Source organism: Mustela erminea, chromosome 2 (assembly GCF_009829155.1).
Source record: "Mustela erminea isolate mMusErm1 chromosome 2, mMusErm1.Pri, whole genome shotgun sequence".
NCBI lineage: Eukaryota > Metazoa > Chordata > Mammalia > Carnivora > Mustelidae > Mustela > Mustela erminea.
This window is the reverse complement of record NC_045615.1, coordinates 43832835-43977013: the sequence shown is the minus strand read 5'-3', so window position 1 is coordinate 43977013 and position 144179 is coordinate 43832835. Positions and strand designations below refer to the sequence as shown.

The window sequence follows — 144179 nt, the reverse complement described above, 5'->3', positions numbered from 1 at the left end:
CCTTTAACTGTAGAGAACAGACTGATGGTCACTAGTGGGGGCTGGGTTGAATAGGCGATGGGGATTAAAGAGTGCACTTGGGATGAGCACAGGGGGTGGCACGGAAGTGCTGAATCTCTCTACTGTACACCTGAAACGAATAGGACACGGTGTGTTAACTACACTGGAATTAGAATAAAATTTTTAAAAATGACATCCATTATTTCAGTGAAAAATCTCAATAACCATATGATCAATGTACTGTTACATTATCCCTCTCCTCACTGATGAGGAAACTGACTTATGATAGTGAAATAATTTATTGAGAGTCACATAGCTGGTAATCAAATCCAGATTAGGGGAAACCAAGGATCCTGGCCCTTTAAGCTCTACTCTGGAGGATACAATTGAGAATCCAGAGTTTCTATACAATTGTATAATCCTCTTTGTGAATGAAGCTCAGGGATGTGCCTTGTACATACTCTCACACACTCAGCAGACCTGCTTTTCCCAAATAAATTGGAGATAGGTGTTCATAACTCACTCTAGACTACACAGTTGTTAAATAGTGGGGTTGGGATTGGAACTCTACCAGTCTATTCCAGAGTTTATTTGAAAAAAAAAATCTTAAAAGGAGAAAATGAGCCATTATTCCATGTTAGCGGTTAAATATATTCCTTGAAACTAAACTTTGAAAGCCACAGCCTCAACCTCTATCAGGTGGCTCTTATCCTCCTGCCCTGCACTGCCTCTACCTTGCAGGCTCAGCCTCTGAGAAAATCACATCTTGTCCATGCTGTGGTCTCCTCCCATCTTTTGTCCCTTTTCTCCTTCTCAGCCACCACAGAGAACTTGATATTTCTGAAGGGTCCAATAGTCTTGGTTGGACAGATTTTAGTTGCAAGAAGAAAATAGCTGACTGCCCTAATGTGACAAAATGTTAATCAGGAAGGTATTATTTTCTTTTCTCCTTCTCCATTTCTTTTCTTTTCTACTGAAGCCAAGACAAACATTAAATATCTTCCACTCCCTCTGAGGCTAGTATTCTCCCCCACCCCCATGAACGAATAGAGGAGTAATGGCTAAAATAAAAAGGTATGTGTTTATTATGAGCAGAAAGTAGGATCACCAGATTTAGCAAATAAAAATGCAGGACGCCCAGTTGGATTTGAATTTCAAATAGGCAACAATTTCTGTTTCTCTTTAGTATAAGTATGTCCCGTGCAGTATTTGAAACATACTTATACTAAAAGTCAATATTCACTGTGGATCTGAAGTTGAAATTTAACTAGGCATCCTGTATTTTATTTGGTAACTCTACCAGACTATGAGTTCAGATCATCTTTTTTTCTCACTTGACAATTCAGATTAATTCAACCCAGCAAGTCATTGCACAAAATGGGAAATGGTATAAAATGTTGCCTCTGAGATTCTGTTCCATCTGAATTCACTTGGAGATATTTATAAACCACACTTCCTGACTACTCTGATACTGTGGACAAAAGGAGACAGGACACCCACATTCCCCAGGGAATGGAGCATGACATGTAGCTAAACTGAATTTTATTTGTGGTGTAAGTTCAGTCTGGGTGTCTCATGGCTATCTGGGTGCACACTGAATTTGAGCATTCACTGGCTAAATCTATCCAGTTGGAAATTAGGGTCAATTCTGTGATTTTCAAATTTATTTAAACCAAGTAAGTGTCTACTCAACGTCCTCCCAAAGCCTCTCCTCTTTAATTTTAAATACCTGCTTGAAGGCTTGAGGTAACCTAATTGTCTACTAGGTTATTCATTTTCTCACTTCCCATAGTACTCCACTAACTTCAGGCCCCTTTTCTTCTCTATGAAACCATTGGAGATATCTACTTAGAACCAAACATGATGGCAAAGGAGATGGATAAAATATATGTTGACCTGTGGTTTTCCTAAATTGGGCTTCTTCTCCTCTGTTAGATCTCTGTTAGATCTAATATCTTTATACATATTGAGAGTGAAGAGGACCTATTGTATGTAAACACCATGGAATGGCCATACAGTTTGTATCTGTTAACAAATCCAAAAGAGGAAAAAAAGGAATCGATTCTTTTTTTTTTTTTTTTTTTACAGAGAGAGAGAGATCACAAGCAGACAGAGAGGCACCAGAGAGAGTGGGGGAAGCAGGCTCCCCGCCAAGCAGAGAGCCCGATGTGGGGCTCAATCCCAGGACCCTGAGATCATGACCTGAGCCAAAGACAGAGGCTTTAACCCACTGAGCCACCCAGGCGCCCCAGGAATCAATTCTTTGTCACTCATTGATTCAGCCAACAAGGATTTGTTTTTAGCTTGGCTGTGGATACAGCTGTGAAGAATGACAGCTGACCTTCATTTGTGCCATCCACAGCTCTGAGTGCTTTCGATGTCAGTCATCCTACTCTTAACAGCATTCTGAGTAGGTCCTTTAATAATCATCATCCATGGGGTGCCTGGGTGGCTCAAATGGTGAAGCGTCTGCCTTTGGCTCAGGTCATGATCTCAGGGTCCTGGGACTGAGCCCTGCCTCAGTCTCCCTGGTCAGTGGGAAGCCAGCTTGTCCTTCTCCCTCTGCCTGCAGTTCTCCCTGCTTCTGCTCTCTCTTTGTCAAATGAATAAATGAAATCTCTTAAAAAAAAAAAAGTCATCACCCATTTTACAGAGGGGTGATCTGTAAAATCACCTTTCTGGATATGTAAAGAAAGGTTGAGTAATTCACCAGGGTCACATTCACAGAAAGTGTCAATGGCAGGATGAAACTCCTTGTGCTCTCTTGCTCTCTCTGTCAAATACATAAATAAAATCTTCAAAGTAAAGTAAAATGGAGTTGGGAGACCAGAAAGGGGGAGTGCTCACATCCTACCACTCCTTGTAGCCCTTTGTAGTTCTAACAGGAAGAGACGTATTTTGCAGTCTTACTACCCCAGCAGCAGAAGGAAGATTTTCTCCTTGCCTGGCAACTACTCAGCCAATGAGAGATAGTCACAGCTCAGCCAATGAAAAGTCCTCATGTGTCAAACTCCGAGTTCTGGCCAATGGACTCTATGGACTCTATGTTTATAACAGCCGCGCTGTCACCACCAGCCCTCTCCTTTATTAAAGAGCAGTCCTGGCCTTGTTTCCTGGATTTGCCTATGAATTATGGGAAAACTTGCATATCCCTAATTGCTTGCAATTCCTCTGCTGTTCCCAAATAAACACATTTTGCTGGTAAAATAACTAGCTGTTTTGCTTTTTGGTCAACAGCTTCCAAGACCCAGCTCTGGTTAAGGCCGTGTCATTCTGCGGTCAGGAGCATTTCCCAGGAAGACCGTCCTGGTTTGTAATTCTGGCTCTTTTACTTCCCAACATGTGGCTTTCGGCAAGCTATTTAATCTCCATAAGCCTGTTTCCTCATCTGTAAAATTGAGTGAAGGATACAATAGAACTCACAAGTTTGTCCGACAAATACTTCCTCTTTACTCTAGTATTTAAGACTTTGTACTGTACTGTTCTAATTAGCAATTTTACACAGGCCTTCTAGTTACAGAATACCATTGGCTCAGCTGGACAGGCTTAAAAAAAAGAGAGAGAGAAAGGTGTTATTTTAATTATAGCTAGTAGGATGTTACCCTTTAAACATGTTATTCCTGTTTTCACAGGCTGCTCATGGTGCTGCAAGTAATTTGCTGCTGTGAAAAATCCTTAAGCATGAACAGTATCTCTTTCCAAGAGGAAGTTAAAAGCAGATAATGACGGCCTAATTTCAAACTCATTTCCAATATATTTGTCAGCGAAAGTGTTCTTTGTGTTCTTCTTGAGCCTTGGAATACATGGAAAAGACTGAACCCAGAGTATCAGCTTTCTGTGTGAGGGAGAAACAAAAATAAGAAATATAGGACTCTGGAGTTCCCACTTCTCATACCCTGCTGCCTTCTTCAGACACACCCAGAAACAATCTTAAAGATCATTATCTAAACCAAGAACCAAAGCCCACAAATCAGCGGCCTTGTGAATAATGAGATGAAAAGAACACTAATAGCCTAAGGGTAATTTATCTCATTGTTGTTAAGATGATTACTTTGATTTTTTTTTTTCCTGCCCACACTGGAGTGAATTTTATGGGGTTTTGGTTGGTTGGTTTATTAACTCTTACCCTTTCAAATGGTTATTCTTTCCTCAGGATTTGGATTTTTCGGAGGCCTTGCTTTAAACTTTAAATTACTGTTGATATTTTGACGTATTCCTGTCTAGTCATTTATGGAAATACACACATGCACATACAAATATATGTATCTCTGAATATGCTGCATTTTAATCTATTTTTTCTTCACTTAGTAGTATATCAAAAGCATTTTTCTAAGCAGAACTCTTAAGGACTGGACTACACAGGAGTTTTTCTCCTGATTTTCCCTTTCTGTGAAGTGGACCTTCAAGCAGCTGGCATGATATCGCTGTGTCACATCTGTGGCTGGACCGTGGAGTACCCAATGGTGTCCGTAGGACCCATCCGCCCTTGGTGGTTTCCCAGTGTATCCATTACACTGCATCCTAAGTAGAGCTTTAAGTCTCTCAACCTCAAGTCTGGACAGTCTAGCTCTTCAATCCTTCTCTCCCTGGTCACCCGCACCCACCCCCTTCACTGGTTGTGCCCTTTTATAGTATGTTTTCCAGACCTTGGAGATGAGAAAATGGAGGGGAAAATGCCGGCCAATTTTCTTCTTTCATAATGCTAAGGTCCCACAGCCCAGGTATAATTGGCAGTTATGCACGTAGCTTTGAAGCAGTCCAAGGTCTATTCCAGTACTGGATACTGTCATTAGTTTACATGTACCTAAGCTGAGCTTCAGAGAGGGTACAGATAAAAGATTTGCCAAAGACTTAATAGCTAGTAAGCAGCAAAGCTATGCTTTGAACACAAGTCTATTTTATGCTAGAGTCTTCTTCTCGCCACAATGACGATCTGACTCCCAATATATGGTGGTATTTTGGAGCGCTATCAAGTTGGTTCACTAACTTCATCAAGTCAGTGAATCCAAGGGTCCTTCTTATTTATTTAATTTATTTTTGAATACTACATATTATTCTGCATCTTTTCTTTTTCTGTTTAACAATACACCTTGGAACTCCTTGTACATGAGGACATATCAATGAGCGTTATAATTTTAATGTCGGAGTACCATGCCATTTTCCATTGTACAGTATTTGTTGTGATTCTTAGTTGTGAATGACAGAATGCCCCTCTGGATGATTTGAAAAGAAGAGAATTTGTGGAAGCCTGTTGGGCAGCTGAACAAATCTCTGGGTCTATCAGAGAGCCAGGCTCTGAAGCTCTGCAGCCAGCAACACAGCCCCTAAAATTCTGCTGGGAATCCTGTGCATGGTAGGCCTTGCTGACCCATGGACTTCATTACTGCATGATCAAGTATTGAATACCGATATCCTTTCCCCCTCCCTGCCCTTGATTTGATTGATTTCCCCAAAGAGAAATCCTTCAATCTTCAGCCTACAGATTTAAGTCTGCCTCTCATGTTCTAGAAGCTGTATGGAGGTTGATGGTGGAGGGGAGCAGATTTGGAAGTCTCACTCTTGAGGATGTGGATTTCCATACTTGCTTTCAGTTTAGTCCCGTCCCACTGCTTTCCCTTGTGTCTAGGGTCTCCAAGTCCAGGGGCTCCAGGGTTCAAAGAAAATCGGCCTGTCTTCTGCCAGAGTGGGGGATGGTATTAGCCAGGCTACACAGGTGTGGACAAGGATCTTGAACTCCTTATAATTATATCTGCTCCTTATGTAGCATCTCAGTAAATCCTCCAGTTTTTCGCCATACTCCCAACTTCCCATCTGCAGGCAGGAGTCGTGTTACCTTGTCTTTAAAGTGGCTGCGATAATAGGCGGAGTTGCCTTGTATGAGAAATACTTTACTCTGTATTGGCTTTTCTCCCTGGTAACAATTCATTTCAGCTTTCTCTGGGCTGCTACCTTAGTTATTATTATTCATCTATTTACTTCCCGGTTTCTAAAATTTTGTTGACATTTCATCTGCTTTCTTCTTGTTTCCATTTTCTTTTATTTCCCACTATCTTTTGGCTTTATATCTTTTTAAATTCCCTTCCTGTAGTTTCAGTGGAGACTTGGTAGTTAGTGGTGATAAACACGGTATTAAGTATACGATGTGTAAGTGGAGATCCTTATTGCAATAAGAACTACAATAATATTTATCTAAAAGAAGATCCCCAGCCCTCCTCTTTGTTAGCAGGTGATATTTTTGTAACAGTTCTAAACATATCATGTGAAGTTACTTAGCTCATCCTTGAGGAAGCCCGGGTCACTGACTTCAGCATTCCATGAGTGTTGGCCAAGTTGTGCCTCATAATAGTTTATTTGAGTGGTAAATGGGAATTCATAAAGAGATATCCTGGTGCCAAGAAAATGTAGTAATAAAAGCATGGGTTTTACTTGCGTCTTAAAACTGATTAAAGAGTCATAAGACAACTTAGACACAATTTCGTGTTCTATTTTTTTCTCCCTTAGAATTTTTGTAAATTATTCACTTTGTTAGTACAGTAGTCATGATATTTTTCAATTTTTGTAAATAGATTTTGTTTAGAAGTTTTGGAAAAAATTTAATTTGGAGGTTGAAAAAGATGGGCATACTGAGAATTTAGAGAAAAACCATCCAAAAATGTTTAGACATAAAAGGAAAAAAAATCTAAAAGCAAGATACAGTAAAATAATTCACATTATTAGCTTAGGTGTCTCAATATAAATTGAAGTGATTTTGAGATTTCTGTTTTTAGCTATTATTGTATAATGAGGAAAATGGTGAGGACTTTTGAGACCTTCTGTTATAATGAGTACCTAATATGCTTGATTCAATCTGTCTCAACTCCTTGAAGTTAACTTGGCTTGATGAGATGGTTTGATGTCTGGGATTTGTTTCAAAATAACCCAGGGGAGGGGGTGAAGGGAAGTGAGTGGGAGTATGGATTAAACAAGATTGGCTAAGTGTTGATAATTACTGAAGCCTGGTCTAATGGATTCTATTTATTCTTCCTAATTTTGTATTTTTGGAAAAAAATTATAATAAAATATTAAAAAGGAAAAAAATTACTTAAAAAAAAAGACCTTAACGTATGAGGAAATGTGAATGGAGGAAAACAAAAAGTGTTCCTAACCAAAAAAAAAAAAAAGAAAAGAAAAAGAAAGAAAAAGTATTGCGCTATGATTATGTTTGCACAAACAGTGAAATTGTGTGTTCAATAAATTTTAAGAAAACATGGTCGTAATCCTATTGGAAATAATTTGAAAATTTAAATGAACTTCTCTGTAGTTTTATACTATGCCTAAAGAATGCAAAATAGAACAAGCTTTTGGCTTTAAGAACTTCAGTAGGTCCTACAGACAATGAAGTTGAGACAGGTTCCTTAGTTCACTGAAAATACAAAGCACAGTTTCATGTGTTCAGTGGGGCTCAGAGAAAGACTGGAAAGTTTAACCTAATGTAGTCCTTGAACTCCTTTTTTCATGAAGCATGCGTAACACTTTTGAGAGAGACACGGGTGGCCACAATTTTGTTATTGTTATTGTTTTTGTTTTTACAATCTGGGGGACAGATTGAGGAAAAATAGGATGAAAGTGAGATGAGAAATTATAATTAATCTTTTAGAAGAGGATAAATGTTAAGTTTGTAGATTATATCCTTATTTATTAATTCTGAAATAATTAGATGTCTGTAAGGTCTGTATTGTTAGTGAAGCAGAAGGGCATTCACTGTCTGGAATAAAGCTGTCCTGATGCTATAAAAAAAAAAAAAGACCTTAGTTTTTTTTTTTTTTTTTTAAAGATTTTATTTCTTTATTTGACAGACAGGGATCACAAGCAGGTAGAGAGGCAGGCGGGGCAGGGGGAGGGGGGAAGCAGTCTCCCAGCTGTGCAGAGAACCCAATGCGGGGCTTGATCCGAAGACCCTGAGATGGCTACCTAAGCTGAAGGCAGAGTTTTAACCCTCTGAGCTACCCAGGTGCCCCAAGACCTTAGTTTTTAAGAGCAGTTCTGGAACAAAGAAAATTGGTCAGAAAGTACAGAGAAGGAGTGCCTGAGTGGTTCAGTTGGTTAAGCTTCCGACTCCTGATCTCAGGTCAGGTCTTTGTTGTGAGTTCAAGCCCTGCATTGGGCTCCACACGGGGCATGAAGCCTACTTAAAGTAAATAAATGAAAGTGTAGAGAATCCCCATATATGCCTTGTCACCACCCCATAGTCCCTAACACAGCCAACCCCACTATCCACATCCCAGCCCAGAGTGGTACATTTGTTACTATCAACAAACCTACACTGACAGATGATTATTACCCAAAGTTCATAGTTTATGCTAGGATTCACTCTTGGTGTATGTTCCATGGTTCTGGACAAATGTATAATGACATGTATTCACCATTACAATATCATGCTGACTCCTGACAACCACTGATGTTTTATCACCTCCATAGTTTTGCCTTTTCCAAAACATCATAGAATGGGAATACTTTTTAAAAATCACTACTCAAAATTAAAATCGTATATTGCCATATAAATTTATTTATATAAAAATGAAAAGAATATAAATATAACACAATTTTTTAAAATTTAAAAACCTGGGGCTCCTGGGTGGCCATTAGGCAGGCTGGCTTGGCTCAGAGTCCTGGTCCTGGTCACTACTCTGCAGGGAGTCTGCTTTTCCTTTTCACTCCCTCTTGCCCCTCCCCCCAACTCATGCACACATTCTCTCTCTCTCTCTCTCTCTCAAATAAATAAACTCTTTTAAAATAAAATAAAATTTAAAAACCTGGATTTCCCACAAAGCATGAATGAGGAATATGCAAAAGTCATTCCAGAAACTATTGTCCCATCACAGGAATGAATACACACCTATCCCCTGCCTGTCCACTTGAATTTGTTGCTTCCCTTCTCTTTCTCTTTCTCTTTCTCTTTCTCTTTCTTTCTCTTCCTCTTTCTCTTCTCTTCTCTTCTCTTCTCTTCCCCTTCCCTTCCCTCCCCTCCCCTTCTTGTGTTCCAAGATGCCTGCTGATAATTCTCTTAGACTCCTTTGGACTGGAGACTTGATGTGGGCTTGTTTTTCTGGCTTGACCTTAACCCTTTCCTTAAGCCACCAGATTCTGTGACTGACCCAGTTAAAGTCCTTGCTCAGCTGTCCTGACAGAAGATTAGACACCAGACTTAGAAATAAGCCAGGTCATACTATTCTTTGCTAAGTAAAAGCCCTGTTTGCTGTTTTTATATTTATTATGGTGAATAATACACTAATAATAAAAAACATCTTTTTAATAGTAACTTATATGCCTTAACTAATTACATTATCAGAAAAACCTTAACAAGGTTGGTTTTAATACTCTGTCCATTTTGTGGATGAGGACACTGAGGCAACAGAAGTTAAATAAATAGGTCAAGTTTGCCCTATTGATAAGCGGTGCATAAACTCTGGGCTGGAGGGGTACACCTAGGTGGCTCAGTCGGTAAAGTGTCCGACTCTTGATTTTGGCTCAGGTCATGATCTCAGGGTCCTGGGGAGGAACCCTGAGTCAGCCTCTGAGATCAACAGGGGGTCTGCTTCAGGATTTTCTCTCTCCCTCTGCCCCCCACCACCACACTCTCTATTTCAAATAAATAAGTAAGTCTTTAAAAATTAAAATAAATAAACTCTGGACTGGGAGTTTGGAGGCCATGTTTGTTTTTGCCTCTGCTGTGAATCAGCTATGTAACTTTAATAACCTCATAAACTCCCTTCAGAGGCCAGGGTGCTGGACTAGGAATAGGTTATCTTCTGATTCCTGTGCAGCTGTGTAGTTCTGTGTGTGCTGGTCACTCAAAAGGAGACACCTCAAAAGGAAACATGCCAGTCTTCAGCTGAGCTCTTTTAAAGTTTTGCTTTTAGTTAATTTTTTGACTAAATGAAATGTGTCCAAGCAGTGAATATTGTTTTGCTTCTTGTCTTTCATTCTTGCATCCCCAAACGGTTCCTCAAAGTATGATTTACAACTGAGTGGCTGGGGCAGTTTGTTCTCATGCAATGGCTCCTTTCTCTAAGATTTCAGGAGCATAATGCAATGTATAATTCATCAGGTATCTTTGCTTTTAAAGCAAATATCTATCTGGAATACTCATCAGTTACTCAGCAATTCTCCACTCAGCTTTTGTTATGCTTTTGAGGCAAAACAAAAGTCCCAAAGAAGCAAATTTGCACCTCCAGTGGCCAGCATTCAAGATGGACCCCACTTTTTCCCTCTTGGTATTCATGCCCTTATCTCTTTTTCTCCCACATTTTGCCAGGTGGTCTGTGTGACCAATAGCACATGGCAGGAATGATGTTATATCACTTCCAAGGTTGGGTTATAAAAGGCATGGTGGCAACCATCTTGGTTGCTCTCCCTAATTTTTTGTGGATCATGTGCCCTGGGGGAAGCCGGCTACTGTGTCAGGAGCACCTGTGGAGAAGATCATGGTGGGCAGAACTGAACGCTCCTCCTTGAGGTGACCAAAGCCCTCACTGACATCTTGACTGCAACCTCACAAGGCATCCTGAACCAATCTACCCAGCTAAACTGCATCTAAGTTTTGGGGTAATTTTTTATGCAGCAACAGAAATTAATTTTACAGATGAGAAAGCTGAAGTACTGAAAAGTTGAGTGAGTTCTTCAAGAACTCTTAGCAAGCAAGTAGTTTTGCTAAGTAAAGATCATAGTTGCATTTTCTTCTCATTTTAACATCACTTACCATGGGCACTTTTCTCATTCACTCTAAGTAGGTTTTTTATTTGGATTAATGACATGAAAAAGACTCTTGTTATACCTTTAATTTGTAAAATTATTCATTTTGCCTTGAACAATGAAGAACTGAAGTGTTTTTAAGTTCCTTGCAATTTTTTAAAAAAAGATTTTATTTATTCATTAATTTGAGAGAGAGTGTGCATGTGCGCTGGGGAGCAGCAGAGGGAGCGAATCTCAAGCAGACTCCCTCCTGAGCACAGAGCTTGTCCCACAACCTTGAGATCATGACCTGAGCGAAAACCAAGAGTCAGACACTTAACTGACTGAGCCACCCAGACACCCCAAGTTCCTTACAGTTTTTAACTATTCTAAAAGAATAATTACATAAGAATTACAAAAAAGGAAGGTAAATTTAAAGCAACTTTGGTGTATATCACACACGGTGCCTGATTACCAGGGTGACAAGGTGTGCTCAGTGTAGTCCTGCTTTTTGCCAATTGTACAGCGTAATTATTAATAGTGCTCCCTTAAAAGCTCAAAAACAGACTGTGAATTACATACTCACCGTGGGCTGACCAAGTCAACAAATTAGAATTGCTTGTCTCCTACAACATCAGCTCCTATTTCAACCAGAGCTACCTGCTTGGCCCTTTAAGGCTTTAGTTCATTCATGTCCATTCTCAGATTGGCTCTGGCCAGCTCAGGCCATCCTCAGTGAATCCTTCAGCTCAGAGTCAAGCAGCACTCTTGGCGCCCATTCTCCACTGGTACTTTGCAGTCGAACAGGTCTGCTCTTAAACCACTGCTCCATGACTTACTGGATCTGGGATCAGGTTGAATTACTTAGATTAGGCTGTCCAGTAGCACTTCTGCAATAATGGAAATGTTCTGTAATTCGGCACTGGCCAATACAGTAACTACCACCCACAGGTAGCTATTGAGTACTTGCTGTGGGGCTAGTATGAATGAAGAACTTGATTTTTAGTCTTCTTTCATTTAATTTGAAAATAAATAGCCACATATGGCTAGTGGCTACCCATGCTGGACAGTGTAAAAACCCTTTGAGCCTCAGTTTCTTCTCTTAAGAAGTAGAGATGACACCTACTTTTCAAGGTTGTAAAAGACTAGAGAAAATGCTTCACACGTAATTGGTACCCAAATTACCATTATGTTTACATGCAGGAATTCTTCTCTAGATTCTGTTCTCCAGTTGCCCACGCTTGGCTCTATGCCCTGACACCTCCTTCTTCCCCATTGTCCCCATAGGCAATCAATCACTTTCCAGTGTTGCCACACCTTCTGAAAATGCATCAAGTGTCCCTTATCTCCCATCTAGTGCCACCAGCTTGGCCCAAGCTACCTTCATAGCCGGCTGATTTTGTCTTAAAGAGTCCATCTGTTTCACTCTTCTCTCCTCCTGATCATTCATGACACCCAAGTCTGAGACATATTTTAAAAAATGCAAATACTATAATTTCCCTACTTAAAGTCCTTCAGTGGTTTCTCAATTGTTAAGGAGAGATAAAGACCAAGACTCTTCCTGAGACCTAAAAGCTGTTGTAAGATCCCACTTCACCTGCCTCTCCAGCTGTCCTTCCCCCTCATCCTCCAACCACACCAGCCTCCTTGCTGATCAAGTACACCAAATCCTTCATGCCTCAGGCCTTTGGCACATACTGTTCTTTTTGTCTGGATGGCTCTCAGTCCTGCCTCTCCTTGTGTAATTAACTCCTACCTATTATTAATACCTCCACTCAGAAATATCTCCTTCTTGGGGAAATGGCTGGCTCAGTCAGTGGAGCATGAGACCCTTGAACTCAGGGTTGTGAGTTGAGCCCCACGTTGGATATAGAGATTACTTAAAAATAAAATCTTTTTAAAAAAGATTATCTCCATCTCAAGAAACACACTCTCCTGGCATCCTAAATTAGGAGGGAGTCAATTCTCATTGCATCCTGCCTTGTCCCTTCCAGATGCTTATCATAGACTGAAATTCTATATTTATTAATGGGATTTCTTTCTTTCTTTCTTTCTTTCTTTCTTTCTTTCTTTCTTTCTTTTCAAACAACAAACACCCAGGCCTCACTGCAAGCTCTAGGAGCACAGGCTTGTATTCTTAGCACCGGATACAACACCTGGCTCATAGCAGATGTTCAATATATATTTGTTAAGTGAAGGAGTAGGACCATGGAAAATGATAGATTTTGCAGTAGGAAAACTAAACCTGCAGTTAGGACAATAGCAAAATGGGACACATACTCAAAAGCAAAGAGGGGGAAAGAAAGAGAAAAGAAAAGAGAAGAAGGCTGGCAGGGAGGGTAAGGGAAGGAGGGAAAGAAAGAGAGAGAAAAATTTGGTTTCAAACTGTTGCTTCAGAAAAATCTAGAAATAACCTATTCAGTATTAACATGTGTAAGTTTTGTGTTTTTGTGGTTTAGAGAGACTTACACTGGGAGTGGACAAGCAATCTTTTCAGTGCATAGGGTTTCTAATGTTCATAATGTGGCCCTAGTTATGACTGATTTTTGAAAATTTATATGCATCTTTCAAATAAGAAAAGGAACTATATTACTTAAAAAAAACTTTGTTTTAAAGATTAGGTTAAAAGACATTACTTGTATTGATAAATATTTTCAAATCCAGCATCACTTTATGATTTAGACAGCATAAAAAACAGAACAGAACACTAAAATTGCACTGGATATATCCATAATATCTTTTCTTTTTTTAAAGATTTTATTTATTTATTTGACAGACGGAGATCACAGAGAAGCAGGCAGAGAGAGAGGCGGGTGAAGCAGGCTACCTGCTGAGCAGAGAACCTGATGCAGGGCTCGATCCCACGACCCTGGGATCATGACCTGAGCTGAAGGCAGAAGCTTTGACCCACTGAGCCACCCAGGTGCCCCTATCCATAATATCTTTTTATTCTTATTTTCAGCACATTAGATTGAAGTAATCAGAAATCAACCTTGAGCGTGTGCTAATTTGTGAAATAAGTTCATCTTATACCAAATGTATACATATACAATCAGGAAAAAAGTTTGAACAAAAGCAATATTGAAAACCTTTGACATACTGGATTTGAGCATCACAGCTTTGAAAAATATATGAAAATAGGAAGGAGCATCATTGGATGGCTAAGTCTGAAATTTTCAAAATAGAAAAACAAAACCACACATATTCAGGAAGAGATTGATATCTTATTGTGTGTAAATGCATCAATATTATTTTAAAATCATACTAGAAGAACAATACTAATTAGAGATGTCTTTAGATAGGGGTGTGTGGGTGTCTCAGTAGGTTGAGCATCTGATTCTTGGTTTTGGCTCAGATTATGATCTCAGCTTGGTCTCCCTGTCAGTACCAAGTCTGCCTGGGGTTCTTTCTCCCTCTCCCCCTGCCTGCCTGCATGCATTCTCATTCTTTTTCTCTGAAATTTAAAAAAAAAAAAAAAAAATCTTAAGAAAAAAAAAAAAGAAAATGTCCTTAGACAAATGTGTGTAAAAAATCTGCAAGGCTAGGTAGTAGGTGAAATAGAAACCCTCCCCCACAGCAGAGAAAGAAAAGTATGCAGAAATTCTTAAAAGGAACTGATACTTGCCTGTCATATATAGAATGCTTCAAATGAATTTTAGGTGACTATGTTTAATTAGTTAAGGAAAATTATTTTAAGGCCAGTTGGTCTGATCCTAAGGTAGGAGCGCTGATGATGTTGGTGAAGAAGGGCAATATTTAGAAGGCCAAAAAAGCGGGACTTGGCAACCACTTTGGTGTATGAAAGTGACACACACACCAAGTCATTGACTGTCAGATTCTTTAACTGAACACCTTTGTGGAGGGTGATCCCTCTTGGGCTGAGAGGATGGGGCTCAGAGGAGGGCTACATGTGAGGGCAGAAATGAATTCATTTTGGAGCCTACTGAGTTTGAAGTGCCTCTCAAATAACAAGATATGCCCATTTGACGGTTAAAAGTATAGAATTCAGGAGAAAATTGGGAAAGGTGAAGCAAAATTAAGGATTTATTTATATGTAAGTGAAATCTGATGCCATGGGAGCAACAACAACAAAACCCTCCAAGGGTATTGGGATACCCAATTGGCATCCAGTGATGCCAATGTTCAATCTGTTCAAGTCTTGCTCCGCAGAGCGTGGCCCACAAACCAGTGTGAAAGCCAGCCTCCAAGACAGTCCCCACTCCAGGTGTTCATGACCTTGTGTAGTCCCCTCCCACGGCAAATAGGGCTGACTTATGTAACCAGCAGGATGTTGTGTAAATGACAGATCGCCACTTCCAAGGAGAGTTCATGAAGGATGTTGTGGCTTCTTGTTTGCCCTCTGGGATCATTAAGTGCAGGAAGTTAGCTGCCATGTCCTGAGGACACTAGGGCTACATAGGGACCGGGAACTGAGGGCTCCTCCCACCAGTCATGGGAGCTACCTTTGCAGCACAGAATCTTCCAGCCCCACTTGTGCTTTATGTGACTACAGCTGTTGCCAGCATCTGGCCTACAACCTCCTATGAGATCTTGATCCAGACCCACCTAGCCCCTGGGACTCTGGACTCATCAGAAGCTATGTAAAGTAATACCTTTGCTGCATTAGGCTGCTGACTTTTCGAGTAATGCGCTCACAGCCGTCCATAACTAATCCAATCTGCATCCAAGTTGTAATCTGGAAGCCTGTTGAAATGCAGACATCTAATGGATTCAAATCCGCATTTTAGCACCACAGCTTTTATGCACTTCAAGATTGAGAAGCTCGGAAAGAGACTAAAAAGGGCAAGAATGCTTGGGGTGGTACTGGAGGGAGGGAGAGGCGCTGCCATCCAGAAGTGAGGCAGAGGAAGAGTTGCTACAGAAGGTGGAGGGACATCTGGAGAAATAAAATCATGAGGAGAAAGAACTGATGAGGAAGACAAGGGAGAAAAAATGTCAAGAAGACAGAACATAGCAGCATTAAGATGATACAGAGAGTGAGTGGGAGAAGCAATAGACAATGGCCAGGAAGGTTGCGGTTATGCTTTTTTAAAAGTGTTCTTATATTTTACAGATAGACACTGAAATATTTAAGGATGAAATGACATCATGTCTGGGATTTGCTTCAAAATACTGTGAGAGGGGAGGGAACGGGGGTTTGGATGAGACACACTTGTCCGTGAATTGATCATTGTTGAAACTGGGGGGATGGGTACATGGGACAAATAGCACATTATACTCCTGGGTCTATTTAATTATGTTTGAAATTTCTCACATTAAAAAGTTTTAAAATGCCATAAAATTGCTTTGGGAGGTTATGGGGGAGATTATGAGTGACTTTCATCAGAGTAAATTTATTGGAGTTTTAGAGCCGGAGCCAGACAGCAGCGTGCTGAGGGAATGACAAGAGAGGAGGAGAGCGACTGGGGATTATTCCTTTCAGAAGTCTGATTTTAAAAGGAAGGAGAGAGAATAAAGCTTCAAGGGAGGGAAAGTTAATGTGAGTTTGTTAGACTGAGAGAGAGCACCAAAGGCTCTCTAAAAAACAAAAAATAAAGAAAAAAATCCAATTGTTACGACTGCACAACAGCCATCAACATCCACCTCGAGGCTCTGAGTCTCCCCCATTGCTGTTCTTTAGCTTTGTTTGAAAATTGTAGACTTTCTTCAAATTGCCTTAAGGCTCTCCAAATTTGTGGTTGATCCAATTACCAGAACTGCAGTTAAGGCAAATGTTTCCATCAACAGCTGTGGATAGTGCTATGAATAACACTCAAGTGGTGAAGGCATTGCCTGCGCTGAGAATTTTAGGGTTGTTTAATGAAATCTCAAGAAATGAGTGGCCCAAAACCAGTGGCACCAGCTTGCAGTTGTCATGAGGATTAAGGAACATGAATAAGAGTGCTCAGCAAGTGTTACTTTTGTTTCCTTCATTATTTTCCATTTTCTGAAATGTGTTTGAAGGACAGCAATCCTAAAAGATGTTAGTAAGTGTCACAACAGCAAAAGTTGTTCCATAGACAAATACATTACAAATACATTTGGGACACATTCGGCTGACAGTTGAATACCCATTCTTATTGCAGAACTTCTTAAAACTATTTGCAAGTGCTTTGTGAATTTCCAAGAATATACAGTCGTTTTAAAAATTTCTTCTTCTTTTTTTTAAAGATTTTATTTCTCTATCTGTCAGATAAAGAGTGAGCCAAAAGCAGGGGAAGCAGTAGGCAGAGGGAGAAGCTGACTCCCCACTGAGCAGGGAGCCTAGTGTGGGATTTGATCCCAGGACCCTGGGATCATGACTTGAGTGGAAGGTAGACACTTAATGGACAGAGCCATGCAGGCGTCCCAGAAAATACAACAATTTCCGATTGTTTTAGCCTATGAATTTTTTTTGGAAAGGAGAGTTTCTCGGGACTGTTGTACCTCAGAACCTACTTTGGGAAATAATTGCACTAAATCCTGTGATCTACATAATCATCACATTTAAACATTTGAATGCATTTAAACATTTATTGCCACCAACATTTCCTTACAGAGATGTGCTCACTTTTGCTTTTCTGGTTTTATCAGTTATATTCCGAACAATGACATGCATCTTCCACGAGTCATTCATAAAGATTTGTGAGGATACTAAATTCCTGTCAACTGTATCATAATGGGAAGTTTGTTGTTGTCATTGCTATTTTGTTTGTTGTTAGTATCCCAATCTCCCATAGAATCTTAGGAGACAGTTTTCTGCAGCAGTGAAGAATATCAGCTCTGGAATCTGATAACCAATATGGATTTAGAACCAGATGCGAGACTTGGCAAATCTCTTGGAATATGCTGAGCCTCAGTGTTCTCATCAATAAAATGAGGGTCAAGTATAGTGATATATCTTATACAGTTGACCCTTGAACAACATGGGCTTGAACTGTGTGAATCCACTTACATGTGGATTTTTAGAAATAAATACATACAGTGCTATAAATGTATTTTCTCTTCCTTATCATTTAATAACATTAGTAACGTTTACTTTTCTCTAGCTTACTTTAAGGTTAAGCATATAGTATATAGGGGCGCCTGAGTAGCTAAGTTGTTAAGTGCCTGTCTTTGGCTCAGGTCATGATCCCAGAGTCCTGGAATTGAGCCCTGCATCAGGCTCCCAGCTCAGTGGGAAGCCTGCTTCTCCCTCTCCCACTCCCCCTGCTCGCGTTCTGTCTCTTGCTGTGTCTCTCTCTGTCAAATAAATAAAATCTAAAAAAAAAAAAAAAAAGAATATAATATATAATACATATACAAGATATGTGTTAATTGGTGGTTTATGTTATGGATAAGGCTTTTGGTCAACAATAGGCTATTTATTAGTAGTTCAGTTTGGGGGGATTCAAAATGTAGATTTTTGATTGCACAAGATGCCCCAACCCCATGTTGCTCGAGGGTCAGCTGTATTTTGTTCTCTCTATATATTTTTATATACACTTTAGTTAGCCATCTAATAAATTATATTTTATTAATACCATCTTATAGGTTTAGCTCTCTGTTTCCTTTATAAAGTCTTTTATAGGTATTATTAAAGAGAAGATGAGAGTCTTAAACTGAGAGAGCCTTACCAGCCTGCAATGAAGAAAGACCCAGCTGCTAAGATTAACTGAGCAGATATGAGTCTCTCCTTAATGACTGGTCAGCCTCCTAGGAACAGGGGTTGAGACTGGGACCTGTTTGAAGAAATGTCCAGAGCAGATAAAGCTAGAAGACATATGTCGCATGTCCATGGGAGCCTGCCGAGGGTTAAGTGGGAGAAACAAAACCTGTCAACAGGTGGTAGAGACAATGGTGATTTAGGGGGAGAGGTGGCAGTCAGAGATGGAACCTGAGGCTAATTTGTATCAGGGTTCTGAATATGTCACCCCCAAACATGCCATTTTGGCATATTGACTATTTTGAATTAAAGGTACTTGAGAAACAGCCGGTGCGAGAAGTAGGCTCTAAAACTCAGCAGATAAATCTGCCACATGAAAGGTGCCCTTCCTGTGCCAGGAGGTTCGGAGACATCCTTATCTTCTGAGTCTGGGAATGTAGGGCTAAGAAGACTATAAAAACAAACATTGTTACTTCTTTGCCATTCTACTAACCCTAGCCCAAACCCCTTTGTCTTGTCAATTCTTCACAAAATCTATTGTTTATTTGTCTAAAAGGTATGAAACCTTTCTGCTCTGACCACTAATTTGAATCTCATACCTTGAGTCTCGTACCTTGAATGGGGCTCCTGTGTGTTAATAATGTGTGTGCATAATTAAATTTGTTTTTCTTCTGTTAATCTTTTTATTACAAGAAAATATCAGCCAAGAACCTAAAAAGGGAAAATTGCTTTTCTTCCCTTACACTTGAATATATTCAAGAAACAAAGCAGAAGCAATTTGGGAAAGTACAAACTTCTGTTGTAAATAGGGCTGAGTCACCCTGAGCTCCCTCTTCCTGTGGGCTGGCTGCATGGTTTAGCCTGGGGTTAAAGCCTTGTGTCACAACTGGAAGGTGCCTCAACTGGTCTGATATCTGTGTGGTTGCCCAATTTGTTACAGATACATGAGCTGCTTAGAGAGTTGCTAATTCCTTCTCAGGCTCATTCCTTTCTCCTTTCCACATGCCTACTTCTAAGTATTATTTGCAAACCCTTTACTGTTTGTATTAGTTAGAGTTCTCCAGAGAAAGAGAATCAATAGGATCGATCTATCTCTCTATCTATCTATCTATCATCTATCTATCTATCTATCTAATCAACAGGGAAAAAGATGGAGATTTATTTTAAGACGTTGGCTCATGGGCTTGTGTGATTATAGGCCTGGCAAATCCTAAGTCTGCAGAGTTGGCTGGCAGGCTGGAGACCAGGGGAGGAGTTGATGTTGCCATTTCAAGTGCAAAAGTAATCTGCTGGCAGAATTCCCTTTTCTTTGGGAGAGGTGAATTTTCTTCAACTGATTGGACGGTTTCCTCACTTGACTTGATAAGGCCCAACCATGTATGGAGAATAATCTTCTTTGTGCAGAGTCCACTGATTTAAATGCTCATTTCATCTAAAAAATAACCTTCACAGAAACATCTAGAATAACATTCGACCAAATATCTGGGTACCATGACTAGCCAAGTTGACAAAAAATTAATCACCATGCTATTCTTTCTTCTTTCACCAAAAGCCAGTTCACATATTAAAAAGAGAAGTAGTTGGTTCTTGGAAACTTGAAACTCATTTTAGAGATGTGTATTAATTTTTATGCTCTCATTATTGGGCTCTCACATTAGCATGGCCTAATTTCTACTACCAGGAATAGGATGTGTGCTGTGCTAATGGGAAATGATATATTTAGTGTTTTGTAGGATCATTCTTTAATGTCTGTGTCCCTTTTGTTGGATGAGAGCCCACATGGAGTAGCTGGATGAAAGTGTCCTTTCTGCTTACCCCTGCATTAGGAATAAAAGAGAGAAAATATGTGTGTGTAAGGGAAAAAAGATCCATTATTTTGCAGTTATTTATGGTATTATAATCAATATAATAACTTTCAAGTACCTTTTAGTTAGTAAGCTCTGCAGAAGATAAAGTAATTCCGTATCAGCAGAAGCCAGTGACTTCTCCCATGTTGGGTTCAATTCTAGTTGTGTTTTAACTGATACACAAAACTTTATATAAATACATTATGCTTAGTAGATAAATAGTACTTTTTGAATTAGAGTAATTTAAATCAATTCACTACCTAATACTGCAATCAATTTAGCTTCTGCAATATGTTAAGTAGCCATATTTGGTTTACAGAATAGTACAATGATATGAAACCAATTTTTTTAAAGCATCTTGACATTTCTTTTTGTTGATATGTGGGAAAAGATAACATTTTCAAGTTAACCTATTTATTACCATGGGATATTAAGAGAATGATAGACAATATAGATTCCTTTTTTAAAAATAGATTTTGTTTATTTATTTGACAGAGAGAGACGCAGTGAGAGAGGGAACTGAAGCAGGGGGAATGGGAGAGAGAGGAGGCTCCCCGCCGAGTGGGGAGCCCAATGCAGGGTTCAATCCCAGGACCCTGGGATCAGGACCCAAGCCAAAGAGATATGCCTAATGACTGAGCCACCCAGGTGCCCTGACAATATAGATTTCTTAAAGGTAGAGACCAAAGCTCCTATTTGCCCAGACAAGGGGAATTAACATGATGTTTTAGCTTAACTGATGAAGAAAAGTTGGTTATTTTTTCAGGGGTCAACTTGGGAACATCTGGTCAACTCCAGTTAGGAACAGCTGTATTGATGCCCTGTGGGTTCCTTTAGCAACAAGAAGAGCAAGTGACCATGGAAATGGGGCACTTAAAAAATCAATGCATTCCCACTAACTCTGTAAGAAGATTCCCCTTTGTCCACATCTTTGCCAATGTCTGTTGTTTCCCGAGGTGTTAATTTTAGCCATTCTGACCAGTGTGAGGTGGTATCTCATTGTGGTTTTGGTTTGTATTTCCTTGATGCCGAGTGATGTTGAGCACATTTTCGTATGTCTGTTGACCATTTGGATGTCTTCTTTGGAGAAATATCTTCATGTCTTCTGTCCATTTCTTGACTGGATGTTTTGGTTTTGGGGTATTGAGTTTGGTACATTATACATATACTTTATCAGTGAAGACGTTAGCAAATATCTTCTCCCATTCTGTCAGTTGTCTGTTGGTTCTGTTGATTGTTTCTTTAGCTGTGCAAAAGCTTTTTACCTTGCTACTAAAAGTATAGACCCTAGACTGATAGCATCCGCCTCACCTGAGAGCCTATAGATCTGCTGAATTATAATCTTAATTTTAACAAGATCCCCAAGTGATTCGGATGCACATTACAGTTGGGAGAATCAATAGCTTAATCAAGAGAATATTTCATTATTTCACAGGACTGGAAGGTCATTGCAGCTTCCCAGGCAGCTTCTCTGTATTTTTCTTAGCTTCCACTCATGTTCCAAAAAAGGCTGCCATAGCTCTGGACATCATGTCTTCACATTACTTTGTTCACACAAAGGAAGTACAGTTTCTCTTGGTGTCTCTTTTTTGACAAAAAGAAAAATATTTCACAAAAACCCCTACCACACCTCTTTGGTGTGATTGGCTCCTGCCTGGTGATTCCATTAGCAGGGAGGATGAAAGTGTCAAGATTGGCTAAGACTAATCAACACTCACTCTGAGGCTAAAGTAAGATCAGCTTTCCTGTGCACATAATCACACAGGAGCTCTTCTACTGAGAAAGGGGTGGGAAGAGCAGGGTACCAGATGAGCATCAGCAGTGACTGCCGAAGTATTGCTGCTTTCTGATTCTCTAGCCAGACTTGTCTTCAAAGACCTGTCATGAGATGACAGATGATATACAGGGATCCATTTCTGTGATCATGACTGTAATTGGAATGTCAAATAAAAGTCTCCTTAAAGTCCATAGTCTCTCACAATGAATACTGTTATGCTGAAAATAAATAAAAAATAAATTAAAAAAAAAAAAGTCTCCTTAAGACTACTTAAAAAAAAAAAAACTAAAAAACAATGCAAATTCCTGGGCCCCATTGCAGATCCATCCAATCAGAATCTCAGGTGGGAGGGCTGGCAGTCTATTGTTTGAAGACTCACTAGGTTGGGTACCCCTGAACTTGAACAGTTTCTCCAGTTGCTACATCTGATCTAGCTCACTGAGGTGTTAATGTGTAGTTCTCTAAAAGAACAATTGGAATAGCAATAACAATGATATAATAATAATAGCAACAACATAACAATAGCCAAATACCTTTCTAGTGTTTACCATGAGCCAGATACTAGTTCAAAACTTTACATATGTTAACTCATTGAACCTTCCTAGCCACTTTATTATCTCAGCTTTTCAGATGTATAAACTGAGGCACAAAATGATTAGATAATTTGTCCAAGATAGACACAGTTACTAGAGAGCATTTGAACAGAGGCCATCAGGCTCTTGAGTCTGTTACTAAAATAAGGGTTCTATGATCAAATATTTTTTGGAAATTCTGCTCTTTTTTAAAATTTATAATGTGTTAGTGCAAAATTTTGAGAGGTCTTTCATAAATAATGCTGCTCAATATCAAATTATTTAATACAGTTCATAAATTTATCTTTAGAACCCTTTTTTTTATATTGTTTATTAATATCTTGAGGAATTTGTATTTTGAGGGACACCATCCGGAAAACAATATTATAGACAGAAGGTGTCTTGTTACTCTTACTCTTGATTATATTCTCTTTCTCTCTGTCTCTCTGTCTGTCTCTCCCTTTTTCTCTCTCTTTCTCTGTCTCCCTTTTTAGATAGTCTGATGAAGACCTGAAATCTGGAGACTTTGACTGCAGCTCAGGCTATCTCCTCTGCCAGATCTATCACCCTGAATGATGATTCAATACTGTAGACATTAGTTTCCTCATGTGAAATGAGAAGCCTGGACAGATTGCCAAGCCTCCTTCCAGCACACAAATGTTTGAATCTGTGATTTTTCGCTGGGAAGCTCCAGGAACGATGTTAAATGGATCCACTTATTTTCACTAAGACGAATGGAGTTTAATTTTTGCAAGAGGAACTTAGGTCAGTTTTAAGAAAAACTTTCTGAACATGAAGATTATATTACTTTGAAACATTTTATGAAATGTTCTTATAATAAGATTAATAGCAACAATGGCAACAGTAACCAAATAAGTAGTCAGCCTGCTACAGTTTACAAAGTTCTTTTACCTCTCTCTACCTGCTGTATTTGGCATTTCCCCAGGGAGAGATTACTATCATGTCCATTTTAAAGATGAATAACTACCGAATTCAGTGAAATTAAATGACTTGCTCAGGAACAAGAGCCAGTAGATAAGTGAACTGTTTCAATCATTGCTTTTAACTCCAAATCCCAGACTCTTTCAAGGTGGTCATATGAGTTTTGGTTTACATGGTGACGGATACCCTACTGATCTGGTTAGATGGCCACCCATTTGGCAGAGTTTGTATGTAGACCTTTTGGAATACAGGCATGACATTTTGGTTTCAGGGAAGTCCTGATATTCTTCAAGAATGTTCTTTTGCGAGCTGGAGCAAATAATCCTAAAATTTGTATGGAATCAGAAGAGACCCCGAATCACTACGGAAATGTTGAAAAACAAAAATAAAACTGGGGGCATCATGTTACCTGATTTTAAGCTTTACTACAAAGCTGTGATCACCAAGGCAGCATGGTACTGGCATAAAAACAGACACATAGACCAGTGGAAGGAGTAGACAGCCCAGATATGGACCGTCAACTCTATGGGCAAATAATCTTCGACAAAACAGTAAAAAATATACAGTGGAAAAAAGACAGTCTCTTCAATAAATGGTGCTGGGAAAACTGGACAGCTATATGTAGAAGAATGAAACTCGACCATTCTCTTACACCATACACAAAGATAAACTCAAAATGGATAAAAGACCTCAATGTGAGACAGGAATCCATCAGAATCCTAGAGGAGAACATAGGCAGTAACCTCTTCGATATCAGTCACAGCAACTTATTTCAAGATCTGTCTCCAAAGGCAAAGGAAACAAAAGCGAAAATGAACTTTTGGGACTTCATCAAGATCAAAAGCTTCTGCACAGCAAAGGAAACAGTCAACAAAACGAAGAGGCAATCCACAGAATGGGAGAAGATATTTGCAAATGACAGTACAGACAAAAGGTTGATATCCAGGATCTAGAAAGAACTCCTCAAACTCAACACACACAAAACAGACAATCATATTAAAAAATGCGCAGAAGATTTGAACAGACATTTCTCCAATGAAGACATACAAATGGCTATCAGACACATGAAAAAATGTTCATCATCAATAGCCATCAGGGAGATTCAAATTAAAACCACATTGAGATACCACCTTACACCAGTTAGAATGGCCAAAATTAGCAAGACAGGAAACAACATGTGTTGGAGAGGATGTGGAGAAGGGGGAACCCTCTTACACTGTTGGTGGGAATGCAAGATGGTGCAGCCTCTTTGGAGAACAGTGTGGAGATTCCTCAAGAAATTAAAAACAGAGCTTCCCTATGACCCTGCAATTGCACTACTGGGTATTTACCCCAAAGATACAGATGTAGTGAAAAGAAGGGCCACCTGTACCCCAATGTTTATAGCAGCAATGGCCATGGTCACCAAACTGTGGAAAGAACCAAGATGCCCTTCAACGGACAAATGGATAAGGAAGATGTGGTCCATATATACTATGGAGTATTAAGCCTCCATCAGAAAGTATGAATACCCAACATTTGTAGCAACATGGACAGGTCTGAAAGAAATTATGCTGAGTGAAATAAGTCAAGCAGAGAGAGTCAATTATCATATGGTTTCACTTATTTGTGGAGCATAACAAATAACATGGAGGACAAGGGGAGATGGAGAGGAGAAGGGAATTGGGGGAAATTGGAAGTCCATGAGAGACTATGGACTCTGAAAAACAATCTGAGGGTTTTGAAGGGATGGGGGGGATGGGAGGTTGGGGGAACCAGGTGGTGGGTATTATAGAGGGCACGTACTGCATGGAGCACTGGGTGTGGTGCAAAAACAATGAATACTGTTATGCTGAAAAGAAATAAATAATTTAAATAAAAAGAATGTTCTTTTGCTTTTTTTTTTTTTAAATATTTTCCATGGATTTCTTTTCTTTTTCAATAAAGGCATAGGTACAGTTAAATACTGTATAGAGCACAAAACCATTCAAAGGGCAGTGTCTATTAAGGTGTTAGGATTCTAGCCATAGTTATAATGGTAATGATGTTTATATTTGTGAAAAATTCTTATCACCATCACCATCATTGTCAAGTCCCTGCTTTTCTCTTTGTTAGCTCTAGCTAGGGTATTTCTATGCCATTTTTCTGGATTATCTCTCACAACTATATCTCTACAAGTTGAGTGATACTATTTTGCCTATTAAAAACTAGGCCTAGGGCACTTGGGTGGCTCAATTGGTTAAGTGTCTGCCTTTTCCTCAGGTGATGATCCCAGGGTCCTGGGATCTCTGCACAGTGGGGAGTCTGCTGTTCTCCCCCTCTGCCTCTCCCATGGCTTGTGCTCTTTCTTACTTACTCTCTCTCAAGTAAATAAATAAATCCTTAAAAACCAAAACAACATTTTTTGACATTTCAGAATGACATTTGACATTATGACATTTGAGTACACATATTAGTAAGTCTTCTTGGACAGGTGTTTAGACAGGTGTTTTTTTAAAAATTTAATTAATTAATTAATTAATTAATTAATTTGAGAGAGAGAGAGAAAGAGAGACAGCACAAGTGGGAGGCACAGAGGGAGAGGGAGAGGGAGAATCTCAAACAGACTCCATGCTGAGTATGGAGCCCAATGCAGGGATCAGCCCCAGGATCCCGACATCATGGCCTGAGCTGAAACCAAGAGTCAGATGTTTAACCGACTGCACAACCTAGCAGACACTTCAGAATTTTTACATTTTTATATGAAACAAAAGTAGAGAAAATTCTATAATGAACATGCATGTACTTATCCAACCTTAACAATTCTCAGCTCACAGTCAGTTTTCCTGAATTTATCTCCTAAACCCCTGCCCTGCCACTCCGCATCTTGCAAAACACTAGACATTGTGCTATTTATATCAGAACATATTTTGATAATAAACCTTTCCTGTTATTTTAGTTAGACATATCAGTGGGGGAAAAATGAGAAGGAATTGAAGATGTACTAAATTTTTAGATAGAAGCGTTAAAACAAAATGATTTTTTTAAAGATTTTTTTTTAACATTTTATTTATTTATCAGTCAGAGAGAGAGAGAGAGAGAGAGAGCAAGAGGGAGCACAGGCAGACAGAGTGGCAGGCAGTCAGAGGGAGAAGCAGGCTCCCTCCGGAGCAAGGACCCTGATGTGGGACTGGATCCGAGGGCACTGGGATCATGACCTGAGCCGAAGGCAGCTGCCCAACCAACTGAGCCACCCAGGCGTCTCTAAAACAAAATGATTTTTAAAGAATAGTTAATTGACACCACTTTTTAAAAAAATATATTTATTTTTAAAATTTCTTTTCAGTGTTCCAGAATTCATTGTTTATGCACCACACCCAGCGCTCCATGCAATACATGCCCTCCATAATACCCACCACCGGGCTTACCCAACCTCCCACCCCCCGTCCCTCCAAAACCCTCAGATTGTTTTTCAGAGTCCACAGTCTCTCATGGTTCATCTCCCCTTCCAATTTCCCCCAACTTCCTTCTCCTCTCCATCTTTCCATGTCCTCCATGTTATTCCTTATGCTCCACAAATAAGTGAAACCATATGATAATTGACTCTCTCTGCTTGACTTATTTCACTCAGCATAATCTCCTCCAGTCCCATCCATGTTGCTACAAAAGTTGGGTATTCGTCCTTTCTGATGGAGGCATAATACTCCACAGTGTATGTATATGGACCACATCTTCCTTATCCATTTGTCCGTTGAAGAGCATCTTGGTTCACAGTGATATTGGGGTACAGGTGGCCCTTCTTTTCAGTACATCTGTACCTTTGGGGTAAATACCCAGGAGTGCAATTGCAGGGTCATAGGGGAGCTCTATTTTTAATTTCTTGAGGAATCTCCACACTGTTTTCCAAAATAGCTGCACCAACTAACATTCCCACCAACAGGATAAGTGGGTTCCCCTTTCTCCACATCCTCTCCAACACACATTGTTTTCTGTCTTGTTAATTTTGGCCATTCTAACTGGTGTAAGGTGGTATCTCAATGTGGTTTTAATTTGAATCTCCCTGATGGCTATTGATGAACATTTTTCATGTTTTACACCATATTCATGACAAAAAAAAACAAAACCAAAAACAAATAAAAATCTATCTATTTTTGGAATGAGGCAAAATAACATAATCAGACATTAGTAACTTACTTTTTCAGAATGTTAATTAATTCACAAAACACTATCAAATACACTTCACATTTGATACATAAACAGATCTGTGAAGTAAGTAGGTTTTTACCATTTTAAAGATAATGAATAAGGCTCAGAGATGGGTACTCCAAAGTGTCTTAGTCTGTTTGGGCTGCTATAACAAAATAACATAGACTGACTGGACAGCTTATAAGCAACAGAAATTTGTTTCTCATGTTTCTGGAGGCTAGAAGTCTGAGATCAGGATGCCGGTCAGGTGGGAGCCCTCTTCCGGGCTGCAGACTTCTCATTGTGTCCTCGAATGGTTGAGGGGCAAACATGTTCTCTGGCTCTTACAAATGTACTAATTCCATTCACTGGGGCTCCACCCTCCTAACCTAATCATGTTCCAAAGGCCCCACCTCCTGACACCAGCATCTTGGAGGTTAAGATGTCAATAAATGAATTTTATTCATTTCATTTCATTTATTTATTTACTGGCAAAGACATTCAGACCACACCACAATGTCAAGCAACTTGTCAGTGTCAGGACTTGAAACTTAAACTAATTTAAATTCCAGTTTCACTCCCCACCTGACCCCCCCACTATACACTGCAAATGCAATCTAAACAAAGGACCACATTTACATGCAGCCTTTCTTATTAGCAATCTTTTGTTGTAAATGACAGAATGTCAACTCTAATAAGGTTGTGCAAAAGGGGAAATTAAAGGTTTAGAAAGCAGGAAGGGGCCAGGGTAGGTCATGCTCAGATACTGCACAGTCCAGAAGCTCAGGCAGAAGTCTATCTCTTGCTATGCCTTGGCTCTGCTCTCTTTTGCTCTGATCCCTTATGCCAACAGGTTCTTTCCTTTGGTAGCAAAGATGGCCACCACTAATTCCAGGCTTACATTCTAGCGGTTACCAACTCTAGGAGAGAGAGATTTACATTTATTGGCCTCAACTGGATCAAAGGCCCACCTTTGGAATGGGTGTGGGGTTAGCCCCATCTGTACTGTGCTCATTGCTAATGAGGAGAAGGTGCATCTAGAAAGGGACATCTGAGAGCTGGTACTAGTAAAAAGGGGGAGTGCTGGGCAGATTAAAGATTGTTCAAAACTCAGAGAAAAATGACACCATGAAGGAAATTATGAAAGTTTTAAGTGGGACAGGTGGAAGAAATCTAATCTTTTAGTAAGAGGAATTTCAGAAAGGATGACATAATCACCACAGAAGCACTAATCAAGGAAGTTAAATTTCTTGATCTGAAGGAAGGCCCCATTTTGAAAATTAAGAGCACATATCATGTACCAGGCAAATTATTTGCAAAAGCAACATGCCTGAATGTATTCTGACAGAATTGGAAACTTTAAAAATAAATTTTATTTATTTGTCAGAGAGAGAGGAGAGAAAGAGAGTGAGCAAGTGCACAAGCAGGGGGAGTGGTAGGTAGAGGGAGAAGCAGGCTGAGCACGAAGCCCAGTGAGGGACTCAATCTCAGGACCCTGGGATCTTGACCTGAGCCAAAGGCAGATGCTTAACCGACTGAGCCACCCAAGTGTGCCAACAGAACTGAAAACTTTAATGATAAAGAAGAAATCCTACAAGAATCTAGAACAATTTTTATCCACAAAGAAATGCCAACATCAGAGAGGCCTCAGCCTTCTTCTTTGTCACATCTAGTATTGGAAAGAATCTCAGCCTTGTTCCTTCCAGAGAGCAGAGCCAGAGACAAGAGTTTGAGTGCAGACAGTTGAGGTAAGGCCTGGGTAGGGCTACATTGAGTGATTTACTTGACAGTCATTTTCTTTTCTTCTAGTACCGTGGGTTTGATTCAGGTTGGCACATGGCCCAGATTGGTTGTATTGATTCGGTCCCCCTGCAGTCTGAGCTCTGACTGGTTGACACAAAGGTAGGAAAACTGACCCATATCCTTCCCAGAGGCAGTGCTCTACAGAGCATCCATCCTCTTTCCTGCCTCCCAGAGCCTGGAACTGTGAGGGGTTTGGACTCATCCACTGGTTGTTCAGCTTTTCCTTTGACTCTGGGAGCTACTAAAGGCCTGTTTCAATTCCTTCTTTGTCTAATTTAGGCAGAATTCAGTCTATCGGTTGTAAGAACGCTGATTGACTACTGCTGTACAGTGGCCTGCTTTACTCCATCTGCTCTTTCATCCAATTACAACCAAAACTCCATTTGGAGATAATAAATAGGCCAGTGACAGAATCTATATCATAAAAGGAGTTGGCATTATTGAAGGGTATAGCATGAATGAACAAGGAAAATAATAGTATATATTAGGAAAATTGGTAATTTGGAAGAAAAAGCCCTATTTGGTTTCCATGCCTAATACCATGTATTAAAATAAATTAAAAAAATAAAATTCAGGGGCACCTGGATGGCTCAGTCATTAAGTCTCTGTCCTCAGCTCAGGTCATGATCCCAGGGTCTTTGGATAGAGTCCCGCCATTGGGATCCCTCCTCAGTGGGAAGCCTGCTGCTCCCTCTCCCATTCCCCCTGCTTGTATTCCCTCTCTTGTTGTGTATCTCTCTGTCAAATTAATAAATAAAATCTTTTAAAAATAAAATTCAAATGGATTGAAGAATTAAAGCTTGTGAAGAAAAAAAATACATGGAAGTTATATGAAAGCTGAAAAATCTTGAGTGGCTACCTTACTGATCTTTGCACCAAAGATATTATAAGCATAAAACAAAGGAAAGGAATACAATAGAAATAAATTTAACATAAGTATTAAAGGATTATGTTGACCTAAAAATATTAGATGCAATGTACCCAAGCATGGAATGATTTAATGCTTTATCTTCCCTTGCTTTGCTAATGATCACGGACTTACCTGGAAGGTCAAAGGAAAGAAAGGCAATCTTCCAGGGATGGTGGCAGCCAATACTTAAAATGGTGTATTGTCTGTATAATCTGAATAATCTGTATAATCTGAATAATGTGTATAATCTGAAATACTTAAAATGGTGAACTTCCTTTAAAGTTCTGTGGCTTATCTTAAAAACTTCATATAAATATGATCACCAATGTTTGTTCAAACATGAAAATGTTTAAAATGATCACAGAATGAAATTTTCCATCTGCTTAAGGATCTCTTATGGTTTCTTTCCTCTGATTTTGTCTTGTTTTATTTTTTCCTCTCTTCCCCTATGATCCTGTTTTGTTTCTTAAATTTCACATACAGTGAGATCATATGATATTTGTCTTTCTCTGATCGGCTTATTTCACTTAGCATAACACCCTTTAGTTCTATCCATGTCATTGCAAATGGCAAGATTTCGTTTGTTTGACAGCTGAGTAGTATTCCATTGTATATATGTGTCACATCATCTTTATTCATTCATCTGTCAATGGACATCTGGACTCTTTCCGTAGTTTGGCTATTGTGGACAATGCTGCTATGAACATTGGGGTGCGGATGTCTCTTTGGATCACTACATTTGATCTTTGGGGTAAATTCCTGTGCAATTCCTGGGTCATAGGGTAGCTCTATTTTCAACTTTTTGAGGAACCTCCATACTGCTTTCCAGAGTGGCTACACCAGCTTGCATTACCACCAACAGTGTAGAAGGGTTCTTCTTTCTCTACATCCTTGCCAATACCTGTCCTTTCCTGACTGGTTAATTTTAACCATTCTGACTGGTGTAAGGTGGTATCTCACTGTGGTTTTGATTTGTATTTCCCTGATACCAAGTGATGTGGAGCATTTTTTCATGTGTCTGTTGATGATTTGGATGTCTTCTTTGGAGAAATGTCTATTCATGCCTTCTGCCCATTTCTTGATTGGATTATTTGTTCATTGGGTGTTGAATTGGTAAGTTCTTTATAGATTTTGGATACTAGCCCTTTATCTGCTAAGATGTTTGCAAATATCTTCTTCCATTCTCTTGGTTGTCTTTTGGTTTTGTCTACAGTTTCTTTTGCTGTGGAGAAGCTTTTTATCTTAGTTAAGTCCCAATAGTTCATTTTTGCCTTTGTTTCCCTTGCATTTGGAAACATGTCTAGCAAGAAGTTGTTGCAGCTGAGGTCACAGAGGTCACTGCCTCTGTTCTCCTCTAGGATTTTGATGGACTGTCTCACATTTAAGTCTTTCATCCATTTTGAGTCTATCTTTGTGTATGATATAAGAAAATGGTCAAGTTTCACTTCTGCATGTATCTACACTTTAGTTTTCACTTGTGTTCTAGAAAAGTGATTTCTGTGAATTATTATGTTCCTCAATGACAGATGAAGATTTTATGTTGTAATAAGATCATAGAAACAGCACTGTGACATTCTATTATTATTGTAATGAAAATAATAGAAAGAGCAATATTGCATCTCCTAGAGCGTTTTGATCTCAGATATTTTCTTGAACTTTTGATCTTAAAAAAAATTTCAGACCCCAGAAAAATTATAAGAATATTATAAAGAACTTCTAGATGTTGCCATATTTGCTACACCTCTATTTGTATTAAATGTGGTTATGATATACTAATTTACACAATGTTTTTTATTCTTTTCATTATTTTCTTCCTGAATAAATTAGGAGTTAGAGATTATGATCTGTTATCCCTAAATACTTCAGCATTATCTCCTGGGAACAAGAACATTCCCTTATATAACCATGGTGCTATTATCATATTCCAAAAATTTAACAGGAAACAATACTAAAACTAATACACAGTCTAAATGGAAATTTTGGCAATTGTCCCAATAATGTATTTTATAAAAGCAACTTTCTCTCCCCAATTCAAGATCCAGTCAAGAACCACATATCCAATTTAGTCATGGTGCTTTTTTAGTTTTCTTTGTTCTAGAAGGCAGTGTTTTATTCTTTCTTTGCCTTTCATGACAGTGACAATTTTGAAGCATACAGACCTATTTTGTAGGAAAAAAACCTCACAGATTTTGAAGTCTGGGGGAAGAGTGTCAACACAGGGCCAGAAATCCGGGATTCTAGTTGATGAGCTACCACAAATGAGTTGTGGTTGTTTGTATTCTCAGAACCAATCTACTTGTCTTTAAAATGGGGATAGTGTTGGGGCACCTGTGTGGCTCAGTTCATTAAGCATCACATTTTTTTAAATTTAATTTTTTTTCAGTGTTCCAAGATTCATTGCTTATGCACCACACCCAGTGTTGCATGCAATACATGTCCTCCTTAATACCCACCACCAGGCTCACCTAACCCCCCACACCCTCCCTCCAAAACCTTCAGTTTGTTTCTCTGAGTCCACAGTCTCTCATGTTTCTTCTCCCACTCTGATCCCCCCCAATTCACTTTTCCTTTCCTTCTCCTAATGTCCTCCATGTTATTCCTTATGCTCCACAAGTAAGTGAAACCATATGATAATTGACTCTCTCTGCTTGACTTTTTTCTCTCAGCATAATCTCCTCCAGTCCCACCCATGTTGATAAAAAAGTTGGGTATTCATCTTCTCTGATGGAGGCATAACATTCCATTGTGTATATGGACCATATCTTCTTTTTTCCATTTGTTTGTCGAAGGACATTTTGGGTCTTTCCACAGTTTGGCAATTGTGAGGTAGGAATCTATCAAAATCCTAGAGGAGAACATAGGCAGTAATCTCTTCGATATCAGCCACGGCAACTTCTTTCAAAACATATCTCCAGAGGCAAAGGAAACAAAAGCGAAAATGAACTTTTGGGACTTCATCAAGATAAAAAGCTTCTGCACAGCAAAGCAAACAGTCAACAAAACAATGAGGCAACCCATGGAATGGGAGAAGATATTTGCAAATGACACTATAGACAAAGGGCTGATATCCAAGATCTATAAAGAACTCAAGCTCAACACTCAAAAAACATAATCTCATCAAAAAATGGGCAGAAGAATGAGCAGACACTTCTTCAAAGAAGACATACAAATGGCTAACAGACACATGAAAAAATGTTCATCATCATTAGCCATCACAGAGATTCAAATCAAAACCTCATTGAGATTCTACCTTGTTAGATTCTTCCAGTTAGAATGGCCAAAATTAACAAGACAGTAAACAATAATCATCCCATTCTTGATTTGGCTCAGGTTGTGGTCTCATGGGTCATGAGATCAAGCCCTGTGTTGGGCTCCACATTCAGTGAGGAGTCTGCTTGAGATTCTCTCTCTCTCTCTCTCTGCTCCCCCTTCCCCTCTTTCTAAAATAAATAAATATTTTGTAAAAATGGGGATAATGTTGCCTGACCTGATTGTCTCACAGAGTTCTTCAGTAGATAAGAAAAAATATGGACCTGGAACTACTTCCAAACTGCAAGGCATTTCACAAAATGAAAAGCATTTTACAGATATCCACCAAGAGATGAATGGATAAAGAAGATGTGGTATATAAATATATATTAGACTATCACTCAGCCGTCAAAAAGAATGAAATCTTTCCATTTGTTACAATGTGGCTAGAAGTAGAGGATATTATTCTAAGTGAGATAAATCAGTCAGAGAAAGACAAATACCATACAATTTCCCTCATATAGAATTTAAGAAACAAAACAGATGAACATAGGGGAAAGGAAAGAAAACCGAAGTAAGATGAAAAGACATAGGGAGGCAAACCATAAGATACAATGAACTCTAGGAAGGGGAGGGGGACGGTGGAAATGGGTAACTCAGTGATGGGCATTAAGGAGGTGATGTGACATAATGAGCACTGGGTGTTATATGCAACTGATGAATCACTGAATTCTACCCCTGAAACTAATAATACACTATATGTAAGCTAAATTGAATTTATTTATTTTTTAAATTTTTATTTGTTTTTTTAAATTTTATTTATTTTAGAGAGAGAATAAGAGAGAGAGAGAGAGAGAAAGAGAGAGCATGAGAAGGGAGAGCGTCAGGGGAAGAAGCAGCCTCCCTGCTGAGCAGGGAGCCTGATGCAGGACTCAATCCTGGGACTCCAGGATCGTGACCTGAGCCGAAGGCCATCACTTAACCAACTGAGCCACCCATTAATTAAATTAAAATTAAATTAAATTAAATTTATTTAAATTGAATTTAAATAAAGAATTTTAAAAAAGAAAGGCATTTTAGTTGTGAGTTAATGCTACAGATTTTTTTTAACGATCACATTTTTGGTTCTTTATTAAAAACAATATTGTGGGGACGCCTGGGTGGCTCAGTTGGTTAAGCAGCTGGTTCGGCTCAGGTCATGATCCCAGCGTCCTGGGATCGAGTCCCACATCGGGCTCCTTGCTCGGCAGGGAGCCTGCTTCTCTCTCTGCCTCTGCCTGCCATTCTGATTGCCTGTGCTCGCTCTCTCTCCCTCTCTCTGACAAATAAATAAAATCTTAAAAAAAAAAATTGTGAATTCTGCTAAGATATTCTTAAAGAGCATATGAAATTTAAGTTACATTTTTTTTTTAAAGATTTTATTTATTTATTTGTCAGGGAGAGAGAGGGAGAGAAAGCAAGCACAGGCAGACAGAGTGGCAGGCAGAGTCAGAGGGAGAAACAGGCTCCCTGCCGAGCAAGGAGCCCGATGTGGGACTCGATCCCAGGATGCTGGGATCATGACCTGAGCCGAAGGCAGCTGCTTAACCAACTGAGCCACCCAGGCGTCCCTTTAAGTTACATTTTAATGACATACAGAAGAAACACTGTACTTCTTTCAACACTTGCTTCCCGGCTGTATTTACCCCAACAGATTCCCTCCCCCCACCCCATCGCAATGCTACAGATGTTTAAATGTCATCATTTGTAGGTGTTGTCTTCCTGGTAGACTCTCTGCACAAATGCCAACACACATACCCTTACCTCTACTTTCCCTAGAATGGGACATAATACCAAAAGTAAAGCAGCAATAAAAAAAAAAAAAAAAAAAAAGGTAACAGGTGGAACATTTCAAATCCTCCGTGGCTCTACAATTAGAGATCTAATGCCTACTGCTTCATTGGTGGCCAGCTCTGAAAAGCGGTGGGTGTAAATCGTAAAATCATAGGAGGGACCTTCCACAAACTCCAGGCTGGCATGTTCACTGGAGGTGGTGTGACTTGCTCAGGTCACACTGCTGATCCGTGGAGCCAGAATCAGCCATGTGCAGACTCCTCCTCTCCTGGTCTAGGGCACTTTACCTTATACCCACTCCCTGGGCTTATCCAGGCCACAGGGAACCAGGCAGTTCATTAAAAGAATGCAGCCAGTTTGGTCACCTGGCCTCACAGTGAAGGCCTTTGAAAGAAAGTGCCACTGCACAGGTGCAGCGCGGAGTAGGGGGGGCTGGGGTGGAGACGGAGCTGGGCACAGGTGGCCACACTGAGGGGCCACTACCGCTCCCGAGTAGCTGTGGCTGTTGCCATCATGTTATTTATATATAAAACTGTATTGGAAAAATGTCAAACTTGCAGAAAAATTACACAAGTACAAGTAGTATGAAGAGCACCCAATATCTTTTACCCAAATTCACCTATCCTTAACATTTTCCCGCATTTGCTCTATCATTTGCTTCTTTCTCTCCCTCTCTGTCTCTATGTATGTTTTTTTTTTAAAAGATTTTATTTATTTACCTGACAGAGATCACAAGTAGGCAAAGAGGCAGGCCAAGAGAGAGGAAGGGAAGCAGACTCCCCGCCGAGCAGAGAGCCTGACGCGGGGCCCGATCCCAGGACCCCGAGACCACGATCCCAGCTGAAGGCAGAGGCCTAACCCACTGAGCCACCCAGGCGCCCCCCTCTTTTTTTTTTTTTTCTTTTTTAAAGATTTTATTTCTTTCTTTGATAGAGAACACTAGGGGGAGAGGGAGAGAGGGAGAGGGAGAAGCAGACTCCCCTCTGAGCTGGGAGCCCCACTTCCAGCTGGATCCCAGGACCCCCAGATCATGACCTGAGCAGAAGGCAGACACTTAACCAACTGAGCCACTCAGATGTTCTATCTTAACCATTTTTAAGGCCACTGTTCAGTGGCATTAAGTACATTTACACTGCTGTGCAACCACACCCTCATCTGACCACGGAACTCTTCCTCTTGCAACCCTAAAATTCTGTACCCACATAGGTGTACGGACACCCCTTTTTCTGAACCATTGGAGGGTTAGTTATGTACCTCATCACCCTTTCTCTCTACTTCCCTGTATACTGACCCCTATATGCTTCCATGTATGTTTCTTAACAACAGAGATATTATTTTACATATAAGCACAGTGTTGTGCTCAAGTTCAGTGAGTTCATTTACACTGATACACTACTTTTATGTAATCCACCATTTTATTCAATCTACCTATTCATTTGTTAGTTGACCCTGTAATGCCCTTTGGAGCATTTTCCCCTGCTAAGCAGAATCACGTCTAGAAACAGGCATTGCATTTAGTCATCACAACTCCTTAGCCCCTTAATCATGACTGTTTCCACAGCCTTTCTTTGTGTCTTCTAATTTTGATTATTTCAAAGAATACACTCCCTCCTCCCCTGCCTTTAAAAGAGCAGAGCAGTCACCATTTTATCTCCCTGATGTTACCTTGTGCTTACAGTCAGGTCATGTCTCCTCGACAAGAAAACTACTCCCGTGATATGATTTTCTTAGGCTCTCCCGTCTGAAGGCATGCGATGTCCAGTTGAGCCTCCGCAGTTATGTTGTTTGATCCCCTGCTCAAGGTGCTGCCTTTTTTCTCTACTGTTTAATTCTGTGTCATTTTTCTCCCTCAAAACTGACACATAGGACATGAAAAGACATTTCACCATGCAAATATCCTATTAATCAAAATTTCTTTCTTTTTTTTAAAAAAGATTTTATTTATTCATTTGACAGACAGAGATCACAAGTAGGCAGAGAGGAGGAAGCAGGTTTCCTGCTGAGCAGAGAGCCCGATGCAGGGCTTGATGCCAGGACGCTGGGATCATGACCTGAGCTGGAGGCAGAGGCTTTAACCCACTGAGCCACCCAGGCGCTCCAAAATTTCTCTTTTAGATTTGGACTCTACTGATGTTTCTTGTCTGATTCAATCTCTTGTAAAATAATCATTTTTTAACTCCCGCCCTCCCTCCGCATTTAGTAGTCTGCCCTCAATATTCTCCTGTTAGTAAGAACCCTTCTTCTTCTTTTTTTTAATCTGCTTGTTTGCCTGTCTAGCATTAATTTGAACTCATGAATTCTTCATGTTTCAATGTTTATATGGCATCATTTTTGTGCTCAAATTGTCCCAGGTTTGTCCAGAAGTCTCTTCAAGCTGGCACCTGTCTTCTTTTTACTCATTCATTTTTTTGCAAAAGAAATTTTCTTACTTTTTCACATAACAAGTTGCTTGAGGCTCGTCATGTATTTATCCCGCCCCAGCCCTGGAATTAGTTTCTACTACTTCTTTTTTTTTTTTTTTAATTTTTTAAAATTTATTTTCAGCATAACAGTATTCATTATTTTTGCACCACACCCAGTGCTCCATGCAATCCGTGCCCTCTATAATACCCACCACCTGGTACCCCAACCTCCCACCCCCTGCCCCTTCAAAACCCTCAGATTGTTTTTCAGAGTCTACTTCTTAATGAGATGGCAGCTATAGACTCAGGTGGGTGGGCAGAAAGGGGGGAAATTAGAACCCTGAGACAGGAGGACTTTCAGTTTTTTTGTAACATAAGCGAAGTAGAGAGGATAAGTAATGGGATAGTCTGGCAAACAGATTTACTAGACTAAGAAAAACCAGGTTTGAGATATGACTTGTTTTGTAGCTGCGTCAGCAGAATAGAATAATGGCTCAGGGTGCGGCCTCTGGAGTCAGAGTACCTGGCTCCAGATTTCACCTGCCATTTGCTAGCTCTATATCCTTGGTCAAAGACTTAGTTTCTGCATCTGTAAAATTAGATTAGGTGGGTGGCTCAGTGGATTGAGCCACTGCCTTCGGCTCAGGTCATGATCTCGGTGTGCTGGGATCGAGCCCTGCGTCAGGCTTTCTGCTCGGCGGGGAGCCTGCTTCCCCTTCTCTCTCTGCCTACTTGTGATTTCTCTCTCTGTCAAATAAATAAATAAAATCTTAAAAAAATTAGATTAGGAATTGTATTAACAACATACATTGATACAAGGATCAAATTAAAAACCCATGTAAGAACTGAGCAGAATCCATAGTGCAGAGTGAATTCTCAGTATATCACAGTTAATATTACCAATCATATTTGCTGACTTCTTTGTTCTTTTCCATTTTTTTTTGTTTCAAGTTGAATGCAAACGATTATACTATTCTGTTCTAGTTGAAAATCACTCTGCCAATAGGGTTAATTCTGCGAGTGTATGTAAGACTGAAAAGACCATTTGGTAACATAACTTGTGTTTGTATGGGTGATAGAAAATTTCTAAGAAGGAGGGCACGTGATGTAATGAGCCCTGGGTGTTATACAAGACTGAGGAATCATGGAACTCTACCTCTGAAAACAGTAATACCCTATATGTTAATTATTGGGGTTTAAATGTTAAAAGGGAAAAGCTTTCTTAAAAAAGAAAATTTCTAAGGAACAATCAGAAGTATTGAAATTAATAGCCCTAAACGGAGTTCGAAAACAATAGTGGGAATGTTCGCTAGGGGGAGCTATTATAACAAATTATGTGGTATACATTTTAAAAATATTTTTCGTAGTTTATTGACAATGTGTCTTTGCCGTGAAGTGAAAATTGATATGTACTACATTGTAGTTTTGGGAAGACTATAAATATGATAGCTAACTGCTTTAAAAGATAAGCATTAATTTAATTTGGAAAGAATAAGTATTTACTAAACTTTGAAAACTACACTAAGATCTCGTTCCGTCTTGGCCAAAAGGTTTTCACAGAAGTTGTAAGAGGTAAATAATCTGTAGCATTATATACTTAAATAAGGTCACATTAAATAGTGAAATCAAAACAAACCATTTAAAATCGTTAACAGCATTCTCTGAAAAAACAAATGACAATTTAAAAGTGGCTCTCCCAAGTCTTGCTCCCCAAAAGAGGAGGGAAGACTTTTAACAGAAACAGAGTAGCTTTGAATCAGAAATAATCTGGCTATTAGGGACTCAGCGAGACAGAATGGCAGGAGAAAGGATTGGTCTAGTAGTCAGGTGATCTGGGTTTGGGGGCCAGCTTTTCTGCTGTTTAATGTACTGCAAGTCATTCACCCACAGTTGCCTTCCTTCTAAGAGAAGAAGGGCTGGAGCTCCAAGGGTCCCTCCAGTTCTGACACTCTACTGTCAGTATGACATGATATGATAGTGACAGTAAAAAGCGGTCAGTTACGTGTAATTATGTTTAAGGTAAGTATTTGCTTAACTCTTAATACCTTAAGTGTTATAGTCATATGGTCCTTGTTTTGCTCTAGACAAGCCTCCCCTAACCCCAGAATCAGAGTCATAATTTACTCACACAGATATTTCCAACATGTAATTATGATCACTTGCTTTGTTTTGGTTCTTTTTGGAGGATAAAAGAATAGTTTCTTAGGACTGGACCGAGCTGAAGAATGTTTAAGCTGGCTACGTTAGTACAGCTGGAAGAATGGATGGGCAGCAGCTTACAGCACAAAGCCAACTACTATAAGAAATATATATTTTTTAAAAATAAGATTGAAGGAGCGCCTGGGTGGCTCTGTCATTTAGCATCTGCTTTCGGCTCAGGTCATGATCCCAGAGTCCTGGGATCGAGCCCCAAGTCTGGCTCGCTGCTCGGCGGGGAGCCTGCATCTCCCTCTGCCAGTCCCCCTTTTTGTGTTCCCTCTCTCGCTGTGTCGCTCTCTGTCAAATAAATAAATAAAATCTTAAAAAAAATAAGATTTAAGTTTTCAACTAGAAACTTTCATGTCTGTCATGAATGCATTTGTAATTGGTAGCCCCAGATCATATCTCCACTTTTTATTTTGTTTGAGAAAATACCTTTAATTCAGAAAATTCGTTATACCCTATTGAATTATATTTAGAAATAGTTTCTATTTCAGTCAAAATGAATTTTATACTATCTACACTACACAAAAAAGCTGGTAATTTGCAAAACTGTCTTAAAAATGTTTACTTGTCTCCTTCAAAAAATGATTGGTCCATTTGTAGACTTTGTTAGGATTCCGATACAAACAAACTACAAATAAAACGACATTTACGGGACATTTGAGAATGTGTGAACACTGAAGAATTTTGGAATGGAATTAGGAATCTATCTAGTTTTTAGGTGTGAAAATGATGGTTAATAATATAGTGGAGTTTTTAAAAAGAGTCCTTCTCTTCTAGACATACACACTGAAATAACGGCAGATGTAATGATACCTTGTCTGGGATTTGCCTCACAACAAACAGTCCAGTGCTTGAGGAGAGATAAATGGGAGGGTATACAGAGGAAATAAGCTTAGCCATAAGATGGTAATCGTTGAAGCAAGGTCCTCAGTATCTAGAAGAGGGTCATTACCTATTCTGTCTACTTATGCATATTACAAAATTTTCATAGTAAAAAGCTTAAAAACAAATTACAGGCCAAAAAAACTCCAAAACTCAATGGTCATTATTTAGTAACTTTGAACTTAGTGTGTACCTATGAAGACATCTTTTACAAGAGAAATTTGCAGTTCCAAGTCTTTTTCTTGATGATTGGGTCTGAATGTGTTAATCAATGCTGCCCTGTCATAGCCCCTGACATAAGGAAAATGCTGAAATGTGATTTTGAAATCATAAAAATGTGCCCATAGGAATAGCTCCATCTTTTGCATAATATTTAAATCAATTAATTGATTTCCAGTTGCCTGATACTCTTATTGCAGTAACAAAATAAACGATACATAGTTCAGTAAAGTTGAATCCATTTGAGTTCATTCGTGCTCAGAGTCTGAGGCCAATTAAGATAGACCTCTTAGCTGCATGTCGGAGTTGAAGCATTCGGTTGCTTTGTAAGTCTTGGTTTTTTTCTTCCTTTATTGTACAGTTGCTAACCATGTTTATGAAAAGAGAAATCAGGAGTAAAACTCATCCATGTCTGACCTTGGTTCTTTGTATACTTGCATCTAAAGAATAATGAATAAAGTGTCTATAAAGATCTTACAAACATCTCCAAAAAAAAAAAAAAAATCTCAGAAGACAAAACCACCCAACCCTATATTCTCCTTCTTCCTACTTCTCTGTTTGTTTTTATAGCATAACTCCTCAAAAGAGCCATCTGTATTTGCTGTCTCTTGTTCCTCTCCTTGTACCCTTTCTTGAATTGACATCATTAGGGCTCTGCCGCGACCATCCTGTTTTTGTCAAGGTCAGTGATGACTTTCCCTTTGTTTAACCTGAGCGTCAGCTCTTAGTCCTATCTGACTTGACCTATCAGCAGCCTTGGACATGGTTGACCACTCACTTTGAGCTCCCCGATATGCTTGTTTGCTTTCTGATCACAGTCATTCCTTAGACTTCATGGTCACCCCTCAGTCTTTCTTGTTGGTTTTTCCTCAGATTCTTGATTTTAAAGGCTCAGGTCTTAGTCCTTGAAATTCTTCTTTTCTCTATCCATACTCATTATCTCAATATCATTTAGTCTCAGTGTAGCTCTAAATGTCATATAAATTCAGATGTTCCCAAATTTACATCCAACCCAGACCTTTCCTCATGAATTCAAGACTCATATTTGACCACTTCCTGACATCTTGGATAAAAAGAGGCATTTCATAATTATCATGTGAACAACAGCTGAACTTCCCACCCATCCAGACCCGGCCCGCCTTCAGTCCACCTCATCTCAGTGAAAGGCCACTCCATTATTCCAGTTGTTCAGGCCAAATCCTTAGTCATCCTCTCTTCCTCTCATAATCCACATCCTGTCCTGCAAATCTTTTTGTTTCTACCATCAAAACATATCTGGACTGTCTACCTCCCACCATCTCTGTAAGTATCACTTTGATCTCTTTCCTGTACCATTTCCAAACCCTCCTAACTAGTCTTTGTCTTTGCTGCTCAACAGTCTACTCTCCATATAGAAGCCAAAGTAGCTCTTTTCACCCGAACCTGATCATGCAGTCCTCTGCTGAAAGCTCTTCTGTAGTGACACAGGAAGCCCTTGGATCTTGCCTTTTTCCTCCATACCACTCTCTCTCTTACTCATTTTCTACTACTGTCCCCCTATTTTGCTCTCTACAGGTATCCTACTTCCTTGTTGTACACCAGGCCTCAGGACTTTTGTGCTTGCTGTCTTCTTTGCCTTAAACCATTTTCTCCATGGTAACTGCATCATATATTAGTTTCAGTAACATTGTAGTCATGAAGATTTGTGCTGGTTATATAATTGATCACACCTTCCTCTCTGTCACCAATGCCCCATACTCTCTATCCCCTTCCCTTCTTTTTTGCTGTAGCTCATATAACCCTTTGATGTCCTGTGGGTTTTCACCGATTTATCATTTCACCCCCAGCCCCCATTACAATATAAGGATATAATTTTTTAAATGTTTAAAAAAAATCACATTTGTTAACAATACTATCTGTTGTAGGCAGAATAGTGGCCCCCCCAAAATGCCCACACTCCACTCCCTAGAGTGTGTGAATACTTTAGATTACATGGCAAAGGGGAAATGCAGATGAAATGAAGTTTGCTAATCAGCTGAGCTTAAAATCGGGAGATCAGCCTGGATAATCCAGGGGATGCAATGTAATCACAATTGTCTTTAAAAGTGAGAGAACGAGTTGGAAGAGAGGGTCAAAGGAAAAACATACAATGACAGAAGCAGAAAGAGATGTCATGTTGCTGGTTTTGAAGATGGAAGAAGGGGCACAAGCCAAGGAAGTCTCTAGAAGCTAGAAAAAGCAAATGAACCAGCTCTACCCTGGAGCTCCCAGAAAGACCTACTGACACCTTGATTTTAGTTCAGAGAGACCTGTGTTGGACTTCTAGCCAATAGAACTATAGAATAAAAAAATTTGTGATGGTGTAAGCCACTAAATTTATGGTAATTTGTGTTGGCAAGGCATCATTTTTCCAACTCCCAAGGACATCAAAAGGATTTAAATATTAAAAAGTGGTCAAGCTCAAGGTGGCAAATACAAATATTGAGAAGTTTTGTCTGAAACCTTACATTTTATCATTGACAAAAATACTGTCAGTTGTTTTCCTTAAAGTGAGGGGATTACCTTGTTTATATTTGAGAAAATGTTTCCCACATACCCAGGTCTCTTTGTCTCTCAACTGTTCTTTCAAGTAAAAATGGAATTTTGGGGGGGGGAGTGTCTAGTTCAACTTACTAAGTTAACCATAAACGATGTCAAGGCAACCATCATATTTTGGTTTGCATCAGAAGTGCTCTCTCTGTGTATACTTCCAATTTCATGACACAGAATCTTCAAAAGATACATACTCAAAGGTCAACATTAATAAGATTGATAATTTTGACAGCTTCATCAGGGACATTATTAAGTAAAACTGTCATTATTTAGTTTTTCTTTTCCTGCAAGTGCATGGTGGTGAAGGACATAACGACTACTGGTATAGTTTGGTGCCATGACCTAACTTCACTGTAAATTAACGGTAGTCTAATTACCATTTCCTCTATACCATAAATGTATATGTCAGCACAGTGAAAAAGGCAAAAATGTCCTGGTATTGTTACAAAAATAGTTTGACCTGGTGGACCCCCTGAAAAAGTCTTGAAGACTATTAGGGTTCCATGGACTCCTTTTAGAAACCACTGCCCCACTGTGATTTGAAACAAAAACATTTAAGTAAAACATTTTTTGTTTAAAAAATTGATACCTTTAAATAGCTTGGAGAATATTAAAATACTGCTTATTCTTTAGCTTTCTTACTTTCTATTTTTAGGTGGTTTTCAGTTTTTAAGTCATATTCCAAAAATATCTGGGAGGGACTCCCTGGTCTCTAGAAAGGAAACTTTGTCCAGTATTAAAAAAATATTTGGAGTAAATTTTAAAAATAAACCTTGTGGTTGAAGAGTGAAGTCATAAGTTTTGAGTCAAACTGGCCCTGTCATTTTAAGTGAAGTATAACTTTCCTTAAAACCAAACTTATCCATTTATTCAGTAATTATTTACTAAATGTACTAGACACGATGCATTGTGTTGAGAGAGAGAAAGAAAATAAGAAAGTGTCTTTACCTTTAGCAGAAGACATGAACAGACACTTCTCCAAAGAAGACATACTAGTAGACACATGACAAAAATGCCTAACATCACTAGCCATCAGGGAAATACAAATCAAAACCACACAATGAGATACCACTTTACACCAGTTAGAATGGCAAAAATTAACAAAACAGGAAACAACAAATGTTTGCGAGGATGTGGAGAAAGGGGAACTGTCTTATGGGAATGCAAGCTGGTGCAGCCACTCTGGAAAACAGCTCCGAGGTTCCTCAAGATGTTAAGCACAGAGCTATCCTATGACCCAGCAATTGCACTATTAGGTATTTATCCCAAAGATCCAGATGTAGTGAAAAGAAGGGGCATGCACACCCCAAAGTTCATAGCAGCAATGTCCATAACAGCCAAACTGTGGAAGAAGCCAAGACACCCTTTAAGAGATGAATGAATAAAGAAGATGTGGTAAACACATATGATGGAAAGTTATTCAGCCACTATAAGCGACGAATACACACCATTTGCATCAACATGGATGGAACTGGAGGGGACTATGTTACGTGAAGCAAGTCAAGCTGAGAAAGACAATTATCATATGGTTTCACTCATACGTGGAACATAAGGAATAGCGTGGAGGACCATAGGGGAAGGGAGGGAAATCCAAAAGGGGAGAAGTCAGAGAGGGATGTGAGCCACGAGAGACTCTGGACCCTGGAAACTACCTGAGGGTTTCAGAGGGGAGAGGGTAACAGGGTGATGGGTATTGGGGAGGGCATGTGCCGTGATGAGCACTGGGTGTTATATGTAACTAATGAATCATTGAACACTACATCAAAAACTAATGGTGTACTCTACACTTGCTAACTGAACATAATAAAAAAATTAAATAAAAAGAAAGAAAGAAAGTGTCTTTATCTTTAAAGAGTTTACATTCTAATGAAAAAGACCAGAAAAGTGACAATTTTGGTAACCAGAGGATAATACTATGCTGGACGTGAGCACAGGGTGCCATGCAAACACACGGAAAGGGCACCCATTGTGGGGAGAGGGGAGGTTCTGGGAGACTTCACAGGGATCTGGCAGGTGCGCAAAGACACAGGTGGTGTTGGAGTAGGAACGGGTATGTGAAGGTGAGGAAGAGGTAGCAAGTGGATTCTAGTTTGGGGGAGTAATAGGAAGAAAGGCTTGGTGAGAGATCTTAGCACATTCAGAGCTGGGAGCACTGATTTGGGTGTGAGGGTAAGCCAGTGTTTGTAGGCTAGGTAAAAGGTGGCCCTAAATTGACAAGCAGGAGCCAGGGTATGAGTAGAGGACCTTGTCTTCCACAGGAAGGAGTTGTGCTTTATGCTGAAAGCGTTAGGAGAGGGACACTCACATTTCTGAAAGGGAAGTCATCCGGTGCTGGGCCTGATGGCCCCCATATCCTCTCGTAGCCCTTCCCTCATGCTGTCCCGTCTGATCCCTCCAGGCTGCATTTCCCAGGCTCCAGTATCTGGTGGTTTCTGGATGGACTTGGCCAAAGGGAAGTACTGTTAGAAAACTGGATGGTGGTGGGGAGGCAGAAATCAGAGTGTTCTTTCTCAACGCTTTCCACCTTAGGCAGCGTCGCCAGCTGCACTCTGTCTGCCCGGTGCCTTGTCTCTCTCTACACAGGCCAGAGGCCATTTTCAGTTGTGCTGGGTGACCCCAGACTGCAGACTCCCGTAAGAACCATATTCTCCTTTGTCTCTTCTCCTTCCTTGGTTGGTGGTTCTTTCTTCTGCTCTTCCTAATCTGTGGGTTGCCCTTCCAACCTTCTTTTGACTTCTAGGTTCTCTGTCACCTGCATAGTGAATTTTCAGTATGAAATCACATCTACTTTTCAGAGTAGTTTGTTTCTTGGCGGGACACTGACTGGTACACAAATGATAGACCTGATTAACATTTGGGAAAGATCACTCAGACTGCAGGGGGGAAATGAACTGCATGGAGGAAGATGGAAGCGGAGAGACGAGGATGGCTCACTTACCCAGGTGAGACGTGCTGAGGGGTTGAATTTAGCAAGTGGCCAGAGTTTAAAATGAAAAGAAGTTAACTGGAAAGATATTAAGAAGGTGGAATCCAGGGGCACGTGGGTGGCTCAATCTGTTAAACGTCCGACTTTTGATTTCAGTTCAGGTCATGATCTCAGGGTCCTGAGATGGAGCTCTGTGTTAGGCTCTGCACTCAGTGGCTTGTCTTTTGGAGATTCTCTTCCTCTCCTCTGCCTTTCCACCCCACCCCATGTTCTCTCTCTCTCTCTCTCTGACTCTTTCTTCCTCTAAAATAAATAAATCTTAAAAAAAAAAAACAAAACGTGGGATCCACAATAGCTGTGCCTGACTGACTGTGGGGTTGGGGAGGAGTTAAAATAATATCCATGTTTCTAGCTTGGGTAAATGGTAGAAAATGAGGCCATTCCCTGATGTGAGGAAATACTGATGAAGAGATGAGGAGGAGGAGGCGCTCCATGTTGGCCCTGTGGAGTCTGAGGAGCTCATGAGATCAGTTATTGGACCGGTGAGTGTAGAGCTCAAGCAAGAGACCTGGTGTGAGAGGAATCGATGTCTCACAGTCACAAAAGCAGCAGAGATTATACAGGGTAGTGCATAGAATTAGGACGGAGAGAGGAGAAGGGAAAACATAGATAGGAAGAGAGGCTTTGAGGGGACAACACAATTCTGTCAGCAGCCTGCTTTCAGATTTATGAGAATCTGCCATTATCTCTTAGTCTGTTGATTCAGAACTTCTACTGACCTCAAGAGGAGGGTGTTTAGAAGATGCTTTGGGAAGAACTGGTTTGAACAAATGAAAGGGGTTAGAAGATGTTCACTCAGGTCTGTCAACCTGGGATCTGATACGTGAAACTGCCATCTCCTCAAACTGCCTCTACTAAGTGAGAAATTCAGTAACTATTGTCAAAACTCCATTTGCCTGTGTACTGATAATTACGGTGCATCTTTAATTACTACTTAGCACAGAGCATTAGATGTTTGACAAGGAAGAGATTGCTTTGAGTTAGCAGGATGGAAAAATGACTTGTAAAGGTAAGGATGGGCTGAGCCTTTTAGAGCAGGCTGGGGTTGGCCAGCAGGAGATGAACGGCAGGTGATTGCACTTTGCTGGAGAGGTCAGAAAAAAGAAGGCAAAGAAATAGGTCTGTATCTATTCACAGAACTTAAAGACAACAATTTGGAAGAAAGCAGAGGGTTTGTGGGAGACATTGGGACAGATTTGGTGGCCCCAGAATACAAATGCCAGGTTAGAAGACTGACATGATAAAGAGAAATCTAATTTCTCCGAAAGACCAAAAGATGGCAGTCAAGCTGTAAGAAAAAGTTAACAGGCATAGGATTTCTGGCTCTGTCAGAGATACCCATGGATGAAATACCCAGCCTTAAGAGGTAGTGAGTTCCCTGTCATTGCAAGTGCTCAAGGTGGACAAAAGATGCTGGAGAAAGTGGTGCAACCAGATGCCTTTTTTTTTTCTCCCAAACTTCTCTTCATGGCCCATTAATGGATCATGAAATTGATTTAGCATGTTGTATTAATGTGCTGGGGCTGATCTGTAACAAAGCACCATGGACTGGGTGGCTAAAATAACAGAAATTTATCATCCTACAATTCTGGAGGCAAGAAATCTGAAATCCAAGCGTTGGCAGGGTTGGTTCCTGCTGAAAGCTGTGAAGGAAGGGTCTGTTCCAGGCCTCTCTCCTTGTCTTGCAGATGCCCATCTTTTCCCTGTGTCTCTTTACATCATCTTCCCTGTAGGCACCTCTCTGTGTACAAATCTCCCCTTGTCATAAGGACACCAGTCATATCAGATTAGAGCCCACCCTAATAACCTCATTTGATTTTAACATTTAAAAATTTTTTTTTAAATATTTAATTTATTTATTAGACAGAGATAGCGAGAACAGGAACACAAGCCGAGGCAGTGGGAGAGGGAGATGTGGGTTTCCTGCAGAGCAGGGAGCCTGATGTGGGGCTCGATCCCAGGACCCTGGGATCATGACCTGAGCCAAATGCAGACTCTTAATGACCGAGCCACGCAGGCACTCCCATTTTATCTTTTTAAAAGGTTTTTTTATTTATTTGAGAGAGAGAGTAAGCGAAAGAGAGAACATGAGGGGGGAGCAGCAGAGGGAAAGACTCCCTGCTGAGGGAGGGAGCCCAATGCAGGGTTTCATCCCGGGGCTCCAGGATCAGGAACTGAGCTGAGGGCAGATACTCAACCAAGACACCCAGGCGTCTCAGTAACCGGATCTTAACTTGACGACTTCTGTAAAGATACATTTCCAAATATGGTGACCCTCTGAGGTATTGGAGGTTACGACTTGAACATAAGAATTTTGGGTGGGATACAGTGCAACCCATAACATGTATCTTCATCAGAACTTAAAAATAATGAGATAGATTAAAACAGAATAGGAAACAATAGAGGACACCATATCTAGACACGTGTGTGTGGGTCCTGGGTTGCAATGTGAAATGTCACAGTTCACATTTCTAAACTGAGAATCTGGACTTTGGACTGAGGGAAAGTTCAGCGGAGGATCTCAGAGCAGTTTCCACTCCTAGTCAGAAATGGGGAATATGAAGCTGAGCAACTCTGCCTTGCCCCCTGCTATTCAAGGACCATCAGCTCTGTATACATAAGGTGGGCCCAGAGTTATCTTGGTAGTTCACCTCTGCAGGTCTGTTCTGGCTGTGTCTGTGCCTTCCTGCTCCAGGCTGGAGGGTGTTTGCATACCGCCTGCTTTTCTACTCCTGTGTGTCGTGCTCACTTGCCCTTATTAGATTTCATTCCACTGGTGCAGGAATCTTCTTGTGCTCTATGTGTGTGTGTGTGTGTTTGGACAATGCTTTTACTCTTACTTAAAATTCCATTTGTGGAACTAATTTATTCTAAACCTAACATTAAACTGAATTATATGATATGAACTATATCTTCTCTTTGTTGAAAATATTGGTTAAAAAATATAGCTGTGTGGAAGCATACCATATTTCAAGTCATTGTGTTTGTCAGGGCTCAAAATATAAATCATGTCACCCTCTGGCCAGCTTCTCTAGCAGGTGCTCCAGGTGAAATTCCCAGCGATAGTTCTCTGCCTACTGACTGAGGAGGTAGAACTGGTCTTGGCCGTGTGTATTTTATGGCTGAATAATGCTTCACTTCATTCCGAATTTAATCAAATTTGTGACTTGGCGTCTGTAGGTATCTGGGTGACTGTATTTTTTATGCATTTGAATCACTCGACAAGAAGATATGTCTTTTTATATAATTGGCAGTTTCTCCTAACTATAAAAAGGAGCACTTCTTTGTGGGTGTTGCTTTGCTAATCAAGCTTTGGAAGCCGAGGTCAGGATGAAGTGATGTAATAGGTAGCTTAGACTAGGTTGCCTCAGTCACACAGGATACATAAACCTCTTCCTCTGGGGTTAAAAAAAAATGCAGTGTATCATGATCAGTGAAGTGTATAAACATAGTACTTGGGGACGTTCTTCTGCAGGTGAATTCTTCGGGGCCCCAGAGAGGGACATTACGTGATGCATCAATTAAGCATGGCAATGCAAATCTGTTAGAGCTGCTATTTTATGTTTCATCTTCTTTCCTGTTAATTGAATCTTGATTGGAAGTCAAAAAGGATACTGGGAATTTCTATCTTGAATTGCCATTATAATAAGCTCTTTAGGAGAAACCAATAGGTATTTTCCCTGAGTAATAGGTTTAAATGTAACTCCTTTTGTCAGCAATTCTGAATCCAGGGCCCAGCTTCACTTTTGAAACTATACTAATATAATAAAAGTGAGAAAAGGAGCAGCATTTTAACTGGTCGATGGAAGAGGTGAGCATTGCCAATAAGCTACTTACAAAATACCTCTAATAAAAAATGCAGATAGGGTACCTGGGTGGGTCAGTCATTAAGCTGCTGCCTTCGGCTCCGGTCATGATCTCAGGGTCCTGGGATTGAGGCCCACGTCAGGCTCCCTGTTCAGTGGGAAGTCTACTTCTCCCTCTCCCACCCCCTCTGCTTGTGTTCCCTCTATCTTTTTTGTCTCTCTCTGTCTAATAAATAAATAAAATCTTTAAAAAAAAAAAAGTGGAGATAAAGATGATCGTATTTACTGGGCCACCTGCAGTGTCTGCAAAGCCTGGGATCTGGTCAGGCTGGGGCAGAGAAGGTGTCTTCCTCTAGTGCACGCCTCCAGCCTAAAAAGATAGGAACCGAGTGCTGGACCAAAAGGGAAAAGAATTCGAAGTTCAGGCCCTTTGCTTTAACAGCATGGGTCATGTGTCTGGCCATCCACGAATGACTCAACAATCCAGGTTCCACATGCAGGATGAGTCCGGTAGGGCCAACCAGCCCTGAAGCTTTGCAGTAGTCCCTGCGCAGTTCCACCCCAGCTGTAAGTCACCCTTTCATTCAACTCTTCTTGATCCATTCACATATTTATTGTGGCAACTGTCTTGACTTCTCTCCCTTCTCATATGCATTACCAACTCTTCCCCGAATTTTTCCATCAAATGGATGTTTCCTGCTTACCTGAGAGAAGTTTTCTTATCTATTTTCCAACCCTGAATGTCTGTTTTTTCACACCAGCCTTGCCTCCTTCAACCCCAGGGAAAGGCTTACCTTTCCATCTCTTCTCATCGTCTTGGATATTGCTTAGCAATCCTCTCCTCTTTCGTTAGAATCTTCAGTCTCTTCCATTGCATTTTCTTCCTTCTGGTTTTCTGCAAAAATGCACAGGAGCATCTGCTCCAGGAGAAAACACACAAACACATATTCAAAAGTGAAAGGGCCCAACTTCGATTAGATTCTGTCTTACCTGTGAGTTCTTTCTGACCAGAGATTCTCTTCTCAATGAACTCCCACCCATACTCTAGTTGACCGGCCACTGACATGGTTCTTTTCAGTTAGCCTCTGCTGTGCTTTGATAGTTATCTTTTTACATAAATGAACCAAGTTATCAGCAGGCTTCTGTAAGAAGGACTATACCTCTCAGCATCTGGCTGATTTAAGATGAAGGCTGTATTCTATGACCCTAAAGTCAATGGGTAAATTGATGTTCTGGATTACCTAAACAAAAAAATCTAAATTATCTAAAATTTTTTATTTATCTAAATAAAAAAATTACTAGGAGCTAGAGAGTATTATGCCGGAAAAAGTCTGTTAGAGAGAGACAAATACCTATGATTTCACTCGTATGTGGAATGTAAGAAAACAAACAGCCTAGCATGGGGGGGTGGGGAGAGAGAGAGAGAGAGAGAGAGAGGCAAACCAAGAAAAAGACTCTTAACTGTAGAGAACAGTTACCTGAGGGGAGGTGGGTAGAGAGGCTGGGTGAGATAGGTGATGGGGATTAGAGAGGACACTGTTGTGGGGAGCACTGTGTGATGTGTGGAAGTGCTGAATCACTAAATTGTACACCTGAAACTAATATTATATTGTATGTTAACTAACTGGAATTTAAACAAAAATTTAAGGGGTTCCTGGCTGACTCAGTCAGTAGAGCATATGACTCTTGATCTTGGGGTCATGAGTTCAAGCCCCACTTTGGACATGGAACCTCTTTAAAAAATTCTTCTTAAAAAAAAAAGACATAGGGCGCCTGGGTGGCTCAGTTGGTTGGACGACTGCCTTCGGCTCAGGTCATGATCCTGGAGTCCCGGGATTGAGTCCTGCATCGGACTCCCAGCTCCATGGGGAGTCTGCTTCTCCCTCTGACTTTCTCCTCGCTCATGTTCTCGCTCACTGTTTCTCTCTTAAATAAATAAATAAAATCTTTAAAAAAAAAAAAAAGACATAAAAATTACTCTTATGGAAAACATTAGGATAATTCAAGCAGAAGTAGATTCATGTTGTAGTGCCCAAATAATAATGCCAGGGACACGCCTACAGATCTTTTTAGTAAAGAGTTCCAGGTCCCTTCTCAGGCCAGGAAAATTCTTTGTTACCCCTTTCCCATTCCTGCAGACCCCAGAAGTTGAGTTTACATGCCTCTGTTCTTAGCAGCAGACACCACACCCAATTTCTTCACATCAGACTCTGTCAAAGATTGAAAGGGGCACAAGCTATTTCCAGTTGTGGAACTTCTCAGTATATTAATGGATAAATGATTTCCAAAATAGGATTATGAAAATTCCAGTCTATTTACCTTTAACAATTTAGCACTTTTAACATACACATTTTTATTATTCACAAGGTAATTGTAAGATTTATTAAAAATATTAATGAAGGGGCGCCTGGGTGGCTCAGTGGGTTAAGCCGCTGCCTTCGGCTCAGGTCGTGATCTCAGGGTCCTGGGATCGAGTCCCGCATTGGGCTCTCTGCTCAGCGGGGAGCCTGCTTCCCTCTCTCTCTCTCTGCCTGCCTCTCCATCTACTTGTGATTTCTCTCTGTCAAATAAATAAATAAAATCTTTAAAAAAATATTAATGAAAAAATATTCATGTAGATCCTACAAAGGCTATGTGGTTGGGTCATAGGACACGGGATTAAAATTGAAAGGTGATTGTCTTTTTCTTTCCATTGGTCAGTGTATGTGATTATGACTGTGTATGTTTTCTGTTTTAAAAGTGACTTACAAGGTCTAAATGTGAGGCGATTTTTGTGGAAGCTAGGGGCCAAACAACCTTCCTCCACTGCATGCCTGCTTTCTCCAGTGCGCACACACAGACCCAAGGACACACACCAGGTGATAAGCTCTCCCTGTGATGTGCTCAAGAGTGGTAGAAAGTCTCCCAGGTATCATCCTTGCTTGCTGTCTCTAAATAGAAGCACACAGAACCTCTAAGCTTTGGGGGGGAGGGGGGAATAAAAACAAGTGTGATTAAGTTACTTTTTAAAAAGATTTTATTTATTTATTTGGGGGTGGAGGGAGAGAAAGAGGGAGAGAGAGAGAGGATGAGCAGGGAGGAGAAGGGAGAGGGAGAAGCAGACTCCCCGCTGAGCCCAGAGCCCTAGGCCTGGCTCTATCCCAAGACCCCGGGATCGTGACCCGAGGTGAATTCAGATGCTTAACCAAACTGAACAACCCCAGTGTTCCTACAAAAGCTTTGTATCCCTAGCTCCTGTGCATATCTGCTGACTCCCTGCGCTGATGTGGCACCTGTGAACTCTGTGATTACGTTCCCCATCTCCATGATTCTGAAGTCAAAGCTTATTGGAGCCATTCCCTTATTCTTAGGCCATATTTCGTAAAGTCCCCTTACTTCAGCAGGGCCCCTTTCCCCAGTCCTTAGATGTTTGATGTAGCTAAGAAGTCCTACACCTGGTCCCATCATTAAAGCTTATCTTAGGTGTGGCACCTGGGTGGCTCTGTGGGTCAAACCTCTGCCTTCAGCTCAGGTCATGATCTCAGAGTCCTGAGAGTGAGTCCCCTTCTCTCTCTGCCTACTTGCCCTCTCTCTCTCTCTGTCAAATAAATAAATAAAATCATTAAGTTAAAAAAAAAAAACTCATAGGTAAGGATCTCTAAATTCATTATAACTGTACTTAAATGATTGCTAAGGTATATTGCTCAGTGTTTCCAGGGACTTCCAATATTCACCAAAGGTAGAGCCTTTCTTTTGAATAGGAATAACTGATCAAGCCCTGGAGTGCTATATAGAGTATGAGCTACTCCTGTTGACTCTTCAGAGATTTAACCTTCTGCCCTGATCGTCAGCCATAAAGCATTCCAGTTTTGATGTAGAAATCTACACAGAACTGACTAGTTGATAACCAGGGTCTCGCTTCTTGCCCCATGCCTTTAATGTATAGAAATAATGAAACGGTCAAAATTCATCCACTTGCTCTGTAGACTGGCCTACTAGTTATATTTATCTATAAAAAGAGGAACATGGTATTCAAGCATTCTTTTGCAGAATATCTAATCCTTCAGGGGAAAAGAATATAGTGTATTCCTGCTCAGAATTTTAATGAAAAACTTTATTATAATTTAGTGCACTATTGGCTTGCATTTTGGTAATTTTACAAGAAAATTTCCATTTCCACATACCCATTAAATATCTGGTTTATTTTCTTGGCTCAAGATAATGCCTTACACCTATATCACCAGCAAACCAGTATCTGCATTGGACGAATACAAGACTAATTGTGATTAAGCTATTAAGTATTTTTAACTCCCTTTTACTATTCTTTGAATATAGTTTATTTCTGAGGAAGCAGAAGCAGACTGGAGAAACTTGATATTGTAGAACTTTATAGAGGAAGCATATGGACTTGGATTATTCATCATAATTGGCAGAGATTCTGTTATACAGAACCTTGGGACAACAACTCAATTTTCTTGCGCTAGTGAATGTCATACTGAGCACATTTACAGTGTGAGTTATGGAAAAGAGTGAAAAACTTTAAATCTTTATAGCATTTTTATGTTCTGTCTTCCTTTTGTGTAATCAGATCTTGATTAAGAGGCAGAATTAACACGCAGTAGGACATCAAAATTTCTTGGCTTGAATCCTCTGCATACCTTTTCCTTGTCTCTAGGGGAGTCAAGGACTGATTTATGGACTCTATGATTCTGAAATAGTAAAAAAGTATCTGACATGCGTATTTGTTGTTTCTACAAGTCAATTATTTCTGTTTACATATGAAACAAGGCAGATCTAGATAGAAAGATAAATAATTTGGTGCCTTTTTTTTTTTTCATATTGTGTTCTTACGTTTTACTTTAGCCCTCCTTTTGTAAGACAGTCATTCCCATGCCTTGTCTTTTGGTATCTATACGTTTAGCTACTGACAGTTTATCATTTCCCTCCCAGCAAATTTCCTCAGGTGAGGACTCTAGTGACTCTTCCTACACAAATAGAGAATTTTCCTTTTAGTACTTTCATACAATCTCTCTGCTTTAAAAAAAAAATAGTTTTATTGAAGTACATTTCATATCCATAAAATTCACCCACATAAAGTGTACAGTTCAGAGGTTTTTAGTATATTCACAGAGTTGTGCAACCATTACTGCAATCTCATTTTAGAGCATTTTCAATATCCCCCAAAGAACCCCCATACCCATTAGCAGTCATTCCCCATTTCTACTTCCTCACCCTACCCCATCCCCAAGGAACCACTAATCTATTTTCTGTCTCTATGGATTTACCTATTCTGTACATTTCACATAAATGGAATCACAGAATATGCAGTCTTTTGTGACCGGCTTCTTCACTTAGCATAATGTTTTCAAGGTTCGTCCATGTTGTAACATGCGTCAATACTTCATTCTGTTTTATTGCCCAATAATATTCCATTATATGGTTGTGCTACATTTTATTTATCCATCAATTAGTTGATGAACATACAGGTTTGCTTCCACTTTTTGGCTCTTGTGAACAATGCTACCATCAACACTACCATAAAAGTTTTTGAACAGACATATGTTTTAATTTTTTTTTTTTTTTTAAGAATGAGAAAAACCAGACTGAGTGCTAGAACCTAAGATTCCAATTTCCAATAAAGCATTCTTTCTACTCACTGTATTCCGGAAATTCTAGAAATACAAGTTATTTATAAAACTTCAGTATCACACCTTGCATCCACTTCTGGACTTGATTTGCAACCAAAATGCAGAAACATATTTTGAGTTTGTTCTCAAATATTTTAAACATCTTTGTCTCTGCCCATACATGTTTTCATATTCCAAACTGCAGATAGATGGTGATGCCATCCTTCTAGTAAGTCTTTGAGGTCTGTTGCCCGTAATAGGATTCTTTACAATAATAAATAATTGTGAAGGAATTCTCTGTAGAGTTCTTACGGAATGAGCCACCCACTATCATGGGTATTAGAATGCTGGGAAAGGAAATGCTGTGCTGACCAACGGGACTGTAATACATCGGCATAATGTAAATAGCGTTAGGTTAAAAGTGAGGGCCTCAGTGAGCTGTGATCGCAAGTACAAAAGCTGCACCCCGCCAGTGGGTAGCAGCCTTCCAGAAAGCCAGCCCTCTGGAAGCCGACCCACAGCCGCTGGTTAGCAGTATTTTCATTTGCCTCCTTCTTTGGAGTCTGCTGGGACTCCTCCCTGGTTTCCTAGTTCCAGCCCAGCAGTCTGCTTCATATCAACCTTTAGATGGCTCTTTTGCAAATACCTGGCTGTTGGTTGATTATTAGACCCAAAGAGTATGAGCATGAAAAGGCACCAGAGATATGACCTAAATCAAATCCCTCCTTTACCCACTGATATTTTGAAGATGAGAAAAATTAGATCTGCCAAGATTAAATAACCCATGCTACTCTGGGACCTCTAAATCTGAATCCAGGCTAATCCTAACCAAAGAGAGGCCCCAAACCTAGGAACTATGGCTGTGACTATAAGATACGATATTTGTTCCTAAGTGGCCTGAATTTTTTATTTGTCTTTGGCTTAGACTTCTAAAGTGGGATTCTCAAGTGTGGCTTAGGAATCCTGAATCTTTCTGTTCTTATTCCTGGGGAGTTTAGTGTCCTAAACTACTGATTTTTCCATGGGCTTTAAGTCTAACTCTCCCATGGGGTTGGGGGAGGTGCTTCTGGTTTTTCCCTTGACCTGATCCTGTGTCATTTGCCTCCATCTGGATTTTGTTTCTTTTCCCACCTGATTGAGGTATGGGCAGTCAAGTCCTACAAAAGTGGATCCAAGGAATAGTAGGTAAATACTAATGGAAAGAACACAGATATTTGGCACAATTAGAGGGAAATTTGAGGAAAACTCATATTTTCAGGAAGAACTAAAAGTTCCCACCTCTGTGAAGCAAACCCCTCTTCTTACCGCTCCATCTATGCCAAGGGCACAGAATAAGTCCCTGCCAAATGCTAAAATATATTTTCATATCATTGCCTTCCTTGCCAACATCACATTCGTTTTTTTTTTCCTTGATTTCTTGACCACATGCTTTCTTTCTACTTACAATGCTCTTCTCTAAAACCAGAATTCTGTTTCTCATTCTTTTTCTGTAGATCTTGTTTCCATTTAAGACCTACTATAAGTGACTGGCCCTTTTTCACAAAGATTTCTCTTCTGAGCACCACCCTTTAATAACATTGTATGCTTCTGTATTCCTTCAATATTTAGTTTACACTTTATACCCCAAGCTCTACTAAATGTTACTTATCTCCAGACATTTCATATGTTATATGTACTCTGTTTCTCTAAGGACAATGGACTGCCATGGGCAAGAACTATGCTTTCTATATCTGTTAAATTTCCATCATAGTAGTGGGGTAGTAAATATTAAATACTTTCATTTAAACTAATGCATAAACTGGATTTCAAGATTAGTGTTATTTCTAGCCACCTTATGTGAGAGCATGCCTATTTTCATGATCAGTTACCCTGCAAGATAAGGGTCAAAAGAAGAAATGCATGCGAGATAGTATTGATTGGGGGCCCCTGGGTGGCTCAGTCATTAAGCGTCTGCCTTCGCCTCAAATCATGATCCCAGTGTCCTGGGATCGAGCCCCACATCTGGCTCCCTGCTCAGCAGAGAACCTGTTTCTTACTCCCCCTCTGCTGCTCCCCCTACTTGTGCTCTCTCTCTCTGTCAAATAAGTAAATAAAATCTTAAAAAAATAATTAGAAAAAAAAAACAAACCTGTCTCAAGTTCTAAAACTGTGATTATCATTGAGGACATTTGGCAAACCTGTGGATGTTTTTCCTTTGCCGGATTGGTTAAGGGCAATACACTGTTAACAGGCAGGACCCAGGGAGGTGAGATGTCCTGTTATACATGGAACATTCCTACAAAAGTAAAAATTTAAATTCTCCTAATGAACATTAATGTAGGTAAAAAAATCTACTTATTATTATTGAACCCAGAATTCACTCTGTTTTATATATAAACATAAAACATTTCTATATGTTTTCAATAAACACTGATTTATCAAAGAAGGTAACTTCCATGTAAATTAAGAGGAGGACGTGCTTTGTATCATTCAAGAGTTAGTCACCGGATGCCTGGGTGGCTCGGTGGGTTAAAGTCTCTGCCTTTGACTCAGGTCATGGTCCCAGGGTCCTGGGATTGAGCCCCGCATCAGGCTCTCTGCTCAGTGGGGAGCCTGTGTCCCCCTCTCTCTCTGACTGCCTCTGTGCCTACTTGTGATCTCTGTCAAATAAATAAATAAAATCTTAAAAAAAAAGAGAGTCACCATTTCTGAAAATCAACACACAAATGTCAGTATCACTAATAATATTTGAAACTCATTAATTAGTCTGTATTTGCAATGGATGCATTTATTGTGATTCTATATATAGGTATGTCTGATTATTTCTTTGTCTTCAGTGAGGATAGTCCCTGTGCATTTACATACAGAGTTATATGTTATATCATTATAAATAGTTTTCCCTTTATTTCTCCTTTGTGTTATAGTTCAAGCTCTATATTGATTTTTTGGGAAATTACGTGGATAGGTAGATTATATTACCTATTAATATAATTTCAGAGTATTAAAAGAACCATTACCAAATATTCATTCTACCATGCTGGTAGCACTCGTTTTAATAGGGTTAAAGAGCCATTGTTTTAAACCAATGTGGTCCTTGTTCTCGTTGTTTGCTGTAATCTCTTAACCTGTCAGAGGACTGCACCTTTCTATGAAAATCACAAATTGTCACTTCTTATAGTACACTAATGCTCTCCTTCCTAAGGTGGAGCAATCTTTCTGAACTGGAAGGGAGAAGTGCCTGGATAGCTGTTCAAGTGTGGACAGTGAATTTGTCTCTCCAGGAGCAATTCTTAGACCATGCTAGAACATTTAAACAAAGTCTTACTTCTATATAGAGAAAACTGATATGTAAAAATGAGTATCATTAAACTAGATCAACCAGTTTATACAACACACTCTTCATCAATTTGGGGTTCCTCACAGGATTTCCTCTTTCCTGGATCAAGGTTTGCAACCAGTGACGGTGATTATCTTTAACCTCTACCTTAAAAGCTCCTTGAAGAGCTTGAAATCCAAACCAAAACTGGGGACACTGAGTGAGGTAAACATTTCCTCTTTTCTAATTATATAAGACCTGCCTTGAATTATCTCCTTCCCTCCTCCTTCCTTCCTTTCGGCTTTTCCATTAATAATTAAGATCAAACTTCGTTTGAGGAAACTTCACACCTATAGACATAAGGGCAGCAATCACCACAAGATCACCTTTACAAGATAATCCTAGGGGACATAATGTACTAGACCCAGCATCTCTTCAAGAGTGCCAGTTTTATATAAAAAGTGATGAACTTACCTAGGATCACAGCTAGGAGGGTGTAGGGCATGAACCAGAACTTGATAGAGTTGCTGAATTCCATGCTGATAAATAGTACATTCATTTTAATAGATAGAGTATCACTTCTGGTTGGGTGATAGCTGTGCTGTGCTGATGTAAAATAACTTTAGTACCACTTGGATTTGCTCATTACTCCATGATACCCGAAGTAACCCAAGTAATTGGAGATTCTCTTGGTGACCAAAGTGATAGCCTACATCCTTGGCAATTCTGCAGGGTAAGATGGCCAGGATGACTGATTTGTTTTGAAGTCTACTTGGGCTTTGAATGGCGCTTTTTTTTTTTTTAATATTTATTTATTTATTTGACAGACAGAGATCACAAGCAGGCAGAGAGGCTGGCCGAGAGAAAGAGAGGGGGCCAGGAAGCGTCTCGTCCTCGGCAGCGATGGAGGCGGTTGCCATGATGTCTGCGGGGTTGGGCGGCTGACCGCCCAGATAGGAGCAGGCCCAGTGCCCCAAATCTTGGTGGCCAGTGCTGGAGCGCGGCCTGCGCCGTGGCCACCTCCGCCGCCTCCTCAGAGCATTTCGAGAAACTTCACGAGATCTTCCGCGGTCTCCAAGAAGACCTGCGAGGGGTGCTGGAGCGGCTCCTAGGGATGGCCGGGACGGAAAAGAAGAAGCTGATCAGAGATTTTGATGAAAAGCAACAAGAAGCAAATGAAACGCTGGCAGAGATGGAAGAGGAACTACGTTATGCACCCCTCTCTTTCCGTAACCCTATGATGTCTAAACTCCGAACCTACCGGAAGGACCTTGCCAAACTCCATCGGGAAGTGAGAAGCACCCCTTTGACAACCACACCTGGGGGCCGAGGAGACATGAAATATGGCTCATATGCTGTAGAGAATGAGCACATGAACCGGTTACAGTCTCAAAGGGCATTGCTTCTACAAGGCACAGACAGCCTGAACCGGGCCACACAGAGCGTTGAGCGTTCTCATCAGATTGCCACAGAGACTGACCAGATTGGCTCAGAAATCATAGAAGAGCTGGGAGAACAACGTGAACAGTTGGAACGTACTAAGAATAGGCTGGTAAACACAAGTGAAAACTTGAGCAAAAGTCGAAAGATTCTCTGTTCAATGTCCAGAAAAGTGACAACCAACAAGCTGCTACTTTCCATCGTCATCATACTGGAGCTGGCCATCCTAGGGGGCCTGGTGTACTACAAATTCTTTCACAAGCACTGAATTTCCTAGAGGGAAGGGTTTGTGGACCAGAACTTTGACCCTGTGAATGAATGGTGTTAAAGATGAGGAATAAGCATAGTGCTGCTCTGAGGTAATGGTTCGAGGATGCCCTGTGTAGCCAGACCGTGGGAGGTGGGAGGGAAGACAAAAAACTGCATAACTGTGAAGGAACAGCAACAAGACCAGTATGATATACCAACGTAATAAATGCTGTTTATGACGTCTTTAAATTTAAAAAAAGCGGGGGGGGGGGGGGGGAAGAAGGCTCCCCGCTGAGCAGAGAGCCCGATGCTGGGCTCGATCCCAGGACCCTGAGATCACGGCCTGAGCCGAAGGCAGAGGCTTAACCCACTGAGCCACCCAGGCGCCCTTGAATGGCTTTTTAAAGCTATAATCTAAACCATCTGTTTAGCAAATCCATGATCAGGGAATGAAGACATGAAGCTGAGGTGTCTGTATGTTAAAAGAAAAATTAAAGTTAAAAAGTAATTAAAAATGCCTAACATGATCTAAAAATAAAATCTATTAATTTTTTAAAAAATAAGTAAAATAAAAATTATTTTGAAACTTAAATATTTGTCTTGTGTGTAAACTAAGAACTAATCTTATTTTCAGGAATTAAATTTGCATTTGAATAATTTTTAAAAAATTCAAGAATTTTCCAAATATTTTTTTCAAGATTTTATTTATTTGACAGAGATCACAAGTAGGCAGAGAGGCAGGCAGAGAGAGAGGAAGGGAAGCAGGCTCCCCCCTGAGCAGAGAGCCGATGCGGGGCTCAATCCCAGGACCCTGAGATCGTGACCTGAGCCGAAGGCAGAGGCTTTAACCCACTGAGCCACCCAGGCGCCCCTGGAATTTTCCAAATATTTTTAAATGTTTTTCTTATCTAAGAAAATGTGAATTGTGGGGTTTTTAAAATGATGGAACAAACCAATATCTGTTTGTCAATTTATAATATTCAGACTGCTTTCATATGCATTTAAAATTGTTTTCAGTTGAGAGACTGTGGTCCAGGCAGTTAAGTGTCTGCATTTGAGCTCAGGTCACGATCTCAGGGTCCTAGGACTGAGTCCCGCATCAGGCTCTTTGCTCAGTGGGAAAACTGCTTCACCCTCTGCCTACAGCTACCCCTGCTTCTGTGCTCTCTCTTTCTCTCTCTCTGACAAATAAATAAATAAAATCTTTTAGAAAAAATTGTTTTCTGTTTTCAGAAGGGCAGTGTAAGCCCCATCTTCCTCAATTAGTTACTGTGTAATCTTAAATGAGTTACTTAATTTTTCTTGCTTTAATTTTCATCATCTTTTCCCATCCTTATAATGGGGGCAACTATAGTACCTAATTCAGAGATTCAGAGTTGCTGTTGAATTTATACTATACTCAGAATCGTAGACATGCAGTGTTAGCTGTTATTATTATGATGTCATAAAATTCTAAGAACTAGTGACAAAGTGTCTGATGATCTGAAGGGGTTAATGGTGAGGGAAAAGGCAGGCACTGGAGCACACTGCCTCCATGCAAGATCACCTTTTTGTTGGACCCAGGTCTTCTGACACCCAGGTCTTCAGGGCCCTTTTCAGCCCAGGGAAGGCAAAGTCTGGGAGATTTCAGTGCTGAGCTGCACCCTCTTCAGTAAGTGAATAAAGCAAGTTATTAAAATGGGCTTAAGAGTATAATATTATACATCTAATGTGCTCTCAACCATTACAACAAAGCATAGTATAAAACCTGGAGAAAAAGACTGCAAGCACCTACATCATCGGGAGCATTGCCCCTACAGAAGGGATTATGGGCCACTCTTGGTGTTTCTGTAGTTGTCTCTACTTTCCAAGTGGTGTGTATTGAGCATAGCATTGTTTTGATAACCAGGGAAGAAAAGTAGAAGCCGAAAAGGATTCCAATAAAAACAAATTTATTTCTGCACCATTGAGTCAAATAAGGGAGCCTCAAGAAGGGTAGGCGAGGAAGAAAGATTTAAAATCGTAAATGCTCACTTTAGAGAGCTTTTGTTATTTGAGGAAACAAGAGCTGTCAGATCCACACTTCATTCTACTAATTTGGCGTGTCAGATAAAACTAAATGTTAACAATCGAACGCTGCCGTGAAACAAAGGCGGCTGCCTCATCGAGGTAAGGAATCCTGCACCGTCCTTGGACAACCCGGGAGGCTCCTTTTTCCCTCGACAGAATGAAACGCTGAGAAGTTTTTTTCCACAAGAGGGCGGTAACTGCTCAGGATTTTTTTTTTTTTCAAAAGGACTTCTGAAGGACCCAGACGCTTGAAAACCCAGCAGCGACGCGGGTGAAACAACTTTTTCTCAACGAAGAGTAAGGAGCCGCACGTGTGAGGCACCGGACGGACCCATTCTGACACACGCACGCACACCCACGTCCGAAGCAACAACTCTAAGCAGGACACAAAGAAGAACTAATTACAGACTCGTTTAAAATGACCTAAATTATGTTGCGTGGACACAGGTGTAAGTTTTTCACGGCCGTTCACACCAGACACTGTATAATCTGGTGGATCAAACCGGACTAGCACTTTATTCCGTAAGGAAATGGTAGTAACCCACAGACGTTCCTTCAAGCGCAGGATTTCCACGCCGGAGCCCGTTTTCCAGAATATACTTGCAAGCAAGGGGTTTTCCTGGAAGCAAACGGGTCTCCGCAGAAAATTCTGGAGGGGAGAGGACTGTATATACGTACGTCTACGTGCTTTGCTGAAGTTCAAGACCAGTTTTCTCTCCAGCAAGGTATTTAGCGTTTTCTTGCATTTACTCTTGTTCCTGAATTTGGGCTTTGGTATTGCAGGCATTTTGGGATTTCAGTGTTCTCCATCTTCTGGGACATTTCCGAACCCTCCCTTCGGAATGCTATCCCCTGGGAGAGCTCAGTACCTACCCTGAGACTGTGCAGCAGGAGGGCCCTGCTGCTACTTGGAGGATCCCTAAGGGATGTCCTGGCTTGGGGTTCGAGACCTTTTCCGTAGTGGATTCTACGTCTACACCAGTCGCTTCCCTCACATATTTTGTTGGCCTCGTTGGGAGATCGCAGACCACAAGACCCTACAACACTCTTGGTCACCGGACCTTTGTTGACCTCTTTCTACGCCAGTACTTCCCAAATCCATCTCCTTAATTGCTGATCAGCAGAAGCAGCCACGGATCCAGTTCCCCTTCAGAGCATTTGCAGGAGGCAAAGAGACGGACAGACAGAAAAGCATCCCCTTTCCTCTGCTCTCCTTCTCGGAGACTGACTTGTTTCAAGCTTGTGGACATTTCTTCTTTCTCCCTTGTGCCGGCTCAACCCCTCTTACAACACTAACGTAAACCCAGCCAGCCTCCGGGTTCAGCCCGCGCAGGCCCCACTCGCTGGCGAAGTGGAATTATTAAAGAAGTCTTCAAGGCAAGTCAAGCAAACACATTTCAGAGAGGTTTTTAGCCTGAAACACATACCTAATTCCCTTCATACCCGACCCCCCACCACCGCCCGTGTTCCCCGCCTTTTGCGAATGCAGAACAGACTTCTCGTGGCTACAACTGAGTATCCCGACATTGAACGTTCATATATTTGGGGAAGAATAGTTACCATTCACCCCCAACTGCTACATTTAAGTACATTTATCTGAGCTTTCATTTGCATTCCTTCTGCGAGTTACCCTGAATTTAGTGGCCGTTCCTTCAACTTAAAGCAGAAGTATCCAAACGAGCCAGGCGTTTCTGAATCAAGGGTTAGAAGGCGGATGGGGTGGTCAAGGGGATCGCGCAGGCTGTGTTAACAGTAGCAGCAGGCTCACAACAGTAAACTTGAAAACTGCTTCGGTTGTTCACAGGCTCGAGAAAGTCAAAGGAGGCGTGTAGCTTTTCTCATCCCTATCATTTTAGCTTTTTTTTTTTTCCAACCTCAGAATTTGCTAACACTCTTTCATTTTTTTTCAATTAAAATGCAAATCGTTCGCTTTCAAACACAGCCCCCTCCCCCAAATATATATTATTGCAGAGATGCGAGGGGGGTGTCGCAACCACGTGTTACACGTTCTACCCTAGAGTATACTCTTAGTCGGACTTAGCGAAGTCCGACTTTATTAGGTCATGGGCAGAAAAACGTGCTGGTCCTGGGGATTCCTAAGGGAAAGTCCAGACTCTCTAGGGCGTCTGTAAGCCACGTGCAGGACAGCCCCGACCAGAAACGGGCCTCCCTGGTCAGCATCGGGATCCGTTCTTCTGAGACTCTGCCCCTAAGGTGGTTTAAGTTCTGTGGGGGTAGGGCCATCTCTCCCCGCGAGTGACAAGAGGAGACCACCCCCCACCCCCTCAAGACATCCCTGGCTCTTCCCGCTCCCAGCTGGAGACAGACGGAGCAAATCGATGACAACAAGCACCAGGCAGGCAGGAGGCACCCACCTTCCTTCAGCGCAGCGCAGTGTGTATCTGGAATACAAGCTGCCCCACGCGGGTTTTGGGCACCCATGGTTCACCCCTGGGATCGAGGTACACAGACCCCAGAATTGTTTTATTGTCACAAGAAAAAAATGCTGCTATTTTAATTCATCGATGTGAATGATAAATAAAAGCAAACGATGGAGACGCCTTGCACCCAGCTTTGCAACTATTTACCAATGTCAGTTAAGCCAGAGTTGACTGGATGGAGTTGAATGTCTCTCTCATATTTCTCTGTCTCTTTACTTCACTTCACCCCATATCAGATACTAAATTTACAAAAGGAGAATATCCAATTCTTTCTCGGGTCACAATATTTGCATGAAATGAAAGGGGGATCGTTTTTGGAAACTGGAATCTTTGGGGATCACTGGCCTCCCCCCCCCGCCCCATTCCTACCTAGTCTTGAGAATGCGGTGTACAGGGGGAATGTGAGGAGGTCGCTGGTGGCCCAGGAGCGGGGTTCAGGAAGTAGATTGTGTGCCACTGTCAACTGGGAGTCTGCGACGTAGGGAAAAGTTTAGTTTGTAACGAAGCAAGAGGCAGAGGGGCCCCAGCAACTCTGCCCGGCTGGGCTCCCCACCTCCTCCTTCTGTCCCAGTCTTTTGGCCAAAATGGCAGGGTGCTGGGGTTTAGACCCATAGCCTAGCAGAGCATCCTCCCTCATAGGAAAATGCAGATGGTCCCTGCATGAACTCTCTTCTCCCCGGACTCAGCATAATTCACGTGGAGGCAGGAAATCACCTTCCTTCCGGTCAGAGTCTAATGTCTGAGAAGGGATTGATTTAACCCAGTCTTGAAGTTAATGCAGGAGGCTGGAGAGGGAAGAGGGGGACCAAATAAAAACAAAATTACTTTTATTTCAGAAATGAATGATAAAAGTGGCAAAGGGTAAACAAAGACATTAAAACAAACAAACAAACTCAAGCTCTAGCTGACACCTTAAAAAGACCAAAGCTAGAAATGAGGGCTATCAAAACAGAATAAGCCCTCCTGGCTTTTGGTACTTGGACCCGTATGAGTGCTTTGGCACTCGCAGTCAGGATGGTGCCGCCCAGACTTTATTCTTGAGCGATTTATTTCTAAGAATTAAGTTTGGACTTAATGATCTCATCCAAATTGCTCTAGTGAGTACCCCTCACTGGTGTGTTACTTCAACATGCTGAAATCTCAAAACTGTGCAAAGGTCTTCCTCCTCATTTGCACAGCTCAACCCTGCTAGCAATTTCAAGCTCCTTCTACAAGGAAGCAGGATTGGAAGATAGAAAGGGAATAAAGGAAATGACTCTCCAACTCCTAAATCTTAGACATCCCATCAACACAGCCCAGAAACCTGAACATCTCCATCTTTCAAAACAACTCTGGTGTTCAGGGGAAGGGGCCAGAGTTTTGGAGACCGTTTTCAAAAACTTACAGTATAAGGGGGGAGAGGGGTACCCAGATACTTCTTTATATAGATTTTCCTTTTGGTGGTTCTGCTCCAGTGTAAACGCATAACAAATAACGACAATAATCAAAGGAAAGAAAAGTTAGGGGGGAAAAGGAAGAGTTCACTCCTCTCAGGTCTAAACATCACCTGAAAAACAAATATACTCCCATTAAGCTGATTCTGTGCTCCGAGTAATCCTATAAATGATAACATTGCGGAGAAACCTAGGAATGAAAAGAAAAGTAACGAAGAACGAACAGAGAGGGAAAGAGGGAGGTGGCAAAAATGGAAGAGGACGATCCTTGGGCCTACTAGGGGATTAAGGGCATCTATAGGCTTAAGGAGCAACAAATTAATTTACACAATTCTGGGAGAGCCCAGATGGCCTTTAATTAATCCCTTCAAAAGAAGGAGCTAGGCCGGGGCTGCGCCGGCTGCCCGCTCCATTAGCTCCATTTTACAAGGGACCAGACTGTTCGAGGTGAGGCGTCTCGAGCTGGTAGGCGAAAGGGGGGTGGATAGGGTGACGCGAGCAGGCGAGCGGGGAGGCGAGGGAAGAATATGAACTGCTTTTCCATAAAAGGTCTGGGTTTTCATTATTCTTCTCTTTAAAAAGTAATACCCTCTCCGTCTCTGCTCCCCCCTCTACTTTTCCATTTTATTTAACACAATTAATTGAGGCGTCCACTGGCCCCAAGGCGGAACCGCACCACTCGCCAGGCCCCACCCCCTGACCCCACCCACAGAAGGGATGGATGAGGGAGGAGGCGGGAACCTAGCGGGCGAGGCCCTACGGCTCGCCCTCCTCAGCCAATCAGAGGGTGCGGCGCTCCGGAGTGGGCGTGCCCCAGAGGCGACGCGAGTCCCGAGACTGCGCGCAATTGGAGACAGTGGTTACGCCCCCTGCCTGCACCCCGCTCCTCGGCCCCGCCCCCCCGGCCGCCTCCGAGTGACGTCTCTCAAAGTTCTCATTTTGGACCCCCCTTCCCCCTCCTTTTCGTCCCCCCAGCTAAAGAGGGGTAGGGAGTGATGCAAATGTTTTATTACCTTTGAGAGCTTCATCTGAACTGTCAGGCCCGGAGGGAGGAGAGGAGAGAGAGGGAGTGGAAGAGCCGGAGAGGGTCAGCTTGGCCAGAGGACAGGACTTAGAAGAACGAGCCTGTAAAGCCGCGAAGAAAATGCGAGAGAGGAGAGGCAAAGGCGGAGAGTGAGAAGAAGAGAGGGTGCTGCGGGGGTGGGGCGGGGGTCGCCAGGCCCGTTTGCAGAAGTGGACATACGGACGGAGCCGTAGCCGAAGCCATCAGACTTTTCACACTTAAGTCTTTGTTTTTCTGTCTTTCTTTCTTTTTTTTTTTTTTTTCCCCCTCACCCTTTTTTCTTTTCAATATTGCAACTCTAGTGCCCCGTGGCCCAGAGGGGAAGGCGGGTTGGCGCGCCGAATTCGGGAACGGCGGGGATTGGTGGCACTGCCCTTTCTGGCGCCCCAGCCCCGGGCAGAGCCAGCGGAGGAAGCCCGCCCAGAGGCGAGATCCTCCTGCGGGCTGGATGCGCTCTCTCCCCGCGAGCAGCGAGCGCCGAGTGCGAATCAGCCTCGCGGCGAAAGAACAGGGCAGTCAAATAAGATTAGAGGAGTGCGTCCGGCGGAACCTGGAGTCCTTTGAACCACCCCAGAGAAAGCGAGCCAGTCCCCCTACTCCAACATCGAAGTGGAGATTCGGTGACTCTTAACTTTGTTGCAAACTCTGGGGCCGGTCTGGGTTTTGCTTTGCTTATTTCTCCCGGGGAGAAGATGAGAAGTAGAGATCATTGAGAGGCGAGGAGAAGTAAAGAGAGAAGAGACTGAGACGGAGTCCACGACTCTGGGAGCGAAAGGACAGCCAAACTCGCCCGGACGCCCGCTGATCTCGGCGAGCCACCGCCTCTCCAGTGGCGTGTTTGGACATTTCTGCTGCGCAGCTTCGAGAGCAACTCTCGGCGGCGGCGTTCCCGGCCCAGTTGGCAGGTCGCCTCTGGGAGCGCGGAGCTACTCTTCGCTCGCGCCCTCGGCACTCCTCGCTTTCCTGAGCCCCACCGGGGCACCCGCCGGCGCCCTCGCTGAGTGGCTGCGGGCTCCGGCCTGGCCGTGGGATGTTAGCGGTGGGGGCGATGGAGGGCACCCGGCAGAGCGCGTTCCTGCTCAGCAGCCCTCCCCTGGCTGCCCTGCACAGCATGGCCGAAATGAAGACCCCTCTGTACCCCGCGGCGTACCCCCCCTTGCCCGCCGGCCCCCCCTCTTCTTCCTCCTCCTCGTCCTCCTCGTCGTCGCCCTCTCCGCCTTTGGGTGCCCACAACCCAGGCAGCCTGAAGCCCCCGACCACGGGGGGGCTCTCATCCCTGGGCAGCCCCCCACAGCAGCTCTCGGCCGCCACCCCCCACGGCATCAACGACATCCTGAGCCGGCCCTCCATGCCCGTGGCCTCAGGGGCCGCCCTGCCCTCCGCCTCGCCCTCGGGTTCCTCCTCCTCCTCCTCGTCCACCTCCGCTTCCTCCGCTTCGGCAGCTGCAGCGGCGGCTGCAGCCGCTGCAGCCGCCGCCTCATCCCCAGCGGGGCTGCTGGCTGGCCTGCCCCGCTTCAGCAGCCTGAGTCCGCCGCCGCCGCCGCCTGGGCTCTACTTCAGCCCCAGCGCAGCGGCCGTGGCCGCGGTAGGTCGGTACCCCAAGCCGCTGGCCGAGCTGCCCGGCCGGACGCCCATTTTCTGGCCAGGAGTTATGCAGAGCCCACCCTGGAGGGACGCCCGCCTGGCCTGCACCCCTCGTGAGTACAATCGCCTGAGAACAGTTGTGCGCGTTCTACCCGCTCTCGGGTCATGTCTTCTGATGTGCATGGGGGATCCGTGCACCCTCTTGGCTCCCCAGTAGTTTGGCAGCACCAGAATCGCACGATTTAGGCTCTGCCAGGGCATTCATTGAGGGACTCTGACTTCCCTGAGCTCGCTTCCAAGTGCCCCCTCCCCCCCAAGTCTTGGGCACGCCTCGAGGAGCGGTTGTGCATGAGTCCGTGTTGAAAACGCGGTGCTAGGCATGTGTCTCACCCGAGGCCCCGGCTACTTTGGAACCGCCTAACTGCAACCTCAGGCCCTGCTTGGGTTTAAGAGGTGGGAAGGGCAGGAGAGGCTATTGAGCCCCGGGCTACATCCCCTCTTTCCTGGCTCCCGCCTGTCTGCCAGGGCCCCACTCCACCTACGCCAGCCGAACTGGCCTCTCTGCGAACAGGCGGGGGACCACAGCGGCAAGCCCTCCACGGCCCTGGCCGGAGTGCGTGTACTTGCATGTACATCTCGGCCCAGGGTGTCCCTACCTAACCTCTTCGCCTTCGAGGAGCTCCCCCACCCCCACCCTAGTACAGTCGGTCCGGGTGAGCTCATTGAAGACAAGTCCGCGGCAGCCGCAGTAGCGAGCTCAGTCACTTCGGGCCACTCCCCTCTGCTGGGCTCTCACTTTCCCACCTGCCTCGGCCCTGGGAAGGTGGGGTGGGGGTGGCGAAGGGCCGGGACTTCTTGGGCCTGGGAATTCTGAGAGGCATCTTGGCCCTCAACATCCTAACATGAAAATGAACCAGAGGTAGAACGAGGTGGCGGCAGCACTGGGGAATATACACATCCCACCAAGATCTTGCTTGAAACCAACTAACTGTGTTGCCCCGAGATCAGTCCAATCTTCTGGGTAGCTGGCCACCGCCGAGGAGGCTCCTAGTCTTCCAGGTGTAGTTCGAGGCCCAGCCTAGGTTTTTCTCTTGCTCCGGTCTTTGCTCTTGACCCAGTCCCCCAAGTTTCCATTAATTCTCCAGACCTCTTTCGTGTGGGTGAGCGGCAGTCAACTAAGGGAAGTTGCGGGAGCCAAGTAGAGGCTCCCTTGGGAATGGAGGGCTGCCGGACTGGTGCGGGTGTCGGGGAGACGCTATTGTATTCGTTTTGATGGCCGTGTAGGGACCGCCAACAAAGGCGGTACCCCCTCCCCCTCGGCCGCAGCGGCGTTTGACTTGGGGGCGATTTAGCTCTCTTGTGTGCAAAAAACAAGGCGCCCTTTGTTGTGCGGGCACAGGTTAGGAAGGCGCTCAAGGGAAAGAAAGAAAGAAAGAAAACAAAACAAAACAAAATAAAACAAAACTAGTCATCCTCAAGCAAAGTCTTCGGGGCTGAGCGAGCACTGTCTGGACTGGGAGGCTAGACGGGCCTTTATCCCGCATTCTTCAATTTACTGGGGCCTGGTGATTTCGGCTCCGGCAAACTTCAGCAATGCGCTCCCTGTTGGACGTCTCTGTTCGGCAGGTTATTTACTGCTGCTCCAAACACACCCGGCTTTTTAAAACAGGTGGGCGTAAAAAGGCAAAGGGAGGCGCGCAGCGGGACTGGAAGCGCCGGACACTTCTGACGTCTGCTGCGGAATAAGCTTGCCCCCCAAAACTTAGTGTTTTGAGTTGTTCTCAGTGGAGCCGCTTGTAACCGATTGTTTTTCTCCTTCCCTTGTTTATCTGTTCTCGCAGATCAAGGATCCATTTTGCTGGACAAAGACGGGAAGAGAAAACACACAAGACCCACGTTTTCTGGCCAGCAGATCTTCGCTCTGGAGAAGACTTTCGAACAAACGAAATACTTGGCGGGGCCCGAGAGGGCTCGCTTGGCCTATTCGCTGGGGATGACGGAGAGTCAGGTCAAGGTGAGTAGCAGACCTTACAAACCTCGAGGGATGGTCTCCTAATCCCCAACTCGCGCGCACGCGCGGACACACACACACACACACACACACACGCGCGCGCGCGCGCGCGCGCGCGCGCACACACCCCTCTAACAAACAGCCGCTTGGGGGGTGCGGATCTGAGGAGCCTGGGGAGAAGATGAAATCAGCGAAGGGGGTGGGAGTGGGGGTTACAAAGGCCCTGGGGTCTCGAGGCGGGCAAACTGTTGATGAACAAAAGGAATCAAGCCCCCGCCTTTGAAATTAGGTTAATCTAGATAGCAGCATGTGCTGGGGGAACTCGCCATTATTGGAGAATAAAAGCATGACCGAAATATCAGCCCTTAGAATAGATCACACCAGTTAGATAGCTTCTATGTACTCTGTAAGGATATTCAAGCCTTTGTTTGTCAATTCAAGCTCCGCTAGTCATATCATTTTCTGATGTAGATCAGCCTTATAGTGCTACTATATTAACTTGCAGGTTTTTTTAAAAAAAATGCACAGGATGCAGCCGTTTAGCAGGGGTGAATCTGCTTTTAGTTTAGCTGAGGACTATAACTTTGGAATAGTAATTTTCCAAATGAATTGACAAGATTATTATTGTATTATGAAAGAATTCTGTCTATCAACAGATTTATACTATTTTACCGTTTGTGACAACAATTTATAATTAAAATGTCACTTAGCTTATAATTGAGTTGTACAGTATATTTCCAGGGAATCAAATTTGAGAAATCTTTTCCTGAAAAATAAAAGGATTGAACGAGTAGGTAAATTAAAACTAGTGGTTTCCTATATTTCCAGTATTCTCTTTTGTGTCCCTTCTTCAATTTATTATATTTGGTATTTTTGGAGGGGAAGGAGCATAAGTCTGTTTTCATTAGTAATCTTGTTGCTCCTTAAATTAAGTGGGAATAACTGTTAGCCACGTCTGCTGGTTAGAGTGTATTTCCCCCGGGGGCAAGCATCATAAAATGCATTTCAGGGGTGATTTTGTACGTGACCATTAGAATACCATCACAGTTAAAATTATTTTTGCAATGTTTGGTACAGAGCCTACCACAGTAATCTGGAAGTCTTCATTTGTCACCGTAAATATGTCTGTGTGGCTAGAAGTGAATTATTATAGCTGTATAAGGAAAATAAAAATCACTTTCTTAACAATTCGGATTCTCTAGATAAAATACATAACAGATGAGAAAATGGATGAGAATCATAAAAAGAGGATAGTATCTTTTGGAAATTGGTTGCTGATGCTTTAGGTTAAATTATGTATATCAAACATGGTGTCACACATCATGAATAGCTTAAAATATTTGTTATATAAAATGTCTTGGAGAAGAACAATATTAAAATAATATTTGAAAGACTAGGCATGCTAACAGTGGAAAATAATGTAATAAGCCAAATTTCACTTTAAAAAATAACTAATCAAAATTCCAGCTTGATGTTTGGTTTTATGACAAACCATAGAGAAAGACTCACACGCAAACTACTGGTTTTAGCTCATCTATTCAATATTTTCAAGCGTTTATGTTTATTATTATTAGTGATTTGAGGTTTCTGTTTTAGCAAATCTTTCTTTTTTTTTTTTTTTAACTTTAAATGGTACATTACAAGTGTAAACGGGAAGGGGAGTGTTTACCTACCATGTTTGTGTGGATTCAGACTTGAGATCTGAGAAACAGACAAATATCCAAAAATGAAAAGGAGAACAGAAGTAATTGGAGCAAATGCCGTGCTTTCTTTCCCACAAATCACACTAAAAAGCAAGCACACTTCAAGTTGTTTGCAAGTCTTAGTCTAAGAAAGGAAACAACAAATAAAATCACAAAGTCTTTATGAAGCAAACTTAGGAAGGTAAGTTTTGTACTTCAAACTACAAAGTAGGAAAGCGGACTCGTTTTTAGGGAAGTTTTAAGTTTCCAAGTTTTTTCTCTTCGGAGACAGCTCACTGACAACGTCTATACACTTGTGTTACTATCGCTATGGTAACGGCGGTCACTCCGCTGGTGCCCGACGCTCGGAGGAAGCTGGGGCGTTGGAGACTGACTTTGACGGCCGGAACAAGGGAGGTCTCTGAGCGAGGGTCGCAGGCCGTCAGGGGCCCGCCCGCTGGAGCGACCCGGGGATCTTGGGGAAGCAGCCTTGCCTGAATCCGCTCGCCTTCAATTCCTGTCCTCCCCCGCCCGCCCCGGTTCCCCTCTCCTCCCCTCTCCTGGCCCCCAGGTCTGGTTCCAGAACCGCCGGACCAAGTGGAGGAAGAAGCACGCGGCCGAGATGGCCACGGCCAAGAAGAAGCAGGATTCGGAGACCGAGCGGCTCAAGGGCGCCTCGGAGAACGAGGAGGAGGACGACGACTACAACAAGCCCCTGGACCCCAACTCGGACGACGAGAAGATCACGCAGCTGCTGAAGAAGCACAAGTCGAACGGCGGCGGCGGCGGCGGCCTCCTGCTGCACGCGTCGGAGAACGAGAGCTCGTCCTGAGCGCCCGCCGCCCCCCACCCCCACACCCCCACCCCCGCTCCCACCGGCGCCTGCCGGGCCTCCGGCCCCCGCCCCGGGGACAGCGCGCGCCCCGCCTGCCCGCCCCTTGGGGCTCGGAGGACCCCGCCCCGCCCGCCGGGGCCCTTTGCTATTTTCTAAGATGTACATATCTATTTTTTTAACCTGGAAGTTGAGGGGGGCGGGGGAGAGCGAGAGAGAGCGAGAGAGAGAGACTCGGGGGTTGATCAGAAGGCAGAAAAGACGTCGAAAATCACTGCATAGATGAGGCAACTGAAACTCGCGGCTGGGCCACTCTCGCAGCCCCGCTTGGTCCCCTAGACCCGTCCCCACGGCGGGAGCTGCGGGAGTCCCCGCACCGCCCCTTCCAGCCTGGGCCCCCAGCGGCCGGCCGGGGCGGGGCGCGGAGAGGTGTTCTTGAAGGCTCCGCACCCGCCGCAGGGACCTCAGAGCCTCGCGGGCGGGCGACCGCCACAGATGGGAGGAGAGAGGGAGGCTTCTCCCCCCACAAACTGCTGTGCCGACTAAAGCAACCTGTTGAAGGCTCTTTGTAAATAAATCGTGAGTCACACTGACTAGAAGTTACTTTATTGTGAATATTTAAAATGTAAAATGCTTTTTTGAATTTGGTATAAGAAGATGGCCCTCCTTCTTCCTTCACCCTGCCCTCTTTTAAAAGCTACTCAAACCCTACGTCTCCCTTTTATTTTGAACTTAATTTGAGAAGCGAGTCAAGAATGTTCTCCACCCCCCACTCCTCTCCCGGTTTGGATTTGTTCAATCTCACTTTTCCCTTTGTCCCTCGTTGCTCGTCCCTGACCACCCCCTGGCTCCGCGCCCCGCTCCCGCCTCCAGGACTTGAAGTAGAAGATGTGGAACCAGGGAAGGCCTCAGACCCGCCTCTCCTTTCCTCTCTGAAATTGCACAGTCGTTTGTTGCTATTTATTAGTGATTTAAAGAAAGTATTGGGGAGGGAGGGGCTACAATAGCTTGTATTTAATTTAATTCCTTTCTGATAAAAATGCGTGTTAAAGTAGATGGTGGGAATTGTTACAACTGCTCTGGGTCAGAAACATAAAAATCCATTTAGTTGCTGTAATTGAATTTGAAGTGTTTTGTATCATAAGAATACTATAGACTATGTATATTGTTTTCTTTTTTAAGCTAATAATGGTGATATATTAGCAACTTTAACCTTTATTAATTTATATAAGGAATTTGGTTTGTAAAGAGAAGAGACCCCCCCCCTTGCAAGACCAGTTAAATGTAATGCACTTTCTGTTTCAAAGGATAAATCAAATTAAAAAACAGTTTGAAGACATTTGTTGCCTTGAATGGAAGGGTACAGATCATTTGATCTCACCAGAGTTCTCAAAAGTCAAGATCACAAAATTATTATATTGGTTCCTTGGGTAGAATAGCTGCTGTTTATTTATTTATTTATTTGAGTGGGGTCACAATCTCCTTCTCTTGGATTAGGAAGATAAAAGAAATGTAGCCCCACTCGTGGGGCTTCTTGAAGAGACTTGTTTAACCGGCTGCTTCTGATGTCTGTGTTGTCTAATTTTTCCCTGATCACTTTTTCCTTCTGGAAGAAGTCCCCGGAGGGGACTCATTTCCATATATCCAAGATAGCTCCTTGGTGGAGCCCTAGATCCTGTAGCTGGGAGGAGGCAGAGGAGCTTGCTGGCGCAGCAGCACTGCTGGTTTGATGCTAACATTTATCCACGCCTTGCAGCTTGTAAGAATGTAGAAGTTGTTGGAAAGACAGGGATCTTGATTTTGCTAACCATTACAATAAAGGATGAATTTAAAGAAAGCTTCTTCTAACTGTGCGAAAGTCTTTAGGGTTATGGAATCGATGTCAAAGCTTCTGCAGCCAAATTTGCAGGGGGAAAAAAAAAGGAATCCTACCTAGGGAGAGGGCTGTATCACTGTCTTGGGATCTTTTTGTTTTCAGACACTCAGTTATAGGCTCGGTGAAATATAGTTATCCCCTTAGTGTTTCAGGTTAATGAGCTTGTGTTCAAAGAGAGAAAAATCAATAGAATTCAGTAGATTCTTCAGGCTAGCGTTAGGTAAAGAAAGTGTGGGTCTGTTTTGTTCCCTTGAAAATAAAATTAAAAAAAAAAAACTGAGGAAACTAGGAATGAGATTGCCTGAAGGAAATTATTATAGATTATATTCCTTATGGCATGATGTAATAGAAAGGATGCAAATCTGCTCTATTTCTTTTCTCTGGTTTGTCTCTGAAGTTCCCAATAAGTTTTAAACTTCTGAATTTCTGTATTCTTAGCAAGACTGTGGTGTGTATCCTATAGAGAGGCAGCTATTTCAAAAGAGGTTTTGCTGTGCTGGGGTGATGTAATTTGAATCTTAGTTGTAAATAATAAGAATTTCCTTCCTTCCTTCCCTCCTTCTTCTCTTCCTTCCTCCCTTCCTTCCTTTCTCTCTCCCTCCCTCTCTCCTTTCTCTCTTTTGATGAAAGAGCCTGGGAAGGGATGTTGTGGAACGTCTATTACCATAAACTGCACTTTATTATTTGTTAAATTGCAACAAATGCAAGTGTCTTGTCTACTTTATTACTACTTTTTAACCTTTTTTTGCCTTGAAAAGCCAAGCAACTTTTTACTTATTACTTCTACCTAAGAAAACAAAAATTCACAAGATAATTACAAATGCTCTTCTTGGAATTTAATAATAACAACTCTTACTATTGTTGTTAGGAGTAAGAGTAATATAGTAGTATTGATCATAGAAACGTGGATCCAAGACTGAAGCTTTCTCTCAAGAAGCAAATAAGGTTACTGTATTTATTCCAAATTAGAAATTTGGAAAGACCTCTTCTAATTCCTTTAGGAAGCATTCTCTTTGAGCACTTCACCTTTACATTGAGAGCATCTGAGAAATGTGAGTTGGTGACCTGGCCTCTGCCCTACAGGCAATTATATGGAAGGCAGACAGGGTCTTCCAGCTTATTGTAAAGTGCTCTGAGTTGTGTAGGCAGCAGCCAGAGTTGGGCTCTGGGGCCACGCTGCACTGGCATTCGTTCCCTTTTTTCGGTTGACTGCAGCAGTGACTTGATTTTTCCAGTTAATTTACTTCCACCCAGGATTCCAGCTGGCCACCAGTTGCGACTGGCTCCATAAAACTGGGAATGAAGGATAAGTGGATGGGGGGGGCGACACTTGACTTAGGTGTTCCTTTATACTGGTTGGTTTGAATTGGGTCTGTGTAGGTGCAACAAGAATTTTTTTTAAAGAGTTAGCATGGTGGGGAAGCTGAGGAAACAGCTCAAGTAAGGCAGAGTAAGAATCATTTTCCATTTTGGCTCAAAATTTTTATGACATTAACCAGCATTAAACATCTGATTAAGGCTGCCACCCAGACATTATGGCTAAAGAGGTCATGATTTAAAAACAAAGTAACAGGAAGTGACCTGATGAAATACTTTTATTTTAAAATATTCCTACTTTTATTGAGATATAATTGCTATATAACATTGTATCCATTTAAGGTATAATATAATAATTTGATATACATTTATATATTGTGAAACAATCACCATAATAAGTCTAATTAACATCCATCACCTCACATAGTTACAATTTTCTTCCTTGTGATAAAAACTTTTAAGATCTGGGGTGCCTCGGTGGCTCAGTTGGTTAAGCGACTGTCTTCAGCTCAGGTCATGATCCTGGAGTCCCAGGATTGAGTCCCACATCAGGCCTCAGCAGGGAGTCTGCTTCTCTCTCTGACCCTCTCCCCTCTCATGCTCTCTCTCTCCACTCTCTCTCTTAAGTAAATAAAATCTAAAAAAAAAAAATTAAGATCTACTTTCTTAACAACCTTGAAATATACAATAGTTAACTATAGTCACCATTACATCACCAGATGTTTGCTACCTTTGACCACTATAACCTTCTCCCCCCCCCCCCCCCACCCCACAGTCAACCTCTACTTTTAAAAATGCTTGCAGGCAACAAAATGTCAACATGGAAACATGAGAAATGAGAAAAACAAGGATTTTTGTGTGTGTAGTGAAAGGAAGGGTAAACCTGCTTTTTCATTTTTGTTTTATAGTGTGTGTGTCTGTTTCTTTTTCTGAAAAGAGAGTCAGTGAGGTTGGTTGAGAGATATAGAATGAAAGGGAAGGGCCCTATACGGGTCTTTCAGATGTCCCAACAGCGTTTACAATTCACAGCTTCTACAGAGTTATTTTCCTAGTCTCCAGAGTCTAAGCTCAGTTCTCCATTGGTGGCTAACCTCTTCAGTTCACATTCAGAGGATTCAGTAACTTCAGTTCTAAGTTACTCTATACCTTCTTTCCCAGAATTTGTGGTATGGTGAGTGGCTTTCCGAGTTTGCAAGCACTTTAATCCACTTTTCCTTTCACTCCTTGGGAGACAGTGGGAAGGGGGAAACAGAAAACCACTCATTCTTTTCTGGAAGGATGTGCATTTCGTCATTGCTGAGTGTGCAGGCCATTTGGACTGGAGGCCTGCTCTTCTTGGAAATAATGTGCTAGGCAACAGAGTCTGAGGGTGTGTTTGAAACATTTTGGAGCCGAATGTCATGTACATGAGTACGTTATTAGACCAGCATCAAGTTGGCTAGATCTGCACTGTTTTGTCCTGTATGCTGGTCATCAGTGGACACAAACACACACACACACACACACACACACACACACACACACACACACACACACACTGGAGAGGTGAAATTCCACTTGGGAACTCCTAGCACTGAATAGCTTAAAGAGACAGTGGCTCCTTTGTTAATCATTGACAATACGATCATGTAATAACAACAGAGGTAAGCAGTTGATTTCATCTATAAACTCTATTTTAACCTAGTTTGAACAGCTTTCTCCACACTAAATTTCCTTGCTCTTACCACACACCGAGATACGTGCCCAAATGCTCTTCTCCCCTCCTCCGTATGACTGTTTTTTTAAAAAGCCAGTTCCTTAGTACACTTCCCTTTTTTGACAGGAAAGTCTGTATTTTGTTCTGCAGTATTTAGACTGCAAGCTTCACAGAGAAATACATTCTTTTTAACGTAGCCGTTTCTCAGATCTGCAGAAAACACAGTCGTACTGCCCTTCCCCACTGTTAATGTAAAGTCTGACTAGGGAGCAGAGCAATGGTGTGAGGGGATGACAAAGGGACATGGGGCTGTTTTCCTGAATTCTGGCCTTCAGCATTCCATAGATTGGCTTGGAGTTGCTCCACAAACTGGAAAGTTTTTCTGAGCGTCTCAGTTCTCTCTCTACTCTTCCTCTTTCATCCAGCAGATCATTTATGCCAAAGATGAAATGTCTACATATGCATCCTTTGTTTTCTGGCCCTGACAAAATGTGTTCATTGAACACTGCACTTGAAGACTTGGAAAAGTAGAGCATGATGTCTCTGTGGTGTTTCATATCTAGCGGAGCCTGGCCAGGAGTCTGAAGCAGAAGCCTCATCCAGAGCTTCTATTTTAGTGTATTTTGAATACTAATATCTAGTTGGAATGAAGATACATTCAAAGATGGATCCCTTCTTCATCCTAGGGAAAGAAAGAGTTTTTTCTACCTAATTGAAAATGAGCATTATTTTTATAGAGGAGCCCTACCACTTCTCTAATGTGATTGCCTCTATCTATCTTGATAAAGCCAAAAGAAATGTTAAAATATAATTATACCATATATTTGCTTATTACAAGGGAGACAGATATAACAGATTGAGAAAGAAAACCAGCACACCTCTATAATATAGTTTTATTTTTGGATATGCAAAAATTATGTAAAAATTGTTAATCACCTATAAATTATTTGGGATCTGTCTGTTTGTATAGATCACAGAAAGGCAAGGTTGCTGAAAATCTATTAACTTTATTACCAGATGGTCTAACCACCTGCAAATGAAGGCATCCAAGTTTTCATGCCTCAAATATGAGCCTTCTCCATAGGTGCATGGTTTGTAGTAATTCCTCTAGTCATCATGGGTAGCTGTGATTCTGATGCTTGAGGCTATATGGCTCAGCTCTATTTTTTTTTTTTTTTTGGCTTAGCTCTTGAAAAGGAATTGTAAACATTTTTCCCCTGCATACCACCCCTGCCCCCCACCACTGGATTTTTCTTTTTTCTTCTTTGAGCCCCTTACTTGGTTTGTAAGAATTTGCCTAATTTTCTCCCAAATCCAAATGGTCTCAAGTGAATTAGAGGGTCTGAGTAATGTTTTACCTTTGCCACAATCAGATCACATAGTGGTTGAGAGTTGGACTGGGAAGCCAGATTATCTGATATGAACTGCAGTTCTATCACTGACTGGTTGTGTGATCTTGGTCAAATGACTCTATCTCTCTATGCCTCAGTTTTCTCATATGTAAGATGGAGATAACTGTATCTAATCCATAAGATTGTTAGGGGAATTAAATGGATTAATATAGCGAAGTTCTTAGGACAGTGCCCAGCAAATAGTAAGCTATGCAATTTTTAGCCATTATCATCACTATCATAACCATCATGAAAAGCCCAGTCTCCAGTTGCTCCTAGCTTAGACCCTGCTGTCTTGTGCAGGATAAATATTCAATTGAGGAAAGGTTATGAAAAGTGAAAGTGGGAAGAGAAGTAAGCAAGGGACATATTCTTTTTATGTGAAACTTAAAGGCTAACTACTAGTAGTCGTTTTCAAATATTTCTAAAAATTGCTTGATATTCCTTCCTTTTAAAGGTGGAGCCGTGGGGCACCTGGGTGGCTCAGTGGGTTAAAGCCTCTGCCTTCAGCTCAGGTCCTGATCCCAGGGTCCTGGGATCTAGCCCCGCATCTGGCTTTCTGCTTGGTAGGGAGGCTGCTCGCCCACCCTCCCCCAACTGCTTCTCTGCCTACTTGTGATCTCTGTCAAATAAATAAATACAATCTTAAAAAAAAAAAAAAAAAGGTGGAGCCTAATCTCCCTCTTCTTGAGTGTGGCTGTATCTAGTGACTTTAATGAGCAAAGTACAGCAGAAGCATTGGTGTATGACTGGGTCATAAAAGGCATTATGGCTCCTTCCTCTCTCTCTCTCACACACACTCACTCTGGGGGAAGTCAGCTGCTGTGAGGACCTGTTGTGAGGACACTCAAGCAGCCCCATGGAGAACTCCATCTGGTAAGGAAGTGAGGCCTCTGCCAAAATTCAGTCCTAATCTGCAAGGAGTGTGAACATGGTGGCACTCCAGCCCACTCAAACTTTCACATGACTGTAGACTTGGCCCACATCTTGACTGCAGCCATATGAACCTCAAGGCAGAGTCACCCATCCAAGCTCTCCATGATTCCTTACACAGATTCCTTGCCCATGATGTGAGATAATCAGTGCTTATTGTTTTAAACCATTACATTTGAGGATAAGTTGTTATGTAGCATAACTAACTAATACAGTATTTAACAGACCTATCTCTGTTCTCTGAATAAAGAGTAGTGTATTGAAGACAGACTCTTGAGGAAGGCATCTTTCATGATTGCTTCAAGTCATTTGAAAACGCCGCCAGAATGATCCCATGTGGCATGAAAGAAGCCTTTGGGTAACTTCAGCAGGGTCTAAAAACTTGAGCCCTATTGCTGTTTCTATTTCTTGGTGGTAACTTGACCCCCAAAAAGTCACTTAACTTAGATAATCTTTCATTTCCTTATCTATAAAGTCATCTTAATAATAATTACTACTCACAAAAAAATGAAACAAGAAGAAACCAGAGAGGGAGACAAACCATAAGAGACTCTTAATCCCAGGAAACAAACTGAGGGTTGCTGGAGGGAAGGGCGGTGGGAGGGATGGGGTGGCTAGGTGATGGACATTGGGGAGGGTATGGTATGTGTTGCAGTGAGTGCTGTGATTTGTGTAAGACTGATGAATCACAAACCTGTAACCCTGAAACAAAGAATACATTATATGTTAATTTTAAAAAGTAAAAAAAAAAAAAAAAATTACTACCTCACAAAGTTGCAAAAGCAAAAGGGCTTCATAAAGTATAAAGTAGCACATAAATGTAAGAGGGGATGACTATCCTGTAATATAGATGTATAGTTTGGTTAAACGTGTCATACTGTTGTTTCCCATAAAGGAATCTCAGACATGGAAAAAGCCTGAATCTGGCTTTGCAGGGCCATATTATTTCTCTCTCCATGGACCATGTCCCAGATACACTTCCAGCTTTACTCAGACTGGTTGGGTGCTGGGAAACCTAGAGGGGGGAAAACTCAGGAAAAGAAAAAAAAAAAGGTACAAAGGGACCCTGGATTTCAAGTTAGGACTGAGGATTTGGAATTGGAAATACTTTGGAATTTGGAATACTTTGAGAGCTAGGGACATGACTCTGTTTCCAAGACAGTCCAGGTGGCAAGAAGGCAGGAAAGAGAAGTGAGTGATAGATGCTGTAGCTGTTGCTGGTTCTTTAGGATTAAGGAAGAGAGGCAGCAAGCCCCTAGAAAAACAAAAGGACCCTCCCCCATAACGCCTGACCCCAAAGTCAGGAGAGCTCTTAATTCAGAAGAAATCTCCTGTAGACCTTGCTCCTTCCAGGGAGCTTGGACATTATTTGCCAACTGAAGTTAATGGGCACAAAGCTCCTTCTCCCTGCCTGCCTGCCTACTTGACTCTTGCATACCCATTCCAACAGAAGAGCACAGAGAAGTCAGTGCACCCTGGGAATAATAAAAGCTGAAAATACAGCTGAAGATTGGGCTTCATTGCCTCTGGTGTAAGAAACCATCCCGGTGCCTGTCTAGGTAGTCTGTTAAAAGCAATTACAGAGAAAAGGGACTGCAAAGGCAAATATGAAATCAGCACATTGTCATTAACTTCCATGAGATAGAGAGTAAGGCAGAAGTGGATTAATTCAGGGGCCTTGCTTTTAGTACCCTTAAGATGACTGACTATATCAGCCAAGGACCCATGCTCTACCTGGAGATCATGATGGCTTCCAGGTAAACAGTCTGACCACCTCCCTCCCTCCCTTCCTCTGTCTTACCTTCTCTCTCTCCTTTTCTTCTTCCTCTTCCTTCTCCGCCTATCCCCTTTCTCTTTCTGTATAGTGCTGTGCCATTTCACCCAGGGGAAGAATGTGCCTCAGGGAGATGTGAAAGACCAGAGTGGGTGACAGTTTGGAAAAGCCGTAATTGTATTACCTCTTGGAAAACTGAAACCCAGAATAGCTGGACTGCAAGGGCACAGGACTCTACAGTCCTTGCCTACTGTTGTATCCCCAGGATGTTGTACAGTGCCTGGCATGAAAAGAGTATTCAAGGAACATTTCTTGAGTGTCTGCACTCCTGTTGGAGCACACACACACACACCCACACAATGAAGCCACGGGGGAACTTTGCATTCTCTTGGGGGGGGGGTATTTTGTTTTTCTCTTAAAGATTTAAAAAAAAAAGATAGACCTGTAATGTAACCCTTTCTCTTCTCCCAGCCTGGAAGCAGAGAAATGATCTCCAAACTATCAGGAGTCTCTTTTAGTTGTGAATATATATGTAAATATCTGACAAACTGCTGTAAAAACAAGCACACACAGCTTAAGTAGAAAATGGGGGAGTTCAATGCAAAGATTTTCCTTGGGAAAAATGGAAGATCAAGTAGGGGGTATTATAATACATTCATTTATCAGCTCACAACAGCTACTTCAAAATAAAATCTTCAGTACAATCATCATTTGTAGAAACAGTACAATCCAATCATCATTTGTAGAAATGTATGTTACTTTCCAAGGCACATGAGTGAAAATAATGCATAAAGCAATAAATAAGAGGAGGACTTACTGGCCATTTAAAATACTCTTTGCAGTTGAGATTCATGTCTCTTTCACTGATCCCATCAGAGAGTCGATACCAAACTTAGATCTCCAGCAATATTTTCCCTGAGACAAAAATTTAGGATGATATAAATTAATACAACTAACTTGTACATATTTTAACGAGGCTTCCCTCTAAGACTTGGAAACATTTCTCTTGACCACCGTCCATCTGCCTGTCTGTCTCATGCCCGGTTCAGTACCTGAAAAGTCTGGATGCACTGTGGAGACCTTTGCACCTTTAGATCTCCCTTTGTGGTGGACTGATTTTAGAGGTTGTGTGAGGCTAAGAAGCCTGAAGTAGAACCTGGGGCAGTTAGGTGGTGGTGGGGCTGGAGTCAACTTTCTTTTACCCTGTAGGCCAAGGTTACAATTAAGGCTGTTTTCTTTAGCCCACTCCCTCTCCGTTCCCCTAGAACAGGGAAATTAGGAGCTCCTGGTTTTTTTGTTTTTTTTTTTGTTTGTTTGTTTGTTTATTCTTTCCAGTTAGCCACTGTATTGAAAGTCAACTGTCAATGACCATTTCTGTTTCCAAGGGGAAGGTTTTAAAAAACTGTTTTCCCCCTGATGGTAATGAACACATTTAGGATCCAAGGAGAAGAAGAAATGAGTAAGTGCAGACCTCAGGTCTTTTAAGTAAGACTATAAAATGGGCAGTACCTACCACTCTGCCATTCCTTATCCCCACTCCCTCCCCAAAGGGAGCATTCTTCCACTGGTAAGGGCTTCCTTGGCTTCATCCTTCAACTCCTTTTCTTCAGTATTTTTTTGAGGCCCAGGCAGCCTAGAAAAGCCCTGTGTGTGTGGTGCCTTCACTCCCTTGAAATCTGGGGGTCCTTTACCCAGAGAGCGGTAGGTTTGGGGGTCTCAGTTCTACAGGTGAAGTCTGGGCTCTCTTACTTTACCTGACTTTATGCAGCTGGGCGGAAGTTTTGCTTCCCTTTCAAGGAGCTGTTTCCCGGATTCCACCTCTCACCTGATACTGGCCCAAAGAAGGCTCTCTTTAAAGAGCTGGGTCTGTAAAGGAGCAGAGAACGAGGATACTTGGCTTTCCTAGGGAGAAAAGGGCCATATTTGGAGAGGAAAGATTTCCCAGGCTGGGACATCTCTTCTTAAGGTTAAAATCTGGAACGTGCTCAATGCTCTCATCTATGGGCTAGGGCTGCAGTAATCTCCCGGAATGTCTGGCCCCAGGCCTCCCACCACTTACCCTTCAGGTGAGGGGAGAAGGGAGGTGCCCTAGGGCCTAAAGGCCTGGACCTCCCAGAGACCATCCTATTCCAAAAGGACCTGGAAAGAAAAGATGCGGAGTTTGAGGGTCTGAGGCTCCCTTTGAATCACAGGCAGAGGTCAGAAGGAGACAAATCAGAATTTGTCTTGATTACATGGGAAGACAGTTTAAAAAACGCTGTTTGCCTGTGTCATTCCATTTGCTCTGAAAGGGTTTCCTATACACAGGCTCAAGCTGGCTCCTCTCCCATCGTTCTAATTTGCACACTCTGGGTTCCTGAGTCTACCATTGGAAAGGGAGGCAAGGGAGCAAGAGGGCAAGAGCTGTCTGCAGGGTGGAGCTTAATGGTGGTACTTCTTACATGGGTGATGCCAGGACTTTGGCAATAGGGGCCCACTGAATGGGTTTGCTTATGGATACCTTTAAGCCCAGAGGGTGGTGCCTCTGAGGACACTTGCACACCCCACTTGCCCAGGAAGCGCATGCCTACACACAGAGGAACAGGTGCTGTAGGATCTGGATCCTTCCAGGAGATCCCCCTAGAGCCAGAAAGAGCACCGGTGGCCGCTGCCTTCTGCCATCGAACTGCTCCTTGTTTTAGACGCCCTTCTTCTTGTGTTCTCTTTGTGGTTTGGATTGAGCTAAAATCCAGTCACTGGACAGCGGGTCTCAGGGAACTCATTTCCACACAGCTGCAGACACTTCCTACCACATTCTCTCTTTGGGGGATCGCAGGGCCCAGGAAATTCGAGAGAATTCGGACGTGGCAGGCACCGTATTTCCCTTTCTGGTCCCGGTTCTGCCTTTGGCAAATTCCTTATCGAGCCCAGCTGGACGAAGGCCTTTTTTGATTCAGGACCCTGACCGCCACGCCTGGCCCCAGTTCACTCGTAACTGGGGCAGGGTCGACCTCGGACTCCTCACCCTGGTAGCTGGGCACGCGCCTGTGGGGCCTGTGGGCTCCACCTGCCTTTGCCAGGTGTGCTCGATCAGTTGGAGACCCTCCCCTATGAAGGTCTCCCGCTAACAAGAGAGGGTTTGAGCAGCACCCCCTCCCCCCGGGAGTCCCTAAAAGTTCTCTGGCACTCTCTGTCCTTGATACTGCCTTCCTCAGGACGGACGCCATTCCTGCCGAGGCACCTGACATTCCGGCTTCAGAGCGGAACAAAATCGGGGCGTCCGGGGCAGAGCTGATCACCGGCAGCTCCCTCGTTCGTTTCCACCTCGAGTTTTTAGCCCGACCTTGGAGAAGCGCGCTGAGCCTCGGAAGTCTGACCTCGGAAACCAGCATGTTGGCCCACCCGGCCCCGGGCGCACCCCGCTGCAAGCTGGGCCGCTCGTTCCGGCGCTTCGGATCCCGGCCCGGGATATCCCCACAGAGGCCGAGCGCGCCCCCTGCAGGCCGGGCGGGCCTCAGATGCCCGCGAGCGCCCCAGGTGCAGCCCCCAGTGCCGCCTGCACCTTTCCTGCCCCCCACCTGCGGGAATGGTCGGTTTTGGGGGGCCTCCTGGGGCCACTGAGCTCCAGCCCTGGGCAGCGGTTGCCGGGTCCGGCAATCTGCAGACGAGTGGGGGCCTTCTTCCCCGAGCTGCTGGGCACCCAGATGCCCCGCTCACGCTTCCGCGGAGTAGTAGTTCTCCGTCTTCTCGCCCCGCTGCCTGGCTTGACGATGAAACCACGAAGGCCGCCGCAACTACGCTGGACCTCACCATTTAAAAAAAGCTACCAAAAGACGTGTTTAGAGAAGTGAGTGCACGCGTGTGTCCATGTGTTTTCACACACACACACATCCCCGATTCCTCCCCTCATTCCTGCCTCCACCTCCCTCCCCTCCCAGCTCCCACTAGGTATGTTCTAGAACAGATACAGGTTGCCTGCGCCGTCCACCAGCTGTCTCGAACATCCGTTACAAATCTCCGCGAGGGACGGAAACAGCTGTTCGAGCAGAGGCTGGAAGCCCTGGCGGCGGGTGCGGCGCTGCGGGACGCACCCCACCCCAGCGCGGCGCCCGCAGAGAGGGCCCCTGCGGGTCGCAAATGATTTCCGAGACCGCAGGTACCTCAGGCCGAAGAGCACCGCGACGCGGTCCGAAATGCGCGAGGTGGGGGTGTTCCGCGGTTTCTCTGGTCCTGCGTTACCCACCTTGGCCCTTTGTTCTTATTCCACCACCCACTACGCTCGGGGAGGGGGCCTCTCCTCCTCCGCTGTCCTCGTCCGCTGGAGGTGAAGGTTTGCGCCGGTGCCTCTGGTCGCGAGCGCGCCGAGCGGGAGCGGGTGTTAGGGCGCGGCGCGGTGGCGGGGCACGGCAGGCGCAGAGCTGGGGAGCTGCCCGGTGCCCCTCTCGGAAACCCCGTGAGCGAGCGCGTTCGAGCTGTCCCTTCCGAGACAAGGAGGAAGGCAGGGCCGCCTTCAGTTACAAATAAGTTTTATATTGTTTGCTTATATTTTACTAGATACACACGCACGTGATTAAAACAAATTTAAACAGGACAAAAGGACGCCCATGCAAGCAGGCATCTGAATATATTCTGTTGGGTTCCTTATCTAAAAAGAGTCTGAACTCTTGGATCTCTGGGCTCAGAAGGGCTCTCAGGGGTCCATGTGCCACAGAACTGGGAGGATCATTTCCTGAACCATCCGCATCCACCGACCGTTTCTCACTTGGTGGTTTCTCATCGCCTCTGCTCAGCCGCAGTTCGCCTTGCGGTTCCCGGGAGAGCCGCCACTTTTCCTGCCCTGTTCTAGTGGAGCATAGCCAGCCCTCTGTAACTTCCGAAGTCAGGGATCTGGTATCAAACTCGCATTATTGACTATCCCGATGGCTAATGTGGGCGAGGGGCGTATGGGGAAAGAAGCGGCTTCGTTTTTCTTTTTTTCATTTCCCCCATTCCCTTCACATTGAACATTACGAATGGTTAATAAAATGTAGTTTGCGACCGTAATATGGGGACGGATTGGTCCCAATAAATGTCACAAGATATAAGACAGAAAAGTACCCTGCAACTGTATGCGGGACTGTATTGCTCTCATTTTTGGCTACGGGATGCACTGAAATAACCTGTTAACACACACCAAAGTGCATCCCTATAATAACCTCCTCAATCATTTATTAAAAGTCGTGTCAACCAGGCCCGTATAATTCATTTCTATGCAAATATATCAATGTCAGGCCATTAGTGTATTGCTCAGGTTTTTATTAAAGTGCATTCTTTTTAATTCAGCCCCGTAAAATACGAGCCCCATTGCTCAAGAATTATAGCAACTATTAGAGTAACATATGGGCAACATGCACTCAGAAAATAAAAACCAACAGATAAAGTGGCAGGGTCACATCGCAGGAGCAAACACTTAACAAAATGGCAGTGGGGTAATAGATTTTTTTCTTCCAGGGCTTTTGGCGAAAGGGTGTCATGGGCACCCTTATCTGGGAAAAGGCAAGAGGCTCGAGGTTACTCTGCTCTGTCCCAACCCCAGAACCGGCCCCGGATAGATATCATTAGAGTTGGGAAAAGGAAGGCTTCCAGAGCTCCTCCATATCTGACCTCCATCTGTTGGCACCAGGATTTCAACATTCACCAGAAAGAAATGTCCATGTAGAGTTTATGGCTGAAACCATTCTCTCCCTCCCCAAATTTCTCGAGCTTTCTCGCTCTCTTTCCCTCTCTCGCTCTCTCCATCGCCCCCAACAAAGCTACTTCTTGGTGCACACTAACCGCACCGGGAGCCCCGCGCCACCTCGAGTACTTTCTGAGATGCTCTTTCCTCCCTGGCACAAGATTGAGAAGGAGCAAAGGAGGCCCAAGAAGGCCCGGGGACTTGCTGTCAAATTTCCCCCTCGTGTGTAGAAGACTGGGGAAAAAACTTTCCATTGAAATCAATTTCTGGCTAAATTATCAGAACATCTTCTTTCAGTTTCTACTCAGAAAAAACGTTGATGCCCTCTGCCGGCTCCACCCCCTTCTCTCCCTCCCTCTCCCCAACCTCTCCACTACCGCTCCCGGCCGCGCCTTTCCTGTTAGAACGCTTTGCAATAAATTTTGCTAAACCTGAGAGAGCCCTAGACTGATCCCGGAGGGACTTTGCTGTTTTCCGTACCAAGGACAGAGTGGGGGAGGTAGTGGTGCCCCGAATCCCTTCAACTAACGCCCAGGTTTGAGGTGGAAAAGGGCAAGGTGGGCGGAACGGATCTGAAACAGCCGCTGACAAATCCACTGGAGAAGTCAACAGGATCAAAATCAGTTTTTTTTTTTTTTAATTTTTAATTGCCATTGGAACAATCAATTTCCAGAGGCCTAAAAATAAACCTCAAATCCAAAACACAACACAACCCTCACAGAAAAAATAGAGAGAAAGGGGGAAAAAACTAAGAACAATCTCCCGGTTTTAATGAGAGAGTCGCCCACATCCTCATCACCCCAGCATGGTAATTGAGCAGATCTATTAACTTGTTACACTAGATTTGTTTAAAGAGACTATTACACAGTCATTTAATCAATTTGTTACACTGGAGGTCCTGACTTATGAGACACTTGCCTTATGATTCCTTAATGACTGAATTAATTTGTTTTAATAAAACCAACATTGTGTACAAGTACATTTCTAGAAATGTAATTTTGGAGACAGAACAGTCCAATGCTTCATCTGATTAGGTCCTTTCTATGGTTTATCAAAGTCTGTAGTTTCTGACATAGCTGCTTGTATGGAGTATTTTTCTTTTTTATAGCGCCATTAATTTAATATGGATCATTAGTTCTTTATACACATGCATGTTCTGACAAATGTACCCAATGAATAATGCAGCTAATGTGCTTAGGCCCAAATGCATCACATCATAAACAGAGACCTCTGCAAAATAACTGCAATGAAATAAAACACCACCTCTGGTCTCCTTGGTCATCATTAGAATAACATTGTGAGTTATACTTAAGTCTTGTTTTGCAGAGCAAGACATGTTTGGCCCCCCGATTGTATCAATGTAGCCAACTGGGTCTAACTACATCCTGAACACAAATAGATTTATGGTGAATTAAGGTTGTCTTGAGAGCAGATGCAGGACAAGAAAATCGGTTTTGCTCTTGATGGAAACTGACGTGTGTAGAATAAAATGTAAATAAACAGAAAGTCCCCAAGAAAAGGGACTTGATGTTATTGATTATGTAAAATAATTAGAACATTACAAATGATAATGCACTACAAATAGTTGGCATTTATGTCTAGATTTTTTTTGCAGGAAGAAACGATTTAGGCTCTGAAACACAACTTGAAAAATGGGGCATGATCTGAGGGGCAATAAAAAAATTAATAATGGAGGGATTGGAATGATCAGTTTGTAACCAATAACTGATATAAATGATAACTGAATGAGCCTGCTGCTGAGCTAAACATTGGAGCTTAGAGGCCAGTGATGGCCCTACACGATCACTGGAGGCATAAAGTGCTTCTGCATAATGTTGAGTAACTATGCACAGATGCCAGATATTGACTAAGTAGCTTAACAATTATTACAGGGCAGAGGGAGAAGCTGGATATATTTCCAATAAGGTGATGCTTTCTTTACAAATCTTTCTTAACAATGCTGGACAGGCAGGCATTTAAACTTGATTTCATTTTGAAAAAGACTATAGACTGCACTCATATTAACAGTATATTTGAATGCTTTCATGTTCTCCTTTTGGTGTCCTTTTGAAATGTAAATGGACATTAAGGTGTTGAATGGAATTTGTAAATAAAAGATATGGCTACTTGTGCTGTATCAAGAGTAATTATGATTATTACATAGGATGAAACTCCACTCGGGGTTTGACAAGTAGAAAGAAACCTGCTCTGCGAATAGTGTGGGAAAAAAACCCCCATCGAGATTTCAAGAAGAGGTACAAAATTCAGATGTGATTGTATTTACTAGCTTTGGTTAAGCAATGTATGTGATATTATTCACGGTTGGGATTCTCTTTTGAAACTAATTTCCCCAATGTGGTTCTGTTGATCAAAGAGGCTATTTTTGAGTCATTCACCCTAAGCTTGTGGATAATATGGAGGATGCCACTAGAGTTTTGGTTTTTGAAGCATAAACATTTGTAAAACAAGAAAGAGTTTTAGAAATCATTTAGTTCTTCAGTTCTGACATTTTCACAAGCTACATTTATCTTTTCCCTTTCATCATAGCTCAGTGATTTCTCTGCCCGAGACAGGAATGTTTATGATGATAAATCAGTGTTGTTTAATTAGATGCATCTTTACTTCATTTTAATGTTAGCTCGAAATGTATTTCTTTAGTTTATAAAAATGAGTAATTTAATCACTTCCTGGTATAAAATAAGTGGCATGAGACCAAAAATCAATGTTGGATCCTTTTGGATTTAAAAAAAAATTATTTCTAGATTTCTTATATAATATCTTACTTGCTTTGACAAATGAATTTTATGCATTTCTTCCTATTTGTGAGCAGCTAATGCAAAATATATTTGCTATTTATTACAAAGTAAATGAATATGACCTTTTGTCCATTTCACCAGATGCTATTTCTGACCATCCCAAAAAAGCCTGCTCAAAGTCAACAATATGAAGCATTCGAGGTCGCAAGACCAACTCAAGGTCATTTTAATACTGGCAAAAGGTTAATTAGATCAGTGCATTAAAACAGGAATAGACTTTTACTCAAGTTCATCTAAATAAGCATAGACAAGCTTGCCTTACCTTTTAAGGTTTCCTCGGAGATTCTAGCTCATTTCTTAGTATGGTAAAATAACTTTTTGTAAATATAATTTTTAAGTTTTCTTTTCCCAAATTTGAGCAATATTTGTCATTTATTGAACACTCACTACATACCAGGCACTAAGTAACATACTGTACACATCTTCACATATTTTACATCATCTCATGTAATCCTGTCAATAACCAAAAGAGGTAGGTATTATTATTATGATTTCCATTTTACAGATGAGGATACTGAGCCTCAGAGACGTGACTTACTTGAAGGAGATTAACAGAGGTATTAATCTGGAATCAAATTTAGTCTCTAAAGCAGTTAAAATGCCTTATGCTACCTTATGAAACACATTACACCTCATTTAAAATGTTTTCATTTGCAAACTCTTTCTCACCATTTTAGGCTCTTAATTGGCAGCTGGTGGCTTTCATATAGTTTAACATGATAGAGGGAGAAGGCCTAAGAAATGTATATAGCTACTTTGGTTCTAAGAAAAATAAGCTTTTGTACTTAACTCAGAAAACGCTTTCATAAACAAGTATTGAGTAGGATGATAAACAGTGTTGTCCCATAGAATTGGGGCGCCTGGGTGGCTCAGTCAGTTGAGCCTCAGATTGGTGGTTTCAGCTTAAGTCATGATCTAATGGGTGGTGCGATTGAGCCCCCTGTGGGGCTCTGTGCTCAGTGGGAGTCTGTTTGAAGATTCTCTCCTCCTTCTCCTCTCCCAATTTGCACCCATGCACCCTCTCTCAAATCAATCCATCGATCTTAAAAACAACAATAACAACTATTCCGTAGTGAGCATGACAGTCAACACCACTAAATGTAAATGGCCTGCCTGATCTCTGCAGTTAGGAAGTTCTTTGAGGTAACTGAGTGAGATAAAAGAGCAGATCGCTGGAAACCCTTTACTTCCACGGTTAAGTAATTTGCTTTAGGATTCCTTGTGGCTCCTGAAGAAAAAAGATACGTACTTGCCAAGGGACAGTTTCTCATGGGACTCTGTCCCTCCTAGAAACTTCTGTCATAGTAAATGGACTGGCAGACTGTTAATTAGATCAGATTAGTTCACATGGGTGTCCCCAAAACAAAAAAAAAATCAAGGTAACTTTCAATGTAATTTAGGAAGTTTCGGATAAACAGCCTACTTCAGAGTTACTTTTCCTGGTGATTGGGAGAGTTTGTTATTCAAACTCCACACCTCAGCACTGCATTGTTTTCTGTTTGTCTCACCTGCTTATTAACTTGCTTTCCCCATGTAGGCTAGACCAAATCTTTTGAAGGGAAAAAAATGCATATTTTGTTCTAGTCTTTCTTCATCCAGACTATTTTTCTACCTAGCCTCTGAAATGCAACCTTCTGGGACACTTCTAGGTCACAAAATGCAGGGACAATCTGCTCGTAAGCTTATATTTAGAATTAATTAGAAATATATTTGGAAAGAGTTAGAAAAGAGAACTATTTCTATTTCCAGATGCTCAATATTCATTATACACCATGGAAGATTTTTCAGTTGGATGAATTTGGGCTCAGAGCCATGGAAGTTTCCTGTTCTGCTTTCCAAATAGCCTTTACCTTCTTTTAGTGCCTCTGAAATTAGACACTCTCTGGGACAGGGTCAAAAGTAAAGAAAACTTAAGAGGAGACAAGCACGGTCAGTTAGACACATAACTTAGTTTCAGGGCCCCAGTATAGAATTTTCTTTTTTCCTTGATGAATGACAAAATTAAGGTAATGCAATGAATATACCCATCACTCAGATTCTGCAATTATACTGATTTCTAACATAGAACTTAATTCTCATATATTAAGTATGACAAAATCTAAAATCTGCTCTAAGGGCCGGTGTATAAAATTTATGGTCTCCCAATCGCTATTGACAGCTAAATATTTCATCTCCATCATGATGGGCCACAGAGGCAGCAAATCCTATTTCCAAAATCTATGTGTTCAGACTCCATTTAAGTGGCTCTTGGTTAGTACTTCTCAGCTCTTGGCCACTACTGGCAGACTACTTGCCCTTGGTTTAGGCGAGCTCTAAGACAAGATGCTCCATAAAATTACAAGGCAGAACTTGTACCGAAGAGTGAATGTGGATTTTCTTCTTAGGGTTTCTCCTGATTCTACTTTGAGATCTGGGTCTACTCTTTTGCCTTTCCTTTTGGGGGCTCTTAGGAGCCATCATGTGCCAACTTAACAATTTTTAGACTGGACTGAGGCTCCAGATTGCATGTTAAAGTGTCCCATCTTCTTGCTTTATGACTAATGGCATAACTAAATTAAGTGAGATAATATGTAATTAAGTCTGCAATAATGCTTGGTACAATGTAAGGATGCAAAAATTGGTAGCTGTTATTATTATTATTACTATTATTTTTAAAGATTTTATTTATTTGTCACAGAGAGAGAGAGAGTATGTGCACAAGCAGGGGGAGCAGCAGACAGAGGCAGAGAGAGAAGCAGACTCTCCACTGAGAAGGGAACCTGATATGGGACTTGATCCCAGGAACCTGGGATCATGACCTGATCTGAAGGCAGACTCTTAACCGACTAAGCCACCCAGGTGCCCTGGTAACTGTTATTATTATTGATACTATTACTATGACTATCATTGTTACTATTTTTTCTCCACCTTTATTATTGAGATATAATTGACACATAACAGTATGTAAGTTTAAGGTGTATGATGTGATGATTTCATACACATATAACAATAAGATTAATTAATACATCCTTAACTTTACATAACTAACATTTTTTGTTTTATGGTGAGAACATTTAAGTTACTGTCTTAGCAACTTTCGAGTATATAGTTCAGTATAGTTAATTATAGTCACAATGCTGTACAGTAGATCCCCAGATTTTATTCATCCTACAACTGAAAGTTTGTACCATTCAACCAATATCTCCCTGTTTTCCCAGCACCCAGCCCTTGGCAACCACCAATTTACTCTTTGTTTCTATGAGTTTGGCCTTTTTAGATTCCACTTAAAAGTGAGAACATATAGTAATTGTCTTTCTCTTTCTAACTTATTTTACTTAGTGTAATGCCTTCCAGGTCCATGTACGTTATTGAAAATGACAGGATTTCCTTCTTTTTTATGGCTGAATAATATTCCATTATAAAGCAAAAATATTTCACATTCATACATCTATATATATGTATTTATAGATACAATTTATGACACATTTATATCTTTAATTATTCACCCATTGATAGACACTTATGTTGTTTCCATGTTTTCGCTATTGTGAATAATGTTACAGTGAATACAGGAGTACAGGTATTGTTTGAGATCTTATTTTAATTTCCTTTGGATATATACCTAGAAGCAAAATTGCTGGATCATATGGTAGCTCTATTTTTAATTTTTTGAGGTACCTTCAAACTGTTTTCCATAGTGGTTGTACCAATTTGCATTCTAATGGTGCACAAGTGTCCCCTTTTCTCTACATCTTCACCAACACTTGTTCTCTCTTGCCTTTTTGATGATAGCCATTCTAACAGGTATGAGGTGATATCTCATTATGATTTTGATGTACAATTCCCTGATGACTAGTGATGTTGACCACCTTTTCATATTCCTCTGTATGTCTTATTTGGAAAAATGTCTATTCAGATCCACTGTCTACTTTTAAATTGGATTATTTATATTTTTACTACTGAGGTGTAGGAGTTTGTTGTTATTTTTAGTAAGGCCAGGTTATAATAAGAACAACAATGATTATTATGATCCTAATCAACTTCAACTCTTGGGAGTGACTTCTGAATTCTGAAGCGCCTTCCTCTGAGTACAGCGCAATGGCTGACATTTTATTTTTGGTACTCCACAGAAGCAAGAGTCAGTTTGAAGATGGGTCTTCCCCCAACCCAGTTTTATAGGATAGCAATAAACATGGCTGTATCTCATTAAATTTAATGAGTCTTCATAAAATAACCATTACATTCTGAAGGTAATGAAAGAATAGCTTTGATAGCTAGTAAATAAACTACCAAAGGCAGTTTCATCACATTCTAGGGCTGAATAGGATACAGGCAACATCAGGAAGAAGCTGTGACGTTTTTGTGGTAAGAACAAGCCAGGCTATGCCTGGCTTCACTGCGTGAGAGCCCATGGAGCAATCTTCCATTTCAGCCCAGTGTTTCTAGCTATGCTAGCTAGCTATGGTTGTGAGATGTGATTAAATGGATTGGTTTAAAAATCTGCTAAAGACTTTATGTATATCATGTCACTGATATTGAATTTGAATACTATTGTAGTAGGTTAGACTAAATAATTTATTTTATAAACATAGAGGTAGAGCAGATTGAATAGAGTATGCAAATTTATGTAAATAGTCCTACAAATTCAGACTCTTCTGATCCGAGAGCCCTGGTACTTTATAAACAGAGCTGTAACATTGTAAATCAGGAGTTATTAACCTGTGGTCCATGGCCCAGTAGGGTCCTGAATTTATATGCAAAATTGCATGCCTGTGTGTTTTTCTAGAGAGAGGGTCCATATCTTTCATTATATTCTCAAAGAAGTTCAGCACCCAAAGAGTCTAAGAACCATAACATGGTATAAATATTCTAGTTGGTTCTATTAAATCAAATCATATTCACACACACTGCTTTTCAGAAAGTGTTAACCTAATTAGAGTAAATATCTGCTACTTATTTGTGATCCAGCTAGAACTAAAATTTCTTGACTTTTTAAAGAAATCCTTTAGTTTCCTTTGTAAGCATATAAATTAAAGAAATCCTACTGATTTATATACCTGCATTTTTCTGCATTGCTTTCTATCCCACATGACTCTTTTACCATAAGTAGTTTCATAGTATTAATTTTCAATCTTTATTTCTTGAAGTCATTTTTGATACCAAACCACCCAAGGTTTTGGTCAAATGAAATGGGTCTGAAAAGAGATGAAACAGTAACAAAGAAAAATGGATCTCTATATAAATGATCCTTTCTGGTGCTCTGTGTTTTTTTCTTCTTAATATTTTATCCATATTATAAGCTTCCCAAATTAATCTAACAATTACCCAAGTATTTCAGATTGACAAATGTAGCAGAAACGCTTATGTCCCTGGATTATCCCTGTGAGACAAAGCACATATAAGATGGTTTTATAGTTGTGCCAGATGAGATCCAAGGAAATGTAGGGGTGTGTTTAGGACCATAGGGGCCAGGTCTCCATAGGTAGAGCAAAAGCAGAGGCTCAGACTCTTGTAGCTGGAAGAGATCTTGATATTACTGAGTCATTCTTGACCAAATTAGAAGACTTTGAATTACAACTCGACACTGTATCACCAAAGGCAATTAGGTGTGGGTTTGGAATCAAAGTAAGCTCAGAACTCACAATGCATAGTGAGTTCAAAGATAGTTTCCAATTTGGCCGTTACTTTTTTCTCTACAATTGTGTATGTGTGTGTGTATGTGTATGTGTACACATATACATCCATACATATACAAATATAAGTACATAAAACCTCAAATGTGTACAGTACTACTTATGTACAGTTAGAGTCAATTATTTCCATGTCTTGTTCCCAACAAATTTCTCTATAAGCAAAATAATTTTCTTTATTTAATAGCACCTAATTGCCCTCAAAATGAAGGCATTCTGGGTCTGGGATATTCTGAAAATGTCACTGGAGTTAGTCACAACTTTTTTATTGTTTTAAAAATAATAAACTTAGGGTGCCTGGGTGGCTCAGCATGTTAAGCCACTGCCTTCGGCTCAGGTCACGGTCTTGGGGTCCTGGGATAGAGTCCCACATTGGGTTCTCTGCTCAGCGGGAGCCTGCGTCCCCCTCTCTCTCTGCCTGCCTCTCTGCCTGCTTGTGATCTCTGCCGGTCAAATAAATAAATAAATACATAAAATCTTAAAAAAAAAAAATAAACTTAGTGGCCACACCAGAAGGACAGAGAGTCTGTAGCCTCTGTCCTTCTGGTGTGGCCACTATGAATAGGCTTGCAATTTCATCACTTTGGGATATTTAACATCATAAATGGTGATTTCATACTGATGGATGGATGGCATTATTTGAGATAACATGTATAAAAGTATTTAGCGCCTGCATGTCTCTTAAACATGGGTTGTTACTAATCTGAAAAAAAATTTTCTCTCTTGATTAAACAAATGTAAAAGAAACCCTAGTATTTATTATTTTATAAAGTGGCTGTAAATATAGTGAGAAAATCAGCAGCTTTTTCCCTGGTTTATGGAACTAGCAACATCTTCATCTCTTAGGGATCAGATAGCGTTCCAAATCCTGGAGCCTACGGTTTTGTTTTTGTTTTTGTCTTTATTTTTTAAACGATTTTATTTATTTGCCAGAGAGAAAGAGAGAAAGAGAGTGAGAGAGGGAACACAAACAGGGGGAGTGGGAGAGGAAGAAGCAGGCTTCCAGCTGAGCAGGGACTCCGATGCAATGCAGAGCTCAATCCCAGGATGCTGGGATCATGACCTGAGCCAAAGGCAGCTGCTTTTTTTTTTTTTTTAGATTTTATTTATTTATTTGACAAACAAAGATCACAAGTAGGCAGAGAGGCAGGCAGAGAGAGAGGAGGAAGCAGGCTCCCTGCTGAGCAGAGAGCCTGACATGGGCCTCGATCCCAGGACCCTGAGATCATGACCTGAGCCAAAGGCAGAGGCTTTAACCACTGAGCCACACAGGCACCCCACAAAGGCAGATGCTTAACCACTGAGCCACCCAGGTGCCACTGCCTATGGATTTTTATTCTGTATATTTTCTCTTACCTCTTGTAGTCGCTAATGAGAACATCTACTGGGAAGTTGAAGGCTGAGAATAATTTCTGGTGTTGCTGGGGGTCAGCTCAGATGAAGGGTCCTATTTTAAGGCATTCTGAATGCGATGTGGAGAAAATGCTCAGATGCTTCCTTGTGGCTTGGGTTGCCTAATGAAGCTGTTGGAGATTTTTCATTTAATCTTTAATGTTTTTGTCTCTATATAGTTCCCTCCCTGTCAAATAGTTCACTACCTTAAAACAGTGCATTCATAAACTGTGAAGTAAGCTTGAATTGTGGGACAGTTCTAGAGTCCCTGGATTAGTTTGACTACTACGTAAGAAGTTGGAATATAAAGGTAAGAATAGCTTTTTTTTACTCCTTCTGCTCTTGGAAGCCTAATTAATGATAAAAAAAAAAAAGGTGCCAAATGCTTATAAAGAGGAGATTCCTGTCTTGCCAATAAATTTTTTTCCGCCAGTATTTCCATTTTTTAATCTCTTTTCTATCTTTGGAAGAAGGCAGAGAAATGTGTGAACCCATTCACAAATATAGACTCACAGTAACACCAGGAAGCAGAAACATGAATAGCAGTGAATGACTTTAATGGTGAAGTATTGTGTGTGTGTGTGTGTGTGTGTGTGTGTGCTGCAAACTATTACTTACATATAAAATAATTATCATTATTTTATTGTAGCATGGTTATAATTTTTGTTGCATTATAAATATCACAGGTCCCTTTTTTTTTCTACTACCACAGCAGTTTCTGAAGACATGTAAACCCATAGTGTTATTACTCTCTAATCTAGTTGAGGTGATGAAATAGTGCCAAAACTCTCATTGCAATTTCATTAGCATATTCATGAGTCGCACTTTTGCAGTGTTGCAGAAACAACACAAATTGGTTTGTGGATTGTGAACTCCCCCTTCTTCTCCTCTCCAGAAGCACAGACTGTAGATTAGCAAATCAAGTTGGCCCACAAACTTCTGTTCACTAAATTGCATAAGTTTTCTGCTCTTCCCTTTATTTCCGTATTTTATGATTCTTGTGTTATTGAATGCCATATGAATGGACATACCGCCCAATAGAAGAACAAACATGGGGACTCAAATGGCTTGGAAAAATGGAAGTTCTGAAAAAGCCAGACACTAAATTGCCCTGCTACAAGGAAGCATTTCTTTCTCTCTTTTTATTGTTCTTGATGTTTGTTTTCTTTTTTCTTGTGAATGGGGGTTAAAAGACCATTTGTAGTTTGGTTGAAACTGGCTTGCAGTCTACCAAGCCAGTTTTCTTCCCTCTTCAGCTCATGATACCTATCACTTCTAGGACTGACACAGAAGCACTTTCTCTATCATGTTCCACCCTCCCTCTTGCTGCAACTACTGGCTAGATGTTTATTCTTAGGGCAGCACTGACAGCTAATAGTGGAAGGTGACAGCCTTCATCAGCCTGGGTCCCTGAATGACTCCATGGAGTTTCTGCTCTCCCTTCCTCCAACCCTTAATGAGAAAGAAATATCCTTTGTGATAAGCCATTGAGATTTCAGATATTAAATGTTATGTCAGTTAACATTATCTTGACTGATTGAATGGTATCTTTATTATCCAGATTTGGTGTTGTTTAAAAAACTCAGTTGCTGTTATTTAAATATTTATTTGACATGAGAAATGGAACTTTGAGGATTAAAACATATGGTTCATTTCTGCTGTTTGCTGTATTTTCTTCCTATGGTTGTGTCTTTTGGCTTCGTTGTAACCCATTTTTACTAATTACATGCCCTAAGGGGATATTATACAATTAAATAAACCCAGTTCCTCAATCTCTTATAATAAATTAAGCATCGAGGGATGTATTTGTGAACATGTTCAAGTACTAGACAGAACACAGGATCCCACCTATTAGTTAACTAGAAAACTCAAAAACCCAATTTAACTCAGCATCCAACATATTTCAGAAGTTAAACACTTGGAATATTGATAACTTAAAAAATTTATGTAGCGCTTTTGGCCTTTCAAAGTACTTCCACATATAATGTATAGAATATGTTTGATCAGCTCTTTGAAAGATTTGGATAAGAAGATTTTTCTGAAGCTGAATCATGCATTTTTAAGTGAAAAACCTCTCATAGTAACAACAATCACACACTGCTAACGTATTGAAAAATAGATCTTACTCCTAGCCTTATAAGGCAGCTAGGGAAAGTTACTCAAGGTGACCAGCTCTTCTTTGCTAACACTTACATTGTTTTTGATTTATATGTTCTGTTGTTGTGGCACTTTCAAAAAATGCCAAGCCATCGAGGCTTTGTGTGGGTAAAGATGGGAGATACCAAGGCACAGTGAGAAATGTATTATTCAGACTACAAGAGTAGGGGTGCCTGGGTGTCTCAGTCAGGTAAGCGGCTGCCTTGGGCTCAGGTCACGCCGCAGGGTCCTGGGATTGAACCCTACATCTGGATCCCTGCTCCATGGGGAGCCTGCTTCTCCCTCTTCCTCTCCCTCTTCCCCCTGTTTGTGTTCTCTGTCTCTCTCATAAAACAAACAAACAACGCTGTAAGAGTAGATTATCAGGGTAGGGGCTGGTACTGACAAAAAAACCCCAGTTTCTGGACTTTTTCTAGCTTATTTGTAAAGGCTGTGTAGAAATCCAATGAAGTTTAAATATGTTATAAAATCTCTTTGGTATCTCTCACCCCGGGCAAGAATCCGTTATATTTAGAATTTATGAGTTTTTTTTTTGAAGAGACGACAGACAGTGTATGAGATAGCCCAACCATGTTTATACACATTTGAATTATAAATATGCTTTAATTTTTCCACAGAAAGATTGCTGTGGACGCACATTGTTCACGTGATATAATGCAACATAACTGATTTAATTAAAGCCTGTTTTCTTGGTCTGCAGTCTCTCTATATTGGAGGGATTGCTTTTTCCATAGGAAAAAACTATCAGTGGGTAACACGATTTGTGAGACAACTGCAGAATGCATTCCCTTTGCTTTTTTTTCAGGCTTCAATCCATTGCTCAATTTAAGTATGGAGATACTGCTTGTCAAATACTTCTTGACACATGAATTTTACAACAAAATATCAGCGCACCTACTGCTTGGATTTCTAACTCATTTATTGTACAATATACAGCTAATCCAATCTACTGTTGCAAACATGGTTTGTGCAGTTATGCTCGGCTACAGCACGATGGTTTTCTTTAAACTGGCGGGTTTCCTGAGGTTTTATTTTCCTTCCTTGGGCAAAAAAACATAGATGAGACCTGACTTACTTGATAAAAGTGGTGGTGTTGAGTCCATAGTGTGGGCGAGTGGGGTTTGCAGAACTGAGAAGCTCTTGTTGCCTTTGGGACCATGAAGGCAGAGCCTTCTGAACCTTAAGTGGAGAATCTAGGGAATTGTGCAGCAAGATTAGAGATGATTCGTAAGGAAATGTCTGTAAAACTCTGCGAGAGAGATGCTGTAAAGGAGAAGAAATTATTTTACTTGATCGGCGGCATTATTGGTGAGCTGAGTGAAAACAGCCGTGAAACAAGTGTTTGGAATTTACATTGAAGTGTAAAGGGAAAGGGTCAGTTTTTATCTCCTCTTTTCATTATTTTTAATTGTAAGGATACTGTACGTTTATTGTGAGAAACTTATTTTCACTCCCCAGGGATAACCACTGTGAACTGTTTAGTGTGTGGCCTGTCAGACCCTCTTCTTGCATATTTAAACACGTAAATTAGAAACATAAAGGATCTCCCTAGACATATGTTCTTTCACCTGCTTTTAAAGCATCCACCAGTGTATTTACGACAGTCTATCTGTTCATACAATATAGTGTATGTGGTAGACAGAATTCTAAGAAAAATCTATGATGATCCTGGCCTTTTCGTAAACCCCTTCCCTTTAAGTGTGGGTGGAATCTCTGATTATGATCAGCTCTCAGTTCCTTGTGTAGGTTACAACCTGCAGCAAAAGTGAGATGATCTGGGTTTTCCTTTAAAGGTAGAGTTTTTCTTTAGCCGATGAGCAGAAGTCATGAAGACCAGCGAGGACATGCGAAACTCAGTTCTGCCGTCATAAAGAACTGAAATCTGTCACAGTCCTAATGGGCTTGGAAGACTTCCCTTGTGGAGCGTCCAGAGAAAAATACAGCCTGTCTGATAGTTTGATGTCAATCCCATGAGCCCCTGAGCAGAGGACCCAGCTACATGGGGCCAGACTTCTGTCTTACAGAACCATGAGCACACCAGTGGTTGTTGTTTGTGATAATTCGTTACACAGCTGCTGAAAACGAATGCAGTCTATGTGACTGCCCTCAGGGCTTCAGATCCTCATTTGTACTGATTTCAGAGACATAAAAGACCAAAGAAAATGACCTTCAGGGTTATAGAAACTTGATCTTCATTTATTCATTCAATCATTTTTTAAAAAGATTTTATTTATTTATTTGCGAGAGAGAGAGAGCATGAGAGGAGAGAGGTCAGCGGGAGAAGCAGATTCCCTGCCAAGCAGGGAGCCCGATGTGGGACTCGATCCCAGGACTCCAGGATTATGACCTGAGCTGAAGGCAGTTGCCTAACCAACTGAGCCACCCAGGTGCCCTCAATCATTTTTAATGACCACTGCTATGTGCCCATCACTGTCCTAAGTGCTGGGATACATCTGTGAACAAAAGCAGACAAAATACAGACAGCAGACCTCTTTAGAAGGGTTGAAGGAATCATTCTAGCAAGAACCCACATGTGTTTGCCACTTTCTATATTACAAGGCATTTTTTCGAACGTATTCTTATTCTGCTTCCTACTGAAATTTTCACTGGTTGAGGCAAATATTGTTATTATTGTCTTTTTACAAGTATGTGAAGCCATGCTCTTGTCTTAGAGATGAAAGGACTCCACAAACTCAACTAGCTGTTAATGCAACAGCTGGGACTCTTTGCTCTTTATAGTACATAGATCTGTTGTTAGTAACAGCTACTGTTTTAAGGGGTGTTTGCCACGTGCCCATATGGTGTTGAGTTCTTTACATGGGTTACCTGATTTCATCTTCACAGCCACTCCATAAGATTGACCCAATATATACCCTCATTTTACAGAAGAGGAAATTGGGAATCATGAAGGCTTAACAACTTTTCCACGCTGAAGCTAAGATCCGAACCCTGGGGAGCTGACTCCATGATCCATATTCTTCATCACTAAGCTAACTGCCTTCCCAAGCCAACATTGCCCAGGCCAGCCTGGCCATACCCTCCAGGCCAACATGGCCAAAGATGGCCAAACAGGGCCATGTTCTCTTCTGGCCCAGTCAGGAAAACTGACACTTTCGCTCTACTGCGTATCACATTAGGGCCTATTTATATCCTCAGTTTTTATGACCTTTTGTGTTTTGGCTAACCTTTCCTATTTTCTTGTGGGTTATTTTTTCAACTCATGAAATGCAGAGGCATAGGTGAACAGAAAATTATAGATTGTGTTTTTTATAGTTTTCATTAAGAATGTGTGACATAAAACAGTATGATAGGGTCAAGCATTATCTGCTTCTCAGATTTTCGTCTCTAACTGTGCCATCAAAAAAGTTTAGGAGGTTAGATTTATACCCCAGCGTAACTCTGTTCTCTTAGCTGCCTACTCTGAATTATTAATCCATGAATGTACACTTCTTTCAGACAGATTATAAATCTCGAAGAGAAGGTCCATGTTTTAAACATTTCTGTCATACCTAGTATTGTTCTGGACACAATAACACGTACATCTTCACTAAATTAAATCTTAACTTATTTCAAATTGCACTGAAATTACACATACACGCACACATGCATTTCCCCCAGCCTGTCTCATTTCTTGAAAATAAGAACTTCCATGTTAGCTATCTTCCTTTCTTTGCTCTATAAAAACCTCTTTCCAATTTCAGTTGGTACTCTGGTGTTCTAGGGTTTGATTAATGAGTTCATGTTAAGCTGTCCATTTCATTTAAAACGATAATAACTTTGATTGTATCCCCTTCACCCTTTGTCACTAAAACTAAACAGTCTTACTTTAAAAAAGTTTAACCTTGGAAAGTATGGCCTGAGCCATCCCATTCATTATTATTGAAATAGTCTTGCCCCAAGGCTTGCTTTTCTGTGCTATGGAGACCAGAATTTTGCCCATAGCTTATAATTTTGTATGCAAGTAAGCTACTGCTTCTTAATTTTATTTACCCTGACTCTTGGGTTGATGTTTAATATTTTTGTACTCTTGACTGCAGCAGAGTCCTGGAAAGGCTCACAGTGATTTGAAGGTCCATGAACTGGATAGTCCACTTTGCCCAGTATCTTTTATATATATTTTGAAGTTTTCTTTCTTTCTTTTTTTTTTAAGATTTTATTTATTTATTTGAGAGAGAGACAGTGAGAGAGCATGGGAGGGGAAAAGGTTAGAGGGAGAAGCAGACTCCCCTTGGAGCTGGGAACCTGATGTGAGACTCGATTCCGGGACTCTGGGATCATGACCTGAGCCGAAGGCAGTTGCTTAACCAACTGAGCCACCCAGGTGCCTGGAAATTTTTTTAACATTGTATTGTGATCCTATTATTTTATGTCTGTTTAAAAACTACATTAAATTTATATAAATGCTATTTGAAAGTGCTTTTTTTCTTTTCTTTTTTTTTTTTTTTAAAGATTTTATTTATTCATCTGACAGAGATCACAAGCAGGCAGAGAGGCAGGCAGAGAGAGAGGAGGAAGCAGGCTCCCCGCCAAGCAGAGAGCCTGATGTGGGGCTCGATCCCAGGAACCTGGGATCATGACCTGAGCACAAGGCAAAGGCCTTAACCCACTGAGCCACCCATGTGCCCTGAAAGTGCTTTTTTTCTAGAAGAGGTACAGCCCTTTTAGTGAACAATTTCCAGTGTAAACTGATATCTTTGGAAAGCCAAATCAAATTTTGCCTTAGGTTGCAATTTTATAGAATTTGACTGAATGATAGAATCTCAGAGATAATTCAATTCAAATTCCTCCTTTAATAGATGAAACAGGCTTAGAAAAGGCAAGTGACAGGGCATAGGTGGGCCAGTTTCTTGAGCAGTGAAAATTGGGTAAGGAAACTTAAATCCACCAAATGAAAGGAGAGGCAATTGGGTTAAAAATAGGAACTTACATTATACTGCTTTGATTTTTAAAATTTTTGTCTCTTTTCCTTATAAAGTAGGAGAACTAAGAGTCAAAGGACCACCATTTTAACTATCTTTAAAAGTCAAGTGTATGAGGAGCCTGGGTGGCTCACTTAAGTGTCTGACTCTTGATTTCCGCCCAGGCCATGATCTCAGGATTATAAGATTGAGCCCCACACTGGGCTCTAAGCCATTGGGAAGTCTACTTGAGATTCTCTGTCTCCCTCTCCCTTTGCCCCCTTCTCTTCCTCCCACTCACACACTCACTCTTTTCTCTCAAATAAATAAATCTTTAAAAAAGTCAAGTGTAAATAACTTTTTTTTTTCTTTTGGAAAGGAAAAACCAATGAGTGTCAAAGAAAAAGTCACAAACATTTGTTATCAAAGTAGATTGAAGTTTTAGAGCATACGGACTTGGCCCTGAAAAGGCCCTGATTCCCAGATAATGACCTGAAATTAGAAAGGAATGGTCTCCTCAATTCATGCATAAAGCCAGGTAGTTGACCGCAGTTAAGAATTAATGTGTAAGTGCTAAATTGTATTTATATATTTAATCTATCCAAATTTTGGGTATTATATGTAGCTTTCAAAATATTCTTCAGTATCGTTATATTAACATTTTGGTAAATAATCACTTTTCTATTTAAAGGAGACAAAAAATGTGATTATGTCCTCTGGTTACCTGGTCATTGAAAGCTTGTCTTCCATGCATAAAACTGCTGCTACTCTTCTAGATCAGGTTTACTCTAACTGCAAACAGAGTATTTAATGAAAATAAGCAGCCTGTTGCTTATTTTAGTTTCTACACCTAAACATGTGAAGTGATGATAGCAAATGTCTCACCACGGAGAAGTTTATCTTCCACTTTCACACTTTTGATTCATGCACTGATGATATCTCTCTAAAGTTTCTACACTTTCTATAGTTATTTATTTTACTATTTTATAATGCACAGTGCCTCAACAACTTGGATATTTCATCTTGTAGGAGCTTACCTCTATTAACATTTTTTAACTATTCCACTAAAGACATATTCACTTAACCTCCACCCAATTTTTCCTTTTCTCTTGTAAGTTTTTTTTTTTTTTTTAAGATTTTATTTATTTATTTGACAGACTGAGATCACAAGCAGGCAAAGAGGCAGGCAGAGAGAGAGAGAAAGGGAGAAGCAGGCTCCTTGCTGAGCAGAGAGCCTGATATGGGGCTCAATCCCAGGACCCTGGGATCATGACCCGAGCTGAAGGCAGAGGCTTTAACCCACTGAGCCACCCAGGCACCCCATCTTCTAAGTTTTTTATCCTTCCCCATTAATCTCAGAGTGACTCAATTTTAATACCAATTTTCTTGGGAATATTTGAAAAGATTTCCAGGCACTTAATGCCAAGATAACTCTGATGAACATTCCTTCCCCACAAAATGTATTAGCTTCTTATTTTAGATATCTTGGGATCATTTACATGGTGGTCTCAGCCTCTATTGAACCTTCTTTATAATGCATTGATTTTGCTCCTAACTGTTGATGTTGTCTGGGATGTTTGATTTTAGGAGTGGAAAAGGAGCAGTAGAGTGTAGTGGTGGCCAGTAGGTTTAGAATATTTTAAAATTTTGAATTAATTTCTGAAATTCATATGTTGGAGGATTTCATACAAAATATTTACATTTCTGAGATTTGTATCTTCTCTTGAACAATTAGAAGAGCTGAAAACATTTGCTTTGTATCCCACATGTCAGTAGTCTGTCAGAACTCTTCAGATGGGCCATGTGTTACACAGTTTGCCTCAGTCTGTACCTTGTCCCTTCAACCTTCTAGGTTACCTGTTTGACCCAGGTGGAAGCAAATAATAAAAGGCTTAAATCCATATTAAGTAATTCTGAAATTTTCATCTCTTTATGTGTATATACATTTAAACATCAATTTTAGTTCCTTCAGTCTCTGTTATCAATAAAATGGACACAGAAAGCTAACCGGTAACCAAGAAAGGTGATGAGAGTTCAGAGTTTTTGAATCTCCAGGTAAGGAGAGCCAAGAACTTTCCTTTGCAGTCAAGAGAGGATACTGTTACAAAAATTGCCATGACCTGCTTTTTGCATTCATGACTGTGATAGGAAAACCATATTAAGTCCATGAGCTTATACAGATCTTTGTTTTTTAATGCTTCTTTCCTTTATGCACATATTTATCTAAAGATGTATAAGAATATTAAATATTAAATATTAAGAATACTAAACATTTTGGAAAAGATATACCAGTCAATGAAAGGACCTAGTTATTCAGATTAAATAGAGCAAAAACTTTTATACATGTGCTCTGGTCATGACAGGACTTCCCATGGTATGGAACTTGCCCTACCACCATGAACAATTAAAAAATTACAAAATTGAGACAGCAGGCAATCCAGGATGGTGATCCCTTAGAAAAATATAACCCCAATGAATTCTCTGTCTCTAGAGACAGTTTTCAAACAGTGGCATAGGGAGAAGGGACTCTAGCCCAGCACATGATAACTTACTGATTTGAGGAGATAGAGACTGGGGGGCTGAAGCAGCTTGGATTTGAAAACAGAGAAAAAAAAAGCTATGGAGAGCAACAGAGCTTCATGAACCTGCATAGGAGGTCCCTAAAGTCTTTGAATGAACACCCATCAGTGCATTTGTTTATGAAGCTAGAAAAAGAACATGTGTCATAAGAAGGCTATAAAATTAGAAACTTCAATAGCTGACACAAGGCAAAGAAATGACCAAATTCCACCTAGCCAGATTAAAGAGATCTCATTGAATACTTGGGGCAATTAGTAGAAACCTCAGAGGGGTCATGCCTCAATAACAAGGCTAAATTAGTCTGAGAGTAAAGTTCCTAAACCTGCCTTAACAAAATTGAAACAAAAAATCTTAAGATTATTATTATTATTATTTCTGATTATTAAGACAAATTTCAAAACCAAAATCACCCACCACTTAACAGTATAATATTCACAATGTTCAGCATCAAAATTAGTAGATATGTGAAAAAACATGTGTGACCATAACCATGACTAGAGGATCAATCAACAGAAGCAGAGCCAGAAATTATAGAGATAATAGAACTAGTAGACAAGGACCTTAACATAGAATAAATATTTTTAAAGAATATAATAAAAGACATCAGGACGCCTGGGTGGCTCAGTTGGTTAAGTGACTGCCTTCAGCTCAGGTCATGATCCTGGAGTCCCAGGATCAAGTCCCACATCGGGCTCCCTGCTTGGCAGTGAGTCTGCTCTCCCTCTGAGCTCTCCACTCTCACACTCTGTCTCTTGAATAAATAAACAAACTTCTTTAAAAAAAAAAAAGAATATAATAAAAGACATGAACACAGTGAGGTCAGAAATGGAAGATATAACAAAAGAAAATGGAAATTTTGTACATTAAAAATGTGTCAGCCCTTGAAAAACAAGGTTTTGAACTGTGTGGTTCTGTGTCTATGTGGATTTTTTTTCAATAAATTCAATAGAGTGAAAATGTGCTTTCTCTTCTGTTTGATTTTCTTTCTTTCTTTTCTTTTTTTTTTTAAGATTTTATTTATTTATTTGACAGAGAGAGAGAGATCACTAGTAGACAGAGAGGCAGGCAGAGAGAGAGGGGGAAGCGGGGTCCCTGCTGAGCAGAGAGCCCAATGTGGGCTCGATCCCAGGACCCTGAGATCATGACCTGAGCCAAAGGCAGAGGCTTAACCCACTGAGCCACCCAGGCACCCCTCCTCATGATTTTCTTAATAACATTTTCTTTTCTCTAGCCACTTTATTGTAAGAATACAGTATACAATACATATGAGATACAAAACATGTTATTCGACTATGTTATTGGTAAGGCTTCTGGTTAACAGTGGGCTATTACAGTTAAGTTTTTTGGAAGTTAAAAGTTACATATAGATTTTCAAATGTGTAGGAGATTGGTACTCCTCAACCCCTGCATTGTTCAATGGTCAACTGTAGATTTGAAATAAAAAATCTGCAGGATAGGTTTAATAGGATCTTAGGTGCTGTGCTGCATATGAAAAATTAGTGACCTTGAGAACTTGGAAATATAAAATATTCAAGTTGAAAAACGGAGAGAAGAAAATATGGAAAAAATACTAAATAGAGTTACAATGAGCTATGGAACAATATTGAGAAATCTAACATGCAGAGTGCCTGGGTGGCTCAGCCAGTTGAGCAGGTACCTTCCACTTGGGTCATGATCTCGGGGTCCTGGGATAGAGCCCCACATTGGTATCCCTGCTCAGTGCAGAGACTACTTCTCCTTCTGACTGCCTCTCTGCCTACTTGTACTCTCTCTCTGTCAAATAAATAAAATATTTAAAAAAACCCTCCTTCTTCCCTCCCCCAGAAAAGAAATCTAACATGCATGTAATTGGAGTCCAAGAAGAGAATGAGACAGAAGAAAAATTTGGAGAAATAATGATAAAGAATTTTCCAAATTTGAAGAAATGTACAGACCCACAGATATAACAGTTAACAAATGGTAAGTAAAATAAACATTAAGAAAATATCAAGGCATATTATAATTAAAATGCTGAAAACCAGGGCACCTAGGTGGCATAGTTGGTTGATTTTCTGACTCTTGGTCTTGACTCAGGTAGTGATCTCAGGGTTGTGAGATGGAGACCCGCATCAGGCTCCATGCTCAGCACAGTCTGCTTGAGATTCTCTCTGCCCCTCTTGCTTGTGCTTTCTCTTTCTTTCTCTCTAAAATAAAATAAAATAAAATATGGGATGCCTCAGTGGCTCAGTTGGTTAGGCATCTGCCTTCAGCTCAGGTCATGATCTTAGGGTCCTGGGACTGAGTCCCACATCAGGCTCCTTGCTCAGTAGGAAGCCTGCTTCCCTCTTGGCCTGTCGTTGCCCCTGCTTGTGCTTGTTCTTTCTCTGACAAATAAATAAAATCTTAGTAAAACAAAATAAAATAAAATGTTGAAAACCAGTGTCAAAAGGCAAACTTAAAGAGAAACTAGAGAGCTAGATCACATTATATGTAGTGAAACAAATATAAAGAAGACTGTAGATATACAGCATAACCAAGTCGGATCAATCGCAGGTATACAAGGCTGATTCAACATTCAAAACCAATTAATGTAATCTATCACATCAGGAGGCTAAAAAAGAAAAACTGTATTATCACATCAATGGATACAGAAAAAGCATCTGACAAAATACAATACTCATTCATGATAAAAACTCTCAGAAACCTGGGAAGAGAAAGGAACTTCCTCAACTTGATAAAGAATATTTACAACAAATCTACAGCTCACAACATACTTAGCAATGAGAAACTAGAAGTTTTCCCACTAAGATCAGGTATAAAAAAAGGATGTTTCCTCCTCCACTCCTTTTCTTTTCTATTTTTAAAAAAGATTGTATTTATTTATTTTAGAAAGAGAGAGAGTGCACAAACAGGAGGGAGGGGCAGAGGGAGAAGCAGTCTCCCTGCTGAGCAGGAAGCCAGAGGGACTCTGGGATTGATGCCAGGACAATGAGATGGTGACCTGAGCTGAAGGTGGATGTTTAACCCACTGAGATAGCCAGGAACCCCCCACCACCGCTGGAACTTATAGCTAATTCAATAAGACAAAAAAAGGAAATAAAAGATACTCTGATTCAGTAGGAAGAAATAATTCTGTCTTCATAAATCACATGATCATCTGTTTAGAAAATTTGAAAGAATTGACAAAAACCCCTGGAATAAGTGGTTATAGCAAGTGGCTATATAGCAAGGTTACACAGTACAAGGTTAATATGCAAAAGTGAATTGCTTCCCATACACTAGCAATGAAAAAACGGAATTTGAAATTAAAAGTATAATGCCATTTACTTTAGCCCTCAAAGAATGAAATACATCAGTATCAATCTAACAAACTATGTACAAGACTTATATTTGGAAAATTACAGAACTCTGATGAACAAAATCAGAGAACTAAATAAATGAAGATACATTTTCATGTTCATGGACAGCAAGATCAATATTGTGATGGTATCAGTTTAACCCAACTTGATCTATAGATTCTCTGCAACTCCATTCAGGTTCCCAGCAAGTTATTTTGTGGATATTGACAGACTGATTCTAACATTTATATGGAGAAGCAAAAAACCCAGACATCCAACACAATAATGAAGGAGAAGAAGAAAGTCAAAGGACTGACACTACCTAACTTCAAAACTTACTAGAGCTCTTCCAACTGTGCTTGTCAGTAGGCTACCACCATGAGCCACAGAATTCTGGGGGTAGAGAAAAGGTAGCAGCTCAGTGTTCTACACCCACAGGAAGCTCTACCTGTCTGTGCACTGTGGACTTTGCAGAGTCGTCAAGCTACATCAAGGGCATCATGAAGAACATCATTCATGATCCAGGCTGGGGTGTGCCACTCACCGAGGTAGTTTTCTGAGATTCATACTGGTTTAAGAAGTGGAGGGGGCTGTTCATGGTCGCCAAGGTCATCCATACCAGCCAGTTCATTTACTGTGGCAAGATGAACCAGCTCAACACAGGCAATGTACTCCTGGTGGGCAAATATGCCTGAGGGCATCATTATATGTTTCTGGAGGAGAAGACTGGTGACTGGAGCAAGTTGGCCTGAGCCTCTGGAAGAAATACTGCTGTCATTTCTCACAACCCTAAGACCAAGAAGACCCACGTGAAGCTGCCCTTTTGGTTCAAAGGAGGTTTTCTCTTCAGCCACGAGAAGCTATGGTTGGTGTGGTGCCTGGAAGTGGTGGCACTGACAAGACCATTCTGAAAGCTAGCTGAGAGGAATTGCTGGCCACACATGTGGGCCATGGCTATGAAACCTGAAGGAGCATCCTTTCAGAGGGGGCAACCATCAGCACATTGGTAAACCCTTTACTATCCACAGAGATGCTCCTGTTGGCCACAAAGTGGGTCTTATTGCTCCCTGCCAGAACAGGGGTCCCTGGGAAACCAAGACTGTGCAGGAGAAAGAAAATGAGGCTAAAGGACTTAATAAAGTCTATCTTTCTGCCACTAAACAAAAACAAAACAAAAAGAAACTACAACAACAAGAAAACCAACTTACCAGAAAGCTACAGTAATCAAGACAGTATGGTATTGATAAAAGAATAGACAAAAAAAAAAAAAAAAAGAATAGACAAATAGACTACCACAACAAAATACAGAGCTTGGAAATAGACCCACATAAACAGAGTCAACATCTTTGACAAAGGAGCAAAGGCTGTACAATGGAGCAAAGACAGTCTTTTTTCAACAAATGGTGCTAGAACAACTGGACACCCACATGGGGAAAAAAAAAAAAAAAAGAATCCAGACACCGAGCTTACACCCTTCACAAAAATTAACTCAGAATGGATCACAGGCCTAAATGTAAAATGCAAAACTACAAAACTTCTAGAAGATAGCATTAGAAAAAACCTAGATGTCTTTGGGTATGATGATGACTTTTTAGATGCAACACCAAAGGCATGATCTGTGTAAGAAATAATTGATAAGCTGGGCTCCATAAAATAAAAAATTTCTGCTCTGTGAAAGACAATGTCAGGAGAATGAGAAGATAAGTCATAGATTAAGAGAAAATACTTGCAATGAATCCATCTGATAAAAGACCATTATCAAAAATATACAAAGAATTCTTAAAACTCAATAAGAAAACAAACAACTTGACTAAAAAATGGGGCAAAATCCTTAACAGACACTCACTAAAGAAGATGTACAGATGTTAAATAAGCATATGAAAAGATGCTCACATCATATGTCATCAGTGAAATTGAAATTTAAACAACAATGACATACAATTACACATCTATGATAATGGCCAAAATCCAGGATACTGACAACACCAAATGCTAATAAAGATGTGTAGCAATAGAAACTCTTCTTCGTCGTCTTCTTCTTCTTCTTTTTGAAGATTTTATTTATTTTTCAGAGAGAGAAATAGAGAGCACAAGCAGGGGAGTAGCAGCCAGAGGGAGAAGCAGGTTCCCCGCTGAACTGAACAAGGAGCCCCATGTGGGACTCCATCCCAGGACCTTGGGATCATGGCCTGAGCCGAAGGCAGATGCTTAACCAACTGAGCCACCAGGTGTCCCATATTAGAAACTCTTAATTCATTGTTGGTAGGAATGCAAAATGGTACAGCCACTTTGGAAGACAGTTTGACAGTTTCTTACAAAATTAAACATACTCTTACCATAAGATCCAGCAATTACACCTTTTGGTATTTGTCCAAAGAAGTTGAAAGCTTATGTTCACACAAAAACCTGCACATGATGTTTATAGCAGCTTTATTCATTATTGCCAAAACGTGGAAGCAAACAAAATGTCTTTTAGTAGGTGAAAGTATAAATGAACTATGGTATAGCCAGACAATGGAATATCATTCAGTGTCAAAAAAATGAGCTATCGAGCCATGAAAAGACATGGAGGGAACTTCAGTGCCTATTATTAAGTGAAAGAATTCAATCTGAAAAGGCTGTATACTGGATGGTTGCAGTTACGTCATTGCAGAAAAAAACAAAACTGTGGAGACAGTAGAAAGATGAGTGGTTTCTAGAAGTGGGGATGGAGGGAAGGATGAGTAGACAGAGCATGGTGGGGATTTTTAGGACATTAAAAACATTCTGCATAATACTCCATAATAACCGATACATGTCATTATGCAGTTGTCTAAATGCATAGAATGTATACTACCAGGTTAGAATGTGAAGGCTCATCAGTCATAACAAATACACTACTTTTGATAACAAAGGAGACTATGCATTTGTGTGGGCAGAGGACATATACGAAATCTCTGTACCTCCCTCTCAATTTTGTTATGAACCTGAAGCTACTTTTTTTTTTTTTAAAGATTTTATTTATTTATTTGACAGCTTGAGATCACAAGTAGGCAGAGAGGCAGGCAGGGAGAGAGAGGAGGAAGCAGGTTCCCTGCTGAGCAGAGAGCCTTATGCGGAACTCGATCCCAGGACCGTGAGATCATGACCTGAGCGGAAGGCAGAAACCTAACCCACTGAGCCACCCAGGTGCCCCACTACTTGCCCTAGGCATCTGTTCCATCTGCTGTTCCTGAGTTACATCCTGTTGTAACAGATCAGTGATCTAGCAAGTAAATTGTTTCTCTCAGATGTGTGAAATGCTTTAGCATATTAGTTGAACACAAAGAGGAGGTCCTGGGAAATTTTGATTTATAGCCAGTTGGTCAGAAGCCCAGGTAACAACCTGGGCTTGCAACTGGCATTAAAGTTGGGGAGTGGTGGGCAGTCTTGTTAGGACTGAACTCTCAACCTATAGACTCTGATGCTATCTCCAGGTAGATAGTATCAGAATTGAGTTAAATCGTAGGACAGCCAGCTGGTATCTGAGAATTGCTCATTGGTGTGGCATCTACCCCCTGCCCCCATATTGAAATTGGTACCAATTTAACATGGTTCAGAACAGCAGTGTTAGGAGTTAGTAAAAGATGAGTTAATATGCTATATCCCCAATTTGTTTCGTAGTATAGAGAGATATGGTTGTACTGTGAAAAAGTGGTTCCTTAGGCAAAAATTTTGAGAAATGGTTCATATGTAACCCCTACCTGGAAATCCCCACTGTATGTCTGGGTCTAAGTTCTAAGTTCTAAGTTCTGCAGAAAAGAGCTTAGCTTCATTTAAACCAGTGGTTTTCAAGCTTAAATGTGGAATCTACCACTCACACCAAAGACTGATCAACATGTTCTGAGAATGCTTTACAGAAGTCACTTTGCAAAATATGCACTTAAGTATTGCTAAACTGTATAAAGGGCCTATCAAAATTAGACAAGGTAGGCAGTATGATAGACTGTGTAGGTGGGTGTGTAACAGACTCTGTCAGCATCATGTGTAAGCAAGTGTCAGCAATCCCAAAGTGGGAATGGTCACCTGTAAAATGAAAATGTCACTACCCCTTCGTGTCCATGGAATTGAAACAGGGTAGAGAGACGAACTAGATACTAATGGGAAGCAGGAAAGCAGGGAGGCTGGTGGCCTTTATGAAGATGGAGAACAGGTTTGGTAGAAAGGAGGGAGTGGGGAAGGTAGAAGGACATGGACAGAGAGGGAATTTTGAGAGTTTGAGATCAGAAAGTAGTAACACTCTGAGTCCCATTCTTTAGAGTCCACTGGGATTTTTAAAAGCATTGAAGTTGTTTATTTCAATACGCTATCAAAAATCATTTCTGTTGTCATTTTTATAGGGATGACTAGAAGTTTGCTGTAGAGACAGATTAGGTGGTTTTCAATGTGTGTTTGTTGTTGCTGTATCTTTAGCAAAGACCAAATGACATCTAGTCTGAGGAGGCTGACAGCAAACCTTAAATTATTTTGCAATGTAGGATCTGTGTATCTATAGACTGAGGACAATTGCTCATTACTCATATTGATTTATATCAGGCAGTGCAGTGAACATACAATTAATAGTTGACTTCATTGGCAGCCAGCTGTTAGTGCCATAATTTACTATGAGAATGGTTCGGTCCGGGGATGAACAAGAATTATACTGGGAACTGTATTTTTTAGCATTTTAAAGGTCAAACTCAACTCTTATTAATTTAGTCAGAGGTTTTGGTTGATTAAAAAAAAAGATTTTTGCTGATGCAGGTTCTCTCACATGCTAATGTGAGACTAAGCTTAGGAAAAGTCTCTTATTCTTTGATTAAAAGTTGCCTTTGATTTTAATGGCTAATGAAAGCGAGATTTGGAGTAGGTGCAAAATATCTGTATACACTCATGTAGAAGCTTTCAGAGTCTCAGAAATTCTGAAGTCCTATCATAGCAGTCATTTGGCAGCACTAAATATTTTTTGTTTCGTTTAAGAAACACTTAAAGCTACATCAAAGAGATGATAATAGCACAGGTGTGGCTAAAGTTAAAAATCACAAGCAGAGGTTTTCTGTGACCATCCTAATACTTAAAAAAAAAATCATATTTATTGTGTGCTTACTATGTGTCAACTTGTCAAGCCAAGTGCTCTACCTGTGTGAACCCTTTCAATTCTTAAAAACAGTTCTGTGAAGTGTTCTTATTACGACTTCTGTTTTAGATGGAAAGAAACTGAAGCTTGTGGAAGGCAAAATCATACTACTTGTGAATGGAAGAACATGAATTAGAATCTAGGCAGCCTCACTCTAATTTTTGTGCAGAAGGAAGTTTGAGGAAGCAGCCATTTGAGTGTTTATCAAGTAGGGTTTCTGCCCACTCTTTAAGAATCTAAGACTTAAGCATCGCTCAGAGTATAAAATCTCTGGAAGCAGATGACCTGGGTTCAAACCCCAGTTTTTCCATTTCTTGGCTGTTTAACCTCTGGGAGGTTTCCCCAGTTGTAAAATAGGCATTATAAAAATATATATGTTTTATGGGTTTATTTTTTAAAGATTAAATGAGGTAGCACATGGACAGTGCTTAGTAATATATCCAGAACACAGAAAATTCTTAATAAATTTAGCCTAAAATTTATTATTAATTTTGTGAATGCACACCAATGACATATATAAGAAAGAACACCATATACAGTCCACACTGTAAGTTCTTTCAAAGATGGGATTGGACAGGGCATTTAATGACGGGTCACACACTATACCATTTTTGGGGATTTATTATTGTATAAAAGTACTATATGGCTCCTTCTGGGACAATCTGAGCATTTTAATGATCATAATGATTTTTACCCCTTGAATTAAACAGGTGTGCATGAGACCACATTGATATAAACAAATGGGAAAAAGGAAAACTTCATTAGAGTAGAATGCCAAATGACATATACAAAAGGAATGATGGAGTTAGAAAATCACCATTTGCCCAATGTCATGGTAATATTGATTCCTGCAAGAATCATCAATACATGTTACAACTAGTTGGTAAAAGTCTAATGATGAACAAGATATTCATGTAGCCTCATAGTATCTTTCTACAAAGTTGTTACTAATCTTGAAGGAAAAGTAGCTATTTGTAGTCGAGAAACCAAGTGATGAGAAAGTTCGTGTCACAGTAATGGTGCAGACAAACATTGTATACTACTTAATATGATGCACTGAAGGGAATAAACACTACTGCAACATAATAGAGCTTTAATTTAATCATGAGGAATTCTTGGATAAAACCAAATTGAGAAGGCTTCTTCAAATTAATTTGCCAGCTTCATTAAAAATAGTCTGGTAAAGAAAGAAAAATAGTTGGAGGAACTATTGCAGATTAATGAGACTAAAGAGACATGGCAGCTAATGTAATGTGTGATACCTGATCAGAGATTTTTTTTCCCTATAAAGAGCATTATTGGGATGATAGGTAAAATATGAATAACTTCTGCAGATTACATATTAACATTGAATTAATATTATTTTCTGGGTTCTGATACTTGGTTACACCAGAGAACTTCTTTGCTCTTAGGAAACACACACCAAATTATTTATTTGAAAGGGACAATAAGTTATATTTAAGACCTGTGTCTAAGTTACAATGTTCCATGGGAATTGGATAAGCAGATCTTGAACTTAGGAGGATGTTCCAACATAGACTTTGGAGTCATTGGGATACAGGTGTTTTGAAACCATAGAAATGGATGAGATTTCCTGGGTAGCAAGAATATTGGGTAAAGAAAGTAAAACTGGGAATTTCATTGCTCCAAAGTCTTGTTAACTAGATATATTTTGTGCTTCCATTCTTCCTTTTCTCCATTTTAGGCTCTGAGGATTATTTAACAGGAGAAACAGGTTGTGGGACTGGAGGACGTCCAGTCTCTCAGACTGGAGCTGTGTCTGCTCTGATTTTGGTTTTAGAAACAGTAGTAGTTACTACGAAGCCATCCAGAAGGGTATTGTTTCCTGATTTCAGATTGGAGGGTGCCACAATCAGGAAAGAAAAGATCAGAGCTTTTAAAATTTTACTACACTGAGAAGAGACAATCTATTTTTATTGAGTAGGTGGAAGAATCACATGAGAAAACTGAATGATTCACACTGTGGTCTAAAAATCATTGTAACCAAGAGCCTAACAACAGTCTGGCTCGGCATGAACAGAACGGGGCCAAGACAAATACCACCATCCCCTGTCTTCTCTTCCAAGTGTAGGAGGACTCAGGAAAAGAAGGTGAATATGTGCAGAAAGGAAAACTCTGTTTTTACTTATCCAGAAATAGTTATGATACCAGGCAACAGTAAGATATTCCAAACTCCACCAGTTTAAAATTCCAAATGCCTTCATTGTTCGATTGAGACTGCCTTTCCATTACACTGCCCCTTAGGCACTTTTGATACCTGGCTAAATGGAAGTTGATTCGGGAAATCATTTAGTTTGAATTTAATAGGATACATGTTGAGATTCAGAGTAACTTCCATGCATAGCTGAGTTATTCCTAGCAGTCCTGGGATAGGAAAGGATTCCGGGGATACTTCGACAGTCTATTACATAGATATATATATACTTGGTGATGGGATGGCACAAGGCCAGCGATCCTATGTCAGTTTGACCCATCCTACAGACCCTGTCGTGGGAAATATGTGGGTAAGGAGGGAGAGAGAAGAGTTAAAACGTGCAGAACCAGGGGCGCCTGGGTGGCTCAGTGGGTTAAGCCGCTGCCTTCGGCTCAGGTCATGGTCCCAGGGTCCTGGGATCGAGTCCCGCATCTGGCTCTCTGCTCAGCGGGGAGCCTGCTTCCTCCTCTCTCTCTCTCTGCCTGCCTCTATGCCTACTTGTGATCTCTCTCTGTCAAATAAATAAATAAAATCTTTAAAAAAAACAAAACAAAACAAAACAAAACGTGCAGAACCAGAAGCCAGTTTATGGAAATTCTTCCAATCATCAGTTATGTAGAAGTCTAAGTGGGAATCTGGTTCTCATCAATGCCCAATCAAAGTGGAAGTTCTTCCTTGTCAGAACTGTATTCAGTAATACAGTGCTTACAATTATAAACACACCAAGACATATATTTTTTCTTTTTGATGGGAATTGTGAAAAATAGTTTTTCACAGAACTCTTGTTTACTCAGATACAAACTGTAGCAGAACTTCAGGCAGCAGGTACCTATCTGTGTTTTATGCACCTGCCATTGATTGGATCATGTCTTAGCATATGTCAGGCATCTTGTTCTGACAAAGTCTGTTGGTTTCAGATTAAATGGCACACAATACAACTATCAGTGAAATAGCCTGATGCTTTTAAAGTATTGCCAAAAAATATATATTGTCTCAATAAACGTATACAGTTAAAAAAAAAAAGAGGTCCAGCAGTTTTTATTAGTGTGATTCCTAGATAATTTATACTTTGGGTTTCTGTGTATGTGTTGGTTTGTAAACTGGTTCCCCCTCTACAGAAGGCAAGGAGAGAGAGAGGAAAGAGGCGGACCAGTCCAGTTTGGTAGGTGGTAGGTTTAATGTGGAGGGAACTTACTTACCAGGCTTGTTTTGGGTGGCGGCAAGAGGAGCAGATCTCCGCACCCGCCTGCCAGAATCGTAAACGTTTATACAGAGGCCTGAACCAGGGGTGCAGTCACGTATACCCTACAGATGGTCTGAGCAACACATTACTCTCTCAAGGCTGCATCCTTGGAAACGATCCCCACTGTGGGAATGGTGGGCAGAACATCCATTCCAAGGACAGGGGATGCGGTGAGGAGATTCTGACTGCCCAGGTCCAGCTCGAGGCTCAGCCAGCGGTTACGTCTTCTCTGAGACCTCCTCAGTCAGTACGACGGATGTCCTTTCTTCCACTAAACGGTAGTCTCCCCTTAGGCATGGTTTCAGCTCTGCCTTCCGCACTTTCGATGATGACCCGCTGCCGACGTGGGAGGAAGCGGATGATTCTGACGAATCGGCGGAAAGCCAATAGCGGCCTAACTCTGCGTCAGGATGCAACGTCACTCCCCTCGCTTCGTCTTATCAGGTAGGCTTTTTTTTTCCTTCTCAGGTGAGCCCAAGAAGTGTGCGTACCACAAGTTATTTTGAGAGAACACATTCATATAACTTTTATTACAGTACATTGTCATAATTATCCTATTTTATTATTAGTTGTTGTTAAGCTCTTCCTGTGCCTCCTTTATCAATTAGACTTTAACATAGGTATGCGGTCCAGAAAAGAACATAGTGTATTTACTTGCTCAGCTCTCTGGTTTCAGGCATCCACTGGGGATCTTGGAATGCCTCCTCTGTGGAAAAGGGGGATACTATAATCAGCTGTTTATTGTTAGTACATAGGCAATACTAATTTTAAAAATATCTAGTTACTTTAGCAAACTCTCACACTGATGTTATCATTCTTTTTAATTGATTTTCTTAGGTTTTGGAAGTATTCACACTGTTGTTAAATTTGTAAATAGTAGTAATTTTGCTTTCCACTTCTGACTTTCAAATAGTTATAATATTTAGCTCTCTTTCACACAACTCAATTATTGGTGGTGACAAGGGTAGATTTACTTAAAACTTAAAAGTAATTTTAGCTCAATTTGTAAAGTTTTCCACCAAAATCTTTTATAATAAGTAAATAGCACTTGATTATTTTGTCTTTCACCTCATTTTATTTTCTAAGCCTAAGATAGGTTTCTTTTTTTCTTTCTTTCTTTTTTCCTTTAGAATTTTGGACAGAAGAGATAGAAAGTCGGGATCAAAATCATAGAGAGAGAGACAGAGTCAGCAGTGAGATGTGGCACTGTGCTTTTATCTCATAGTGCATTATTTTCTTTGTTGTATTGAGTTATTCATGAATATGTCTTCTTTTTCTTACCAGACTCTGAGATTTTCAGACTCGTTTCATATGTTTCTCTCCTGTTCCTGCTCTGTCCTGCAAAACATTTTGTACAAATAATGGGTTTATTGAATGGACTTTGTTTTTTTCCAACTGCTGCCATTTACCGTGTTTTTCCTTCCTTGTCCCTTGCCATCTTGGGTAGATTGCATAGCCTTTTAAAAAAATGTTTTCAATTTTTAACTAATCAATTAATTAATATTATTATTTTAGTATTGTTCAATTATAAGAACACTGATTTTTAGTAAACCTAGTCTGGTATACACTAGAACTTTCATTTTACATCCAGTCCCAAACTTGCCCATTTCTTCTTGCTCAGGACTGGTTTGTGGCATAGGCACCTGAGTGAGAAGAGAGACTGGCATATTATTTCACTGTTTGTCCTGGCCCTGTCCCTCCAGCTCTAATCCTGGTGCTGCCACTGCTGCTTCTGTGTTTGGATGGGGAGAAAAGAAGAAAGATAAAAGGAGCACAGGTAGGGGTAAGGGTTTGGTGGTATAATTTTGTCATGATGTCCTGGAGTACCTGGACCCACATGCTGGGTCTCTCCTGGGGTGCGTTATGGGCTCTTTGGAAGCCTTCTGCAGGCTATCTACCCATTTTTCTGATGGGAACTAAGTATTTCCAGGCATTGTTAATGTAGCCTTCCCTTCAATTCTTGCTCCCAAGTTTAACTCCTGCAGGAGCCTCTTCTGGAATCTGCTCACCCAAAGAGGCCACAAATAAACCCAACTTCCTTTGATGCCATCCACTTTGATTATAGGAAATATAAAACTTTTCTCATGTAAATCCCTAAGAGTGTAGTTTGTCCAATTGCTGCTTCCCTTCCTTTCCTTGCTGAGGTTGCATGTGTTGATTACTTTTTCCCTTCCAAATTTGCCAGGTAAAAAACAGATACCAGTCTAAACGTGCAATTGCTTAAATATGCTGATTTCTTCTTAGAATTTTCTCAGTGGGCTTTCTTTTACCCTTGTGTCACGGCTGAGGCTAAAAATATTGTACCTGGTAAAGATCTCTCTGAGTGAGAGTAGGTTGTTCTAGTGATAGGGCTTGATAGTACTGGTTGATAGCAGCCTTGTAGTAAAGCTGGCCTTGTTATGATTGTTTCCTCTTTTTAGATTATGAGGGTACTTATTGCCTCTTCCTTTTAACTTTGGGGCTTCAGTTAAATTTTATGACTACAGAGATTAACCTCTTGGATGTTCTATATACAGTATTCATTCAATCAATATTAAAGTTTAATTATTGGTTGATTATGAATCAAAAAGTAAAATCTGTAGACAAATTTTGGTAGTAACTAAATTAAAACGAAAGTTTTGGTATGGAATTTGATTTTTCTTGGGTAATAAGTTTATGTCTTTGTACTCCTTATTTTTATTAGAAAACTTGAAGTGACTTTAGGGGACTTCAGCTCTGTATTGAGGATACTAAAAGGTAAATCAGGGCATATTAACTTTTCTTTCCTTTTTTTTTTCTTTTTAGTTTAGTTGAATATGCATCAATTCAAATTGGGTAGTACCAAACCAAGGGTGGTTAGGAGCACTTCCCTAAGAGGAGCTAGGGGAAGCAAAGCAAGAAAGTTACTTTTGGGAAAGTCTGGTTGATTGTTTGTGACTGGTTGTTCTTAGGTTTCATTTTCTTGAATTGGAGTACTTTGATTCTGGCTTAAGTTATGGTTTGCTTATGTAGACCTACCAAAGCGTCAGAGCCATCTCAGTCCAATGGCTTCCTTGTTCGATTACATTAACAAAAATTTGCACATGTGAAAACAAGCTGAGAATAAAGCTCAGCTCATGAGACTCATACTGAGTCTCACGGTCTATACAAGCTAAGTGAATTGCTGCAGCTTACTCCCTCAAAAAAGTTTGATTCGAGTGCTTGCTTTAGCAAAACTTTAAATCATTGTAGATCTTAGACTGGTGACAGTTCTATAAAAATAGAACCACAACTGTCAAAGTCACTAATGTTAAAGTGAATTTATTTTGCGAGTCTACTTTTTATTAACCTTATAAAAACACAGGAGACATTTAATCTTAATTTATAATTTTTTCAAAAAAACAGCATAGTATACCACTTATTACAATGTAATTTGAAGTGTTTAGAAAACATAGTTTTGCCATAATTAAACTCCTCTTCAAACAATCCTGTATTTTATCTTAGTATGAAAAGCCAGTTGGTTGAAAATTTGAAGGAAAATGCAGATGATTTTGAAAGGTTGTTAGCAATGAATCTGATGAAATGTTAGAACAGTCCTGGAAGGAATTTTTTTTTAAGATTTTATTTATTTATTTATTTATTTATTTATTTAGGGAGTTTGAGCAGTGTGGAGGGGAAGAGGGCAAGGGAGAGAGAGAATTTCAAGGAGATACCACATGGAGACCCATGCGGGGCTCGATTTCAAGACCCTGAGATCATGACTTAGGCTAAAATCAATACTTGGACACTCCACCGTCTGAGCCACCCAGATGCCCATGGGAGGAAGTACTTAGATATATCTTTTTAACCCTCTTCAAATCATATTAAGTTGTCGTGGGCTGTATGGGTTTTGCTGTTCCTTGAGGCCTTCAGGCAAGAGACTATATTTTTGTGTTTAAAACTATTTTTTTTAAAAGATTTATTTATTTATTTTAGGGAGAAAGATCAAGGGGAGAGGGAGAGAGAGAATCTCAAGCAGATGCCCCACTGAGCATGGAGCTCAACATGGGGATTGATCCCATGACTCTGAGATAATGACCTGAGCCAAAATCAAGAGTCAAATGCTTGACCAACTGTGGCACACAGGTGCCCCCCAAACCGATGTTTTTTAAAGTAGCTCAAAATTCAGTTGTTTTCTCCGTGGGAATTTTGCCCACGGATGATGCCTGACTGTTACTAGGTCAAGAGAACTCCAAATATAGAAAATAAAGATCTTATGAATCAAATCTAATTTCTTAAGGAGATTTGACTCTTTAGGCCCTTTATTCAACAAATTAAACTAATATGTTTATTGAATGCTTATAAATATTAGTATTTTTTTTTTTAATCCATCATGTTTATTTATTTATTTATTTATTTTTAGATTTGGAGCGAGCACAGGCAGGCAGAGTGGCAGGCAGAGGCAGAGGGAGAAGCAGGCTCCCTGCCAAGCAAGGAACCCGATGTGGGACTCGATCCCAGGACGCTGGGATCATGACCTGAGCCGAAGGCATCTGCTTAACCAACTGAGCCACCCAGGCGTCCCTAAATATTAGTATTTTTATCAGTTCCTGGGATAAAGAATGGATATCACCTTGATTCACTGCTAAGATTATTGTATTTTATAACTTGGAAAGAAGGCTTTTCAACCTTACATGCTGATTTTCCAAGATTATCCACTTGGCCTGACTGTTATTTTCCCTGTTTGTTCCTGCAAAAAGAGAAGAACCATTGCCTTCTTCAATCATTCGCTCATTCCTTTTTACATTTTCAGCCCTTAAATTTCATTGCCCTTCAAATATTTCTAAGTTAACAAGTGAAAACAGAAAAATTAGGATTTTAGTTTTGAACCTGATGGTCAAGTACTCCAGCCACTAGGAGGAGCTCCATATTCCTAACAGTTTATACACACACACCCACACAACCCCCCATCAAAAGAAATGCAGTTTGGCAGTTAGTTGGAATTTTTAGTAGGAAGGATAAAAGTATTATAAATAAAATTAAAAACAGGCTGTGCCTTCTCCTTAGACCTCTCTTTGAAATTTTCTTTTCTTTTAGGCCAGTGAAACTTGTGGGTTAAGGTAGAGCTTCCAGGCATCTCTTACTTGGGCAATGCCTCCACTCTTGGAAGGCTAAGCTAGGCCAGTCTGGGGTTCAGAGAGAAGAGCACATTGAGAAGAAGCTTTGGCATTTTCCATTCTAGACCTTTGGAAGAAGGGATGTTGCAATTTTGTATACCTGCCTTCTTATAATGTTACAGGTAGGTGGCCAAGATAAGCTATGTGTGCATGGGTGAAACTGGGCAAGAAGATGATTCTTTGTTCTGTTTCTGGGCTAGATCTTAAGCTAAAGTAACTGACTAAATCTGCAGGCTCCTGCATGGTCCAGCCCAGTTTATCATAATAGGAGCCCCAAAGGCTTTGGTCTAAGGTTCTACCTAGTAATAAATATCATGCACACACTTAGATGACTTTTTGTGCTTTACATCTCTCCTCAACCTACTGTAGTGGAAGACTACTATTCAGTTCTGGAGTGTTCTATCCTAGCATCTCTTTTTGTTAGGACACCCAAATAATAGACCTCTGTGCATTCGATTGAGCAATGATGTTCAATCATACAGGTGTCTATGGATAGCTAGTCTACTTTATGTTAGCAGTATGACATCAGGATATAAAGAGCATAAAAAATATATAATAAGTAATAATAAATGCCTGATAAGCACATAATGATTAAATCCTGGGGCTTACTCCTTTATAATTTATTCTAGTTGCAAAGGTAAATATGCTGCTGTAAATGATTTAGACCATTTAGAAATGTTATAAAAAAGTAGATGACCTCCATAATTTTAATTTTCACATTTTGGTATATGTGTACATATATATTAAATATATATTATCTATATGAAATAAATAACAATGTTAATAATATATCTTAGACATCTTTTCATATCCGTTCACATGGACCCGCATCATTCTTTCTAATAACTGCAAAGTATTCCGTGATATGTAATTAATTTTCTATTCATTATTTTAAAAACATTTTATTGTGAAATTTCCTATATTATAATTATGTATATATTTATGCACAAATATTTAAGTATATTTGTATGATTAACTACTAGAAGTAAAATCACTGGGAGGCCAAAGGATTAGCATGTTTAAAATTTTAAATAAATTTAATCAAATTTCTTTCCAAAAGGAAATGTAAAAGTGTTTAATTTTTCTAACCCACAACTACATGGTCAATTTATTTTTGACAAAGCAGGAAAGAATACAGTGGGATAAAGATAGTCTCTTCAACAAATGGTATTGGGCAAACTGGACAGCAACATGCAAAAGAATGAAACTGGACCACTTTCTTACACCATACACAGAACAAATTCAAAATTGTTTAAAGACCTAAATGTGAGACCTGAACCCATAAAAATTCTAGAGGAGAACACAGGCAGTAACCTTTGTGACATTGGCCATAGCAATTTCCTTCTAGATATGTCTCCTGAGGCAAGGGAAACAAAAGCAAAAATAAACTATTGGGACTAGAAAGCTTCTGCACAGCAAAGGGAACAATCAACACAACTAAAAGGAATGGGAGAAGATATTTGCAAATGACATATCTGATAAAGAGTTAGTATGGAAAATACACAAAGAACTTTTCAAACTCAACACCCCAAAACCAAATAATCCAATTAAAAATGGGCATCTACCCCCCCAAAAAAGCAAAAAGTCCAGAAGACCAGACCAGACAGTTCTCCAAAGAAGATGTGCAGATGGTCCACAGACACATGAAAAGATGGTGGGAATTTAAACTGATGCAGCCACTGTGGAAAAGAGTGTGGAAGTTCATCAAAAAGTTAAAAATAGAACTACCTTACAATCTAGCAATTGCATTACTAGGTGTTTACCCAAAGAATACAAAAATACTAATTCAGCAGAATACATGTGCCCTGATCTTTAGAGCAGCATTATCTACAATAACCAAATTATGGAAATAGACAAATGTCCATCAATTGATGAATGGATAAAGAAGAGGTGGTGTTTACACAATGGAATATTACTCATCCATAAAAAGAATGAAATCTTGCTCTTTGCAATGACATGGATGAAGTTAGGGAGTATTATGCTGAGTGAAATAAGTCAGAGAAACACAAATACCATGTGATGTCACTCATATGGAATTTAAGGAACAAAACACATGAACAAAGGGAAAAAAGAGAGGCAAACCGAGAAACAGATTCTTAACTATAGTGAACAAACTGATGGTTACCAGAGAGGAGGTGGGTGGGAGGTTGGGTTGAATAGGTGACGAGGATTAAGGAGGGCACTTGTGATGAGCTCCAGGTGTTGTATAGACAAGTGTTCAGTCACTATATTATGTACCTGAATATGACACCTCAATATGGCACTGGATGTTAGCTAACTGGAATTTAAATAAAAACTTAAACAAAAACAAAAATGTATATTTTTTCTGGTAGCAAATGAACATTTTCTCATACCGTTAGACATTTTAAAGCTTTAAAAATTTAAAAATATTTTAAATAAAATCTCAAGTATTTGTTTTAATTTACATTTTAAGTAAGGTTGAGCCATTTAATTGACTGTAGGTCTTTCTCTGACTTTCCTGGTGATGTCCTTTGCCAGTTTATCCATTTTATTTTATCTTATTTTTGTTGCTTTGTATTAGGAAGTTTACTCTTTGATGTATGTGTTAAATATTTTTCTCCCAATTGTCATTTATCTTTTGGCTTTGTTTATTTTGTCATTGCCATTGTTGTTATGTTGTTATTAATTTAAGAATTTTACTTTGTTCCTAAGTCTATCAGTCTTTTATCATTTTATGATAAATATGTCAGTCTTATTATTTTTAGCTTTCATGAAATGTATATAAAAAGGCTTTCCTTATCATCTTAAGATTATAAAAGAGCTTACATTCTGTCCTATTATTTTTATGATTTCATTTTTTGCATTTCAATCTTTGATTCAGTCCGGAGAGCAAGTTCTAGGAGAGCAGGACTCTTGTTTCTTTTGTTTGCCTCTGTATCTCTAGTGCCTAGTTGTCCAGTGATGCATGAATGAGTTTAGTGGAAAAATAAATTAAATTGGCTTTTGGAAAATGAACTTTATGGAAATGTGAAAGGTTTAGAAAAATTCTACTTCTAGATTTCTGAAAAACATTTTTTTATGTGATCAAAAGAATGTAGTCTTTAAGGGGTACAGAAAAATAGGATAAATTATTGGTAGCTTGAGAAGGAGGGACATCAATATAGACATTGTACTTCTCCACTATGTACAGGTTCTGAAATCTTATTTCTTAATCACAGGACTCAAAACTATTCCTGAGGTATTCTTTGCTGGTGGTGTAAATGGTGAGGATATCAACCACTGGTTTGAAACTAGGGCTGCTATTCTTTTTTTTTTCCTTTTTTCCAAAGTTTGTGACTCATTCTTTAGGTATGTATTAATGTGAAGTATTTGTGTAGAGAAATAGGAATCAAAAGTTGAAGTTTGACTACTCATGCTTTAGTCTTTCATACAGGAGATCAGGTCACTTCTGTGGGAATTAGCCTTTTTCTGTCTATGGATAATGCTGATTTTGAGGAATTTAGGCATAGTTGTATGCCTCCAGGGGAAAATGTGGGCCACTCAGTTTCCTAGTGAGAGCTGGATATCGGTATTCTGTCATACAAATGGATTTTAGAACTTGGGATATTACTTAGTGTGTATATTTACTTTTTAACACACTTGAGTTTTTTACTACTATTGGAGGAGGTAATCAAGAGGACATGACTGCCAATTGACCTGTGAGCTAGACCCAGGCAGAGGCTCCTCACTCCCTACTCTTTTCTTGGAATGTGTGTACTACATGTCTTCCCCATGCTAGAAGCTGCCCCAAGGACACAGTCTTGAGAGAGCAATATGTTGTTGAGACCATCTGGACAATATATGTGACGAAACACTATTAAGGCCTCTATATAAACTTTTAAGATTCTGGCAGATGGGTGCAAAAATCTACTTGTCTTGCAGCTGCCTAAGGGAAACCTTGTAAGTAAGTTCCCTTGCCTGCTAATGTGCTACCTACAGATCTGGAGTGGTATGCTTCTTTCTTTGGTCTCCCTGCTTTCCATGGTTGGGGGCCAATTTAATAACCAACAACTACATATATAGATTTTTAACCTTATTGCTTCTTTGGAGTATTATGTCATTACCATACCACTTCTTGATGTTGTTAAGTATTCTTCGAATAGAATCATTTTTAATGCCTGCATAATATTTCACCACACAAACCTACCATAATTTATTTAGGCAGTCCCCTATTTAGGGGGATTTAAGTTTTCACTATTTAACTTTTTCAGTAATACTTCAGTATACAGCCTGTACATAAATCTCTTAGCCATTTCTAATTATTTCCTTAGGATAAATTGTGAAATTTCTAGGGCAAAGGTAATAGACATTTTAAATTCAATCCATAGTTTTTCTCCATAATGTCTTCAGCTGAAAATAAAGGATAACAATAACTGTCCTGTTGACTTAACTAATGTTGCCAGATGGTTTAAACTAATGTATGTAAAAGTGCTTTGTAAAACATATGGTGCTGTGCAAATACCAAGTATGTTTTTTTATTGTAATGTTATATAGGTGTTGCTCTCAGAAGTACCATAAAACACTTCTTTGGAGGCTAGGCATATTTGGATTATGTGGAGAAAAAGAGTATTATTTTCATTTAGGTATGTAACTGTGAAATAGTCAAGAATGTATGGATATTTTATTCAAAGTGTCAAAATGTTGATAGTGTGTTATGTGATGATATTCTGAAGTGCACACCTTATCCAGAATTCTTTATCCCACTTCCTCTTTTTAGTGCATCTATACCAGATTGTAGACTTCCCTAAAGGTCTTAATGAGTGAATCACTATCTATTTGCAGGCATTTTGAAAGCTCTGGAATAAAGGGGTGTGGAATTGCCAAAAGGAACTCATTCTAATCAATGTTCTGTAATTAATGCAGGGACATGTTCCTCCATTCTTTTTGGTATTGATGGGGGGATCATGCTTAGTAATTGGAGAGATGGATGAACCTCTTTAGGTGGCTCTGTTGGTGGTGTCATAGATATTTCTGATCTCTGGTTATGCCCCTTTCTTTACATAGCAGCACATCTCTGAAGTTTTCATCATCAGGTGACTAAGCAAAGTGACAGCAAAATTCTTCACTTTGCTAGGTTGCACCACCACTATCTCATGACAGTACTTAAGAGCTCCCCTTAGTCTCTCTATTTCATACACTCATATATCTCCAGTTGTTATAATCTCTATTCCCCAAACCCAGAATCCATCTACTTTTTTTTACTGCACTGCTCTCACCCTAGTCAAAATGGCCTCATTTCTCACCTGGGCATTGCTCTATCCTTGTCTTGTCTTCCTGATTCCACACTCATTCCCTTACAATCCATTCTCTACTCATTTGTGACTGATCTTTTAAAAACATAAAACAGATCACTTCATCCTCCTGCTTAAAGCCTTCAGTGATTTTCCATCACTCTTCAAATGAAACCAAACCTTATAAAATGGCCTGCAACATTATGAATGCTCTGGGTCTAGTCTCCCTCTGTAACCTCATTTTATACCTCTTTTTGCCTTTCTCACTGCACCCCAGCCACACTGGCCTCTCTCTGGTCTTCTCATCCACCTTGCTCTCTTGTGCCATGAGACTTTCCTGCGTGCTATTCCCTCAGCCTGCAACACTCTTTTCCAGCTTGTTTTATGTTTGCTGATCTTTACATTCACTTCAATTTGAAGACACATAGGTAGTTTTCCCTGACCACCCAATGTAAATTGGTTTCTCCTAGTGACTGCCTCTGACTTTACAACACTTACCTTCATAGCACTTATTATAATGTGTAGTTCTACTTAAAACTTTTGTTTACTTGCTAATTAGTCATGGTGATGACCCAAATGCTCAGCTAAGTACATGGCATGTAGGAAGTGCTCAATGACTGAATGAATTAAATTCAAATGTCTTTTATTAAATCATCTAAATTTGTTGAATAGGAAGGTAGAAGCAATAATAAGTGATAGTTAGCTAGAATTGGTGAGGAAACAACATGGAGAAGGAGAAAAGTTTGTGGATAGATTCGAGCTCTTGTTTGTAGTCTTGGCTCGGTCACTAATAAATTTTGTGACTTCTATAAGCCCAACTTTTTACCTGTGGAAAAATGGTTTCTAAGGGGTTTTCAAGTTCTCGTATTTATAAGGGTTTTTTTTTTTAAACAATCTTTAAAAAAAAAAAGATTTTATTTATTTGAGAGAGAGACACAAGAGAGCATGAACTGGGGGAGAGCCGGGGTGGGGGTGCAAGCAAACTCCTGGCTGAGTGGGGAGCCCGATGTGGGGCTCGATTCCTGGATCCTGAGATCATGACCCTGGCCCAAGTCAGAAAATTAACCAGCTGAGCCATCCAGAGGCCCCTAATGTTTTTTAGATACCTTAGGGGAGATCCATCTGATTTAGATTCCTTAGGGGAGAGTCTTAAAGCTCTTAAGCTTTTGCAAAGAGGATACCCTTAGAATTTTGTGGTGACCATTCTGTGACCTTTAGAGGGGGAAATCCTTTTCAAAAATCCAGAGGTATAGTACAAAGGCTGGGATGGGGGATTTCTAAATATTATTTCCAACTTCAATCCTTTAGTGATTGTGAGGAAGAGATAATATCTCCGTGAATTATTCAGGGATTCTGAGGAATGAGAGTTACACATGCTAAATGGGAATGGAGGGATTGCCTGGAAATTTGGTTATCTTTTTGGCTGGCTTTCTTAGTGTACATATACAGAGTTTTGAACAAATTTCTTAAGAGAATTGCTCTCTGAAAGAATTTAAAACCATTTTTGTTTGTGTAGTGTGGAATTTGAGTGTGGGGAAGAGAGACATCCTCTTCTGGCATTCTTGACATCTTAGATGATGAATTTCAGGAAAAAAGTTGAAATATGCTATAATAGTATTCTGAGAATATCTCTAAAGGGTGTATCAGAGTAAGATTTTAGGAATACTTGAACGTTCTTGCTTTGCCAATTTTGCTCTCTCATTAGAAATGTAGATATTTCTCTACATTCTAGTTTAGATTTAATAAACTCTTTGAAAACAACCCAAACTGATGGCAAATAATTTCAATTTTTACATAACTAGATATTTTATGGTGACTTTATGATGATTGGTAAGGGATCGGTACATTATATACAAAACCAAGTTCCAAATACTTAATTGCCCATTCTTTGCTAGATCTTTCATCATCTCATATCTATTAATGTTTCCCCTGGGCTAATAAATTCTTATATTACTAGCATTAGCTTTAATCTTAAACATCTTAAAGTTGCAAAGCAAGCTTTAGTCTCCAGATTAGATCTCAACATAATCAGTAATTTAATTCTGTTGCTCCCACTGTATGAAAGAAGAAATTAAGGCAAAGAGAAGGACGATGACTTTGTCATGCCCTTGAAAGCGTCAGAAGTTAGGTGACTTTAGGTGACTGAGTTGCTCTTATCAGATTTCAGATATTTTACACTCATACAGTGAGGAATTAATTGTTTCACCAAGGAAGACTATTGATTTAGATTTGTGGTCAGGATCAGGAGATGAAGTAGGAGAAGGTGTGGGCAATGGTGTGCTCCTTCAAACAGCCATGATAAATCTTGGAGACAGAAGAGTCCAGAGGGAATTGTTAAAGAAGAAGTAGAAGAATATGAAGTAAGACTTGAGGGGTACATGGGAGTCCTTCTTAATAACAACTTTGGAATTTCTGAGTTATAATGTAAAAGGCTATATATGCATGTGCCCGCTCAAATGCACATACGCCCTTCTGAACCCTTCAGGGGTTTCTCTCTCTCTGTTCTATACTCATTTTGGTATGTTTTTGCCTCCTTAGCTAGTAGATGTGTACCCCGGGGGTATCTATGCTTGTCACAATGTAGATGTCAAATACATGGTGTATTGTAGAAAGGATAAAGGTTCCTCAACAGGCCCAACACTAAAGTAGTTTTCCTGGGTCCTTTGATGATAACACAGCCAGATTAAATAACTTGATCTGTTTAAGAAAAACCTACCTTATACCCACTACCAGGGCTATTAATAAAAAAAAAATAACAACAAACAAACAAGATAATATGTGTTGGTGTGGAATGTGGAGAAATTGGAACCCTTGTGCACTGTCATGGGAATGTAAAATGGTGCAGAGGCTATGGAAAATGGTATGGTGGTTGCTCAAAAAATTAGAAATGGCATTGCCTTATGACCTAACAATTCCACTTCTGGGTATATAACTCAAAGAATTGAAAGCAGGGAATTTAACCAAGGAGATAAAAATGTGTATACTGAAAAGTAAAACATTGATTAGAGATATTGAAGAAGACATAAATAGAAAGATATTCTGTGTTCATGGATTGGAAGAATTAATATTGTTACATTACTACTCAAAGTGATCCACAGATTCAATGCGATGGCATTTAAAAAAAATAGAAATAGAAAAAATAATCCTAAAATTTATATAGAACCACAAAATACCATGAGTAGCCAGATCAGTCTGGAGAAAGAACAAATTTAGACACATAATATTTCCTGATTTTAAACTATATCATGAAACTACAATAATCAAAACTAGTATGATATTGTATAAAAACAGAAACATAGATCAATAGAACAGAATAGAGAGCCCAGAAATAAACTCATGCGTATATGGTCAATTAATTTAAGGCAGAGGAGCCCACAATATACAATGGGGAAAGATAGTCTCTTTAGTAAATCGTGTCAGGATAACTGGACACAAAAGACTGAAACTGGGCCACTATGTTATACCAAAAATTAATTGAAAATAGATGAAAAATGAATGTAATACCTGAAAATGCATGAAACTTGTAGAAGAAAACATAAAGGTGAAATTCCTTGATATCTGTCTTGACAATGATTTTTTTGATTTCATAGCAGAAGTAAAGTCAATAAAAGCAAAAATAAACAAGCGAGACTACATCAAAAACTTCCGCACAGTGAAGGAAACCATCAACAAAATTAAAAGGCAACCTGTGGAATGAGAGAAAATGTTTGCAAAGTACATATCTAATAAAGAGTTAATACCCAAAGTATACAAGGAACACATACAAATCAGTAGCAAAAAGCCCAAAGGACCTGAATAAACCTTTTTCCAAAGAAAATATGCAAATGGCCAAGAGGTATATGAAAATGTGCTCAACATCACTAATTATGAGTGAAATGCAAATCAAACACAATGAGATATCACCTCATACATGTTAGGATGTCTGTTTTCAAAAGGGCAAGAAATTACAAATGCTGACAAGGATGTGGAGAAAAGGAAACTCTTCTTGTGCATTGTTGATGGGAATGTAAATTGATGTAGCCACTATGGAAACAGTATGGGGGTTCCTCAAGAAATTAAAAATAGAACTACCATATGATCCAGAAATCCCACTTCTGGGTATAAATCCCAAAGAAACAAAAATCATCTTGAAGAGAGATCTGTATTTCAATGTTTGTTGCAGCATTATTCATAATAGGCAAGATACAGAAACAACTTGGGGCGTCTGGGTGGCTCAGTGGGTTAAAGCCTCTGCCTTCAGCTCAGGTCATTATCCCAGGGTCCTGGGATGGAGCCCCGCATCTGGCTCTCTGCTCATCAGGGAGCTCCTCTCTCTCTGCCTGCTTCTCTGCCTACTGTGATCTCTGTCTGTCAAATAAATAAAATCTTAAAAAAAAAAAAAGATACAGAAACAACCTAAGTATCTGTTGATGGATGAATCGAAAAAGAAAATATGATTGTATATAAGTATACACATATATACAATAAAATATTATTAAGCCTTGAAAAAAAGAAATTCCTGTTATTTGTGACAACATGGTTGATCCCGGAGGACATTATGCTAAGTGAAATAACCCAGACAGAGAAAGGCAAATACTGCTTGCTATCACTTATATGTGGAATCTTAAAAAAAAAAAAAAAAGAAAACTATTGAACTCAGAAACAGAGTAGGAAAGTAGTTGCCAGAAGCAGGAGGGTAGGGGAAACAGAGGTAGTTATAATATGAGTGGGGTCTGAGGTTCTAATGTATAACATGGTGACTAGAGTTGATAATGCTTTATTGGATAATTGAAGTTTGTTAAGAGAATCGTTGTTAAAATTCTCCACCGACCAACCCCTGCTGCCAAAAAGGGTAACTATGTGAGGTGATTGATGTGTTAATTAACTTGATGAGGGGAATCCTTTTACAATGTGTATGTCACATTGTACACATTGTATACTTTAGATATCTTTCAGCTTTGTCGGTTAATCAAGTTGAAAAAAAGAATTGAAAGAAGGGATTTGAATAGATATTGGTATATACTTATCATCAGAGCAGCATTATTCACTGTAGTCAAAAAGTGAAAGCAACCCAACTGTCCATCAGTGATGAATGGATAAAAATGTGGTATATACATACAACAGAATATTATTGTTCAGCCTTAAAATAGGAAGGAAATTCTGACACATGCAACAACATGGATGAGCCATTATGCTAAGTAAAAAGGAAAAATATTGAATGATTATACTAATATGAGTTCCCTAGAGGTCAAATTCATAGAGACAAAAGTAAAATGGTTTCCCAGAGATGAGGGTAGAAGGTAACAAGGCATTATTCAATGGGTATAGGCTTTCAATTTTGAAGGATGAAAAGTTCTAGAAATGATATGTGGTAATAGTTGCATGACACTATGAATGTACTTAATGCCACTGAACTGTACACTTAAAATGGTGGAAATGGTGAATTTTATGTTATGTGCATTTTACCAAATTAAAAATAGAGACATTTAAAAAGAAAAAATTAAAAGGAGCTGGTGTGAGAGGGGCTGTTTACCTCTCCTTTTTAGGCTCTACATCTGATTACCTTTGTAATAGCAAAAGACTGGTGTACCTACTAGATGGGTAATGGTAAGTGGGCAAGGGGAGCCACACTTTGAGAACTGGTGTTCATTTTTGTTTCTGAAGAGGGATCCTGCTCTGGGTATTCAATTGTCATCCACATTATGGTAAAAATCTCTCTCCAGCCTGGTTAAAATTGATCATAGCACTCAAACCCATCATGATATCTATCATCCTTGCTCTGACAAAATCTGCCTTTACACTATTATTACAGAAAGTACTGATTTTTAGATCTTTTGTTTCTTTTTTCCCTCTTTCATTTGCCAACAAAAGAGTTGTCAAAAGTAATGTTTATAATAATTTAACGGATTATTTGCTTATTAGATATTAATCATTCTGCTATGCCTAGGGCCCATGCTGGTGCTTTGCTGCTAGAACAGTGATTCTGATCTCAATTAGATTATGTCTCTCTCCTTTACCTCCCCATAAATCATTCCGGCAAACTGAAATTAACAGCTACTGGAGCGCATTAATAATCTGCCTCACACATTGGAAAATGCATTAGCCGGAACCCTCCCATCGCTCTGACTGTTAAGCACATCATTTTGTTTATGAAATATAAACATTTCATGGAAGAGCTCTCCCACATTTCTCTGGGCCTGTGACAGCTAAAATGATTGCACACAATTGCCAGTCAGTCATGCGCCCAAATAAAGTTTGTTTAAAGTCATGGTTCTATGACTGCCCCATTTTCTCAAGCATTTAAAACCTACATTTAAAAAAAAAATCCCCTGTGATCATGAAAATAATAATAAAAATACTTTAAAATTGATACCTCACATGTGTACGGTCCTTTGCATAGTTTACAAAGCGCTTTCACTTTGTTTTGTTTGTGATCTAGCAGGATGCTATCATTATTCACATTTTATTTTCTCCTATAGGGAAACTAAGGCCGAGAGGTGATTTGATCAAGGTCACACAGCAAGCGTTGGATGGAGGTCTAGAGTCCAGGATTTGCATGTAAGTCTCATGTTCTTTTCAATGTTCTATGTACTTTCCTATAAGCCACACTCTTTGTATATCTATGTTTACTCTATTTCTGTATGTTAAATATGTAATGCAGCTGTGTGTCCTTTCTAGGGAGATAAGTGGTCTGCCTCTGTTCTTACAGATTAAATGAAGAAAAGGCAGAGGTAAATGGACCATTTTCTTTATTTTAATTTGCTGCAATTATGTATTTCTTCAGTTCTATATTGCTGTACAATTTAGTGATGATGTACACAGGCACAGTAACATGGAGATTAGACACATTTTAAAGAGAAGTTTTTACTCCTATAAATAGCCTCTCTGGGTGAGTCAAGCACTCAGATACCCTCTTTGCCTCAAGAGCAGACATCATGGTCTTTTTTTTTTTTTTTTTTTTAAGATATCATGGTCTTAATTTACTTTGGTGGCAGGAAAAGGCAGATGGCAGTAAAGTTGATCTGTACTTTTTGTTGTTGTAATGCCCAAGCAGTCTTACTGTGGAGTTAAACTGATTACTATCCAACCAGTGTCTAAGATCATCAGAAATATTGACTGCAGTATGTTTTGGCTGATTTCATTGTGGCTGGTGGATGACAGTCTCAGGTACTGAATGGAAGAAACAATAATATAAATTTATTGGAATGGTAAAAAGATTTGTTGACAATCCAAACTTCAGAGAGATTTGCATTTAAGCTTCATTATTACTGTTTCTTATTGTTTTTATACTTCTGACTAGTCCCAATATTGTCACTTCCTAACTGTGTGGTTAACCTCTCCAAACTTCAGTTTCTTTATCTAAAAATAAGGATAGTACACACCCTCCCTATCTCAGACATAATGTGAAGATCGACTGGGGGAAAAGTATGTGAAAATGCATTGTAACCAGAACATTCTTCAGGATTATATATAATTTTTAGCAATTATGTTATGGTCAAGCAGTTGAACAGATTCTCACAGATGTATTTTTTTTCTTTTTCCTAAGGAGTTCAGATAGCTGAGGAGACATAGAGTCTCTTGACAGGTTATTGACTGACGCTCCATGCACCTTTCTCCCTTTGTTCAAACCCTCCCAAAGACACACATTCAATTGTTTGTTGAGCAGAAACAAGAACTGAAGTGTCTTTTGTCTAAATTTTGTAGTTTCACAAGTACATGTTACAGGCATATGATTAAATTTGAATATTAAAAGAATAAAAATGTATTGATTGTAGGTGATAAAATCTTTGAGAAAGTGACTGGTATCTTTGTGATCCCCACACCCAGCACAGTATTTGGCCTGTCGTAGGCATGGAATATTTATTTCATGAGTTGAAAAAAGTCACACATTCCCATCATGGTTCCATTCCAAAAAACATTTTTCCATATTCCGTTTTTTTTTTTTTTTAATTTCTTTTTTTTCAGCTTGGGCTTAAGGGCCACAGGAAAAAAGAATAAACCCCCAAACTAAGCCAGTTTTATTAGTTTATAGCTGAAACCAAGTTTGTATGCTAGCCTTATTTACATTTCAAAAGAGTTTGTCTAAAATGGTCCCTGCACTTGTGGGGAGCATAGCATAGCATAATGTATAGAGTTGAATTATTAATTGTACACCTGAAACTAATATAACTTTGTGTGTCAAGTATATTCAAATAAAAAAAATTAAAAAAAATATTTTGTCTACTCCTAAAAGGATTTGGATTTGTCATAGAGGTGATATTCAGATGACTTTGAGAAAGCTTTTTGATCACAAAATTCTAAACACATTTTGTTAAATGTGTGTTTTTACCAGTGTGTATTTTTACCACCATTTTTGTTAAGGGAAAGAAATACCATGTAGGTGAGAGTCAAAATGAATTAAGTTTTATTTTTAAAAATGAGCCTATTTAGACTTCTTTGAAATCTGTATGTTTTTAAATATGTTGTAGAGCATGTGGAAGATAATGTCTTCTTTGAATGAAACTATAATGGCTCATTCCTTGAGTGCTTATTAGACATTATCCTGATCCTAATTATTTTCTTTTATGCCTCTGGACCCTGTGAAGAGTCACCATTGTGGTTTTCCAAAAGTCTTCAGTGGCAGGGTATTTAAGGTCTTTCATCTAATATTAATTTGTAATAAATAATTACTTCTAAAATGGTGCATGAAATTCAGTAATTTTTGCCTAATCTATGCTACTCTCAGTCAATCTTTAATGAGTACAATATAATAAAACAATAAATGAATTGGTAATTTATTTGTCATTCTTATTAAAAGCTATTTCCTCCTCCTAGCAATAGGAGAGGGTCATTTGGAAAGTGGGCATTAAGTATGCACGATACATACAATATTGCACAGTACTGCCAAGTATCTTTTGGAGAAGCAGCTTCTATGCATGTGTAATAACCAATCTTTAAATGTCAAAGTTGCAGCCATTTTAAGAAAGAAATCCATATTTTGGACTAAATGTCATTTCAGATAACCAAGCGATTTGAAAGCTCCATGAGGTTTTTTAAAAAAAGGGGGAAAAAGCCAGATCCCTATAAGCTTTGACTTATTTATTTTTGCATTTCCATAACTTGATAATGACCAAGCCAAACTTCCTAGAAAACTGAAAGCAAAATTGTGCTTTGAGCTGAGACCTGGTGATTCTTGTTTCACCCTGAAGGAAATCTTCAGTTTAGTTATAAATCCCTGAAAATCAGGTTTTATAATGGAAATGCTGAGAGGCTTTCTGCCATTTTAACAGCCAGAGCTAGGACTGCTTTAAAAGAATGTATATGCATATAACATGCATATATCAGGAGGTTGTACCTATTCTACCAGTGATAAAACATAATATAACAGTCATAGTCAAATATTATAACATAGTCACAATAACAGTCATTAGTTTCATATAGTACATGTAGAGTAAATTTAAACTGTTTCTCTTTAGACTGAGCTCCCAACAGGAAGGAAACAAACACTATTTTCTTTTGCACCCAGGACTAGAACTCTATGGGCAGAGTCCGTGGCTTTCCTGCCTTATTTTTCTTTCAAAGAGCACTTTATTAGGTACCTGCAAATATCGATGTAGACTAGGACCCAGCCTCTTTTTTTCTTCGTTTTATTAAACAGTAATTGCTTGGTATTTTATGAGTGATCTTACATAATTTTTTCTTAGAGTACATTCAGTGCAAATCCATATACAATATGTCTCATATGTGTGGCAGATTTATGCACACTACCTTTAAAGAGGAGGGCAGTCTAGTGACAGGGACTATTGACAGTGTGGAAAGAAAACTTCACATAGGGAGAGGATTTGACTTTTAAATGTATCACCTACCATAGCCCTAAAACATGACTGCTGTTTGCTTCTGTCTTCAGATTTTATTTAATTTTGTAGAAAATGATTCACTGTATTTTGGGACCAAAAAGAATTAAAAATCTAGTCAAGTAATGCTTTTCTATGAAGATGGGCAATGGGAAAGAAAAAACCCTATTAATTCTTATTTCTAGTGTATCCCTTGTCCTTTTCAGGAGAGGCAATTAATCTATGCTCCCCAAATGAACACAAAGGAGAAAAAATAATGTTAGGAGTACCTACAACTTGTCAAATCATATGTTAGTGAATCATATTCTGGAGGAAAGGATTTGCCAGGGAAGAGCTCCCTTCCTTCCTTCCTCCCTTCTCTCTCTCCCTCCTTTCCTCCTTCCTTCCTCTCTCCTTTCTCCTTCTCTCCTCTTCCTTTCTTCCTCCCTCCCTCCCTTTCTCTCTTTCTTTCCTTCCTTCTTTCTCTTTCTTTTTCTTCCTCCTTCTTTTTCCTTTTCCTCCCTCTCTTCCTCTCTCATTCCCTCCCTCCCTGCTCCCCTTCATCCCTTCTTCCCGCCCTCTTCCCCCTCCTTCCTTTTTCTATCCTTCTTGTTTTAAGGGACTTCAGAATAACAGTCATCATTGTCATGTTGTTTATGAATTTCATATTTCTCCCCTTCCCCTGTTTTCCAATAGATAGACAATATGTGGGGATTGTAGACAAGTGGCTTCTTCGGGGAGTTAGGAACAGACATAATGGTTGTACCTACTCTGTGACGCTGACTGTGTGCCATGTATCTTTATGATGTCTCCAAAAATCCTGCAGCTGGAATCTTGTGTTCTTGAGCAGAAAACAAAGTCATGATGGGACTTGGTATTTTTTCCCCTTTATTACTTCATGAGCATTATCTTCATTAACTAAATAGCATAACCCATTACTTCAAATGGTCAAGATATGGGGACTTACATGATTTGAAATTCAATTTTTCCATTTCCTTGCAATGCAGACAGCCCATTTTATTTTTTCATAAAGAAAGGGATGCCTGAAGGTGAATGATGGATGAATGTTAAATGGGTGGTGTCCAGTTTGAAAAAGCACCTGGAAGTTGGGCTGTTTTGCTGCATTCATATAGATCTTTATTATTACTTAGCATTCATACAGCATTTGGTATTTGCAAAGGGTTTCGCACTCATTTTTATAAGCTATTCTTCATACCAATCCTGAGAGGCAGGTTCATTTTCCTCAATATGTGGCTGAGGAGACTTGGCAGAGGAATAATTAGCCTCTTGTGTTAGGCATATGCCACCCTAAACACTGCAGGGTTTAAGACTGAGTACTCTATGCCATTGTATTATTAGGGCATATTGGCAAGTGCTTATTTTCGTAGCTGAATTTACTCATAAAGGACATTTTAATTTTACTAAGGCACAGCTTCCAGGGATGGAAAGGTTGATAAATTGGATATTGTACTATGACAAAGTAAAGCATCATTTCCTTGGAATATTCAAGGAGGTCAGATATTTACTGCTATGCCTAGGGCTTAAAGAATACTGGGAGACAACGTAGGTGAAATAGGTTTTAGAGGACATCATCCTTTTATAACCCCCCTTTTCACCTCTTTTCTTCTTTCCCTGTTTCTCTCTCATTCTTTTCCATTCCTTACCTTTTGGCCTGAACCCAACCATTAATTCCTCATTTCTAATATGTTGCTGTAAAGCCCTGCCTGAGGTAACCCTGGTGAAATGCCTGGTAGATTTATCAGCACACAGTTGATTGGCGTATCTCATTATATTGGTGATATTGTGTGTTCTGAGATCAGTGTTATTTTCAAATCTCTGGTCCAAATGAGGCTTTAAGCAAAAATAGGTTTCCAAGATTTGCACAGAAATAAAGGGGAAGACAGTGTAGCTATCTTGGTAGCTTAGGTATATTGCTTCATTTTCAGTTGTCTAGGTAGCTTAGGTATATTGCTTCATTTTCAGTTGTCTAGGTGATTTAGGCAAAAATCACTGCTAGAAGTTTCCATGAATTAATTTATTTTGGGGGCGGGGGTGGTTTGCTGGAGAGAGGAAGACTGAATTGCCTTTGGCATTATGAAGTAAAGAATGAAGTCTGGATGTGGAGCAAGCATCTTATAATGCGGCTTCTAATACATCCATTGCTTTTCTGTCCATACATTCAGCATAAATTTTATCAAGTGGCCATTGATCAGTACTTACTTTTCCTTCTCCCAATCCTCACTGTAACAGGAAGCATTTGAGAAATGACCTACAATTTATGATGCTTTATCAATGTTTTTACTCACTATGGAGGAAAGTGTGAGGAACATATTTCATGATGAAGTGGGTTTCTAGTTAACAGGACAAAATGAAAGCAAAGTCATAGATCAGTGTAATATGTCAAGCATGGAAAGGATTCAATTTATTGTAAATAATACCCAAGTTGCAAAAGAAATACAGCAACAGAAATCAGTTTATTCTATATGTGAAAAAGGAAAATTACCAGTAAGGGGTAATAGGCTCCATTTATTCCTTGACAGAAATTCATATTGTTTGTGCTTATCCCCTCTGGGAGATCAAGGACTCTATCTATCTTTTGAGATTTTAGAAGGGAGACAAACATATTAGACTTCCCGTGGCAAAGTTGTAATAACTAGCACCTTTAAATTCAAAACATTTTGCAGCTGGTATACAAAGGTATGTCAGGGAACAGTCCACCATTTAAGATATGTTTCTCAAAGTGCGGTTGTTGGACTGAGATGGAATCTTCCATTGTGCTCACTTAAAAAGTGAGATTTTCTGACCCCATGATAGAACTATCAAATTCAAGTCTGTGTTGTTTGGGGACTGAGAATCTACATTATAAACATCCAAATAATTCTTATTTCTAGGATTGCTACATTTAGCAAACAAAACAAACATAAAAAACAAGCAAACAAAATCCCCAAGGTATTGGGGTGCCTGGGTTGCTCGGTCAGTTAAGCAGTTGCTGTCTGCTGAGGTCATAATCTTGGAGTTTTGAGATCAAGCCCCGAATTGGGCTCCCTACTCCGTGGGGAGCCTGTTTCTCCTTTTCCCTCTGCTCCTCCCTCCTACTTGTGCTCTCTCTTTCTTTCAAATAAATAAATAAGATCTTAAAAAGAAAAACCACAATGCAGGATACTCAGTTAAATTTGAATTTCAGACAGAAAAACATGTTAAAGGATAAGTATATCCCATATAATCTTTGGAACATATTTGTACTAAAAAACTATTGTTCTGAAATTCAAATAGAGGCTAGCATCCTGTTTTTTATTTGGCATCTTATTTTAGACACACTGAGGTTTGAGAAACAGTTATTTAGGGGATATCCGTGTTCTGAGCTAGTGCAAAGCTCTGGCTCTAGCTGAAAACTTTTGGGGAGATGATAAGTGGCAGGGTTTTTGCTGATCTGACCCCGACTGCCTCAGAGGAGCTTTGTAAACTCCTAAAGTGTGCACATGTGGGGTCACTGAAGCCTTGCTTCCACCCTGTTTTACAAGGTAAGTATTTTCCCACAGGAAAAACAACAACTTTAAAAAATCTGAGTGTTATTGGCATATACCCCATTATCTTTTTAAACCTTGACCTTTCAGCATTGGGGGGGGTAGTAGGGAACAGGTGCTTCCTAGATGGGCATTTTCACTACCTTCTTTGAGAACCTAAGATGATTTTCTAAATATTGGGCCATACAATTTGCTCTTTGTTCACTTCTTTCCATGTTAGGGGAGTGAAGTTAATTACTTGATAAAATTA

General features: G+C 40.5%; 2 protein-coding genes and 1 pseudogene across 2 annotated transcripts; all 3 read left to right on the top strand.

Annotated features, from left to right (window-relative positions):
- Window positions 1-60304: 60304 nt before the first annotated feature.
- Window positions 60305-61233, top strand: LOC116584435 (vesicle transport through interaction with t-SNAREs homolog 1B-like; the record flags this gene model as incomplete). The annotated part of the gene is made up of 1 exon (XM_032332764.1): window positions 60305-61233. A coding segment is annotated over one exon (786 nt), but the record flags the coding sequence as incomplete, so codon positions are not given.
- A 7776-nt stretch (window positions 61234-69009) lies between these two features.
- On the top strand, window positions 69010-74184 carry NKX6-1 (NK6 homeobox 1). Its single transcript, XM_032332763.1, has 3 exons — window positions 69010-69754; window positions 71483-71655; window positions 73906-74184. The coding sequence occupies exons 1-3, from the start codon at window positions 69088-69090 to the stop codon at window positions 74164-74166; spliced, it is 1101 nt and encodes a 366-aa protein (XP_032188654.1). The 5' UTR covers window positions 69010-69087; the 3' UTR covers window positions 74167-74184.
- Window positions 74185-102102: 27918 nt separating this feature from the next.
- On the top strand, window positions 102103-112901 carry LOC116582098 (annotated as a pseudogene).
- Window positions 112902-144179: the final 31278 nt, after the last annotated feature.

Coding starts and splice junctions, on each gene's coding strand:
- NKX6-1 (XM_032332763.1), top strand. CDS start 69,088: ATGTTAGCGGTGGGGGCGATGGAGGGCACCCGGCAGAGCGCGTTCCTG. Junction 69,755..71,482: donor CCGCCTGGCCTGCACCCCTC/GTGAGTACAATC, acceptor CTGTTCTCGCAG/ATCAAGGATCCATTTTGCTG. Junction 71,656..73,905: donor TGACGGAGAGTCAGGTCAAG/GTGAGTAGCAGA, acceptor CCTGGCCCCCAG/GTCTGGTTCCAGAACCGCCG.